This window comes from Mus caroli, unplaced genomic scaffold (genome assembly GCF_978045245.1).
Source record: "Mus caroli unplaced genomic scaffold, Mus_caroli_1 scaffold_17, whole genome shotgun sequence".
NCBI lineage: Eukaryota > Metazoa > Chordata > Mammalia > Rodentia > Muridae > Mus > Mus caroli.
In genome coordinates this window covers 43,367,825-43,512,003 of record NW_028227272.1, presented here as the reverse complement: position 1 = coordinate 43,512,003, position 144,179 = coordinate 43,367,825, and the positions used below count along the sequence as shown (strand labels likewise).

At 39.8% G+C, this 144,179-nt stretch overlaps 1 protein-coding gene across 5 annotated transcripts; it reads left to right on the top strand.

The window, feature by feature from the left end:
* Positions 1-27,783: 27,783 nt before the first annotated feature.
* On the top strand, positions 27,784-135,640 carry Nectin3 (nectin cell adhesion molecule 3). 5 transcript variants are annotated; one of them, XM_029470386.2, is made up of 9 exons: positions 27,784-28,185; positions 60,911-61,252; positions 65,594-65,890; positions 66,507-66,624; positions 69,933-70,084; positions 86,519-86,660; positions 89,241-89,325; positions 133,748-133,810; positions 134,621-135,640. In XM_029470386.2, the coding sequence occupies exons 1-9, from the start codon at positions 28,026-28,028 to the stop codon at positions 134,795-134,797; spliced, it is 1,536 nt and encodes a 511-aa protein (XP_029326246.1). In that variant the 5' UTR covers positions 27,784-28,025; the 3' UTR covers positions 134,798-135,640. The 5 variants fall into 5 exon arrangements, 4 of the variants coding, with proteins under 4 accessions (XP_029326246.1, XP_029326247.1, XP_021040949.2 ...); XM_029470387.2 differs by lacking the exons at positions 133,748-133,810; positions 134,621-135,640 and adding an exon at positions 98,365-98,409 and having other exon boundaries at positions 27,786-28,185; XR_002379990.3 differs by lacking the exons at positions 89,241-89,325; positions 133,748-133,810; positions 134,621-135,640 and adding an exon at positions 75,723-76,562 and having other exon boundaries at positions 27,789-28,185; positions 86,519-86,581.
* Positions 135,641-144,179: the final 8,539 nt, after the last annotated feature.

Sequence of the window (144,179 nt, the reverse complement as noted above, 5' to 3'; positions counted from 1 at the left end):
TGTCTGGCATACAGTAGGTGCTCAAATAAAAGTCATTACATTTTCATACAACAGTATTCTCTTTCTTCAGCAGCATCTGAAATGAAGAAATGTTGTGAAATATGATCAATTCACTTAACTTTCAAAAAATATTTATGTCCCTCCAGAACACATTTTGATGACATTTACATTTTGAGTTAATTTTACTATCTACATTTTTTCACTCTTTATTTTTGATGATCTCTAGAAAATAAAAACAACACTAATTTTCATTTGGCTTTAAAAATAAAGTTGTAAAACACAAAACAACTACAAAGGGCCTCACAGTGGCAATTCTAAAGTGTAGTTCTTCATGTTTCTTACCATTTGACGTCAAACAGAAGTCATAACTAATTGTACCTTAAATTTTCTTTAAAAAAAAATAGCTTCAGCCAGTCGAGGTGGTGCACGCCTTTAATCCCAGCACTCGGGAGGCACAGGTAGGTGGATTTCTGAGTTTGAGGCTGGTCTACAGAGTGAGTTCCAGGACAGCCAGGGCTACACAGAGAAACCCTGTCTCGAACAAAAAAAAAACAAAAAACAAAAAACAAAAACAAAAAATAGCTTCACCATTGACTAAATCCTTTTTTTACAAGTACCTGAAATACCTTTACTGGCATCAACTAATAAAATTTAAAAGGTGTGTACCAGGAAAGTAAGAATCACCACACATGAACGAAAACTGCACGGGCCAGTTTAAGAAAGCCTCATGCTGTATTTAAGTAAGCTGAACAGATTATAGCATAGCCAGCCTGCTCGAAAACATCATCTTAACTGAGGTGTAGCACCAACTTAGAAGAGAGCTTTGGGAGGGAAAAAAACCTAGCAATCTTTATACAAATGAAATACATTTATATTCTTATTTGAGCCAAGTAGTCCTAAAGCACACACGAATGTGACCCAGGGTTTGCCCTCTTCTCCCACCTTAGAATCAGTCCTCTAGAGATGACTTCATTTCAATTAGAAGACATTTTGCATGCTATGGAATATGCTTTATAGAAATATTCTTGATTTCTTTGTTAATTTTTGTCCTCAAACAACAATCTAACTTAAAGCAGTCACCACCCTTCTCCCATTCCTGAAAGTGTAGTTAAATGATTTTTTAGCTAAACAACCTACAGTATTTAGAATATTTTGAGCCAATTTAAATATCCTTCAAATAGTCAACTAACGTGGACTGTCAATCAGATCGTACGTATAGTACTATTCTTAGAATTTTCTAATTCTTTTATTTCCCCGTTTATTTTTAATCAATCTTACTCATTATGCCAGTTACTCATATCAGACATTTATGAAATGAGTGTTCCTCTCATCTCCTCTGTCCTCCACACAACCCCACGAACTTTCTGATTCATTTGCAGCTGCTGTTCTGTGCGGCTGTCCTCAGCTGCTCCTGCCTCCTCCAGTGGTACCCACTGCTTCTCTCGGCTCCCTGATTGTACTCACAGCATTTTCTGACTCTTTGAAAATAATTTTCCTTCTCTCTACTCTCGCATTTGAGGTGATATCACTGGTGTCTACTTTCTCACTACTCTCAGAATTGGCCACCTTACTGGCTCTCCTTCTTTACTGGTTTGAAACAAAGTTGCTGCATTACAAGTTTAGAAGTTTAGAAGTTGGGGGCTGGTGAGATGGCTCAGCAGTTAAGAGCACTGACTGCTCTTCCTAAGGTCCTGAGTTCAAATCCCAGCACCCACATGGTGGCTCACAACCATCTGTAATGAGATCTGATGCCCTCTTCTGGTGTTGTCTGAAGACAGCTACAGTGTACTTACCTATAACAATAAATAAATCTTTAAAAAGGAAAAAAAGAAGAAGTTTAGAAATCAAGGTTAAGAAGTCCTTTCCCACCAGAACTTAAAAGGCATGTCATTGTTTTCTTCCAAAGGCAATCAATGACCGTGAGTAAACTTGAAGTAATGGGTTAGATGGGCCTGCGGTTTTGTTCAGCATTCCTCCATAAAGTGTAAACAACTTAGCAATGAGAAAATCAAAGAAAAGTACAGGTCACGTGAAAGAGAGCTAGTTTTAGAGGACTCCAGCCCTGTAATGGGCAGAGTCTCCATAAAGTGAAAACGTGGAGTTTCTTCATTAATCAGTTACAAAGAACATCAGCATTCTGACAGTGGAGTACTGAGCTTAACTACTTAGTACTTAGAGGTACTTAGACCTTAGCAGTAAGGCCACTTAGCACAGCCACATCATCACCAACTTAGAGTTTGAGTCTCTTAGGAAATAAGTGCTGATCTCTAACGTGATGCTGATTACATGGTGGTCACTTGGGTTGTTATAGCCAGAGTAATTCAATCAATCTAGGCAGAATGAGCTTTCCCTATAATGTAATCACATTTTCACACACTAAACAAGAAGATGTCCTTGTCACTGGTGTTTGCTCTTGTCTGACTGACCCTCTAAGAACTGGCCTCCTTACCGGCTCTCATTCTCCAGTCTAATTTGCTTGAAACCAAGCTGCTTCATAAGAAGGACATGACTGAGAACTGTTCAGACCCAGGCGTGTTAGGCTATGAATTTAGGAGAGTTAGAAGTTCAAAGTGTAGACTATTCATCGTACCAAAGGTCCCAACTGGGAATCTTGTGCCCACTCAACCCATCTCAGAGAGCCACTGCTGCAATTGGAACTTTTCATTTTAAGATGAAGAAATTAAAGCCCAAAGTGAGTCTCCCATAAGTTCTAGAATTGAACCCACTTCTGCTGCTCTGTATAATCTCCCTGCCACATCTGGCTTCTTGGGCCAGCTATCGTAGTTCCACATACCTTTGGCCTACGTTAACACACACACACACACACACTGTAAGGTAGGATGATCAGAATCCCCTACAGATTCTAAAATTCTCTTGTCGGTCGGTCACTGAATCTGTGTGTGCATGCAGGAGTGGATAGGAAGGGCAGTAAGCAGTGGCAGTAGCCGGCTTTAGTCTTTCTTCCTTCCCCATAACTGTAAAGTAAATAAGGAAACAGAACTTATCTGATCTAGTCTGTGCATGGAAATGAGTTTGTACCTGGTCTGAAAACTAACTTCCATAATCAGTCTGAATGTCGTTGTGAGCTTCAGGAGTTCGAAGGGTCTCAGGATTTACATACAGGTAGATTGAACTCAACCTTCCACCTTCTACCCACTACCCTCCATGTATTTCAACTTACAAATACACACGTGATCATGAAGACACATCTTAAAGTTCTGCTTGTTTATATAGTACTCAAGTTGTATGTGGCTCTTCACTGATACTCTCCTACTTGACTGTAAGTCAAGTTCAATAATCTTTAGGCAAGTTCAATAATTTTCTTTGTACAAATGAAGTAACCTCTTTATAGGTGTCTTACCTTGCTCCATTGGAATAATAGAACCTCATCTTTCTTTTGGCCTTGTTAGGTCTGAAAGAAGTTTTAGAAGTTTGGTAAATTACTCAGTTTTTTGTACCTGTCTCAGCTGCTATGACTTATAGTCCTCTTCATCCAAGAGAAACTCCTTTTCCATAGCTTTCCAATTTGGACAAAAACAAACTGCCAGTAGCCAAATGGATGCCCTGTGGCCCATAGATAATTCCTGGAATGTGGGTCTAACTAGAATCTCATGTACCTCTATATCAAAGGAAAGAAAGGCACGGTAAGTCACTCTTTTCTTTTTTTGTTTTTTTCTAGACAGGGTTTCTCTGTATAGCCTGGCTGTCCTGGAACTCACTTTGTAGACTAGGCTGGCCTCGAACTCAGAAATCTGTCTGCCTCTACCTCCCGAGTGCTGGGATTAAAGGCGTGCACCACCACCAGAGTAAGTCACTCTTAATTGTCTGGCCTTGTGGCAATGTCTTTGCATACATGTATGTCCTACTTAGTCTATGGAGGAAAGAATATAGAAGCAATTCTTATGAGCAACATATTCCTCAAATGCCAAATACTATAATACTTTCCCTGTGGCGCATAATTGGAAATGTAGTGCCTCTGAGAGAGTCACATGAGAGGTCTTATCATTCACTCCTTTTTAAATAGTACTAAAACAGTCACCCTAGGTTATGGCTTATATTGGTAAATATCAAGTTTTTTTAAAACATGAACTTGCTTTTTAATTCACCATCATCAACACAGAAGCAGACATTCACAAGAGAGACAGACAGACAGACAGACAGACAGACAAACAGACAGACAGATTTCAAAATAACGGCCAGTAGAAAACTACACAAGCATCAGTCGCTTTCAGTCAGTAGCATCTGCATTCTTTGGGGAGCACTTTGTGGGAGGTAGAATGTACCCATGCCCTCACCAGGGCAGACAGTAGAAATTCAAGAGACTGGCTGGCTTGATCTGTGGGGGAGGGGAAGAGAGTGCAGAATTGGCCTGCTCTGGTCTGCCTTCTGAGCCTTTTCTCTCTCAGACTTCTTTATCTATCCGTCAAAAGTTACCTCTAATCTTCCCACAAACACAGGACAGTTAAACTGGATTTTCACAAACAGCATGACACTGTTTCCTCTAGACTGGATTTTTAAGTTTGACATCTGAAACTTGAAAAGTAGAAGAAAGCCTTAGGGCAGTAATCCTTTGAAAGGACTCTTTATCTTTCCTCTCTTTCCCTCCCTTGTGCTTTATGGAAGGAGGAAATATGTGAGAAAATACAGAATATCTTCATTGACAACATATCTGTGTTTTGCTCTTTTTTTGGGGGGTGGGGGGTTTCGAGACAGGGTTTCTCTGTATAGCCCTGGCTCTCCTGGAACTCACTCTGTAGATCAGGCTGTCCTCGAACTCAGAAATCTGCCTGCCTCTGCCTCCCCAGTGCTGAAATTAAAGGTGTGCGCCACCACACCCAGCTTCCTGTGTTTTGCTCTTATCAGTTGTTCATTTAACAAGTATACATCGAATGCAGCTGCCTATCAAGTAAGGATTGTCTTGCGTGTATAGTATACATTCTCTCTCTCTCTCTCTCTCTCTCTCTCTCTCTCTCTCTCTCTCTCTCTCTGTGTGTGTGTGTGTGTGTGTGTTTAAGAATAAATAACTTTCTTAATCAAGCCTATACTCTAGTGAGTTAGCCGCTAAATCAAATAAACTTTGATATAGTAAGAAATAATCAGGTCTCCATAATTTAGAAATGAGAGCCACGGAGGGCTTCTCTTTGGGAATAACACATATAAATGCCTGAAAAAAAAAATTGAATATTAGTCGAGATATTCTGGCTAAACTTTTCCCCTAAGTTTCCTGATCTAAAACTAGTTCTGGGCCTATTTACATGGGTAAAACCTAAATGTTGTAGGGAAGTTTGAACATTTTTTCAATAGCAATATTACTTTTTCTAAGCTTAAAACCAATTGCATCCACCAAACTCATATCCTGTAGCATTAGGAGAGAAGTCCCTGAGAAAAAGGCTTATTCTTTGATAACAACAAGGCTTAGTAGACTGGCAGAGTAGGGAGAATACCATTGGGAAGATCCAGCTTCCCCTACATGAGGGAAAGACGTTGAAAATGGCACTATGAATAAGAGAACAGGACTGGCTCTAATAATAAACATATGCAAACCCTCTCTGATCACACCATTGTTATTAAAAGCAACGACTGGGAGACACAAAAGACTAGGGGCATGATTTGTAGGCAATGTCTTGCTTAGACTTTAGAGTTCTGTTGGAAACCCATGACATAGACATAGATTCTCACCTTCAGAGTCAAAAGGAAGATAAAGCTTAATATTTAGTTAGGCTTCATTGATCTTTGTAACTTGCTCCTGTGCCAGCAAACTTGACTGAGGTGAGCCCACTGTCTTGGAGGAGTACTCCCACGGTGAGTTTTCTTTATGAAGAACAATGCCAAGGAAAGAAAGGGAGGCCTGGGAGAGTAAGAACTTGCCAGCGACAGCTTGGCATCTAAGAAAAGAACAGAAGAAAAAAATTCCTCTTTCTCTTGCCCTTTTCCCCAAAGCAGACCATAAACGATCATCTGGTCTTCTTCTAGGGTAGATCATAAGACTTGGGATTGGGGAGTGGGAGTGAGGTGGGGATGGGGCACATGAAGGTAAAGGGCAGGGAGCTGGACGAATGGAAACCTTAGCTGGGAACTCATGGGGACAGAGAGGCATGTAGTCCGGATGATTGTGCAAGTCCCTCAGTTACAGCTCCGCCATACCCTCTCTGTCCAGTCAGAGTTGCACAGGACATCCCATGTTGGGTCAAAGCTGAGCAGCAACCACTCAGAAGCTCATTCATTTCTATGGGTCTTTCTTTCCTAGGACGGTCCCTGGGTCACACAAAATTCATATTGGGTCAGTTTAGGTGATTTTTATCTTAATCGGCTGTTTTGTTGCAGGAGCTTCAACTGTGAACTTAGCAATACAAATGAGGGAGGCCTGAGTTCCCTTGTGTATAAAGTAGAAAAATACTAAATTCTTTCAGATGGAAAATTTCTCTCATTTAAAAGGTGCATTGCCCTTATTGTATTCAGAAACAAAGAAAGCTACTTTCATGTTTCATATTTGTTGTTTACATTGTACAAATAGTATTAGTTGTGCAGTGTCCGTGGGGACAGGAAACAACATATATTTTAAGCATATCTGCTCTTATGTATTTACTGCATAAATGATTATGTACTTTCAATACAGAGTACTTGTGTTTCACAGTTCTTTGTTTGGAGCCCTTCTCAATGCAGTGGGGACTTTTCCACTGTTACCCATGTAAAAATAACCAAATAATTTTTCCTGCTATAAGAAATATACAACTTAAATTTCTCCACACAGATGCTTATAAAGCTATTGTCCCATCACTGAAGAATATCTGTTTGAAGAGAACGAAAACTTAATTACAAAGGGCCTATCAATCAAGTCACTCTCAGCCCACCCAGCACAAGGAAAATACCTTTCCCAATGACAACCATGAAGACAGAGCTCTTTAATGTTACTATTTAAAGATCTCCATGGGGAAGCACTCTTGGGCCCTGACATGAACCACCTCCAAAATCAGAAGCATGGACCACAGCTCTTGGAAAGTATTTGTTAAGTAAATTTGCAATAGACTTTCGGGAAATGAATACTATTTCATTTTCAATTGGAGTCTCTGCTGTCATAAAAATAAGCTGCTGTGTCTCCTCCCGTATAATTTTCTGAGTTCCAACTACTAGGAAGGCCACAGCTATATTTAAATGTTAAATTTTATTGAAATTACATTTATTTTCAATCTTAAAAATTAGGATTTCATAAAGTAGTTCTGGTGAGCAGGGTGTAACTTGAAGTTAAAAAGCTTAAAATAATGATGTATTAACATACATATTTTAAATTTTTAATAGTTAATGTATCATGAATAGTGGATTAACATCATTCTATTGTTAACATTTTAATAATGGCAAATAACATGACTCAGGGGCATGTTCCTACTTTTACATTTGACTTAAATGGTAGACTTCTTAATAAAAAATTATTTACTATACTATATTTTTCAATGTCCCTTTAAAGATCTCTTAAAATGGACACATTATGTCAAATTTAACATGAATGGCACCTTAAAAAGGGTTTTTCTAAGTGACAAGTCTGACAGTTTCTGTGTAGCTTTATAGACAGACACTGAATGCTTTCTAACACCACTTCAGAGAGCTTAAAAGGAGAAGATAGGATTTGTCTTTGTTATGTGGAGGCAAATCCCTATCAGCTGGCTCTTCCCTCACTGACAGAAGATAGCGATCAGAGAAATGGTACTTTTCTTTGCTACAGTAACATTGCCTGCTATTTGAGTCCCCTCTTCCTGGGTATACTCCCACTCACAGATGTCATTTTGTCCTTAGATTTCCTCTTAGCAAGAAAAATGGAAGGGTAACCACTGACTTCCATTCGTTGTTTTTTGTTTGTTTGTTTTTTGAGACAGGGTTTCTCTGTGTATCCTTGGCTGTCCTTGAACTCACTCTGTAGACCAGGCTGGCCTCCATCTCAGAAAGCCTGCTTCTGCCTCCCAAGTGCTTGGATTAATGGCATGTGTCACCACTGCCAGCATCCATTCATTGTTTTGTCTCATCCCAACCATCTCTGAGTTGATGGAGAAAGAGAGCTGAGCAGCTAGGGTTGCTCAGCATCCATCTATTGCAAATCCATCCTTTCTTAGGCACACAATTTCTACAATTTTCTATTCTTCTCAGATTTTATTCTGTGGTTGGTTGGTTGATTGATTGATTGATTGATTGATTGATTGATTTTTACAGTTTTTACAGTCTCCTGATAAGGCATCCTCCCTTAAGACAAAGAAAATACACCAGAGCTGGGCGTGGTGTCACATGCCTTTAATCCCAGCACTTGGGAGGCAGAGGCAGGCAGATTTCTGAGTTCGAGGCCAGACTGGTCTACAGAGTGAGTTCCAGGACAGCCAGGGCTACACAGAGAAACCCTGTCTCAAAAAACCAAAAACAAACAAACAAACAAAAAAAAAAAAAAACCCAAAAAAACCAAACCACCACCACCACCAAAAACCTCTCTCCTCTAAAAATCTCCTTTCCATGGAAAATGTCTTTAACCTGGACCTAGTCAGTTAAGGCTGCATCTCCCCTGTGTGGTCTGTAAAAATTGAGGAAACATTCTTTTGTTTCAAGCCTATCTGCCCAGTTATCCTGTGCATTCTGCTTCCCGGTGTATTTCTTAAATACCCATGCTTTTGCACCTCCTGTTAATTACTTTGCATAATGATGTATTTAAATGATTCAAAGTTCAAAAGTGAGGGAGGAAGAGATGATGGAAAGACTCCATTCTTTTGAAGACCAAGTCACCTCGCCTCTCCTCGGAACAAGATCTGCCAGAGAACAGGGTGAGCAAGTGCAGTCATTCTTAGGAAACAGCAAAGCTCTACACACTGCTACACAGATGATTCTCTCATTTAAACTTTATCTTAGGGATAATATCAATGAATAGAGGGTTACTTTATCAATAATGTGGCATAGATTATGAATTTTCCAGATCTTAGCCTGAACTTACTGATGGATATTTTAGCCTGTCTCTAAAGCCTTACTATCCTAAATAACACTGCACTTGTATCCTATTGTTTGATTTCACGTTTGCAATGCTCACTCTACGGCAGAGGTTATAAACTTTTCTAAGGCTACAACCCCTTACTATAGTTCCTCAAGTTGTGGTGACTTCCAACCATGAAATTATGTTCATTGCTAGTTCTTAACTGCATTTTTGCTAATTATGAATCATAATGTAAAACACCCCCCAGGTTGAGAACCACTTATCTATGGGTTAAGTAAGTTCTTATTAAAGGGTTTTAAACATATAGAATATGCAAGTGTAATTTTGACAGATGTTTCCAAAGGATCCTCTCAACGAACTATAAGAGCATGACTATACACATCCAATGAAAACTTCCGCTGACTTTCTCAGCTCTTCATCATTTCACTTCCAAGATTGAGCATTTTCAAATGTTTATGATGTTTGTGGTGGATTTCATGTGCTCTTTGCTCTTAGACTTCCTATTTTCTTACATTTTCTCTTCTTTTCCATACTCTGAATTCCACCATCCCCAAATTCTTCCAGTGTTTGTTCCAAAGATTAATTTTTGGAAGCTATTCATATGCAAGCATAGCTTCTATAATATGCACTGCAACTTTGTGGGCCATACAGAAAATACCTTAGCACACGGATCTTTTCTTTTTCTCTTTTTTTTCTTCTTCTTTTGGCTTCTTGCTTTTTTTTTTTTATGTACTTAGAAAGCTGCCCACCACCTCCGCCTCCACACACACCACTGTGTCATGATGCTAAAGAAATATTGCATTTTCTTCTACCTCTTTGATGATTTGTTTTAATTTGTAAAATCTATTTACTTCTGTATATTAGTTTTGCAGTCAGTCACTGAATTCTCTGGTGGGTTCTTAATTAATTGTCTTGAGATTTTCGCAAGTGCAATTGCATTATCTCCAAGTCTTTTTTGTTTTGGTTTAGTTTGGTTTTGGTTTTTTCGAGACAGGGTTTCTCGTGTAGCCCTGGTTGTCCTGGAACTCACTTTGTAGACCAGGCTGGCCTCGGACTCAGAAATCCGCCTGCCTCTGCTTCCGGAGTGCTAGGATTAAAGGCGTGCGCCACCACGTCCGACTATCTCCAAGTCTTAATGGCTTAATCTCTTCCTACCTGTTATTTAAACCTGAACATTCTTTTCCACCTGTTGTATTTAACATCCTCACAAGATGGCGGGACGGGGCGGGGGGGGGGGGTTGTCAGACAATCACACACCTGTGGGTACTGGTGCTTCATACTCAGGGAGTCTGATGTTTTAGATTAAGTTCTGATTTCTAGCCTCATCGGTTTCTTCTTATTCAATAGCACCTTCTAATTTCAGAGACCCTTTGAGATAGCGCGTGTCTCCCACTTACTGCTCTGACAAAACAGGCATCCTCCATCTGCTTGCTCTCTCCAAGCTAGCTGGTGTTCCTCTTCCTGGTTTTGTCCACTTTTACTTTCCTTCCAGCTTCTGTTCCTACCACTGGCTGGTGAGCTGCTGTGGAAGAAGGGCAGTGGGAGGGATGGTGACTAAGGTACACCCAAGCTTTCCTGGTGCCAGGTGCAGCCACTCATGCTCACCGTCTGCATGGAGAGTGACCTCTGATTCCTGCACGGCTTGGTTTGGAAGGTTTCTCTGTATAGCTCTGGCTGTCCTGAAACTCACTTTGTAGACCAGGCTGGCCTTGAACTCAGAAATCCACCTGCCTCTGTCTCCCGAGTGCTGGCATTAAAGGCGTGCGCTACCACGCCCAGCTTTATTAGCCATTCTTGGTTTGGCTCATGAGATTACCAATGGTCTCATTTAATCACACCAGTCAACCTAATTGATCATTGTTTCTAAAAACATTCATATCTTACATTTATATAATATCACATTTTAATTTTTAACTTCATTTTTTCTTTCCTCTCTCCTCTTTTTCTATCCTTCCTTCCTCTTCCTTCCTCCCTCTCCCTCTCTCTCTCTCTCTCTCTCTCTCTTTCTCATTCTCTCTTTCTCTTTCTTTCCCCATGCCCTGGTCTTTTTTTTTTTTTTTTTTTTTTTTTTTCTGATACTGCTTCCCTTCTATACACAATCAGATCTATCCAGCTCTCAAGGTAAAACTTCATCTGCCTGTGGCATGCTCGTAAGTGATCTGAAATACTTGCATGTTAGAAACTTTACAATTATCTTTGACTTCCCTCCTTCCAACATCTACATTCAACCAGTGCCAAGTCCTACCAGGACCTCTTCAGAATGTCTTTATAACTTTAGATCTAACTACTATTACTCCTCACTTCATTTCTTGTATTCCCTTAACTGACTGAATTCAGTTAATTCAGTTCATGTATACACTTGTCTGATTCTTGAATTTAGTTAATTCAGTTCCCAGAGGAAACTCCTACACTCAGGGTTCATGTTCTTGATAGTAGTCAAATTGCCCTTTTATAAATGGAAAACTGATGATGTTATTTGTCATCTGAGAACTTTTTAAAGGGTTGTTTCCTATTATTGATGGCTGAAATCCGAAATGTTTAGCATGACCTTTAAGAATCTCTTCTAGCTGGATCCTTTCTACCTTCCTTGGCTTTCAGTATGTTTTTTTTTAATTTATTTATTCATTTTACAACCCACCATCACCCCTTCCTCACCTCCCAGTACACCCTTACGCAAGTTCTCCTTCCATCTCTCTTTTGAGTAGAGGATGCCCCCTTCAGTGTGTCACCTCCCTCAATAACACCCCTCCCCACACAACTCCCCACTACACATCTAGTCAGTATGGGACTAGGCACATCCTCTTCCACTGAGTCCATTTGGGGGTTCAGGATCCACAAGCAAGCAAGCAGCAGGCTCAGGAACAGGCCCTACTCCAGTTGTTGGGGACCTACATGAAGACCAAATTGGTCATCTGCTACATTTGTGCAGGGTATCTAGATCAAACCCAAATTCACCCTTTGGTGACTTAGTCTCTAGGAGTCCCCAAGGGTTCAAGCTAGTTGACTCTGTTCGTCTTCCTGTGGAGTCCCTGTCCCTCAATTCTTTCTCTCAATTCTTCCATAAGACTCCAGAGCTTAATGTTTAGTTGTGTGTTTCTGCATCTCTTTCCATTGGGTGCTGAGTGGAGCATCTCAGAGAACAGTTGTGCTAGGTTCCTGTCTACAAGCATAACAGAGTACCATTAATAGTGTCAAGGATTGGTTCCTGTCCATGGATGGGTCTCAGTTTGAGGAAGTCATTGGTTGGCCATTCCCTCCATCTCTGCTCTAGCTTTGTCCCTGCACATCTTATAGGTAGGACACATTTTGGATCAAAGGTTTTATGGGTTGTTTGCTTGAGTTTATACCTCCACTGAGAGTCCTGCCTGGCTACAGGAAGTGGCCACTGCAGAATCCATATCCCTGAATCATAGGAGTCTCAATTAGCATTGCCCCCATAGATCCTTTGGAGCCACATACCACCCCCATCCCAGGTCTCTGGCATGTCCTAGAGATTAGTCTATACCACCAATCACCTTTCTCTCTTCCCTGCTGTCCTTACATATGATCTTCCTCCCCCACCCCAGCTCTCCTCCCCATCTCCTCTTCAACCCAGTCCTCTCCTTCAATCCATCTCCAGTGTCTGTTTAGTTTTTGCTTCTGAGAAAGATTCGGCTGTTCTCCCTTGGGCCCTCCTTGTTATTTGGCTTCTTTGGGTCTGTTGATTATAGCACGGTTACCCTGTACTTTATGGCTAATATCTGCTTATAAGTGAATATGTATTATGCATGCATGTCCTTTTGGGTCTGGGTTACCTCACTTAGGATGATATTTCCTAGTTCCATCCATTTGCCTGAAAAATTAACAATGCCCTTGTTTTTAAAAAGCTGAGTAGTATTCCATTGTATAAATGAACCACATTTTCTTTATTCATTCTTCACTTGAGGGTCATCTAGGTTGTTTTCAGTTTCTGACTATTACAAATAAAGCTCCTAGTGTCTTTGTGGGATGGTAGAGCATCTTTTCGGTATATGTCTAGAAGTGGTATAGCTAGATTTCCAGAGTAGTTGTATAAGTTTGCACTCCCACCAACAGTGAAGTATTCCCCTTGCTTCACAACCTCAAGAGTATGTGTTGCCCTTTAAATTTTTGAACTTAATCACTCTGAAGGGTGCAATGTGGAATCTCAAGAGTTGTTTTGATTTGCATTTCCCTGATTACTGTTAAGTGTTGAACATTTCTTTAGGTGCTTCTTGGCCACATGGGATTCTTTTGTTGAGAATTCTTTGTTTAGCTCTGTGCCCTATATTTTAATTCGGTTATTTGGATTGTTGGTGTCTAACTTCTTGAATTCTTTATATATTTTGGATATTAGCCCTCTGTCTGATGTAGGGTTAGTGAAGATCTTTTCTCAATCTGTAGGTTGTTGTTTTGTCCTAATGACAGTGTCCTTTGACATACAAAAGCTTTTCAGTTTCATCTAGGTCCCATTTATTAATTTTTAACCTTAGTGCTTGAGCCATTGGTGTTCTGTTTGGGAAGTTGTCTCCTATACAGATTATTTTAAGGCTAATCCCCACTTTCTATTCTTAGTGCCATAAACTTTCCTCCTAGCACTGCTTTTATGATTTCCCATAAGTTTGGGTGTTGGGCCCTCATTTTCATTGACTTCTAGAAAGTCTTTAATTTCTTTGTTTCTTTCTGACATGACCCAGTGATCACTGAGTAGAGAGTTTTCAGTTTCTATGAATATTCAGGTTGTTGTGGTTGTTGAAGTCCAGCTTTAATTCATAGTGATCTGATAAGATGTATAGGATTATTTCAATCTTCTTGCATCTGTTGAGGCTTTCTTTGTGGCCAATTATATGGTCAAATTTGGAAAGGGTTCTGTGAAGTGCTAAGAGGAAGGTATATTCATTTGTGTTTGGATGAGATGTTCTATAGATGTCTATTAGGTACATTTGAATCATAACCTGTTAGTTTTGTTATTTCTCTGTTTAGTTTCTGTCTCGATGACCTGTCCATTGGTGAGAACGGGTGGTTGAGGTCTCCTACTATTATTGTATGGAGTTCTATGTGTGGTTTAAGCTTTAGTAATGTTTCTTTTACTCCTTAAGTAAATGGCAGGAGAAGGCTGGTATAGAAGAGAAGGCCATTCTCTACATTGATGGAGTCACTGGTGAGTTTCTCATACTCCAGTGCAGAGCTTCCCACATTCACGCTCTTGAGAGGCCCTACTTAAACCCACTGAGTCACAGAGCAAAAGTGGGCAGGGTAGACTGGCAGGGGTGGGAGGAAGATAGGAGAGCAGCAAGTGTGACCAAAATGTATAAATATGTGCATGCAATTGTCAAAGGAAAAAAATCAATAGAAATAAGATATGTCATTATTGTATGCTGGCTAGTCACTGTAGAGCAAGAAAACCAATATCCAAGTACTATTTTGTCAAGTGAGATACCACGTGGGCCAGGAAGCTGCTTTCCTCCTTGGTGTTCATAGTTTCCCTTCCCCTTCATGGACCAGAGATGCTGCCTGCTTTGCCTCTGCTGGAGCTAACTAAGTAAGTGCCTGCCTTTCTATAGAGGATGCTAGAAAGCTCAGTTGACCATGCTATATCTTGTGCTGCTACTAAAGGCTCCCCAAGAAACAGGAAAGTAAATGGCCTTTTACTTTCTAATGGCCACTGCTAGTGTTGCCCAGTGCCATGTATGAACAGAAAAAGTGTTGACCAAAGAATCTGCAAGTTTCCGTTTGTGCCTAGTTCCAGTTCCTGTGATGGAGATGAGAGCACAGTCAAGGGGAGAGCTGGGAGACATATGTTCCCACTCTTAATTTTCTAAATGAATCAAACAATTCTGGCTGTGTCTCAGACAGACTATACTATGGAGGCTGTGTCCCAGTCAGACCCCAACTGGGATGGTGGGTAAATCCAACTGGGATGGGATTGGTATGATATGCGCCTATACAGCAAGTTGTTGTTGAACAGTTAAAGCCAGTGTATCATAAGGGTCTTCATAGAAATAGCAGTTCATCAGTAAGACCATTCTAGGCCCACATTGATCTGGATTCCTCAATATATATCCTCTGCCATGCTGAATCTTTCCTGATAACATTAGTAAAACTAAGACTAAGTAATGAATTGCATAATTATTCATTTAATATCTGCCTCCCATGCTAACCTGAAAAGCCACTGAAGGGAGGATCTATATGTCTTATTTATGACTACTGAATGAAGCATGGGCAGGCTACATTAAATACTGTTGGATACATGAAGTATCTCTTTTATCACAGAATTTGAAAAAGTAATTCTTTCATCCATTGCCAATGATACTTCTAGGGACAAAACATTTACTAGTTCGGTACAGTTACTTATCATTAGGCAAAGGGGTCAGCTCCTCCAGGATTTTGCTTCTGTTATTAATTCGAAGATAGAAAGGGCATATTAATTTTTTCTGGGTATGTTGTGATAAAGTTAAAGTAACATGTCTCTATATTTGTCAGGAACCCAAACTACTTTATAGTGATTTAAGTCACTGTGAAGATGGGGACAAATTGTGGAGGCAAATTTAAGGAGTTAGATGAGATGACTAAGAAAGGCCTGAAGAGAAGGTGGTCTGGTGAAACAAAGGGCATTTGAGGACAAAAACAAATCCCGAGATTCCCACACAGCGATTTATTGATCACAGTGAAAGTTGTTTGCTTACCAAAATATTTACATACATTTCATGCCAAAGTGATCTTTTCCCACACCAAATGGCAGCAGCTACCCAGGAAGTTACTGCTTCAGGAAACCAGTAGCACTGATGTCTCTGAGAAGGTGGCAGGTAGCTTCTCTAACTTGCTTTATTCCTTAGGCCAGTGGCTTTGGCTTTCCCCGTTCCTGCAAGAAAGACCCCCGAGCAGCCTCTGAACTACCACCTGTCTGCTAGTTTTGAATCTGGGTTCCAAGCTCTGAATTATATTTTTTAAACTGTAAATGGTTTTTCAAATTCTAATATTCCAACGGTTAGTCTATTTTTTTTTTAAAGAAGCGAGTTGCACTGGCGTTCTTCATTTCTCCTCAGCTATAGAAACAATAATTATCCATAGGTTGTGACTTGTGGGGGAGACAATAATTATCCGTAGGTTGTGACTTGTGGGGGAGGTTAGGAATGATGTTCCCAGCATCGAATGTTTCAATTACTTTTGAGAAGTAAGGGTTGCCAGTTAAATTAGAAGGTGATTGCTAGATCACCCGGAAACATTTCAATATTTTTCCAAGGAATTCAGGAAAAAGAAAAGAAAAGAAAAAGATCTGAGGGAATACACGCAGGATTGAAAAGAAGAGAATAAAAACCTGGGCTGTTGCTGCAAAGATGTCAATTATGCCAACAATAGATTTGTTGCATAGCTTTGAGAAACTGAAGTGGAAGCTTGCAAAACAAAATTGCAGGAATTAAACCTGGCATACTGTTGAGATTTTTATCAAACAACTTGACCTAGGGCAGGAATGTTGAGTGCCATTAGTGAGGGACAGCAAATCACATAGGCATTGCTGAGTGCGGTTTTGCTATGACGTCCATTCCGGAGAGGAAGACAGACAAGCAAGAATGGGCGAAATGAACTTAGAGATGCATTAGGACACAAAGCCTGGGAGATGGAGAGCTATGTGGCATTGATCATTTATAGGAAATGATGAGCTAGATTAGAAAAAGGTCTTAAATCCAGACATTTTTTTACTAAGATGGAAGGTTCACGTGGGTGAAAAAGCATTGAAGCCCTAAAACTAAGTAGTTCAAGGAGAAGCAGACTAAGAGAGTGCACACAGCAGCAGAGCTGTCGAATGCAGGCTACAGAACAGTGGTCTAGGAGGAGATAGACTCGGCCCTGTTCTAGGAAGCATGAGTTGAACAAAGTGGAAAACAAAACCAAATCAGAAGCTTCTTTGGGGACAGAAGACCCAGATCTTAAAATTTTGAGACGCTAATTCATGCTTCATTTATTTCAGTTTGAAGGGGAGGAATATTTAAGGCCAAGACACGAGGATGGCTGCTCCTAGTGGCATGGCTCCCCAAGGGATCAAAGGCAAAGATTAGGAATTCGGACAGCACAGAGTTTGCAGATAGGTAGGAGTGGTTAGAAATTAACAGAGCTGACTGTGCCTGCCTTTCTGAACTATGCTCAAAGTAATTAAGAGTTGAAAGGTGGAGGGACCCACGGCTCTGGCCACATATGTGGTAGAGGATGGCTTTGCTGGCAACAGTGGGAGGAGAGGCCCTTGGGCCTGAGGGTGTTCAATGCCCCAATGTAGAGGAATGCCAGGGCAGGAAGACAGGAGGGGGGTGGATGGTGGGTGGGGAGAACCCTCATAGAGGCAGGGGGAGGGGAGGTGGGGTAGAGGAGGTTTCCAGAAGGGGAGACCTGGAAAGGGGGGGAGGGCATTTGAAATGTAAATAAAGAAAATATCCAATTTAAAAAAAAAAAGTTGAGCAAGCAGCAGTGATGCAGGCTTTTAATCCCAGCACTTGGGAGGCAGAGGCAGGTGGATTTCTGAGTTCGAGGCCAGCCTGGTCTACAGAGTGAGTTCCAGGACAGCTAGGGCTACACAGAGAAACCCTGTCTCAAAAACCAAAAAAAAAAAAAAAAAAGAGTTGAAAGGTGTTGTCTGATGACTGCTTATACAATGACTTTCAACAATGAATTACAGTTTTGCAGGTTAGTTTAAGAGGGGTTTTTATGTGGCTGAAATCAAGGTGGGTAGGACTGTCTTGCCTTCTCCCTCTTTTAGGTAGTGCACTATTCCTTGTTCAAACACTCTTTCCTCCAACTTCAAAGCCAGGATACAGCTTCCCACTGAGCATTCTAGTGCACCATCTTCTGCCTCTTGTCTCCCATCTTTCTTGACGTTAAGAATACTGTGATGACACAGTATCCACCTGAAAAATGCAGGGGGCGCTCACCGTTTGTGAAGTCAGCCCATAGTAAATTGTCCACAGACCTTTCACCTTGGCCATCGAACCTGATGAGTCCCTAGATTTGAAAGATTGTCATGGGAACATCTGCAAACTACCAGAAGTGAGCTGAGGAGATTTGTATGTCATACAGAAAAATATGTACACTATTATTCATCGTGGGTCGAGTTTAACAGAACAGGTTTCAAGTTCTTAATAGCATTGTTGGGAACCAAAACCTGATCATAACTGTTTGCAGTTTGTTACGATAAATAAGAAATCACTGGGCTGGCATGGTGGCGCATGCCTTTAATCTCAGCACTCGGGAGGCAGAGGCAGGCAGATTTCTGAGTTTGAGGCCAGCCTGGTCTACAGAGTGAGTTTTCTGAGTTTGAGGCCAGCCTGGTCTACAAAGTGAGTTCCAGGACAGCCAGGGCTATACAGAGAAACCCTGTCTCAAAAAATACCAAAAAACAAAAAAACCAAAAAACCAAAACAAAACAAAACAAAAACCAAAAACAAACAAAAGAAGAAGAAGAAGAAGAAGAAGAAGAAGAAGAAGAAGAAGAAGAAGAAGAAGAAGAAGAAGATCACTGAGTTTCTGTTTAAAATACCTCAGTGGCTAATAATAACTTAACCTCATCCAGAACTATTGGTTTGGTTTGGTTGGTTGGTTGTTTTTTTGTTTTGTTTTGTTTTGTTTTGTTTTCCAGACCTGTCCTCTAGTGTTACATAAACTAAAGTAGCCTTAATATTCTGAGGACTGAATAGTCATTTTCCTTACCTTCGATGAGGAAACTAGAGAGAATTAGTGGGAAGCTATGAACTAAATCCCTGGCAGAAATGGGTTTTAACAACAGTTACAACTTATGTACCTGCACGTGCATATTTCAGTGGCTGGAGTCACTGCTGAATATCACTATGGATTACATACCAAAGGATGATTTAAAACAACACTTTACCTTGGGCAGGACATACCGGAACCCCATGGAGAGCAGAGGGGCTTCTCATTCCATAGTTTATATATGTTATGCATCCATCGTTAGGGATGACAATGGTGGGCTCTCTTAGTTCAGTGTGATCAAGCACAACAGCAAAAGCACCCCCAGGCCTAGTCCCTCTCCTTTTCCATTCCATTAAGAAAGCACCTCTTGATTATTGGCAGCTGAGAAGAAATTAGGCAATACATGAGCTGGCTTATTAAGACTTAGAGGTAATTACAATTTACCCCGAAACTGTCTAATAATGTATAAAACCATCAACTACACAATGGCAGCTCTGGTAGTTTGTCTTTCTCCATGATGTGGTTACCTCAGTCTTTAACCATCCCTTTACACTGATTTCCAGGGCTTCTCCTTCCTCCCCCCCCCCCACCCCACATCCTTTCTTTATCCCTTTGCTTGTCTCTCTCCACCATCTATAGCAGTACTTCCTAACCCTTTCACAGGAGTGGCATGCCAGATACCCTGCAGATCATATATATATACATGATGACACGTAACAGTAGCAAAATTACAGTTATGAAGTAGCAACGCTAGGGTTGGGGTCATCCTGACATGCTGGGTGACTGCATTAGGAAGGCTGAGAACCAGTGGACTCAGCCTACTTATATCACATTCAGCCCTACATGTATGGAGATAGAATATTTTGTTTTAAGACACTAAAATTTTCCCCATTTTTTTTGAGATGGGCTCTCTCTCCCTCTCTTTCTTCCTCTCTCTCTCTCTCTCCCTCTCTCTCCCTTCTCCTCCTTCCCCCTCCCCCCTCTCCCTCTCTCTTTCTCTCTCTGTCTCTCTTTCCTTCTCTCCCTCTCCCTTCCTCTCCTTCCCTCTCCCCCCTCTCTCTCTGCCTCTCTCTCTCTCTCTCCAACAGCCCCCCACCCACTCTGTTCTCAACTTCACAAAGATCCACCTGCCTCTGCTTCCCAAGTGTTGGAATTAAAAGCCTGGAATTCCACACCTGTCTTAATTAAACTGCTCTTTGTTTCATCTGAGTGACACTCATTCACTTGCTGCTTTGTGATGCTTAAACAGTTTTATGTAGAGAAACCACACAGTCCCTCGATAAACTCCCACTTCTATTTTCCCACATCGTTGTGACATCAATACCACCTTCACCTTCCCACTTTTCTCTGACTTCATTAGCAAAATATCTTGTCATTCTCTTACTCAAAACTCTTCAGTTGTTCCCATGATCTCAGATATAATCCAATCCTCTTTAAAAAAATTTAGAACATCATAGCTCATGCCTGTAGTCCCATTATTTGTGTGTAGGGTTGTAACTTTAATTTTTTTTTCAGACCCTATTTTTAATGATGTTTTTTTTGTTTGTTTTTTTTTGTTTCTGTTTTTGTTTTCGAGACAGGGTTTCTCTGTATAGTTCTGGCAGTCCTGGAACTCACTCTGTAGACCAGACTGGCCTCAGAAATCTGCCTGCCTCTGCCTCCCACGTGCCGGGATTAAAGGCGTGTGCCACCACCGCCCAGCTAATGACAGTTCTTAAACGATCTAACCTCCCTTTTAGCCTATTACCCAGAAGGGAGGGGAAGTGGACCTGTTTAGAAAGGTTCTTTGGAGCAACTCCTGTCTGTGTTGTTCGGAAATCAACAGTTCAGTGCACACATTAGCAGGGAGTAGCAACCTGATCCACTCACACACACTTTACCAGCAGTCCAGCTTGGTGAAGTTGGGATAGCAAACATGAATCACACTGGCTGTGGCATCACCTAGCAGAGGCAGCCAGGCTTTAGCCTCGGCACCAGTCAGCAGGAGGGACCCGAGCAGGAGGGACCGGGAGGAAAGCCAGAAGTTCTTGTCTGTGCCTCTCTCAGGGAAGTGACGATCAGTGAAGCCATGAGACCCACAAGCATTGCACAGCTAGCTCTATAAGCAGGACAAGCTCAGCCTGTGTCACTGTCCACTGAGTCCTCTTTATGCCCTCCAAACAGCACATGTCCTCCACTGGTTTTGCCTCAGCACGTGTGTCTGTCTCAGCTGACCATCACTCTGTCAATCAGCTTGAGTCAGTGAAAGTCCCAAGAGACTGCAGCACACCACTAGAAGTTTTTTTTTTTTTTTGGTGTGTTTCTCTCTATGGAGTCTTAACAAATGCAGCTCAGCTACACAATGTAAGGTGGACCAATACATGTGTGGTATGTTGTTAGCAACAAATCCTTCATTTATGTGTCCTTTCACATACTCACTTTAGCAGAACATCACCTGTGTCTGCTTCAGCTAAACGTTCCTTCTGGAGGCTGCCTTAGTCTTTTGCCTGTGTTCACTTTAGGTAATTGTTCTTTCAGGTGGTGTTTGCTCCAGCAGAACACCCTCCAAATGACTTTCCAAAGAATCCTTAAGTTTCTATTTCATAGGATGGCACCCATTCTTTAAAAAAAAAAAAAAAAAAAAAACCCAAGCCACACCAACCCAACAGCCCAAACAGAAATCTTGCTATGTTTGGTTTTAGTGCTGTGAAGAGATCCTATGACCAAGGCAACTCTTATAAAGGCAAACATTTAACTGGGGCTGGCTTACATTATCAGAGGCTCAGTCCATTATCATCATGGCAGGAAGCATGGCAGCCTGCAGGGTGATATGGTGCTGAAGGAGAGCTGAGAGCTCTACAACTTGATTGAAGGCAGCCAGAAAGAGATGCTCTTCTGCACTGGATGGGGCTTGAGCACTAGGAGACCTCAAAGCTCATTTACAGTGACTCGCTTCCTCCAAGGTCACACCTATTCCAACAAAGCCATGCCTCTTAATAGTGCCACTTCCCATAGGCCAAGCATATTTAAACCACCCCATCTGCCAACCTGACTTCATTTTAATCTTCGGTTTTATATCCCTTGTGCACTACCCTCTAGCAACACAGAAATGCTTGTGGTTTCCAGAGCATATAGTGACATGTCATGTGTTTGGAACGTCCAACTGTCATTCTTTCTTTCTCTTTTCTTTCTCTCCCTCTTTCTTTCTTTCTTTCTTTCTTTCTCTTTCTTTCTTCCTTTCTTTTTTTGCTCCCTCCCTTTCTCTTATCTTTATGGAAAATTCCTGGCCACTCTTTAAGACTGTCCAAGTGTTGTTTTTATTGTGAATCTCTCCCTGTCTTCTTAAGGTAAAACTTTGCCCTCCTTCTCTGTTCCCTTTACAGTACACATCTTTAAATGAATACTATCACTAGTAATAGGGCTAGTTCAACTACATCTGTTAATCCAACCAACTTTATTATTTAGCAACTCAGTTTTATTGTTAACATTCTAAGCTCCTCCCCACAGTTACCTGGCAACAGCCAGTTGGCCTGACCCACTATAAAAGGGGCTGCTTGCCCCCTTCTCCCTGTCTTGTTCTCTTGTTCTCTTGCTTCCCTCTTAAACCAAAACAGGGGAACGAAAGAGCCCAAGAGGGCGGAGCATACCTGGCTGTTGCCCAGTAACTGTGGGGTGGAGCTTAAACAGAATGCTAACACTTGTAACATAGCTCTGCTTTCTGCCCGAATATGTTTCTTTTCAAACTATGCTCTTTGGAATGCTGGCATTATCATAGAAGGGTAGGGAGGTAAGCTACATTTTGCCAGTAGTCAGATGTGTGACACGTGCATGCTGTCCCTGTGGGCTTGAGGAGTCCAACTCTTTTCCAAATAATCTATTAACCCCATAATGACTCTTAAATTAAGTCAATTTGTATAAATGAAATAAATCAGCCAAGCCACATAAAATGAGACGTTTGTATTTGTATTTTTAAATACCTGGATTTAAAAAAAAAACAACAAAAAACCAAAAACGACTAAGACCTATTTGTTTATTACTAAAGTAACAACATCATCTCACTGCTCTCAAGATCACCTCTGCTAAAAGTCGAACTCTGCCAAGGAAATACAAAGTTTTGCAATTTGGACTTGTGGCTTTTGTTTACGTGTATCGATGGACTGATATCGGCTCTCTGCTGTTTCAACAGTTTTACATAGAGAAAAACAACTTCTATAAGTAAGGATGTAAAGAAATAATCAGAGAAAAACTGAGCATGGGGGTCTGATGATGGAGGCCCAAGTTATTTAACCGAGAGAAGTTTATAAAAGAAAGTGTTGCAAAGGTGTTGGAAGGGGTCTTTAGGTTAAGAAGGAGCATATGAAATCTCCTAGAGAGAGGGCTTTATGTGGTAGGAAGGAAGTTATTGCTTTTAGAGTCCTGAAAACAAAGGGGAAAGTTTGGATTATCTGAGCTCAGAAGTTCAGGGAAGAGATGCTGAGTTCTGGAGTAGTCCTCTGAGGAACGAATGAGAAGAGCTTCTCTGGGGTGGGTAGCTTTGAAAGGCTGTGAAGAGTGTGATATGTAGAGTGTTAAACAGAAAGTCTGGAAGCGAGTCCTAAAGACACGATAACTTAGAATGACTGGGTGGGGGCACGGATGCTGTTGGGAGCAACCAAGGGAAAGAAGCAAGCCCTAGAATGTAGTGACTTACTGATAGAACTAACCAGGAAGCCCGACTGTAGACGGTAGAATAGCAGCCCTGGCCTTTGGAAACGAGTGTGCAGAATTCTGGGAGTATACAGTCGAGGGACAATAGTTGAAAACACAGCACCAGAAGAACGTGCTCAACCAGTAAAGTGCTTGCATACGCGAAGAACTGAGTTTAGATCTCTGCTGGCCTGGCCTATTTGCCAACCTTGTGGCATAAGCTTCGATCTTGGCCTTGCTCTGGCTCACTCTGCTCTGTGTCCTTGGGGCTGCTCTCTCATTGCGAATCTTCCTGGTCCTTTTCCTCCTATCTTCTCTTCTCTCCTTCCATCTTCTCTTCCCCTATTCCGCCCCCCCCCCCCCCCCGCACCCGGTTTTTTTTCTCCAGACCCAACTGGGATTGGAAGTCCCACCCTATAATTCTCTTTTGTCCAGCTAATTGGCTACTCAGCTCTTTATTAACGAATCAGAGGGGATGGAAAACAATCTTTACACATCTCAGAGACAGGAGATGCTGTAATAGCATGACAAAGCCAATGTCCAGACTGCAACTAGATTTCTGGCCACAGCAATCAGCATCTGAATACACAGGGCACAAAACAATCCGCAAACACCAGGGAGCTAAGAACCAAACCTGTTTTCCCAGTGTTAGAGGAGCCAACACAAAAGGATCTCTAGATCTCCCTGGTTAGGAAAGTTTAGCTTATTTGATGAGATCCAGTTTAGTGAGAGGCCCTGTCTGAAAAAAAGAAGTATCGGGGAAGATATTCAATATTGATTCCTGCTTTCACGTGCATGTGCACGAATTGTCAGAATCATTTTCTATCTCCAATATGCAACATGATCAATACATGCTATAATGTCTTGAAAACTTTAATGTACTTCTATTGAAATTTTTTAACCATTAGACAGCAATTTGAGTATGTTATGCCACGTTGCTATAGTGGTTATTCAACCATCCAACTGAGGCCTTTATCGTACTCTTCCAAGTGCTTCCATATTAGTAGTGAGAAAATAGGAAGGAACCCGTGTGCCCTTGCAGGTGAAATGACAACAGACATTACACATTACATGTGTGGAGAAGACGAACTGAATTAAGTGGACAGAAAGGTACGGAGGTGGTTCATGGGGTTTACCCTTGACCATCTCAACGATAATGTGAAAGCTGGGCAAGCACCTAAGGAAATGGAGGCAGTGCAAAATAATGATCTTTTTAATATGAATTGCATTTGATACGAGGTTGAAACTTCTGAGAGTGGTAGACGATTTTGTGAATTTGTGCCTTGCTTGTAGTCATTTGCACAACTCTTTCTCAGAATCCTGGCAGCCTAAGTGGCTCACATCATCTTTAGTGTCTATATGGTACCAAAGTTCAAACATTCTATGTTCACCTCATCCACTAGGGAAAAGGAATGCTTCTTTAATGGGGTTACTGATGGTAGGAACAATTGGTTTACATATATAGTGTCCAACCTGATGACAAAGGGCTTGTTTTGTCAAGGATTTTACTAGTCTCAAACTCTTGAACCAACTTAAAATTCCCATCACTCTCCATAATTACTTCACTGTGAATAGAAAATCTGTTTTTTAGTTAAGAGTTAATGAAGTCTGATAATTGGCAAAAAGTCTTTAAAACTAAAAGTGGGATTGAGCCCTATTGATGCTTAACCTTAAGTGATGAAACTCTCGTTGGCTTTAGGCTCGTGTCGCTCATTCTTCACATGTTTTTCCTAGCATGCAATATATATTTCCATATGAAATGGGATCAAAAATTTTTAATTGATTAGTTAAGAATTATTTCTTCAACCATATTAATGGGAATTTATCTGTAAAGTTAGACAACTGAAATTATGAAGCCCAATAGTGTTCTCATGTTAAAGGTTTAAAAGAAAATCAATAATTCTAGTCTTTGGGGAAAAAACAAGTTTTACTATGAAATGGAAAATCTTTTTATTGTGTGCCGAGTAATAATGTCCATTAGGGGAAGTAATCTCAGACTAGACATTTGGAAAGCAGAAAATCATATTGCCTAAGTAAAGTTTTTACTTAAAAAGAAATCCCGAGGGCTCAGTGTTGTTCACAGGAAGGCAAGAAGGAAATTCTGGCAGAAAAAAAAAAAAAAGCCAGAAAAAAAAAAAAAAACTGTATGTGTGCATATGGCAGGCAGGGTTGGCAGAGCACTTAACCTCTGTACCTAGGTTCCTCCAACTGTCAAGCAGGGATAATAGTAATTGCCACCTTCCCTGTGATACGAACATGTGCTTTGACATCTCTGGCTGAAGATGCCATATCAACACAAATTATTATTATTAGCACATAATGCGTATATTCACATAAAACACCAGCACATTGCTCGTTTATTCATTATATCATGTCTATAAGTACGTTCTCCACGTTTTTGCTTCATTTATGTGAGGGAATAGAATTACATTCTACTATCAACTGTTTTCATAGAGAGAGGATTGTTTAAAAGCTCCAGATCACCCTTTGGAGATAGCCTCAACCTGTTAATTCCTTATTCTTCTCAGCAGACTGCATAGTAGCCCCCGAATTAAGCCTTTGGCACCTTTAAAAAATGTTAGCTAAATTATTTTTCCTGGAATCTGGAGCCATCAGGGGAAGACTGGGGAAATGAAATTGGCTAACGATATTAAAATTTTGGTTAACATTTAACTGAATCGCAGCAACGTGTTAAAGTGCTATCTAAACAGATAATTAGCTGGTGGTTGTAGCAGTGGGCTCTGTCTAAATTTAGCAGTGAAATTAGATTTAGGGAATGTGAAAATAGGGGAAGAAGTGTTCTCTAGGGAAACAGTAGTGTCAGCACAGCTGAGGGGATGTCACAATAGCTACAGTTTGTCAATTATGAGCATCATCCGGGGGATCTCCCCAGCAATGCAGGGCAAGGTTTATTCATAAGTGCATCTGGAGGATAGGTGGATAGGTGATAGAAGGCAGTGATTGCAGGAAGACTGGGGCGGGCAGATGGAGGGAGAAAGACGGAAGGGGTGGAAGTAATGAATACAAGTAGCCCCAGTGCTGGGAGCAAGATAAAAAAAGAAGAGAGACTGGATAGGATGCTACCGGGGTGAGTAAGACATCATAAATCAGTGTGTTAAGCCGAGGAGATCCCAGTGATTCAGTCTTGAGCACAACGTTGTCGTGGGCACCAGGCAAGCTTTACTTTAGCTGCCACAGGCTCCTCTCTGGGTGGCTGATGTTATTCTTATTGGAGCACATCTTTAGCTATCTGGTGGGGATGGTAGGACAACATAAAATTAATGGTGTCCGGCCTCCGGACGGTGTCCTCCGCTTCCACCACCTCCGCAGATAGCCCAAACTGTTCATCCATCTCCTTCCTCCTACAGTAACTGGGGCTTCAAGGTCAAGTCACTCCGGCTGTGCGTGGCGGATAGAGGAGGAGGGAAGGGCAGACAAGCTTTGGGGGTCTGAGGGAGAGTTATGGTGAATCACAGATGCTTCCCTTAAGGGTAAATGTTTAATACTCCCCGAGGTCAGTTTTCTGAGAATAACTCAAAGAGAGACACGCGAGAAAATAAAATTACAAGTGCGAACATGCGAACAATCAAAGAGAAAACAAGACCACACTCGAAGCCCTCGCATGGGAGATCCATGGCCTCCTGTTGCCGGTCGCCTGGCGCAGAAAGTGGACAAACGGGCGGCCCAAGAGAAGCAAGAGCTAGAGAGCAAACCTTCCCCTCTTGTCCTCCGGCAGCTCCGCTGACCCTTCCAACAAGCCTCCCTCCCGGAGTAAAAAGCCGGCTAAACGCCTGGGCCAACGCGCGGCCGGGACAGAGGAGAACCGGGATGCTCCTGGGGAGGAGGGAGGAGTGGAGAATCTCCTTTCAGTCCCTACGCCTGGGTAAGGAGGGAGAAGGCTGGTCCAGCCCCGCGGTATCCAGCTTCCCAAATTAGGCAACCCCCCGCTCCGACCCGCGGAGAGCCGGTACCCTCATCTTGCCTTCCCCTCACCCCCCTGGTTATCCCCGGTCCCGCTGGGGGAACCTCGCCACTCTGGAGGAGAGAAAGGCAAGATTAGGAGTCCCGCAGCCCTCCGCCTCGGAGCGCCTCGGTGTGCCCCGGCGGCCCCGGCCCCGCGAGGGGCGGAGTGGGCGAGACCATCTCCAGCGCTGGCGAGGGGGGGAGACGAGGCGGGGCCGAGGGGCGGGGCCGCCTTGCCTGGTCCAGATTGCTTAGCCTCGGGAGAAGCCCGGTTTTCCAAGTGGATGAAGTTTTTTTTTTTTTTTCTTTTGGAAGTGGGAGGAGCGTGTGGGGAGAGAGGGTGGGAGGAGACTCGGCGGGCGGCTCGGCCGGCGTCCAGGCAGCCCGGCGGCAGGGAGGGCGGGCTCGTCCCGGTAGTGAGGGTCGGCGGCTCCCCCTCCCGCAGGGCGGGGTGGTGCGTTCCGAGTTCCCAGGAGTTCGCGGCGGGCGGGGACCGCGGGGAGGGGAGTGGCGGCGGCGGCGGCGGCGGGCGGCTCCCGCTTCAGCCTCGGCAGTGGCATCGGCGACGGCGGAGTCGAGGCAGCCGCGAGCGCTCGGCCGAGTGGCGGCGGGCGGCGACGGCGCAGGAGCCGGGGGTTGAGGACACGCGCGCTGGCCCTTCCGCGCCGCGGCCGCCGCCGCCGCCGCCACCCAGAGCCTGAGGCGCCGGGGCGCGGGCGAGCGGGTGGGCCGGGGCAAGGCGGGCATGGCGCGGACCCCGGGCCCGGCCCCGTTGTGTCCTGGAGGCGGCAAAGCACAACTTTCCTCGGCGTTTCCTCCCGCGGTCGGACTGCTGCTGCCGGCCCCGACGCCGCCGCCGCTGCTGCTGCTGCTTATTCCCCTGCTTCTCTTCTCCCGGCTCTGTGGTAGGTGAAGCGGGCGAGCGAGGGGGCTGAGCGGGGCGGGCGCGGGCGGCGAGGCTGGGCGAGGCGGTTGTGCCGGGCGGTTGGCTGCGCGAGCGGCCGCCGCGGACTTTGCCTGGAAACTTTTCGCCGCGCCCCGGGCGAGGCCCGGGAAGGGCAGGGAGAGCGAACAGGGCGCCGACCGCTGGCTTCCCGCCCCCCCGAGGCCGCGCGGGTCGTCGCGCTGGGCCCCCAGGGCTGGCGGTGGAGCTCGGTGCGCGGAGCCCCGCGTGCCCCGGGAACCGTTACTTCCGAGCTGATGCGCCGAAGCGGAGAGCGCGGACTTCTGGGCTGAGGTTAGGATGCCGGGATGCTTGTTGCCGCCTCCTTCTTTCTCCGATGAAACTTGAGCTGCAAGTCCGGAAACCCTGTGGACACTAGCCCAGCGCACTGTAGCCTTCGGGTCCACGCCTCCTGGCCTCCGGGAGAAGGCACCATCTTAAAAACCCACCCTGCGCCTGCATCCCCCTTCCAGCACGATTCGTGCCCTGGTAACCTTTGGATCTTTGGGTTGCTCCCAGATGGTACCCTCACGCCGCCTTCCAATTTTTGGACGTCCTTCACGCGGCCCCTGGTTATTGTAGAAGAAAACCTTGTTCTCGGGGACGCAAGATTTACCTTTTGAATACATATTGCACCTACTGTCCCCTGGCTGTTGAAACAAGTAGCCCCGGGTTTCTCCAGTGTGCCTCTTTTATTCCAGATTTAGGAGCTAATAATCTCTTTGTAAGTTCCGTTCCCGGAATCTGAGACTAGTTTTAGAGACCTACTTTTTTTTTTTTTTTTTTTTTTTTAAGGAAGATGAAAATGAAATGATATATTTACTTTTCATGCTAGAGAAGTGGACGTGGTAATCAGTGGACAGGTAATCAGTGGACAGCATTGATTTGGTGAAATAAAGCTACCAGTCAGTCTTAGGCGATTGAATGTCTGGGTAATATCAAAATGCCGCAAGGTGTTGTTTATTTAAGGATTGCTGACGGGAAAGATGGAGGAATAAAACTTAGATTTAGATTTTTTTTCAGACAATGGTTCTCAGTGCATATGAAATCTTAAAAGCTGATGTACCAGTATTTATTAGAAGGGAGAGATGTGAACAAATTTCCTTAGTGCTCTGATGCAGAAGAAAGAAAAAATCTGCTCCTGGTAGGTGAGTCAGGGTAGTTAGTTCATAGGGAGAGGAAATTATGTTGAGGTTGAGTGCCACTTACAGACTGAGAATTTTAGTACATTTCCAGTGCTGTAAGGCAAGGTTTTGATTTACATGGAGTGCTTTGTGAGAAACGACATGCTATCATGTCCAGCATGTTCAGTTTCATATCCCCACTCTCCAGATGTTTGGTCCCGAGACAACAGCTTTTAGTCCTGTAAGTTTTAAGCCTTTACCCCCCCCCCCCCTTAAGGTAATATTAAGTTCTACATTGAATTTGTATACTGTTCTTATGAGCCATTAAGGTGGCTCGTGGATGGTCCTTATTAGGATTTCAGTTCCAGGATACTTGGAAGTGTGTGTGTGTGTGTGTGTGGTACAAACATTTTACTGTGGTGACTTAGTTTGTTGTAAGTACTGAAGGAGTGTTTCTAGGTCTAGAAGGCTTTCTGTGTAGACAAAACCCAAGGGGAGACTGAAGTGATGCAAAAGTTGATAGGGAAAATAGAGTTTACATTGGTTGTGTCAGTGAGTAGTTGATTACATCTGGGCGCAAACATTAGTTTTTACATAGAAAATACATTTTAAGGAGTTCCTTGATAGTGTTCTAGGGGAGAAGGGTGACCAGTTATTTTAGAGCCCAGTCAACTAAGCAGTGTGGGGAAGAACACTGCTCTAGAGGAGGTCTGTATGGGAGTTTTCAGAGTCAGCTCTGCTTGCTGTTGTAGATATAGATAAGAGCCAACGCTACTGGGTCCCACTCACTTAAAGGGCTGCCTTTTTGAGCTTGTGTTATAACACCCTAATTTGCAAGTGCTTATGACACGTTTTTTTTAATAAGCCTCTATTTTAGGAAGCAGGAATAGGACACAGTTGGCTTGACTTAGTCAGTATAGAAACAGAATTTTCCTGTCAGTTTTTTTAATTTCCCTTGCTAACAACCTGTTGATATATGAATGATAGTAATATTAACATTCCACACAGCACTAACATGATTTGACTCATGCCTACTGTTTGAATGACTCCTTTTGAATGATTGAATGGACTCATTTGATTTTTTGACTTTAAAAAGATGACCCTATCTGATTGTTAATCAGAATGTTCTTCTTTTAATCATTTGCAGTTTTAAATTTTTCTTGATAAGTTATTTAAATTCAGCATTGTGTTAGTTGTTGTGGTTAACATCATCATGCTAATTTGACTGCTAAAAATATCCCTCATCGAGGTTAGACCTTGTAAATGCCGGAGTTTGTATGGGTTTGGGGACTGTATGATCTCATTTGAACAGCTAAACTTTTCTCCTGGGGGTTGGGGACAGGGTATCACTGTGTAGTTGACATTGGCTGGAAATGCCTGATCCACCTGTTAACCTCCTAAATTCTGGGATTATGTAAGTATGCAACCATATTTATGCTTTGAGAGCTGAAGTTTTTAAATGACAGCTTCAGTGGTGGAAAAATTGCCGGGTTTTTCAAGTCTAAGACATTTCTAGTTACAAGGTCTAAGGGACCAAGTTTCTACAACATCTGACTCAAACCTAATTTTTTTAAGTCTGAAATTCCATATTCCTTTGTGATCATAATTATCAATTGATGATTATTGTATGTGTCTCACTCTTTTTTTCTACGTTTTTCCTGGGAGGTTGAGAACATTGTTTTAGCAGGAACATGGCACTGAAGAGTTAGAAGGTGAAGTTTTGCCCCTTCTAGGGCCATTTGTCTTTGGATTCTGCGACTTGGTCAAAGCCTTTTGGTCAAGGCTTTGTCTTATGACAAATGTTTAGAAGGTGGTGGCAAATAGGCAGCTACCATATAATAGCAAATCTTTAAACACACTTTACATAGCTTTAGGTCTTTGTAAGCACTTGGGAATGCATAGTTGGCAGTGTGTTGCCCATAGACAGAAAGGAAGGTGAGTGCAGGAAAGTTTAGTGTTTCTGTAGAGATGCATGTGAGGTCCTCTGAGCTTCTAAATGAGTCTGGTCTAAAGGGGACAGGAGAACATTAGGTAAACAGACCTAGATGAAGGCAAAACTCACTTTGTTGTTGTATGTATGTGTGGCTATGTGTATATTCTCTAGGGATGGAATCCAGGGAATTGTGTGTTCTAAGCAGGTACTTTTACAACTGAAGTACATCCTGGCTCAGCTGAGTCAGATCTTGAAGTTAGACAGTTTAGTGATGTAATATCAGTCTCCCTTTGCTCACCTGCTCACTGAAATTTAGGATTTAGTCACTAAAAAGTCCATCTGATTAGGAATGAACACTACCACTTATTAAAAATTAATTATTGGCAGGTTACATAGTATCTTACTAATACGGTTCTTAGGATATTAAAGAATTAACTAAAACACTTAGAGTACATGGATGTGGTAGCTCATGCATGCTAGCTTTTATTACATTGTATATTATAAACAGTCAGTCCTGGATTAGGTGACTCTTAATCCCAAATAGAGTCTTGTAATTAATTGACATTTTGCATATTTATGACTGTATAACATAATCAGAAATATTTATTAGATATACCTTATATAAAGAGGTAGCTGTTTCAGAAAACTAGAATATAGTCAAATTAAATGTGTATCAGTGTGGAAACTACTTGAATCCTCCCTTAGCCATGTTGAATGTGTTTTTAAGATTTGGCAAGTTTCCATAGGGTCACTTAGAAAAATGAGTGATTATATTGAACATGTGGGGTGGAGAAGGGAAGGGAGACACGATTTGTACACTACTCTCTGTATCTATAACATCAGGTTAGGGTTGTTATGAGTTATTGGAGTGGCAACCAAATTTAGAAGCAAATAAAATAAAACTTGGCTTCCCTCTACAGCATCAGAAAGAAGCATAACTATTGAGTTGTATGTGTGTGTTTTTATACTGTGTATTTATTGGCACACCCTATTTATGCCAGACTTGTTTATGTCATGAGACTCTCAATTTGAAATGCTTGGGATTGGGTATGTTTCAGATTTAAGATTAAAAAAAAAATTAGAATATTTTATTTTATGTGAAAAAATGTGCTTGCTTGTTGGGAATCTCCCATGTGCCTGGTGCTCATGGAGGTCAGAAGAGGGCGTCAGATCCTCTGGAACTGGAGATGAGAATTGTTGTGAACCACCATGTGGGTGGGTGCTGGGAACTGAACTCGGATCCCCTACAGCAGCAACAAGTGCTCTTTACTGCTGAGCCATCTCTCTTGCGCTGAGTCTTGAGTGTTGGGATGCTCACCTAGGTGATGAGGACAGGTATCATCATGATAGGCCTGATCTACATGTGCTCAGGGTTCCTATACTCCTTATGCACTGAACTTGAAGGTAATCTCAATGTTTCTACTAACTTCATGCATAGTATGGTATTTTCTACGTGTGGCATGTGCAAAGGTTTTTATTTGTAAACATTTTGAATTTCAGCTTTTGGGATATTGGATGTTCAACCTACTCACATATTTACATACACATACATACATACATATATACATATGCATTAGCTTACAAATTTTGATAATGCATCTTGCATCTGTATAGTTAAATAAAACTTTATAGTATTGCTAGTCATTAAAAACTAATTGAAGAGAAGATAGCTATGATAGTCTTATTAAAAACAGAATTTTGACTGACTGCTCTTCCTAAGGTCCTGAGTTCAAATCCAGAAACCACATGGTGGCTCACAACCATCTGTAAAGAGATCCGATGCCCTCTTCTGGAGCGTCAGAAGACAGCTACAATGTATTTTTATATAATAAATAAATACATCTTTAAAAAAAAGTAGTATTTCTATACATTATCATATTAACTCTTAGTCTCCATAAAAATTGACAGTAAGAACTATATGGTTTTCAAAAGATAAGACATTTAATTAATAATTACTATTAATATGCAAATCAAAGTAAAGTAATCCTTAAGACGATAATAGAATTTTAAGTATTCTGTGTGCCAAGCATTCTGAAAACACTTCGAATATCCAAACATCATTAATTTGTCATACTTTGGTTTTTAAATACATTTTTGCTTAAAATTGCCCTTTAATTCTTAGACACAGATATTTTACTGAATTTCATTAAGCTCATGATCTTAATTTTTAAAAATTACTTATATTCTTTGCTTTTTGGACACAAAGTCTCATTATGTAGATATGTCTATCTTGGAACTCACTATGTAGACCAGGTTGGCCTCAAACTAGAGAGCTCCAGTGTGCCTCTAGCCTCCAGGTGCTGGAATTAAAAGCATTAGTCACCACACCCAGCTTATGTATTTTTTCATATGTATGCATGTATGTGTATGCATGTCCACATATGTGTGGGTGCACATATTTATGTAGGTTCATGTATATGGGTGTATACATGGAGGTAGAGATTGTCAGTCTCTGTCTATTCTCTACATTATTCCTTGAGGCAAGATCTCTCAATTGAGCCCAGAGCTGGAAGACAGGGCTGGTCTGGCTAGCCTGGAGTTGCCTGTTCCTTCCAGGGTTGCAATTACAACCTCCCAGCGTTTATGTGCATTCTGGGAATTTGAACCCCAGTACTCTTTTTTCCTTGCATGAAAAGCACCTTAACAACTGAGCCTTCTCTCTTCCCTGTATGATTTTTATTATTTTTTGGTAGAGTCTGACAGTTCATTCATTTAGGTTTGTTGGAAACATTTTTAAGGGTGGACTTGAAGCTTTTTTCCTAAATGGCTCTCTTATAGGCCATCAACTTAAAATTTCAGTGAGGATTGCCTCACATTTGTCTTGATACGTCTCTATTGCATATTTTATGGTTACCTTAGGATAACTTACGCTTATGGATTTCACGTATGTACTTTAAACTAGTGTATGGTTATTGATTGCTTACCATTCATTGTACTAATCGTAGTAGGTAGTGGAAGAGTTGTGTATTGTGAGTTGGAGAGCATGGAGTTTCAAGGTGTCTTGAGAGACACTTTTAGAATCTTCCCCCAGATGATTCTCCTTGTTGCAACCTTTTTATTTACAGCCTGTCGAGGTGAGCAGATTTTGAAAGAGACACACTGCACCATCTTCTTCACCCTTCTGTATTTGCATGTACTTCTCAATGGGGTGGGGGTGGGCCACTCGAGTTTCCTGACTTCAAGAGTTTAGCAACAAAATCAAGTTTAGTCTTAAGTGCACATGTGTACAATATGGTGTAATAGGACCTACACAATCGTGTTTTCCTCTTTTTTTTTTAAAAGATTTTATTTATTTATTTATTTATTCATTCATTATATGTAAGTACACTGTTGCTGTCTTCAGACACTCCAGAAGAGGGAGTCAGATTTCGTTACAGATGGTTGTGAGCCACCATGTGGTTGCTGGGATTTGAACTCTGGACCTTCGGAAGAGCAGTCGGGCGCTCTTACCCACTGAGCCATCTCACCAGCCCCCAATCGTGTTTTCCTAACATTGCATTTAAAGGTTTAAAAAGTAAACATGACATGAGATAACCAAATACCATTTCAGCATATAGTTGATATTCAAATTGTAGATTATTTATTTTTATGTTAGAGTTTTTGAAGTCCTGGCATTTTATACCTACAGATAGGTTCAGTTTGGATAAGCCACACTGAATGCTCTTAATAGTGAGATGTACTGTAGCTGATGGCTACCACTTCAGACATTGAAGCTGTAAACTATGAATTGTCTCTGAAGTACGTTATCCTCTATGGGCCTATAATCACATTGTTTTACCAACTTACAACCTAAAGTACTTGCTGTAAGAATGGCTTTCCTCATTAAGGTGTCCCTCACAGCTGCATACGTACTGTGAGAATGTAAATCCATTTTCCTGTGGTTTTATGTTCAGAATAGTGTTGGTAGGTCTTTTTCATGGAACATTCGTCTTAGGAAGAAAATACCATGATTAATGTATTTGAGAATTGGAAAAGGTATATACTAAATAATTAATACCTCTCACAAAAAAGTTCACAGTGTGCATTAGATTATTAGTGGTCTAAAAGCTTGCTTCATGAAGCAATCTATTTTAACTTCTTTTTATTAAATGCTTATTATATTGTAAAAACTATACTATACAAAATATGTTAAGGGAGCTATGAACTGTTGAGATGTATTTTAAATTTGAGGTGCAAACTAGGGAAGATTGATAGGCTGGGCTTTGTTACCTGCAGTGCTTTCCCACTGTGGCTTGTTTTGCTTTGTTTTATCTGTTGGCTTCTCATTGCTATACCCATTTTGCATTTGAAGAGGTTCAATAAAATAGCCCTTTTGGAGGAATGTAAATTTTCTTCAGTGGTATTGTAAAATCAGCTATGCGTTGTTATTTAAGTAGTGTGGATGTAGTTTAAACAGCTTCCAGTGGGGGTATTTCTTTATGATGTGCATGAAGTGGGTAGACTTGGGATTGGTAGCATGTTATCTTATAATGCAAATATTCCAGAGCTGCTGTTGGGGAAGACATGAAAGTACCAAGTAGAAAACCTAAAAGTAGGTTGTGCATAGAGCCAGCCCTTCAAGTCAGTAACTTAGAATGGTACAATTAAGAATGACCTGCACTCTTCAGAGAACAAAAGTATAATGAATTCGGCACTGCAAAACTCGACAGGACTAGCTCTAAACAAGTGATTCTGTGAATTGGGCAGGATAGAAATGATTGTCTTTACAAAATATTTTAGGCCTTTGTTTTTGAAGACTTAGAATAAAATTTCTTAAGTATAGCTACACTGAGTTAGGTTAAAATTAATTTCATAATGGTTACAATTCATTTCATAATGGTCTTGTCATTGTGGATCCAATTTGATTTAAATTAGAGATAATTGTTTATGGCTCTAAGTTCAACTTAATGCTAAGGCAGGCGGTAAAATGATTTTAACCGGTTTAGAAATTGGTTACGTCCTTTACTTAGAAAAAATGTTTTTTTTTCAATGCCTTTTACTTAATTGTTTTTGAAGCGATTACAACTCACAGTGGGGTGGGATAATGCACACAAAGAGCACTGGGACCTTGTGCAGGGCTACAACTTCAGCAGCATTCTCTCACTAACTGGGAAGTGTGCTTATGTTCATAGCTGACATAGCTACTCTGAATTCTTGCAATTCTTGTAAAACTTGAAAAAGACAAATAACTAGCATAAGCCTCTAGAAACATGTCAGTAACACATTCGTATTGAATATCAATTTTGATATTAGTTTCTTATTCACAAGCAACATTTAAACAGAATGAAATTTAACATAAAATACCAGTGAATAGTTGCCGTTTTCTTTTGTTTATTGTATATTAGTGTAATGTCAAAAGGTTCTCTTTTTTTTATAAGTTGATATAGATCCTATACCTGACTGGTTTTGAAATGAAAAAAGACAGTATTTAAAGTCTAGGGTTGGCAATAGTAATGAACAGGTATGTTTTAAAAAAATATGGCTGCCTGGTTAAAGTATGACATTTTATTTCTGTATCTAAGAAGATAGTTTAAAAGTAAAAATTATTTTCATAGTTTCAGTGAGAAAACCTTTTCAGTTCAAGACTGAAAGTAATTAGTAGTAATTATGGTACCTATTTTGAAGCCATGCATTGTTTAGTAAACTATTTATTTATATATAAACACACTTAAATACATGGATAATGTGTGTGTGTGTGTGTGTGTGTGTGTGTGTGTGTGTGTGTGTATTCTGCAGATTTTTATAACATTCCACAGGCCTCTTGTCCTGGAAAGCTTTAATGTTGATGGTGTAGTTTAAGATCAGGGTTTTCTCTGAGGATACTTGTGTTGCTTTGCTGCCCTCTACAGTCGTCTGGAGTAATGCCTCTGTATTAATTGCTGCTTTTCCTATCAGATGGGTAGAGTACTTGTTGATTTGTGAAGCTTAAGTTTAAAGAGTGGGTGGAATAATATTTATAGTTTAAATATAATAAGGTTTAGATAGTTATAACACTTGATCTTGTTACATAGAAGTTAAAGGACTTAGCAATTGGATTGGAGGGAGATGCTGCTCATTGACTTAATCAGGCCATGATACCAGAGAGTGTGCCATGGACTTTCAGGAATGATGACCAAGGAAGCCCAGAGGAGACAAGTAGAGTTGAGCTGAGTAAAATTGTTATTTCAAATAGGAATGAGACTTCCCCACGTTTGATTAAACAAAGAACACCCCTTTGGAATACTGGGCCTTAAGACATGTGCAGTTTATTTCTTTTTACAGTGCCCAGGACCAAACTTTAGGCCTTGAACATGCTCTCCCATTGAGCTATATGGCCTTTGCCTAAGAAATACGAAGTTCAGTGTCAGGAGATCATCAGTGAAGAGGGGTGTGTGTGTGTGTGTGTGTGTGTGTGTGTGTGTGAGAGAGAGAGAGAGAGAGAGAGAGAGAGAGAGAGAGAGAGAGAGAGAGAGAGAGAGAGAAAGAGAGAGAGAGAGACAGGAAGGGGGGAGAGGGGAGAGAGAGAGAGGAGTGAGAGAGAGAAAATTTAATTTCTACTTTTAAATGATACTTCATTCACAAAATTGCTGTGGAAATTAAGTTCTACTCTACATCCACAGCAGAGCACGTGTGCAGTGTTGTGGCATAGGACTTGGTGGTGCAGGTCAGTAGTCTCAGCTACTTACAGGGCTGAGACAGGAGGATTTCAGTTGAAAGTTCAGGAATATGAGCCTAGCAGCATAGTGAGACGTTGTCTTAAAGTAAAGAGTAACAAGAGATTTGAGCATATAGCTCAGTGGCAGAGCCCAGGTTTATCTTGCATGAGACCTTGTCTTCTGTCTCTGGAATCATAAAAGTAAATGAAAGTTGTTTGAAGGATTATAGGAAGAATATCTTTTGCTATTGATGGAGAAGGACTTGAGGAGGAATCTAACATTTTTGGCTGAATTTGGATGAAACATTTACATTTACCATTATGAGGGAATCTAATGAGGTAGAAGATAGTATGTTGAAAAGACTACTGGGGTAAGGATTCTAGAAGGAATGAGTTTTTCTGTGGTATTCAAATAGGAACTTGATGGAGGCAAGTAGTTATTTTTCTTAGCTAAGATTACACTGGTTAACAGGAGCTATGGTGGTTTGAATGAGAAATGTGTGCTATAGGCTTATGTATTTAAACACATGGTCTTCAGTAGATGATTTTTGGGGAACTTAGGCAGTGTTGGGAGTTGGGGGCCTCACTGGAGGAAGCACATGAATGAGTTCCTGCTCCCTCTGCACTTTGTGTTGATGGGAAGTGCCATGCTCAGCTCCTACTCTTGCTTCCATGCAGTTCCTTCTCTGCCATTATGGACTTTCCTCTGGAGCCAACACCCAGACAAACCAATTTCTTAAGTTGTTTTGTAACAGCAAAAGAAAAGTGATTAATAAGAGAAAATGGAGCATTGATGTGAAGAACTTGGGTACATTTTTTTTTTTTTTTTAAGGAACATGAAGAGCTTTGGAAGTTTGGACTAGAAAGCTGTTGAATGTTGTAAACAGAGCTCAACAAGGCATTGTTATAGGAGGAAATGTCTACAAGGGAGACCTGGCTTGTCAAGTTTCAGAGGTAGAACAAAGAAGAAGTAGCAGTTGGACTACAGGCCATTGTTGTGATATTTTGTCAAATAATCTGATTGCATTATGCCCTTGTCTGGAGAACTTGCCTGAAGCTAAATTAAATAAGTAATTTCTTGGGCTGGAGAGATGGCTCAGCAGTTAAGAGCACCGACTGCTCTTCTGAAAGTCCTGAGTTCAAATCCCAGCAACCACATGGTGGCTCACAACCATCCGTAATGAGATCTGACACCATTTACTGGTGTGGCTGAAGACAGCTGCAGCATACTTAATATAATAAATAAATCTTTAAAAAAAAAAAGATGTCCTTCAGGCATGAGTGTAGGGAAAAAAATAAGTAATTTCTTTAGTAGAGAAGATTTGATGGTAGTTGATGTTTGTTTGATATTGAGTCTGTTGGCATGATTATTAATGAATTCTTGGGGGGGGGAGTTTACATTTGAAAAGCAAGAGGACAGAAACAAAGAAGAAAAGATGGCTGGGAAAAACTTTGGTAAATGTGGTGCATGTGGGGCAGGGCCCATCTCAACCTTGGCAGGGCTTTCCATTACCCTGGATTGGATCGCGAACACTAACACCACAGGAAAGAAGCACATTAAAGGAGCTGAGGAGTGCAGACTTGTCCACAGGCCATCGACCTCAGAATTCAGTGTTCTCTCCTCGGGATCATGACGTGCCATTTCTCTTATTTAGAAGTGCAGTGTGCCAGGCCATACCTGTATTTTCTACAAGCACTGGAGATATAGTTTAGCTACTACAATGCTTGCTTAGCATACATGGGCCCTGGGTCTGATTCCCAGCATCACACAAATCACGTATTGCGACTCACACCTGGAATCTGTGAGGAGGGTAGGGTTAGGAGGAGCAGACGCTCAGAGTCATTCTTAGAAGCAGGTCTAGAATACATGAGACCCGGCTTGTGTCATAGAGGAAGGAAGGGGAAAAGAGTAGATTACTAGTCAGGAAGAAAAACATTGAAGCATCAAGGACTCTGCCTTATTAAATTGTGTGCGTGCATGTGTATGCCCAAGGAGTGCAGTAAGAGGGCATCAGATTCCCGGGAGTTGGAGTTAAGCTGCTGCAAATGTGAGTGCTAGGAGCCAAATTAATGACCTTTCTAAGAGCACTGAGAGCTCTTAACCATAGAGCCATCTCTCTAAGTCCCAGGACTCAATAATTTTAGTACAAAGAGAAGGGGGAAAATGTCAAGTCCCAATGTATTATCCAGTGAGGGTCTAGTGGAGATACAGGCTAGGGCCTCCTCTTGGGAAAGATAAAATGGAGAGTGAAGAGTGAATCAGCTCATTAGGAACTGAATGTATGCGTCTCTCCTTCATTTAGGTGTTGACCTCTAATCCCCACTGTGGTAGTGTTAGTGAGTCGCTCAGGTGACTGAGTTTGAATAGGTCGGAAGGATAGTACAGCAAGAAAATAATAATCCACAAGGCAGGAAGACCTGTTGGCAGGAACTGGACCATGCTAGCACACTTATATCAGACTTTTGGCTCTTCAGTGTTTAAGGCGATACCTTGTTTAAATCACCAGCCTGGTATTGTCCCAAGCTCTAAGACATTAAGATTCAAGAGTTCTCAGCTAAGGAGTGCCCAGAACTTGACTCCAGCTAAAGTAAATGATTGGAGGACAGTGAGTGGTGCAGATATGGAACTGAAGGAAGCTACTTGGGAGTCCAGAAGTATAGATCAAATCCCATTGAAGAGGCTGCCCAGGACTTTACTCTTCAAAGCACTGGATAGTTTAGCTTTGCCTCTGACACTGACTTTGATGAAATTGGATACTAGATTTTGTGGCATAGGCCTGTAAAACCAGCTACTTGGGAGGCTAAGGCAGGAAGATCATGCATTTTGAGGGCTTTTAGGGCAGACTTAGGCTTATTGTAGCTCAGGAAAATACATTACCTGAAGTTGTCCATGTATAGACAATGAAAGGGAAGCCTGTTCTTGTCCACTTGAATTTTATGACCTCTAGATCTGGAGGGAAGGCATGGGAGATGCACATGGGAAATAGGATATAGCAAGGTTCAGAAACAGAAAACATAAGAGAGGCTGATCTTTAAGGAGTCTTCGTAGTAGAAGAACCTTCTAAGGTGAGGGAAATAAAATCATAGGGAGAGAGGAAAGTTATAGACAGGGAAGGATTTGATATTTCATGATTTTAGTGATATATTTTGAAATAAATCAGTGTGAATGATAGCTGGAAGAAATGAAGTAAAACATATGAAGAATTGTGATCAGCTTTGAAGGCACAAGCTGACAGAAGCTGAACTTGTGAAGTGTGAATGATGGGGTGGTAGTAATAATTCTATGTTGGTGGCTACAGATAATTAAGTACTGAGTCTCCCAGAGATTATTTTAGGTACCTTGAAAAAAATAAAAGCTACCTTATAAGGAATAAAAGAAATTTATGAATTATTTGTTACTAAGTTTATTAAAAAGTAGGATATAGTGCCCAATACTGCATACCTTTTGAGTACCCTGTAATGGAATGTCTGACAGTTTAGAATGAGAGAAATAATACGGGGAAAGTAATATGTAACACTTTGGGTAGAGAGAAATTATGTAAGGAAAGTAATGTGAATTAACATAAAACATATTTTCTGAGTTAGAATAGTAATGGTGAAAATGGAGGTGAAAGGTTTAAAATAAGAGATTACTAGAAGAAAATAAGTCATGATGATCCCAGCTATTAAAAGTTCAGGGAAATGAGTACATTTGGGGTTTTGTATTGAATCCATTAAGAGAATAGTATAGCACTTGCTGAATGGGAGGCTGAGGTAAGATCAGAAATTATATAGGATATATTAGAGTCCTCTGTGGGCCATATAAGTACCGCGTACTTACTCAGTTGCCATAGACACGTGTCTTGTCTTGAAGACTAGTTCCTGTGGCTGTTGTCAGTCTTTGTTGTTTGTAGCTATGTCAGTAGAGTAACTGCCTCGACCATGTTATTCTTTCTGTACAAATGTCATGGGAGTTTTGGACAACAATCCTATTGTACCACATCTTACATGTTAAATACATGTGTACATAATCCTGTTTTCAAATAAAGTTATATTTTATAGGCATCAGGGCTTTGGTCTTCAACATATCTTTTTCTGTAACATAATTGAATTTCTGACAAAAGTGTGATAGTATGAGTTACTGTTTTGGGCTTGGCTCAAGTGAAAGTGCCAATTAAATAGAGCATTTGGAAGATGCTAAGTGTGAGCTGGCATGGACAGAAGTTCAGACAGGTGAATGCAGTATTAAAACTTACATATGTAAGTGTGCTGTTGAATCACTGTAGAATTAATATAAGAAGCCACAACTCAGGCCAAGAAATAAATCCTTAGCAGCATGCTAGAGGTCCTTCTAACTTTCCTTTTTAATTGTAAGTCTCCAGAAATAACCACAGTTTTGTCTGTTAACACAACATTTTTTATCTTTTCTGATACTAGTATATGTATTGCAGATCTATTGTGTGCTCTCCACTTACTGGAGTGGTTCTGAGTGGAAGCACTTTACTGTTTGCTCAGGTCATCAGAGCCAGTGTTTTCCCGGCACACTATCATACGTGTGGAATTTACTTCTGTGATGATATTCACCAGGTCCCATGCTCACTTTCTCTTGGCTGCTCACTGTCACTGTTGCCCAGTTGTAACATGATCAGTCTAACTTGCCCTGGACTTTAGTTACATTTCAAATGTTATCCCCTTTCCTAGTTTCCCCTCCGGAAATCCCCTCTCCCCTCCCCTCTTCCCCCTGCTCCCCAGCCCACCCACTCTCATTCCTGGCCCAGGAATTCCCCTATACTGGGGCATAGGGCCTTCACAGGACCAAGGGCCTCTCCTCCCATTGATGACCGACTAGGCCATCCTCTGCTACATATGCAGCTGGAGCCATGAGTCCCACCATGCGTTTTCTTTGATTGGTGGTTTAGTCCCAGGGAGCTCTTGGGGTACTGATTAGTTCATATTGTTGTTCCTCCTATGGGACTGCAAACCCCTTCAGCTCCTTGGGTACTTTCTCTGGGTACTTTCTCTAGCTCCTTCATTGTGGACCCTGTGCTCCGTCCAATAGATGGCTGTGAGCATCCACTTCTGTATTTGCCAGGCATTGGCAGAGCCTCTCAGGAGACAGCTATATCAGGCTCCCATCAGCAAGCACTTTTTGGCCTCCACAATAGTGTCTGGGTTTGGTGACTGTATATGGGATGGATCCCCAGGTGGGGCAGTCTCTGGATGGTTGTTCCTTCAGTCTCTGCTCCACACTTTGTCTCTGTAACTCCTTCCATGGGCATTTTGTTCCCCCTTCTAAAGAGGATATGGTTATTTTTTACTATTTTATTAGACAAGTAAACAATTGTGATTTTTTTTTATCACTACACACATGCACACGCACACACACACACACACACACACACACACACATATGAACTTATTAAACTTAGTAAGTTTTACCTTTATGGATATTTTACCCATAAGCATAGTTAAAAAATAATTTTGTGAATTTATGTAGAGCAAAAATTCAGGTTAAACATGTTTAAGATTTTCCTATAACTTTTTCACATTGTGTCTTTTTGTTACTTTTTTGCCTTTATACACCATGTTTTTATTTCAGTGCTTTAAAGAGTTCCTTGATGTTTTAATTTTTTGAGTATTTTCTAGTTTTGATACATTTCCCCATTCCTTTTTTCTTTCCCACCCTGTACCTTTCTCTTCAAATTCATGGCTTATAATTTCTAAATTTATATTATATACCCTAAATGAATATAACCTGTTTGCCCTGTATGATGTTACTAGCATGTATGTTTTCAGACCCAGGGAAGAGCATACCAATTAATGCTTGCCTTCCCTTTTTGTTTTTTTTTTTAAACTAATTTGTGTTGCATCCCAATATCAACCCACTCTCTCCTCCCAGGTACTCCTCACAGATCTCCCTCTCGCACCCCTAGTATTATTCCCTTTTGGCTCATCAAGTCAAGGAGGGCTAGGTTTATCCTCTCCCACTGAGGCCAGACAAGGTGGCCCAATTAAGGTAACTCGATCCATAGATAGGCAACAGATTCAGGGACAGCCCTCTCTCCAGTTGTTGGGCAAACCACAGAAAGACTAAGTCACACTTAATGCTATGTATCTGCAGAGGGCCTGGGTCCAGCCCATGTTTGCTCTTTGGTTGGTGGTTCAGTCTCTGAGAGTCCCCAAGGGCCCAGGTTAGTTGACTCTGTTGGTCTTCATGTGGAGTCCTTGTCCCTTTGGTTCCCTCAGTCCTTCCCCCAACTCTTCCACAAGACTCCCTGAGCTCCATTTAATGCTTGGCTGTGGTCTGTGAATTTGTTTTCATTGGCTGCTGGGTAGAGCCTCTCAGAGGACAGTTATGCTAGGTTCTTGTCTGCAAGCATAACAGATTATTATTAATAGTGTCAGGGATTGGTTCTTGCCCATGGGATGGATCTCAGTTTTGGGAATTGGTTGGCTATTCCCCCCATCTCTGCTCTGTCTTTGTCCCTGCACATCTTGTAGGCAGGACACATTTTGGGTCAAAGGTTTTTGTGGGTGGGTTGCATGTCCTTACCCCTCCACTGGGAGACCTGCCTGACTACAGGAAGTGCCACATCAGGATCCATATGTCCCACTGCTAGGAGTCTCAGCTAGGGTCCCTGCCATAGACACCCTGGAGCTCTCCTCCCCTCTGCCCATGACCAAATGCTTGCTTTCTTGAAAGGTAGGTTAGGGTTTTCAGGAATTCTTTACAGCTCAGCATACTCTCGTTCTTTTTTATTTTTTACTTTTTTATTTTTTGGTGTTTCGAGACAGGGTTTCTCTGTAAAGCCCTGGCTGTCCTGGAACTCACTTTGTAGACCAGGCTGGCCTTGAACTCAGAAATCTGCCTGCCTCTCTCTGCCTCCGGAGTGCTGGGATCAAAGGCGTGCGCCACCACTCCTGGCTGCATACTCTCATTCTTAAGGCTGCAAGTTATTACAGCAAGACAGTACAAGCACTATTCTTAGCAAGGGGTCATAAGGCAGTCTGGGGAAAACCAGGCACACGCTTCCAGAGTACTCTCCCAGAGCCCCTCAGGATGCCCTTAATTGTCCCAGGAAAAGCTGTGATGGCAAACGTGAAATGTCACTAACCATTGAAGCTTGTTTGAGACTCAGTGCATAGGAGTGTATCCTGGCATGCTTCCTTGCTTAATAGATGCCCACATTCCAGGCTCAGAAGGAGAGCAGGTTGGTACACTAGAGAATCCACCTAGTTTATCTGAACCTCAAATGTACTAATTCTCCTTGGTGGTTAGTTAGTACTACTAATTCTTGTGTTTGACTGTTTTAAATTGTGTTGAGGCTTTGTTAGGTGGTGACATTGACATCTTTTAAGTGGTAAGTTAAACTTACATACCCAGTGTGTTGCTAGGGATAATTTTGAGAATTTGTGAATACAATGTAGTTTGGCTTAAAGTTATGTTTTTGTATTTCTACCCTCTTACTTACACTTTAAACATTTTACATTTATTTATGGAGGGGGGCAGGTGTGTGTGGCGTGTGCATGTGTGTGCCCTTCTATAGCAGGCATGTGTGGAAGTTAGAGGACTGTGAAATTGCTTCTCTTCTCCACCATGTGACCTGAAGTCCAGCTCATCCCATAGGCTTGGTGGGAAGTACCTTTACCTACTATGGCTCTTCTTGCTGATCCCCGTGCATAGTTTTATATTTCAGTTTTGTATCTGAAAAGTATACCACTGAACTGTGAGCTCTGTGTACATCTGTGGAGATTCTGTCCTTAACACTTAGTGAGGGGTCTAGATTATTCATTCATGTTAACTTGTATATAAAATTTTGCATTTAATCAACAAAAAAACTTGATATAAACTTAAGAATAGATTAATGTCTTGAAAGCACTAGTTCTTTTGGTCTGGCGCTTATGAGATGGTTAATGCCTATGTATGCATTCCTGCTTCTTTTTATCCACCACATACTTAAGATCAGAAGTACAGGACCAAAAGGAAGAAGTCAGAAGTGGATTCCACACAAATTCATTTGGTTGCAAATTGCTTAGTTGTTATAATATATTAAAATATTGTGTAATACAAATTTTGTTATGGGTAAAAAAGTTTTTAACTAATTTTATTATTTAAAACTATAACAGTACTATGACAAACTATGCTGACAAGCAGCTTAAGGAAGAGGGCAGGCTTGCTTTGGATCTAAGTCCTGGGTACAGACCATCCTAGGGAAGTCATGGCAGCAGGGCCTCAGGGAAGCTTGTCACATTGCAGTCAGAAAGCAGAGATGATGCTGTTCTCAGCTACTTTCTCCTTGTACAGATGGAGCCATAGCCCACCCAATTGAATGGAACCACTGACATTAGGGTGAGTCTTCCCACTTCAACTAACGGAATCTAGATGATTCCCCACAGACATGCCTATAAACCTGTTTCCAGGGTGAGTCCACAGCCTGTCAGATTGATGGTACTAACCATCTCAGGCATGGGAAGGGAAGAGTCTTGGTAATTGCTATAAAAACCCTTAGGCCGTTTGCCTCGGGTAGATGTAATGCTGACTGGTGAACCATAACCTTTCTCTGCCTTGCTGTTTGGAAGTCATGAAAGTTTGGAAAGACTGGGTAAATAACACAGTTTCTCTTTCTGCAAAACTTTCAAAGCTTTCTCAGATATAGTGTGTACCACATGACAAGGGCAGGAAAAATGTCCTTTCAACTCTAGAAAGCTGCTTTCTGTGCTTTTGTTATAAAGTATCCCTATGGAAAGAACCCCGACTCTATTGTAGAGTAGGGTAGATCAGATGCCCTGAAAAATTCCTTCCTGATATTTGCAGTTTGCTTTTTTTTTTTTTTAGAAACTGAAATATATTTAGCATATCATAAACTTTTGTAAATTTTGTGACAAATCAAGTACTTAGGTAGTAGGAAAATACATAAATGTTGTCAGGTAAATGAGGAGCATTTCTGTCATTCAAAAGCATAAGGTGAAATCATTTCAGTAGTTTAAATACTTTCTGTAATTGCTTTTTCAATTTTCAGGTTAGCGTTAATGAAGTGGAAGCCTTAAGTGTTAGTTCATGACTAAACATATTTATACTCCGAAAGGTTTATAATTTAGGAATGAAAGAGTTAACGTCTAGGTTTTATACTTTTATTTTGCTAATTTCATTATTTCATAAGTAAGTGTTATTGCCGTTTATTCTTTTTTAGAAAAAGGTTTATTTATTTTATGTATACGAGTACACTGCAGCTTTCTTCAGACACACCAGAAGAGGGCATGGGATCCTATCAAAGCCATAGTAGTCTCTACAAGATTCCTGTCTTTGTGTTAACCACTGAGTTTAACTAGGGCCACATGTGTGATTATGGGCATGGGATTATCCAGGTAGGTACACAGCTGAAGACAGTGACTCCTCTTCTTCCAGAGTCTCTTAGTAACCAGTATTGCAGCACTTAGAGGAATAAGGCCTGCTCATGCTTGACTGTTTGTTCACTGGCCAGTTGTTGGGGAGGAGCAGAGGGGGTAGCCTTTTGTTGCTATTGAATTCATGATTACAGTGGCAGGACATGCCATGAAGATGATATTTTTGAGGCCGGTTCACTCCCTTTGACTCTTACATTTTTTTCTAGCCTCTCTTCAACAGTGTTAAAGTAAACATTCAAGAGAATGGAGCATGTTTTCTGTTTGGGGCTGAGTGCTCAGCTGCCACTTACTTTCAACACTACAGGCACCCGTGAGTTTCTACACTTACTGCTGTTCTCTGGAAAGAGAGGCTCTCTGATTAAAGCTGGTAGTAGCAATTGATATGTGTATAAATATAAGACAGTTTAATGATATGCCAGTTTAGGTAAAAATATAGCAGAAAGCCCCCCCCCCCCCCCCCCCCCCCCCCGCACGCATCAAGGACCTGTGATTTTCCAGACATGAGTTTTTGTCCAGTTTATTGTGCTGTGTATTGATTTCCTTTTGTGGAGCAGTTGTTAAATCCACTCAGAGATACAGGATATTCCCAGCCATGTCTCTGCTGCAAAAGAAGGCTCATCTCATCTGGATAGCTGGTATTACATTTGTAGGATTCATAGCCACATATGACCATTGGTGCCTCTTGTCTACCACCAGCAACAAGAGGTGTTGGGGAAGGGGAAAACAGGTCAGAATATACTCTTATGAAGAAAAATTATTTTCAGTAAAAATTGGACCATTTACGTTAGCACCTCAAAAATGAAATGTTCATATAAGAATCTAATAAAGCTTTCATGTACAAAGCTACATGCAGAAAACTATTAAAGTCCAGATAAAAGCAAAGAACTAAATAAATGAAGTGATTTCTTACATTTGTGGATAGGAAGACATGCTATTGTTAAGATGTTCATTCTTCACAAATTGACATATATATGCAATGCAACTCCAGTGAAAACTTCGTTTTGATAGATATCGACAAGTGAATAGTTTTGTTTTGTAGATTGCCATTTTCGAGTTGAAGAAGTTCCTGCTTATTAATAACTGAGAGGGATGTTCCTTTTTTATTGTGAAGTAATATTTTACTGTGTAATGTAATACAGGTTCTTCACTCGTTAATGAACAGTGGAACTATTTTCAGTTTGGGTCTGTTTGCATTAAAACTGTACATTTAGTCAGTGGCTTGTCTAAGAATGTCTTACGGAGCAGGAATTTATTAATGATGTTCACTGAATAATCTTATGGTGACATAGCCAAGAGATTATTACCTAGGCAAGGTCACTTTTGTGGTGCCATTTGAATTTTACACACATCTTGTTCATTCCTCCTAAAATCCCAATAAGACTTTGACTACATTAAGTGTACAAATCAATTCAGAGGGCTAAAGTGCCCTCTTCTCCAGTCCCTAATTTGTAGATAGAACCCATTGCTACCTTTAGACTTTACCTTCCTCTTAGCATTTGAGTTTGGTTTCAGCTGTGCAGAGCTTTCACCCTTTTGCTCAGGTTTATCCCTATTTCTTCTTTTGGTCCCAGCATTAGTATTTAAATACCAGTAATATTTAAAATGTTCATTTTCTGACTGCATTGTTAGTATGTAGAAATTCAGTCAACTATGTATATTGCTCCTTATGAAATAGGCATCTCAAACATAAGAAGTTTAAAACTGTGTTTTGGAACTCTTGTCTTCTTGCTCTTCAAAGAATTACAGTTCTAGTTCTCTTTGATAGATGGACCTCCTGTCAGTCGACATGTGCTGACCGCAAGTCATGGAGTAACTTTGCCTTCTCTGCTGCTTCTACACTCTTGCTCATCCTTGCTAGAAATCCCCACCCCATGGTTTCCCATCTCACTCAAGACAAAAGCCCGCAAATTTGGTCCCTGCTCCCTTGTGGCTTCTCTCATCTCCTGTCTCCTTATACTCACTGTACCCCAATGAGCCAGAACTGTTCTTTGAAAGTTCTTGCTACAGTCTCATTGTAAGGAGGCCTCCTTTTCCCACTCTTGTATCTGTCACACCGGCCTACAGTGACTCTCCTTGCCATGCTTCCTTCTCCGCCATGTGTGTGCAGAACGTTATTGCCTTAATTATGTCTGCATCAGAATACACCCATTAAAGGCTGGCATCTCTCTGCTCTAGCTGAGTTACTACCACCTAGAAATGTGTCAGGCATAAAATACACGTTTAATACATATTGATGGCTGAAAGAATGCTCAGTTCTGTCAATTTCTATGTGACACACTTTCCCCTAAGCATATAGAATATGACCTCAGAGTCCGTCTTTTCTAGTGATGACATGAGAAAAAGATCCATATTTGAAGAATATTCAAATTTGTAGTATATAAATAGTGATTTACTTCATGTTACTGTTCTACTATTTCTGTTAAGTAATTGGGGGTCTTAAAAACCTTTTTTTTCCCTTAGGTTTTTTAATTTGATATGACATATTTATCATTTTAAAGGAATTTGGAGTATTCAAAATGTGTTTCTTGAAGTCTGGAGTTGATAAGGCATACACAAATTTCAGAAAAGCTCTTAAAATTATTCTAAATTCTCGGAAGTCTTAGTAGACTTTTTTTTTAATGAAATTTAGAGTTATTTAATTTGGACATAGACTAAAATAAACATTTACAGACTATTTATAAATATTTACTTTATAAATACTGACATTTAAAAGAAATTGGGACCTGTAATGTGTAAATTAGTTGTAGGTGAGAAGTAAAAAAAAAAAAAAAACGCGAGATATGATACAAGATAGTATTTAAGTAGATATAATCATGTTTGTGAAAAATTCCTTTACTTGTTGAGGCAAAGGGTGAAGAACAAGAGAAGAAAACCACTGTCTCTGTGTGCTTCCCCCTGGCACTGCAGTGTAATCCTCACTACATGCTTTTGAAGAACTAATCCATGCTAGTCATGGAATGTGGAACTCCATTCTCTCTTCAGCTGTAGGTTTCCTCCTTGTCTTTTGGGGACACCAAGTCCTGACTGCATGACTGGAAGGTGTTAGGGTTTTGTGTTAGGGTTTTGTGGTTGTAGTGCTTTCATTGACGAGCAGGTTCTCTCCTGTCAGGTTCAAGTTAGTTAAGTAGGTAATGGTACAAAGCTTAGCAGAAACAGCATGTTTTAGCATTGTTTTCCGGCAGAAGCACCTAGGATAAAGCTAGTGTTCCTCATACGAAGAAAAATTGATTGTTCACTGTCCCTTAGACTCTTCAGATTCGAAACTTAATTTTTTTTAATTAGGTATTTTCTTCATTTACATTTTCAATGCTATCCCAAAACTCCCCAATATCCTCCTCCCCTACTTCACTCCCCCCCTCCTCCCCACTCCCACTTCTTGGCCCTGGCATTCCCCTGTACTGAGGCATATAAAGTTTGCAAAACCAATGGGCCTCTCTTTCCACTGATAGCCGACTAGGCCATCTTCTGATACATATGCAGCTAGAGACACGAGTTCTGGGGGGTACTGGTTAGTTCATATTATTGTTCCACCTATAGGGTTGCAGACCCTTTCAGCTCTTGGGTACTTTGTCTAGCTCCTCCATTGGGGGCCCTGTTATCCATCCAATAGCTGACTGTGAGCATCCACTTCTGTGATTGCATAGCCTCAAAAGAGACAGCTATATCAGGGTCCTTTCAGCAAAATCTTGCTAGTGTATGCAATGGTGTCAGCATTTGGAGGCTGATTATGGGATGGATCCCTGGACTTTATCTCAGTAACTCCTTTCATGGGTGTTTTGTTCTCAATTCTAAGAAGGGGCAAAGCGTCCATACTTTGTTCTTAATTCTTCTTGAGTTTCCTGTGTTTTGCAAATTTTATCTCGTACCTTGGGTATTCTAAGTTTCTGGGTTAAATCCACTTATCAGTGAGTGCATATCATGTGAGATCTTTTGTGATTGGGTTACCTCACTCAGGATGATGCCCTCCAGGTCCATCCATTTGCCTAGGAATTTCATAAATTCATTCTTTTTAATAGCTGAGTAGTACTCCATTGTGTAAATGTACCACATTTTCTGTATCCATTCCTCTATTGAGGGCCATCTGGGTTCTTTCCAGCTTCTGGCTATTATAAATAGGGCTGCTATGAACATAGTTGAGCATGTGTCCTTCTTACCAGTTGGAACATCTTCTGGATATATGCCCAGGAGAGGTATTGCTGGATCCTCCGGTAGTACAATGTCCAATTTTCTGAGGAACCGCCAGACTGATTTCCAGAGTGGTTGTACAAGCTTGCAATCCCACCAAAAATGGAAGAGTGTTCCTCTTTCTCCACATCCTTGCCAGCATCTGCTGTCACCTGAATTTTTGATCTTAGCCATTCTAACTGGTGTGAGGTGGAATCTCAGGGTTGTTTTGATTTGCATTTCTCTGATGATTAAGGATGCTGAACATTTTTTCAGGTGCTTCTCAGACATTCAGTATTCCTCAGGTGAGAATTCTTTGTTTAGCTCAGAGCCCCATTTTTTAATGGGGTTATTTGATTTTCTGGAGTCCACCTTCTTGAGTTCTTTATATATATTGGATATTAGTCCCCTATCTGATTTAGGATAGGTAAAGATCCTTTCCCAATCTGTTGGTGTCTTTTTTGTCTTATTGACAGTGTCTTTTGCCTTACAGAAGCTTTGCAATTTTATGAGGTCCCATTTGTCCATTCTTGATCTTACAGCACAAGCCATTGCTGTTCTATTCAGAATTTTTTCCCCTGTGCCCATATCTTTGAGGCTTTCCCACACTTTCTCCTCTATAAGTTTCAGTGTCTCTGGTTTTATGTGGAGTTCCTTAATCCACTTAGATTTGACCTTAGTACAAGGAGATAGGAATGGATCAATTCACATTCTTCTACATGATAACCGCCAGTTGTGCCAGCACCATTTGTTGAAAATGCTGTCTTTTTTCCCCACTGGATGTTTTTAGCTCCCTTGTGAAAGATCAAGTGACCATAGGTGTGTGGGTTCATTTCTATTCCATTGGTCTACTTGTCTGTAGCTATACCAGTACCATGCAGTTTTTATCACAATTGCTCTGGGTCCGGCATGGTGATTCCACCAGAGGTTCTTTTATCCTTGAGAAGAGTTTTTGCTATCCTAGGTTTTTTGTTATTCCAGGTGAATTTGCAGATTGCCCTTTCTAATTCAGTGAAGAATTGAGTTGGAATTTTGAAGGGGATTGTATTGAATCTGTGCTTTTGTCAAGATAGCTGTTTTTACTATATTGATCCTGCCAATCCATGAGCATGGGAGCTCTTTCCATTTTCTGAGATCTTTTTTAAATTCTTTCTTCAGAGACTTGGAGTTCTTATCATACAGATCTTTCACTTCCTTAGTTAGAGTCACGCCAAGGTATTTTATATTATTTGTGACTATTGAGAAGGGTGTTGTTTCCCTAAATTCTTTCTCAGCCTGTTTATCCTTTGTGTCAAGAAAGGCCATTGACTTGTTTTGAGTTAATTTTATATCCAGGTACTTCATTGAACCTGTTTATCAGGTTTAGGAGTTCTCTAGTGGAATTTTTAGGGTCACTTACATATACTATCATATCATCTGCAAAAAGTGATATGTTGACTTTTTCCTTTCGCATTCGTATTCCCTTGATCTCCTTTTGTTGTCAAATTGCTCTGGCTAGGACTGCAAGTACAATGTTGAAAAGGTAGGGAGAGAGTGGGCAGCCTTGTCTAGTCCCTGATTTTAGTGGGATTGCTTCCAGCTTCTCACCATTTACTTTGATGTTGGCTATTGGTTTGCCGTAGATTGCTTTTATCATGTTTAGGTATGGGCCTTGAATTCCTGATCTTTTCAAGACCTTTATCATGAATGGGTGTTGGATTCTGTCAAATTCTTTCTCTGCATCTAACGAGATGATCATGTGGTTTTTGTCTTTGAGTTTGTTTATATACTGGATTACATTGATGGATTTCCATATATTAAACCATCCCTGCATCCCTGGGATGAAACCTACTTGGTCAGGATGGATGATTGTTTTGATGTGTTCTTGGATTCGGTTAGCAATAATTTTATTGAGGATTTTTGCATCTATATTCATAAGGGATATTGGTCTGAAGTTCTCTATCCGGATCTTTCTGTTGTTTAGGTATCAGAGTAATGGTGGCTTCATAGAATGAATTGGGTAGAGTACCTTCTGCTTCTATTTTGTGGAATAATTTGTGAAGTACTGGTATTAGATCTTCTTTGAAGGTCTGATAGAATTCTGCACTAAACCCATCTGGTCCTGGGATTTTTTTGGTTGGGAGACTATTAATGACTGCTTCTATTTCTTTAGTGGATATAGGACTGTTTAGATCATTAACATGATCCTGATTTAACTTTGTTACCTGGTATCTGTCTAGAATTTTGTCCATTTCATCCTGGTTATCCAGTTTTGTTGAGTATAGCCTTTTGTAGAAGGATTTGATGGTGTTTTGGATTTCTACAGGATCCGTTGTTATGTCTCCCTTTTCATTTCTGATTTTGTTAATTAGGATGCTGTCCCTGTGCCCTCTAGTGAGTCTGGCTAAGGGTTTATCTATCTTGTTGAGTTTCTCAAAGAACCAGCTCCTCCTTTGGTTCATTCTTTGAATAGTTCTTCTTGTTTCCACTTGGTTGATTTTGCCTCTGAGTTTGCTTATTTCCTGCTGTCTACTCCTCTTGGGTGAATTTGCTTCCTTTTGTTCTAGAGCTTTTAGGTGTGTTGTCAAGCTGCTAGTGTGTGCTCTCTAGTTTCTTTTTGGAGGCACTCAGAGCTATGAGTTTTCTCTTAGAAATGCTTTCATTGTTTCCCATAAGTTTGGGTATGTTGTGGCTTCATTTTCATTAAACTCTAAAAAGTCTTTAATTTCTTTCTTTATTCTTTCCTTAACCAAGGCATCATTGAGAAGAGTGTTGTTTAGTTTCCAGGTGGATGTTGGCTTTCTATTATTTATGTTGTTATTGAAGATCAGCCTTAGTCCATGGTGATCTGATAGGATGCATGGGACAATTTCAATATTTTTGTATATGTTGAGGCTTGTTTTGTGACCAATTATGTGGTCAGTTTTGGAGAAGGTACCATGAGGTGCTGAGAAGAAGGTATATCCTTTTGTTTTAGGATAAAATGTTCTGTAGATATCTGTCAGATCCATTTGTTTCATAACCTCTATTAGTTTCACTGTGTCTCTGTTTAGTTTCTGCTTCCATGATCTGTCCATTGGTGAAAGTGGTGTGTTGAAGTCTCCCACTATTATTGTGTGAGGTGCAATGTGTGCTTTGAGCTTTACTAAAGTATCTTTAATGAATGTGGCTGCCCTTGTATTTGGAGCATAGATATTCAGAATTGAGAGTTCCTCTTGGACGATTTTACCTTTGATGAGTATGAAGTGTCCCTCCTTGTCTTTTTTTGATAACTTTGAGTTGGACATCAATTTTACTACATATGGCTACTTCAGCTTGTTTTCAGACCATTTGCTTGGAAAATTGTTTTCCAACCTTTCATTCTGAGGTAGTGTCTGTCTTTTTCCCTCAGATGGGTTTCCTGTAAGCAGCAAAATATTGTTTCCTGTTTGTGTAGCCAGTCTGTTAATCTATGCCTTTTTATTGGGGAAGTGAGTCCATTGATATTAAGAGATAGTAAGGAAAAGTAATTGTTCCTTCCTATTATTATTATTTTTCTTTTTGTTAGAGTTGGCATTCTCTTCTTGTGGCTGACTTCTTTTAGGTTTGTTGAAGGATTACATTCTTGCTTTTTCTAGCAGGTCGTTTCCATCCTTGTATTTTTTTTTTTCTCTCATTATCCTTTGAAGGACTGGATTCATGGGAAGATAATATGTGAATTTGGTTTTGTCATAGAATACTTTGGTTTCTCCATCTATGGTAATTGAAAGTTTGGCTGGGTATAGTAGCCTGGGCTGGCATTTGTGTTCTCTTAGTGTCTGTATAACATCTGTCCAGGATCTTCTGGCTTTCGTAGACTCTGGTGAAAAATCTGGTGTAATTCTGATTGGCTTGCCTTTGTATGTTACTTGACCTTTTTCCCTTACTGCTTTTAATATTCTGTCTTTATTTAGTGCATTTGTTGTTCTGATTACTATGTGTCAGGTTGAATTTCTTTTCTGCTCCAGTCTATTTGTAGTTCTGTAGGCTTCATGTATGTTCATGGTCATCTCTTTCTTTAGGTTTGGGAAGTTTTCTTCTATAATTTTGTTGAAGATATATTGCTGGCCCTTTAAGTTGAAAATCTTCATTCTCATCTACTCCTATTATCCATAGGTTTGGTCTTCTCATTGTGTCCTGGATTTCCTGGATGTTTTGAGTTAGGGTCTTTTTGCATTTTGCATTTTCTTTGATTGTTGTGCAGATGTTCTCTATGGAATCTTATGCTCCTGAGATTCTCTCTTCCATCTCTTGTATTCTGTTGCTGATGCTCACATCCGTGGTTCCAGATTTCTTTCCTAGGGTTTCTATCTCCATTGTTGCCTCACTTTGTGTTTTCTTTATTGTGTCTACTTCCCTTTTTATGTCTTGTGTGGTTTTGTTCATTTCCATCACCTGTTTGGATGTGTTTTCCTGTTTTTCTTTAAGGACTTCTACCTGTTTGGTTGTGTTTTCCTGTTTTTCTTTAAGGACTTGTAACTGTTTAGCAGTGTTCTCTTGTATTTCTTTAAATGAGTTATTAAAGTCCTTCTTGATGTCCTCTACCATCATCATGAGATATGCTTTTAAATCTGGGTCTACCTTTTTGGGTGTGTAGTGGTGCCCAGGACTGGCTGAGGTGAGGCTGGGTTCTGATGATGGTGAGTGGTCTTGGTTTTTGTTAGTAAGATTCTTATATTTGCCTTTCGCCATCTGGTAGTCTCTGGAGTTAGTTGTTATAGTTGTCTCTGTTTAGAGCTTGTTCCTTTTGTGATTCTGTTAGCCTCTATTAGTCGCCCTGGGAGACTAGCTCTCTCCTGAGTTTCAGGGTTAGAGTACTCTCTGCAGGCAAGCTCTCCTCTTGCAGGGAAGGTGCACAGATATCTGGAGGTCAGATCTGCCTCCTGGTAGAAGATGAAGGCCTGAAACAGGGCCTGTCCCAGAAGCAGTTAGCTTCTGTAGTCCACACTTTCACCTGTGCAGACTAGTTTTGGTCGGATCCGGGAAGCAAGGTGGCTCCCCCAGATGCTGTGGTAAAGCCCTCCTGTGCAGGGCGGACACCTCACCTTTGGCAGGGAAGGTGCCCGGATGTCTGGAGCTCAAAAAGGGGGTCTGCATCAGAAGCTCTGTGGCTTCAGCCTGTCCCAGAAGCTGTTAGCTTCTGTAGTCCACATTTTCACCTGCATAGACTAGTCTTGGCGGGATCCGGGAACCCTCGAAACTTAACTAATTGGTAAATTTTAAGCAGTTGAGGTATCTTGTAATAAGCATTTGCGCATATCTAGGACTCCTTTGTTTTGTTTTTTTGTTTGTTTGTTTGTTTGTTTTTAGTTAAATCTGGCTTCCCATGAGAAAGCAGGGGCAGAATGGGCTTACTGTGTAGCAGGGGAGGCCCCAGGAAACAGGGTCTTCTGAACGAGTTTGGCTTAAGAATTGTAACAGAAAATCTGTTCCTCTAGTTTCCAGGTTCCAAATGGGAAAATCTTATTCAGAAGTGGTTTATAACCTGTTGGTTTAATCCAGAAATGGAAACATGTTTAAGTCTTATTTGGAAAGCAGCAGGAACCGTGTTCACAAAAGTACTATAATTTTAAACCCATGGAGTGTGAGGACAACTGAAGCATCGTTTTTTGGGTAGTGCAAAGCCTTGAGTAGAGGCTTAAGGCTTAAACAAAGAAACACCAAAATTGGTCTTTATATGTGTACCCCTATTCATTTCCTCAAGAGAGTCAAATTATATTGTGTCCTGTGTTTTTCATCTGTAATGTGTGTGTGTGACTTCTTGACCAGTGAACCACTAACAGAATGGATACAAGTAGAGGCTTAAAGTTAGGTTTGCTTGAGGATCACTTTTTCTTACCAAGTGTATTACAGTCTCTCAGCCTTCTTCTTGGTCTCTTTCTTATCTTTATTGTCAAACTGAGAGTTATCTAAATACTGTTGGCTTTTAAAAACACATTTTGAATGAATGGATTAATTGTTTTCTTCTGCCTTCCACATTCCTCCCTCCTGGCTTACTAATGTACAAATATTCTTTTAGTAATGGCGACCCATCCAGCTTTAGCTCTTGTGGGCCATCAGGATATATAGTCAGTAGTAGTTTGCCAAGTTTATTCTGATACTATCTGTGTTGGTCGGCTTCAGCTGCTGTTGCATACAAGATACACCAAGTGGATTAAATAGCACAGGGATTATTTCTCATTGTTGAAAAGCTGGAAGTCCCAAGATACAAGTGCCAGAACACTGCTGTGTGTGTTAGTCACTCACCTATTTTATTAATTGATTTATTGGATAGTAAGTCTAACTTTTTCTACAGTAAGTTTATACAAATTGAATTAATCATAACACATAGCTATGATTTATATGTTTTGTTATGTGAGCAACCAGATTATTTGATGTCGCTTCATCATTTTGATTTTTTTCTCAAGTAATAGGATAATAATATACAACCTTTGTGCTTTATAAATATGTGTCTTCAGTTTTCCTTGTCCTGATTTCCTGTACTAGTTTGAATTTACAGTTCATTTTACATGGGGACAGTGATAGCAGACCATCTTTAAGGACTTTACTTCTTTTTTATAATTTCAGTGTGATGATGGCGACTGTTTTGCAAAATCTGTATTATTATTGAGAGGCCTTGTTTCTTTATATGTTAGTCTTTGATAAAAGACAGGTTTTAAGTGTTGTTACTAAATTCTTTTTTTTTGGGGATCAGATAAGGAACTTATGTCAGGTTTTTTTTTTTTTTTTTTTTTTTTTTTTTTTTTTTTTTTTTTTTTTTTTTTTTGGTTTTTCAAGACAGGGTTTCTCGGTGTCGCCCTGGCTGTCCTGGGACTCACTCTGTAAACCAGACTGGCTTCGAACTCAGAAATCCACCTGCCTCTGCCTCCCGAGTGCTGGGATTAAAGGCGTGTGCCACCACGCACAGCTATGTCAGCTTTTATTATCAATCATAGTATTGGTATATTCTTGGAATAATTCAGTGTGTTATATCATGTGTAAGATGTAGAGCTTAATGTAGCTTCAATGTAGAGTTTGGCTTTATGCTATAATAATTGTGCATCTTATTGCAAAAGCAACTTGAAAATGATTTATTCTTACTGAAAATCAATATATTCTGATTCTGATTTTCCTATCCCTATCTCCTCCCAGATCCTCCCTACTCCTCCCCCAGCCCCACCCCATCCACAGTCTGTCTTTCTCTCAATAGGATGAAGCAGGCATCTAAAAACAAATGATAAAATAAAATTAGATAAAAACAAACAAATCAGAGTAGTACAGAACCAAAAGGAAAAGCTTGGGGAACACATACAGACTTAGAGACTCAGGCTCACACACACAGTCATTCAGTAAAACACAAAGCCAGAAACCATAATAGAGATGAAATGGGCCTGTAAAAAAGTGGAAACAAAACAAAACAAAACCAAACCAGAAAAATAAAAAATTTCCTGACAGAGCATTATGAGATAAAGAACCTTCAAAAATTAGGAGTCTGTTTTGTGTTGGCAGTGTATTGCTGGGCCTGGGGCCTGGGGCCTGGTCTTAAGAGTGGGTTGTTTACCCAGTGAGAGACTACTGGGGAAAGTAAGTTTTCATTTGTGAGTAGTATCAGTTGGCGATAGCTTCTGGGTTAGGGATGGGGGCTTGTATCCACTTCCTCCTCAACGTTAGAACCCCACTATGCAAACCCAAACCTATGCAGGCCCTGCACATGCTGCCACAGTCTGTGAGTTCATATATGTTTAGTCATGCTGTTTTTAGAAGGCCTTGTTTCCTTTGCATCCTTCATCCCCTCTGACTCTTACAGTCTTTCCATCTTCTCTTCCTTAGGGTTCTCTGAGCCTTGAGGAGAAGGCATTCATGGAGACTCATTTAGGACTGAGTGTTCCAAGGTGTCTTACTCTCTGGTGTCTAGTTGTGGCTGTCTGTATTTGTTTCCATCTGTTACAAAAGGAAACTTCTCTGATGATGACTGAGCAAGACACTGATCTATGAGTATGGTAGAATGTCCTCAGGTGCACACTGTACAGCTTGAGTTATAGCAGTGTTTGCATGGATAGTGAATGATGGGAAATTGAGAGGCTTGATATGATAGTGAACAACGGTGTAAAGAACACGAAATCATTTTCTTCCACGGCTGTTAAATATAGTGTTATAAATGATCAATACCTTCTTATGAGATCCATAGTCACCTGTAAGAAGGCACATTTTCCCACCTAATTAATTTTTTACAATATTATCCCTTCTGTTTAAAATTGTTGTCTAGGACTGTTTGATGTGGTGGCACCAGCCTGTAAATCAGTGTGGGGCTGTGAGAGGAGTCAGGAGGTTGAAGACCAGCTTTTCTATAGAGCCAGACTGTCAAACAAAACAAAAGGAAGAGAAAACAGTATTTGAATAAAATGGAATGCATTCAAATTATTTATTCCTTCTCCGTATGTTTGTGTATTTATATAGTATGTATTTATGTGTTTTTAAATATAACATATATTTTATATTCTCCATATATATGTATTTGTATAGTATGTATATTTACTCATTTTAAAATGTTAGACATACTTTTGGGATAGCATTGGAAATGTAAATGAAGAAAATACCTAATTAAAAAAATAAATTGTTAGACATAAAATTAAGTTTTAAAGATATTTTTGAAAGTTATGGCTCCATAGTCTTTTTGTTTGTCCAGTCATGTGTTGTGAGTGCTCTAAAGGCAGTTTGTCTCTGTTGTAAAGCATTTACTGAACAGCGTGATTAGTATTGGTCTCCTTTAGAACGATCATGATTGTCTTTGGCTTTTAGGAAAGAAGTAATTGACAAGTTTCCTGTCATTTCATTTTAAACTTGATTGTGGAAGTTTTCTTCACTCAGCTGAAAAAAATCAGTTTTATATTCATATATCATTTCTTCATCAGTGTTTTCTGGAATTCGGTCTATCTTGAAAAAAATTTTTTATAGAAAATTTTAATATGGAAGGATTCCACAAGAAAGTACTTGAATCACATATTTGACTTAAGATCTTATACAAATAAGTATTAATAAATACCTTAAAACTTAGTAACTTTGAAGTAACATCCACTTGCCTTAGGTTCTGTGGGCAAGGGTATATACCCATGGCTCAGCAGTGTCCTGCTTTACCTTCTCTTAATGCTGCACTCAAGGTATCAGCCAGGTCCGAAATCTCCTGTGGAGTCTTGATGGGGGAGGATCTGCACCAAGCTCACTTCCAGTGTAGTTCACTTATTACTGAGCTCATTGCTGAATGATTTGATAGTCACTTTGGATGTGACTTTTAACTGAATCCAGATCCCATCTCATCTATTATTGTTCAGAGGTGTGTGCATGCATGTGTGTGTGTGTGTGTGTGTGTGTGTGTGTGTGAGATGGGTGGGTGGATGGGAGGGATGTGAATTTGTGTATAGAAAGAGGGAGAGTGACTATATGTTAACATAAATTTTCCATAGTCAAAACTATGTGTTTTGTGTTTTCCCTATAGGTGCCTTAGCTGGATCAATTATTGTGGAGCCACATGTCACAGCAGTGTGGGGAAAGAATGTTTCATTAAAGTGTTTAATTGAAGTGAATGAAACTATAACCCAGATCTCATGGGAGAAGATACATGGCAAAAGTACACAGACTGTTGCAGTTCATCATCCTCAGTATGGATTCTCTGTTCAAGGAGATTATCAGGGAAGAGTCTTGTTTAAAAACTATTCACTTAATGATGCAACAATTACTCTGCATAACATAGGCTTCTCAGATTCTGGAAAATATATATGCAAAGCCGTTACATTCCCACTTGGAAATGCTCAGTCCTCTACAACTGTGACTGTGTTAGGTAAGTGTGCTTGAGTTGGGTTTGATTATTATGAAATACAATTTAAATTATTAAAAGAAAAGATATTTTTAAGAATATAAAATAAGGATTTTTGTAAATTTGCTTTAAATTAAATACACATTTTCAAATTCTGTCTTAAAGTTGTATATGTCTAGGCTCTCAGTGTAAGCAAAGTTTGGGTGTATTTGTCTGTAGTGCTCTGTAGAGTTTTTCATACTAGAGAGCACTTTAATTCCAACAATGGATGGGATTCTCATGTGTGCGTGGTGACTCATACCTGTTATTCTGGCTCCTGAAAGGCTGAGGTGGGATGATTGCCACGAATTTCATGTTAGATGGGGCTACAAAGTGAGATCCTGTTCTTAAAATCTGAATTATTTATAACATTTTTATTTCTTCACTTTAAAGCTTGAGTCACATTTTTTGGTTGTTTAAGTTTTCCTGTTTGCTTTGTCCCGGTGACTAAAATTGGGCTTGGGGAGTCTTTTTGTTTGTTTTTCCCATTGATTTTTGTTCCTGCCACTGAAGATTTGTAGGCCTATTTGAATCATACACTGCTTTCCACAATAAATTAGGTTTATTTTCCTACCTGAATTGTTGGAGTTTATGGTGAAAGTTTGAGTAAATCTGTTACCTTGTGGTAACTCCCTGAAGTGTATCGAAAAGCAGACTGCAAATGCAGATGCGTACTGTAGTGGTCAAGATCGGGGATGGAGGAACAAGAGCAATCCATAGCTAGCAAGGAGAGTAATACAGATCTCCCTCAGAAAGCCTCTCTGCTCAGCTCCAGGAGCCCACCTTTCCCTCAGGCCAGTAAGATTTCCTGAATAAGATATAGGAATGAACTGGTGAACACAGCAGACAAGAAGTACATTATAAAAGGAATGATCATGAGTCCTTAAGTAATGGGTAGCATGAGTTTGGCACATGGAAAGAAATTTAGGGCAACGTTCTACTGGGATTGACAGACAGCCAAGTTTAAGAGATCTTTAGAGGAAAGTTTCCTTATTTCTCAATTGTGGAATTTGGGAGCTAGATTTTTTTGTTGTTGTTGTGGATTCTGTCCTATTTATCATAGACTGCTTTAGAGATCCATGGATTCCAACCCATCAAATGCCAGTAACACTTCCTCATTGTGATGAATATCTGTGATCACACAGGTGCCCTGAACAAGTATAGGATTGACGGAATTTATATGGTTGGAAGTGGACCACGGATAAAGTAGTTTGCCATTTGATCAAAGGATTCATATGACATATAAGAAATTTCAAGTCTGGAGCATACAAAAATAACTTGATTGAATAGGAAATTTGATGTTTCCTCTATGAACATGGCTCTATAAACTGTGTGCTGCTGCCTCATCTTCTCATAAGACCTTGCTGCTTAGAGTTTAGTTTATAGTCCTGCAGCTGTGGTCTCAATTGTGTGCATTTGAGGCCCCTTGTGTCTTACTGAATAGTGTTCTCTAGGTTTAGCAAGATCACAAGGGGTCCATGGAAGGAGATGAGAAAGACTGCTTAGCAGAGGGCATCTATACACAGAAGTCAACTAACGTGATAAAACCAGTTGGAGATAAATAGTATCATTCAAAGTTGACTTTACATACACATGTTTCCTGAAGAGGAAAAGAAAGCTTTAGTGAGTATATAAATAAGTTCTGAGACATTTGGAACCTCAAACTATATTGTGAAGAGTATGATTGCATTAACACTAGAAGATGACTGTGCACTGAGCACAGAGCCAGCCACGAGATACTGGCTAATAAGGGAGCGTGGTCCTGATGCTGAGATGAGCTGGGAATCAAGTGACGCAAGAGGCAAAGTCTAAGTGCAGTTCTGTCCAGTGTGGAATGGCTAAACGTATTTGCTTTGTATCTCAAAGATTTGCACTCTGAGTAACAGTAAACTCAAAGCAAATCCTGCTTACATCGTCACAGACCCCGTATGTGTATTACGTTTCAGTAGGCTGGACTTCAAAAGACCTGGCCTGCTTAGTTTATAGGAGCTTGGCATAAGGAAAGAAAGATCTTTCCTGGAGAGAATGATCTTTACTGTGAAAGTATTTCTACATTAATAATTGAAATTCAAGTCTGTCTTCCATTTGAGTACCACCAGTTTTACAAGTAAGGACAGTCTTGTATTCAATACCCTGTACAAACAAGACTTTGGAAACAAACTTGTGGCTGCAGATATGGCTCAGCTGGTAGAGTGTCTGTCATGCATGTAGGTTGGGTTGTGACTCCCCACTGCCACATGAATTGACCTTAACTTGGGGGTACGTTCTTTTTATAAAAAGTTGGATGTTTTCTTTATTTATATTTCAAATGTTATCCCCTCTCCCGCCCCCCAACCCCCCACAAAATCTGTCTACCATCCCCCTCCCCCTGCTTCTATGAGGGTGTTCCCCCACCCACCCATGCACTCCTGCCTCCCTCCCTGCCCTTGAATTTTCCTATACTGGGGCATCGAGCCTTAACCGGACCAAGGGCCTCTCCTCCCATTGATGCCTGACAAGGCCATTCTCTGCTACATATGCGGCTGTAGCCATTCTTGTAATCCATGCATCCTTATGTAGAGTCAGGCAGAACAGAAGCTCACAGTCTCAGCAGGCTCTAGAGTTAGTTTGAGCCCAGCCTTGGGAGAAGAGCAGAATTGCCTTAAAAACACCCAAATGGATCTAAAGAGACATAGGATGTTGAAATTACTAGAAGCTTTAAAACAGTATTGCTTGTACCATTGGGGAAGTGTATCAATCTATAAATTTATGGAAAGAACTAGACACAAACAAAAATCACATAGTGTTAGCCTCAGTTTAGCGTAGAATAGTTCTTAGTATATAAATAGTCAGCCATCAAAATAAATAACAGATTACCCAGTAAAGTTGGATTAACTTTTCAAAAAGGACTAGGGATACAATTCAGTGACACAAGTGATTAGCACCCACAGGACCTTGGTTCAGTTCCTGAGCGTGTCAAGACAAACCAGAGAACAAAAACAAAACAAAAATCTCCCACAGAACAGTATAATGGCAAGCTTGAAACTGATAGAAAATAACCTGTGCTACATATAATTTAGAAGAAACACTTTTCTGTGGTTTATGTATAACCTTTATATAACAGTTAAAAACTTTAATATAGATTTGGTAGAAAAAGAAGTTAAAGATGACCCTAAAACATATGTGATGGTCTCTATGCTCATTCATAACCTGAGAAATATAAATTTTAAAGTTGTGTCACGTGATATATGAGAGTGGTGAAACCTGAGTAGCCTAGTAACATAGCTAGTGATAGAGATTGCAGGTTAATTGGCACCTTGAGTAAATGTAGGCGGAACTGAAGGTAACCATTACAGAAGCAGGTGTAGTATTTGGTACAAAGCAGAAAGAAAGTTGTTGTAAATATACTATGACGTGAGCATTAGCCATGGTTATAGGACTATTTAGGAAAAGCAAGGAACAACCCTAGTGTACGCCAGTGATAAACCCTCATATAAATACATGACTTGCTGTGTAAATAAACTCTACAGTCGTTCCACATGGATCTAAATTATGGGAGAATAAATAGTTGAAGTGAATTTAAAAAATAAAAGCTAGATAAATGAATCTCTTAAGCCTAAGGTTGAATCAAAGAAAACCTGCACAAATAATGTTCTGTTGTGCACTTCAGGCGCAGGTCAAGTAAGGCTGTCTGGTTTGGATTTGCCTTATTGATTTTAATGAGAAGATACTTAAAAGTTCATTTACCAAGTTAGGATTATGGTTCTACATTAAAGAGCATGGGGTAAGATAAGGAGAGATACAGAGAACTTTGGAGCTGCTATTCTTAGTTCAGATGCTGGGGTACATGGCTGTTTGCTACAAACTTCTTACCTATACTTCTTTCCTTTTCCTTTGTTTTTCAGTGAGGACATATGTAAGGAAATGCATAAATACGTATGAGTTAGAGGGAGAGCAAAACCAGTAACTTATTTTCAGGCTATTTGCTTTAAAGTTTTTGCTTAGAGTGAAGTAATACACACACATATATTTTTAAAGTATAAAAGTTCCAAAAAGTAATGGTTTTAATATCATAAAGGAAATTATGATCAAAGTCACAAAATGTTCAATTGGGTTATAGTTCATTCATCTCTGAATGTGAAGCTTTATCAGGGACAGCCGTCTTTGTGGTAATAAATAAAAATTTTTCTTTGTGTTCCAGAAATGTAGTTGATGTTAGCATTACTTAAAAATACTTATATTATCTTATTTGTATTTACCCCTAAGATTATGAAATGTTTCTAGATCTGGCCAGAACAAATTGTAACTTATTATCTTAATTGAAATGCCTTCTTTTTCCTTAAACAGTTGAACCCACGGTGAGCCTGATAAAAGGGCCGGATTCTTTAATTGATGGAGGGAATGAGACAGTAGCAGCCATTTGTGTAGCAGCCACTGGAAAGCCAGTCGCACAGATTGACTGGGAAGGTGATCTTGGTGAAATGGAATCTACTATAACTTCTTTTCCTAATGAAACAGCAACAATTGTCAGCCAATACAAGCTGTTTCCCACAAGATTTGCTCGAGGAAGGCGAATTACTTGTGTTGTAAAACATCCAGCTTTAGAAAAGGACATTCGATACTCTTTCATACTAGACATACAGTGTAAGTATGCGCCAGCATCTGCTTTTAACTTACGTCTCACATTGTGTCCTCTGTTGACGAAGGTCATTGCTTTTGGTGTGAATACTGAGTATGCAGATATTCCTACAGCAGAGTTACTCAGATTATATGTGCTTAATTTTGTTGTTTTGAGACTTTAAAGTAGGCTAGCTTTAAGGAAGCTGTGGAAACTTGTACTTCAGATGTGTACTTCTTAAAAGACAAGCAGCTCCATTGTCTCTCACTTGGTACTAAGCTACCTAAGTGCCATGTCTTATTAAGTACCATAATGTATTTCTTTGTTTATATGTCTGTGTCTTTCTTAATAGGGTTAATAAACAGTCTAACGTTCAGCATCCATGCTAAATAGAGTTGTGGGTGATTTTTTTTTTTTTTTAATGTGGTATCTGAATTCCATTCATCTGTTCATCAGTGTATTCATTCATTGTCTTAGTCAAGTACTGTTGACTGAATATTGCCTTCCCGAGTGATTATGCTGAAAATAAAGAAAATAATTACCATTCTTCTAAAGCTTATCTATTGAGTTAATGTTTTCTCATCGTATAGTGTATTTATTCCGAAGAAGGATAATTGTATCTTGCATGCATTGATTTTATAGATGCTCCTGAAGTTTCAGTAACAGGATATGATGGAAATTGGTTCGTGGGAAGAAAAGGTGTCAACCTCAAGTGTAATGCTGATGCAAATCCTCCGCCCTTCAAGTCCGTGTGGAGCAGGTAATGCAGACTTAAACCAGAGCACCCAACTGTTTAAAAGAGAAATGTATTCTTAAAAGCAGTAAGGCTGATTTTACTCAGTGCATAATTAGATTCATGGCTAAAGAAATTAAACAAATGAGAATTTTCTCAATATTTTTCTATCTTATTGTCTCTTACCATCCTGTCCGGGTATTTCCGTCCCAGGATACTGGCAGCAGTGTTAGAGATTTTAGCTTTTTTTTTCCCTTTTCCCTATAATTACTGTCGTGGACCTGATGATTACTAGCTTGTAGTGAGGAAGCTTCCACTTCAGTTTCAGCTTGGCTTCTCTGTATCCTCTATTTAGGGTGTGTGATATCTTTAGCAATAGAGTCTTATCTAATTCTGTTGGTCATTCTGTTGTGTTTTGTTTTGTTTTTTTCGAGACAGGGTTTCTCTGTGTAGCCCTGGCTGTCCTGGAACTCACTCTGTAGACCAGGCTGGCCTTGAACTCAGAAATCCGCCTGCCTCTGCCTTCCAAGTGCTAGGATTAAAGGTGTGTGCCACCATTGCCCAGCTCTGTTAGGCATTCTTGAGAAATGGCAAGAGGCTTTATTGTTAGGGTCTCTAGGGCTTAGCTAATAAAGAAGCATCTCATATCTAATGCTAGGATTTTTGTTTAGTAATCCATGGCTAGAAGCAGCACTAACTGAGATCTGCAAAATGTTTCTTCTAGCTCTCACTCTTGATTTTGGCTTACATGTAACTTAGTGAGTCTCCAAATGGCCTTCCTAGGTCTTCTTACTTCATTGATTACCCCCTGCCCTGTATTCTTCCTACCTGCCCTACCCCAAACCTTACACTTTGCATTTCTAGTCTTCCTTCTGTGTCTACTGCTGTGTATCACCATATCACCCATGTTGTACTACACCCCCCTTTATTGCATACCCAACCCCCAATGGCCATTTTGTGACTTTCCTGGCTTGCACAGGTACTTGACCTTAAACACAAATCGAAAGACACAGTGCTAAGGTCTATATATGAGAAAGAACATAGTGTGTTTTGTTTCTGGGCCTGGGTTACCTCATAATTTTTTCCAGTTCAATTTACTTACAAATTCAGTATCTCATTTTTTTCTTGACAGCTGAATAAAATTATGTCTATCTATGTTTTTCATCATCAATTGATGAACATCTAAGTGATTTCATTTCTTAGCTGCCATGAATAGAGCAGCATTAAGTATGGTTGAACAAATAACTCTGCAGTAGAATATAGAGTCCTTTGGGTATATCCCTAACAGTGGGAAAGCTGGGTGATATTTCTATTTCTAGTCTTTTGAAGACCTGGTTTCCATAATTTATTTTATTCTTCCACTAACAGTGACTATGTGTTCTTCTTTGTCTATAGCCTTGACAGCATTTGTTGTCAATTGATTTTATATTTTATTTATTTTTACGTATATTTGCTTGCATCTGAATACCATGTTTACATAGAAGCCCATGGAGACAGCAAAGGGCATTAGATCCCCTGGATCTGTAAAGAGACTATTGTGAGGCGCCATATGGGTGCTAGGAACCAAGCACAGGTCTTGGTTCAGTACCAACAAATGCTTTTAACTGCTGAGCCATCTCTCCAGCTCCTCCTTTTTGATTTCTTGATGATAGCCATTCTAGTGGGTGAAATCAGCTCTCAAAGTAGTTTTTAATTTTTATTTTCTTCATGGCTAACAATGTCTAAATTTTTAAAATGTGTATTAGAGATTTGTATCATCATCATCATCATCAAGAATTATCTGTTTAGATTGTTACTTTGATATCTGTTGATGTGGTTAAACACTCTGACCAAAGCAACTTAGGGGAGGAAATGGTTTGTGCCCATTTACACATCATAGTCCATTATTAGGGAAAATTATGTCTTCAACTGAAGCACAAACCACTGAACAATGCTGGTTGTTGGCTCCTTAACATAGTAAACTAGCTTTTGTGTATAGCCCAGTTCCATTTATGTAGGGATTTGGTGCGCACAGTGAACTGTGCCTTCCTATATCTAATAGTCATTTCCCCAAGTATGCCCATAATACAGTCTGATCTGGGAAATCCTTCAGTAGAGATTCCCATCTCATGTGACTCAAGGCATTATCAGACTGACCCTTAAAGCAAAGTAGGACTTAACTCCTTAGCCTGTTTGTAAAAGTAGATTATTTTCTTGAATTTTTTTGTATTATTTTCTTGTGTGTGTAATATTCTGTAGATTAACTCTGTAGATATATAGCTGGCAACGATATTTCTTTGACTGGACTTTTCTTTGCTGTACACAGCTATTTACTTTTATGAGGTCTAGTTTGTGGATTGTTGGCTTTGTTTTCTGAGTGATTCAAGTCCTATTTAAAAACCCTTGCCTGTGACTGCATCTTATAGCACATTGCCTTCCTTTTCTTCTAACAGTTTCAGAATTTGTGGTTTTATGTTGAGATCTTCCATCCATTTCGAGTTGATTTTTGTGCCAGGAGAGATGTATAGATTTAGTTTCCCTCTACAGTGAATGGTATTAAATCCAGAACTTTATGGCTGCTCAGCCCTGAGACTTAAGTGATGGTTGAATGCTCAGTCCTAAATAGGACATTCATGCCACTCCATCAAAGGCTAGAGAAATATTGTGAAGGGTGAGTGGGAAATAAAAAGCAGGAAGATAGGTGGAGAGCTGTGAAATACAGTCTTTTGTGCTTGACACAATCAATGAAGTTGTGATGTTAACAATATCAGTGAAGTCTGTACTAGCTCTGGATAATACCCACCTGCCACTAGTCTAAAAAGGACTAAGAGGACCCATACCGCTTACTGAACTATTAGCTATTCCTATATTCTGGGGAACGGGAAGATATAAGATGTTTTCAGGTAGGTCCCCATGGATAATCCCGCTATCCTCCAGTAGATCATTCCAAATACATGGTTATACCAGTAGTTCTGGTTAAACTTAGTGTCTCATAAAAACGACATAAATAGGGTGGGCTTGGCAGAGGGGTTTAGAGCTTCAGCGATGGGGGAGGGTGATAGTTCTCAGGGTACAGTATATATGTAATTGATGACATTTAATAAAAGCTTTGGAAAGCTTCCCTCTCATTAGGCTGACCTATCTAACATACATGGATTAGTTTTCCAAAGAAGTGGATGTACTTAATGGACTTGTATAGTTCAACTTTATTGAAATAAAAACTATACGCTTTCATAACTAATTATAGGTAAAGGACACAGTTTTTCTGGTATCCTAAAAGTGCAACAGTTTAAATAATTGTGAGGGTTTGCTATTTGAAGCTATTTAAAATAATGTTATGCTTTTTAAATATCTAGGTTGGATGGACAATGGCCCGATGGTTTATTGGCGTCAGATAATACTCTTCATTTTGTCCATCCATTGACGGTCAATTATTCTGGCGTTTATGTCTGTAAAGTATCAAATTCCCTTGGTCAAAGAAGTGATCAAAAGGTTATCTACATTTCAGGTAAGCTACTGTCTTTCTCTGAAATGAGACAAAGTAGTCATAGCATAATAATTGTAAGGTAATACAGTGCAATACTTTTCCTCATAACGGGTTAGGCTCATTGCTAGGAAATTTAAGAGAGAACATGAAGGAGCTATGATAGAGTGAGAGCCTCTAAGATGTGTATTTAACATAGCAGTTCTTTAAGGAGATGCCAAAATGTGTAGTCAACAAGTTCTTTATATATCTTCGACTGTAGCATGCCTTTCTAAGTTGTGTTTAAACAATGAACAGCGTTTTGTTTTGTTTTCTGTCTTTATTTGCTGCTCTGCATGTAATTGCCTGATAAGTAAAATGGGCTATTAACTTTTTTATTTTGGCTTTGGAAATAACATCACTTGCCACTGGAGATGAGACTGCCATTTTAGGGTAATGAAAAGTGAAGTAAGATGCTACTGTGTTTTAATAATGTAAAATTTGATATTTTCTCTAAGTTTTTAAACCCTGAAAATGTATTTTTTCACATACTGTTTCACTATGAAACCTTTGTTAATTAAATTCAGTATAAATTTGAGCATTTATAAAGTATAAGAACAAAACCTGCATTTTTTATAAATAGCTATGAATTACCCATAAGGTACTGAAACAGGAAAAATACATTAAATTATTTAAATAATTCTTAATGATCTGAATGATGTAGCAATGCTCACATCTAACTCATAGGAAATGAAGATGAGAAAAAGCAGGACCATCAATCAGATGAAGGTTTCTACTACGGAATGAATAGATGTGGGTCTAAGTTCCTTCAAATGTAAGAATATGTTACAGATTTTAGAAAGCATTATGCTTGTGTTTTCCATTCTGTGTGACCCTGTGTTTGCCCCCACTGTCACTACAGGCTAGTGACATGCTTGTGTAGAGGCTCACCTGTCCTCAGGACAAGCAATGGATCAGTGCCTGACATACAGCAGAAGCTCCAGTTTTCTGTGTGAAACTAACTCACAAGGAACATAAAGCTGTGTCCATCCATATATAGCTCTTTAGTAATAGCACTTTGGTGGGAAGTTGATTCAAGTATTAGAGTCACTTTCTTCTGTTGAAAGACAGCCATAGGCAGTGTATATTTAAATTATATTGAACACTTAAATTTTAGTTTCCTGGGGAGTATTTACCTTTTGGTCCCTTTACACAGCTTCCTATGAGGTATTTGATCTTAGGTCCAGATATTATCATTCTGTCGTCTTTACATACCCAGGCTCAAGTTGCTTTCTTACTATGTGTGCTGATTCCATTGCTGAGAGTCAAACTTCATATTTTCTAGATTCAAGGGTTATAATTTGTTGTGTTTTGTTTTGAAGACTTCTCAGCCTCTGTTTGCAGTTGCCTGTTTAGAATCATGAATTATATGTAGGGATTGAGTAGACATTTACAACTCACCTTGCTCAAAATCAGAGTCTGTTCTGACTTTTCTCCTGCCCCTTGGTGCAGACTCTCAGTGTCTTCTCTTTTCAGTTGCTTGTGAGTTCTGTCACCGCATTCACACAAGACACAGCCCTTTAAACTCAAGTCTTCTCTTCTCTTCTCTTCTCTTCTCTTCTCTTCTCTTCTCTTCTCTTCTCTTCTCTTCTCTTCTCTTCTCCACTCCGCTCAGTCCACCACTAATCCCATATCAGCGTTAATCCACTATATCTTTTCTGCTGTTGTTACTGCTTTGATCAAAAACAACCAGAACTTTTTACCTGTAAAGCTGTTAATCTCCTGCTTTGAACCTGTCACCCTTCCATCTGTATTCACATAAGCAGCCAGTCTTTTAAAGAGTGCATTAGATTATGTTACATCTCCGTAAAACCTTCCAAGAACTTCCATTTACTGGGGTTAAAACTAGATATTCACAGGGAATAGGCAGGCCCTCTGTGCACTCCTTGGAGTCATATCATCTTCTATGTCTGTGTTCACTGGGTCTGCCTTTTTCACTGAACATAACAGGTGTGCTTCGGACTCAGTTTTCTTTTTCTGTTTCTGTAGTCTGGAGGCATCCTGGTAGATCTTTCCTTAGTTCCCTTCCCAAACTGTCACATTTTCCAATGAAATCTTTCTTCTGTGATTCTCTGAACCTGATTGCCACCCCTGTCCTCTGCCTTATTCTTCTCCTTGGTACTTGTTAATGTGGCATTCTTCATGTTTTTATTCATATACTTACCCACTTTTATCCCCACTAGAAGTTAACACTTAAGAGGTCAAGGATTTGTGTCTACTTCAATCATGGCTATATTGCTGCCATGTACAATAATCTGTGATATACAGTAGGGATCCCATACACTTTTGTTGCATGTATGAAAAAAAACTAGATTTAGGAAAGAAGTAACCTTATTTTCTTTGTTTAGGGAACTGATGATTAATCGTTTTTATGGTTTTTTCTCTCTTTTTTTTGTTTGTTTTTAAATCAAAATCTATTAAGTGTTACAAAGTGCGGAGACAACTTTGGGTAAATGTGAGACGCAGTTTAATTACTCAGTACTGCTGAAGACAATAACTCTGTGTGAGATAGTGCTTATGAAGCAGCCAAGAAGCACATCTTCCTTCCTGTGCAGTCTGTGGTACTGTTGACTCTGCCCCCGGGAGTTGCCTTCTCCACTGCTGTGTGTCTTTATTAAGTCTCCGCCATGTGCTGGTACTTTACAGGTGTCTTTTCATCGGCCTACTGGGCTTTGGTCAGGACAAGACAGGAAGATGTCATCTTGGTGTTAGGTTTACTTTTAAAAATACACAATCTTATGTCAAGAGTTTTACTTAGAAAACTATGGACTTAGCAACTGTGAGTGGACTTGTTCTTCACATCTTTGTTTTCTCACATTCATGGCCATTAGGTTTTAGGCAGAAGGCCATGGGCTCATGATTACAGGATTCAGTGTAGGTTGCTGCACTGTACTTGAGCAGAGTGTCATTCTCATGGCTTTTAGCCCAAGACTAGCTGACTGCTGGACATAGTGTTTTTCTGGTTTACTGTTTGTCCTTTCCCGTAACTAATTTATTGCTTCTCTGAAAGTAGAATATCAAATTACAATATTTCACATCAGTACACCAAACCTGACATTCTTACTCCTCTGCACAGTAGAATTTCATACTACTGATATTTGGGATCAGGTATAAATTCAAGAGTCTATAAATGGTAATTTCTAACTTTAAGATATGAAAAATTTAAAATTTAAACAATATGTAAAATAATTAAGGTCACTATATTTAATTTTAACATTTATTAATAGATTGAATTTGTGCCTTATAGCTACAAGGATATTTCTGAATGTACTATTTGGTCTTCTGTTTGGCAAAACTAATTAAGTAGTTGGCAAAACAGACTAAAAAGACCTTCTGCTTAGTAGCGATCTCAGAATCAACTGCAATTTTTATGTCTGTCATCTTTTCATATGTCATACATTTAGCAAAGAATATATAGATGCTTGATAAAACAGTGATGATGTGATTTTTAAATCACTGTGGTTAAGTAGCTGTTGATGATTGTTAAAACCTCTGACTCCATGCATGAACCAAGATTCATTCTAGGTTCAAATAAGATCCCCAATTGTCTGTTGCTTAAGCTGTAGAGTGAAGTGTCCACCCCTGGAATAAATACTGGGTACATTGTGGTTGTGCTGTCTTTAACAGTAGTTAAGGAGAATAGGGAATCGAAAAATTACCAGGGCCACGAATAAGGCTAAACTAAAGTTTTAAATATCTTTGTTAAAATTTTCTGAAATCTTTCTTTTGTTAAATATGAAAAAATACAAATGGAAATAAAGTTCAAATTTTGAACCAATTGCAACACTGTTGAGTTTTGTATTTTCTAGGAGGTAGTAGCTCAGGTGCATGCATTGCTCTGAGAAACTAGGGCGTTAGGGTCGTCTTAAGCTTCGAACAGCTCCATGTATACAGATACATAGAGATGGATACGTTTTAAATAATTCATCTAGGCAAGTTGTATTTTTATTTCAATGTACTAATGCAGTTTTCTTTGTAATCATTACATATCATTTAGTAAATTGGCTGCCCTGTTACTCCCCTAAAAAAAATACATATATTGTGTCATAAAAGAGCTTAGGTTTTTGTCTTACTTCTTTGCACCTTAATCCTTGAAGCTGGACTGTATGAAGCCTTACCTCTTTAATTCGAGAAAGAATCCTTCTGTTTCACATTTGCATACTTTCTTCAAAATGAACTTGCCCAGCTAGAGAAGATTGTCTCATGAAGTCTTCCTAGATTCACATACATGTGGCACTTGGTAGAGCCCATCAGTATTACCCGTTACAGTAGCTTAAAGCCACAGGGAAGAAAGAAAGAGGTTAGAGTATTTGGTGGTTTGTTTTTTGTTTTTGTTTTTTTTTTTTTTATTCTGTTCTTGCTAAATTTTTACCACATTCTATACATATGGCATTCCGTGATGAATCCTGTTTGAGTAAGTATATTTCTTTAGCTTGTGATGTTAGAATAACTTACCCCATGTAGATTTAGTACTTTTCTAACAATCATTTTAAAAAGTTCTATCAGAACCACTCACATAAAAATTAATTTTAGGAGATTACCATTTGGGTTATTTATTTTTATCTATGAAAAACTCAACATCTTAAACTCATCTTTAAACTTTAGAACTGTATATAACATGACCTACAGATAGTACTTAATGGACAATTAACCAATCTTTAATTTTTGCTGTTTATGTTTAGTTGCTTTTTAATATTAATGGCTACTCTGTAATATAATGTCAATAAATGATCCATTTGCATCTAATACTTAAATATTATTAGAATGTTCTCTCTAAAATATTAGCTATTCTCGTTTACAGTCTGTCCTAAAACAGTGGCATGGAATTATACAAATACAGTTGAAATTCCTTAATGTTACAAATGTTCTCTATTTTATCTTTGATTATTAGAGGCGAATGTTATGTTTTTACTTCGTGTATGTTATTCTCATTTAATAATACTGCACTTGATTGACACCGTTTTACATACCTGCTTTTTTATCTTTAAAATTACCAAATAATGGTCTCTACTATTATATATTTTTTATAAAAAAGTTATAATACTTTTTATTTAAGAAAAAATATTTTTGAGAGAATTATTAAGCCCACAATTTATATAGTATGTCCACTTAACAAGACTATGGTTTTTCATTCTTTTAAAAGATAAGTTCTACTCTTACATATTAAGTAAACATGCATATTAAGAATAAGACAATATTTTTATTGTCAATTTTTATTTTTCTTTCCTTTTCGTACTGGCTAAGAAGCTACACATTTGAGATTTTTTGATTTAATTGAAATTTTGTGTGATAATTCCTAAGCTAGCCATGCATAAACCACTTAGGAAATACTCGACATTGAAACACTAACCCATGCCTTAGAGCACAGCAGTCGTCCAGTGTGGATCGAATGACTTCCGACACACACCACTGCCTTCAGACTCCACTGGTAACAGACTAAAGTGTCAGGATTTTTTTTAAAGTATTTGTTAAGTAATACTACTTTTTAATCTCAAATTAAGAATGAAAAACTATTGTTAATTGAACATGTATTAACTGTGCTGCCTGCTCACCTGCTGCTGAATCAGCCTCATTGACATTGTCTGCCTTTCTGTGTGTTGTCTATCTTTACTGTCTCCATCAGATCCTCCTACCACCACCACCCTTCAGCCGACAGTTCAGTGGCATTCCTCACCTGCTGACGTCCAGGATATAGCAACAGAGCATAAAAAATTGCCCTTTCCATTGTCAACTTTGGCAACACTTAAGGATGACACAATTGGCACCATCATTGCTAGTGTAGTGGGTGGGGCTCTCTTCTTAGTGCTTGTAAGCATTTTGGCTGGGATATTCTGCTATAGGAGACGACGGACGTTTCGTGGAGACTACTTTGCCAAAAACTACATTCCACCATCAGACATGCAGAAAGAATCGCAGATTGATGTTCTTCACCAGGATGAGCTTGATTCTTACCCCGACAGTGTAAAAAAGGAAAACAAAATCCCAGTGAACAACCTCATCCGTAAAGACTACTTAGAGGAGCCTGAGAAAACACAGTGGAATAATGTAGAGAACCTCACTAGGTTTGAAAGACCGATGGATTACTATGAAGATCTAAAAATGGGAATGAAGTTCGTCAGTGATGAACGCTACAATGAAAGTGAAGATGGTTTGGTTTCTCATGTAGATGGCTCCGTAATTTCCAGGAGGGAGTGGTATGTCTAACAGCCACTGACGCGACTTCACTATGTACAAGGTTTCATTCACACTAGTTGACCATTTTCAGATTGTTCATACTTTTTCTTGAGGAAGAATAAGCTTTTTCAAGTTGATTTCGAGCTTACTTTTTATATTCTGATCTGACAAATGAAAATGTAAAACCTGGGTTCAATGTATCTGAGCTGCTTTACAGTTTTCACTGCTATACTACTGTCTCAAGATTTAAATTCTAATGCAGAGTACTTTATTGGTCTGAGGCACACAGGTAAGAAAGATGTCAACGTTAAATGTATGACGTTTTTGGTACAAAAATTAAAAACAGAAAAAAAAGAAACTACCTTGGCATTGTGTATTAAATATTTACCTAAGACTATAATCTCAAGTATAATGATTGTGTAACATATACCTCTCAAAACTTATCACCACTAAGAATACTCCATCAAAATTGACAGTAAAACTCATTCAAGAAATGCTTATATATTTTTAGTATACTAAAATCATTCATCCTGATGGAGTATCTTTTCATCGTCAAACATTATTTTCTAAGTTTCTATATAGATAGGATCTTTACCTCTGCATTTAAATGAGCCTTGCCATAATTACTGTAGAGTGGCTTTTCAAAGATATTTTGTTGCACTAAAACTGTGGCCATAAACTAAGTGAACACGATGTGTGGAAGAGCATAACTAGCTGTTCAATATTTTTGTCTAAAATACATGCAAGAGTAATAAAATATATGCCTCCTGACACAATAATTACTAATTTTTTCATCTCTGGAAGAAAATTGTTCAGTTGTTTTGTGAATGTGGCTTTGGTACACGAAGCATTAACCTTATCTTAATGCTTTATTTGCTAAGCGCGGTACAGGACAGAGAGGGTATTTGAGTCTGCTTGTGTGCCAGAGTTAGACATGAGCTGCTCCAGCCAGGAACCTATACGAAGAGCTTTCTAATCTTCTTGTTTTAGTTATTTAATGTTGGTATTGTTCAAACGGGTACATGTACAAAACAATATTAAAATAAGCTTTGAAGCTTGAGGTTTCTTTAGAGAAATCTGGATTACAGAACCAGTCATTGATAACACTTGCTGATGAATGTTGGCAATCCCTTCCTGTTTTCTTCATTTCTCCTAAATGTATGTATATGTTTCAAGCTTTTTTTGTTTGTTTATTTGTTTGGTTTTTTTCAAATTAAAACTGGAAACATATCATGAGATTTTTGGGGGTTTATTTTGTTCATTTGTTTCACATAGCTCATTAACTATATTCTTTCCAGTATCATTTAACTTCTGAGATGTTATATAAATCTTCAAATGTTAATATTCTTTGGATGGTATATTAATTCTGCAGTAGAGTTCTTAAAATTGTGATAATGGAAACTGCTTTAAGGTCCGAAGAATGTTTGTCTATCAATTGTTTGGGGAAAAGGATCGAGTAGAACCAGTGTCTTGCCAGGACATTGAAGATGTTATTAAATGAATCATAATAGATAATTATTTTTAATAAAAAACATATTAGGTACACTTAACTCCACCAACCACCTTCCCCCAATCCTCTTTCATTCATATATATGTGTGAATTATATATACATATATATATATATATAATAGATTTTTATTATATGTTTCATATAGAAGACAGAATTGTGGCATATTCCTAAACTATTGCAAATAGTGAAAGCTTTAATCTGAATGATTAGACACTATTTTTCTTTAGCAGTGTTAATTATAGTTAGCTCTATCCCAACATGTATTATAAGGCAATAATAGAAGATTAAGAAGTACAGTTAGTTCACCAATAAATCATTTTTAATATGTTTTAACATATTTAATCACTTAATATACAGACACTTTGGTTCAGGTCTTTGGAAGTACACTTTTTAGTAATAATACACTGTGACAAAACTAACCTTATTTAATTATCAATAATTTTATAAGCCACAAGAAAAATAGGTCTAAAATTTCTTTCTGTGAAAGATAAGAATTTATTGTTCTTTTGATCAAAGATCTTAAGAAGTAGGGTTTTGATGTGTTGTATGAGCCCAAGCAGAATGATCACATCTAGGCTTCTATATAAATCTCAATTTGAATATTTAATCTAAAAGAAATGAGCAACATTATCTTAAGAACTATGTCACTGAAGTACAGATACTGATGATGAAACCCCTTCATGCTTTGTTTATTAAGTGGCTCGCTTTAGGTATTTTGTTTGATTTGTGGGCAAAAGGCAATCCCAAAACCTATAGAGTATTTAATGTAGTCTGTATCCGTAATCTGGATCACTTGGCGTGCTAGAGGCTTAGCAGGTTCTAGGAATCCTACACTGGTGCTTAAGGCTTTTGGAAGCATTGCACTCTTGTTCATAAAGCTCTATGTATGTACATTGTACTTAGGGGGTTGTCTGTGAACACCTGTATTCACATGAATACTGGTCATGTGCACGGCTGATTGTCAGGTATATAAAAATCACAGCTCCTTAGAAAAATTGGAAGATAATTTTTACTCTATAGAGGCCATGTTTACTTTTGTTACTTTGATATGTTTTAAACTTTTTACATTTTTATATTTACTTCATGATTTCTTTCCTACTGGTTAAAATATTTCAATAATACAAATTGATTTTTTTCCTATAAACGATTATTAAAATACACTAAATGTCTTTATGCTACGAGTAAACTATGAAATAGTACTTGATTATACTTAAACATTTAGTATTTAACCATGTGCCTGATAAGAGCTCTGTGTGTGTCCCTCCCCTGCCACACGCACACACACGGCTGTTGATATATAAAGAAACCATTAAGTGTTCTAGTAGTAACTGCTGTTTCTGATAGTCACCGGTGTGTGAAAGTTTAGGAAGAAACTATAGCTACTCGTTTTACATTAAGGGATCATAGGACTTAGAATAAGTGCAGAACTTGACAACAATGTAGCCAAGTCATATGCAAAAATATTTGATGTGATTTTGATAAAGACTGTTAGGGCATATAAATATAGTAGGTCATATATGGAAGTAATAACATAAAATATGAGAGAGGAAAAAATGGCACACACATACTGAATTTTTAACCTAGAATCTAGAGTATTAACAGATTTTCTCCTTACTTGTTTATTGGAAGTGACATGTCAGAAAGGGGGTGTATTTCTCAGATGATGTTTAACACTGGATTCAGTTTTCTTCAGTTTTAATGTAACCGTAATACTTTTTCTTCCTTGTTTTTTTTTTTTTTTCTGCCAAGTTACTTTCTAGGTGATGGCCCTCATTGCCATGCAGTAAATCATGAAATAGACTTTCAAAGAAAGACTTTCAGTAGTATACTTCTAAAGTAAAACTAAATTCTGTCTTATTTTCTTCATTCTCACATGAGCTTCTGTGCCTGTGCTTTATTTCATATGTGCATAACCCACTTTCATTTCAATTAACACTTAGAATGCCATTCGGAATTGCAGGACTTCACAAACTACTACTATCAGGTTAAAGATGGAGTTAAGTAAACTTTGACAGTGCCTATAAGTAGACATGTTAGCCACATTGACATGTTAACCATTGTGCAGTTTGGTTTTAACACGTATTCAGTAGCTATTTTATATTCATTATCAATGATATTCAGAAATATTTGAAAAATTGCATCTGCATCAAACCACCCAACTTGTTCATCTCACCTCTTCTTAAGCATGACATACAACAGTTACACAGAATTTACAACTCATTAGGCATGTTAAGTGATCTGAAGATGGAAGTCTGTAGGAGTATATGTACAGGTTATGTTCATCTAGAAGGTTGCTAGGGATTTGAACATCACTGTAATTTGACATTTTGGAATCCTGGAACCATTGTGTATAGAGATCGGTTGGTTTTTATTTTGAAGTCAGCTCATTTTAAAAGATACTTAACCTTGCCATTTAGTGGTGTTTACTTACTGCTTGTGAACTGTTTTGAATAGAAATAACCCTATAATCCACTTCCTGTTTACTACTGGTTATTTTTAATAATGGTATATATTTTTCTAAGCTGTTTTTAAAGAACAAGCAGCCATTTCTTCAAGTAGCATGCACTTTGTTTTGCTCGCTTCATGGTATACACATAAGAATTCATTAACGAGAGCACCTTCATAATAGTGGCACCATAGCCCAACTTTCAAGTTTTAGACACGTTTCTGCTTACATATGTCTGTCGTCTTTTATGGTACATCGAGATTTTTAAAATATGAGGATGAGTAGTGAGATTCGGCCTAGTTTTACAAAAGGTTGCACTGTACGTATGTTATTGGAGCTAGGCAGTAGGTATTCCTGGGTCACTGTTTGGAAGAGGAACGTTTACTTCATTGTGGAAAGGAAGCAGCATTCCACTGTTGTAGCTGCACACCATGATGGCAGCAGAGACAGGGAGAAAATTAGAATGGTAACAGTGCCACAGAAGTCATTCTTAATTCCTGACAACAATTCAAAGCCTTATTTCCTTACATGCATGATACTTCTGTATAGATACATCAGTACAGAGATTATTCCATTTCAGTTAACAGAAATGTCTCAGGGAAAACCTATTTGTAGATTTGTTTGTTTGTTTCAAAGCCATCACTTAGTTATTACCAGGTCACTGTCACTGATGTTGCATTGTAAGCCTGTTATTCTTTCTGTCATTACCTCATTGGCAGTAAATCCTTATCCATTCTAAAAGATAAAGTTTGTTCTAAAAACCAGCTGTAGTATTTTTTTTAAAGTTTCTATGGTAACTATACCAAAAATGAGTATTTCTCTAATTTCAAGCAGTAAGTATTCACATTTCTGTTACTTTTAGGAGTTTTGATTAGGATCCATGTATGGTCTGTATATTGTAATTTTAAAAATACCTTTTCATGTGTTGTGGCCACCATACCAGAAGTTTCTTCCATCTGTCTTTTCATTCTAAAAGTGGCTTTATTTTCTCATAGTTTCCCTGTGTTGATGGTTGCATTGCACCCTGAATGCATCCTCTGCATTTTTATAAGTTGTTCGTGACTAGAGCCTTGCTTGCATTCAACATTCATTGTGTGTGCAGGGTTGCTTCATTGTGTGTGCAGGGTTGCTTTGTAGGAGATGATGCATTCTTCCACTAAGAGGCTTATAATACTTGCTTTCTGCTCTGACACTGGCAACCGTTTGGTCCTCAATGCAGAGACACAGTAACAGAGGGCCTACTCATGTTTAGATGTATTAACTGCTTTCCCTTTGCAGCGTGCCTGATACACGAATAAGTCTGTCCATGCTTCCCCTTCCCACACTGGGAACCAGTCCATATGAATGTGTCTCAAGTAGTAGATTTATGATACTTTAACTGAATTAACAAATGGTCTTTTCTGTCATCTTGTATGTATCCCAGATTTATATTTTATTATTATTTGTCTATCTTGTAGTTCAGTGAAAACTCTTGATTGTAACATGAGCTAAAATTAGTATGTATTCCAAGTATATTTGTGCTTCTAGAGCAACTCAGTTGTATGTATTTTAAAGTAGTCTGAACTGGACATTTTAAGTGATAAATAATACTTTTAAATGTCAGTGTAATTGTCACTATTTGGGATACATAATGTGCTTCATTTTAAAAGTTAACCTTTTCTCACAAAATGATATTTAAAAATGATTAAATGTGCTTCATTTTTAAAATCTTGGTTTTTAGACTTTTTGATTGAACAACTTAGTAAAAACCCACCCTTGTATGGTTCCTATCTTTTGATACTTGGCTTAATGCGGTGCTCTCAAGGGCAACTGAGGTCACATGGAAGGTATGCATCATTGAAAACTTGAATGGTGTGCTCACAGTGGGTAGTTTGCAAGCTTGTCTTTAGGTAATAGATGTATAGTTTTCAGTGTCTTGCCAATTGCAGCAAACTTACCTACTTTGTGCTACTATACCAGACTTCATAGATTTATTATGCGTGTAATTAATGCTAAGAAAATATAAGCACATTTATTTGGTCTCTTGAGGTACCTGAATTGGTTTTGGTTGATTCATCACAGCTCACTAGGTTGTCATGGTTTTACTTTAAAACTTCAACTAATTGGTGAAAGTTATGTTTTGAGTAAGATATTGGCCGTGCTTTTATCTGCATTATGTGATACCTTCATTATGCTGATTGTTTCGCAGGAACACATGCTAGGTGTAATGTGTGTATGTCACAGATGCGTTCTGGTAATCCCATTCGGTTAGCTGCTCAGTTGGTACATGGGTTACCCATGTAAACCCTCCTTTACAGTTTTTACTGTTAAAAATGAGTACTGGGTCAGTCAGCCGACCTCCTGCCAGCGTGTTATACATGCTGATTGCACTAATAAGGAACACACAAGTGAAGGGCTTGAAGAAGTGCTGCAGTTCACATTTGTTCGGGAAGTATTCCACTCCTTCCTCCCCGTGTGAGGCCCAAGTAAGCATCTGACGCCTTTATCATATCAGACCGAGAGTGCGAGTTATGATTTGTTTCTGGTTTTCAACCAACACTGCTTTCCTTGCGTTTCCTTGGAAGGGGTGGGTCATAATTTGCTAATAATGAAGAGTGTAGACCCTCATTCTAGGCAAGCACTACCACTGATAGGTATCTCTAGCCCTATTAAATGTGTTTTCAATTGAAGGGCTTTCAATTGAAGGGCTTTTTTTTTTTTTTTAATGTTCTTGGACTCTGCATATTCTAAGAATTCTATAACCTCATCTTGGGACTGTTTCTCCTTGTGAGGAGCAGTATTATGGTTTACCCTTGTGTTCCTAGAGGTGGTACAGTGTTTGACAAATAGATGTCTGGTCATTGAGTGAACAGCTGAAACTGACCTGAGCTCAATGTGGTACTTAGAAAAAAAGATGAGATGAAATGTTCTATAGGTACAAGCTTGGGTATCACATTGAGGACAAAAGGGAGCTGTTGAAAATGAAGAATGTCTAGCTGGCCGTGTAGCTCAGAGGTAGATCACGGGCTGGGCATGTGTGTAGGGGGTGTGTATCCTCAGGAACGAAAACTGAAGGATTATTTATGGGAAAAATTGATAATAACAATTTGGCATGGTATGAGAGTAAGTAAAAGATCGACTTGAGTTCAATATGTATTGGTTGGCTTTTGAACATCTGTCTCAGAAGATGTTCACTTGGTATCTTTAATTACTGGTGGTATATTTTTGAGGTCTAGGAGATGGTCATTTTTCTTTTTTGTGTAAGGGAGTAAGTTTGCAGCAAATACAAGATCATAAAACTGCTGTGATGGCAGCGATCTGTTGTTTTGAGAGATCCCTATACCACATTTTCATGCTAAAATGATTTTTTTCTGTCACTTAAAACATTTGAGTTTTGAGCTGAGCGTGGTGACGCATGCCTTTAATCCCAGCACTTGGGAGGCAGAGGCAGGCAGATTTCTGAGTTCAAGGCCAGCCTGGTCTACAGAGTGAGTTCCAGGACAGCCAGGGCTACACAGAGAAACCCTGTCTCAAAAAAAAAAAAAAAAAAAAACACTTGAGTTTTGTAGACCATCTCCCTTGGTGATAAGATGATGGTTCTTCAGGTTACTTGGTTAGGTTTAAAAATGCCAAGTTTCAATTTTGCACTGAACCTTTTCACAAGCACAGTGCCAACAGTTTGTGGAGTGGCTGTGCATTTATCTGAAATTTTTTAACCAAATTCTGAAATTTCTATCAAAAATACTTTGGTTTGAATGCAAAAGATTTTACATCTTCCTTTGTATTTCATACAGAACTCAACAACTTTTATCCTTAAAACATTGGACTACCCTTAAGTATGGTGTATCCTTTTCTTTCCTTAATCAGTAAAATAATCAGGAAAGAAAATATGAAACATAGCATATGTATTTATCATCAACTTTACCCATGTGAAGTGAATTAGTAGGTTGAAAAAAATCTTAGTTTACACTCAAGAGTAGTTAAACTCAAGAGTAACCTGAGCGTTTGAAAAAGAGTTTTGAAAGTTAGACTACCCTTATTGACCTTGGAACATCATTATAAAATAAGAGTGGACACATTTTAAATTCTATGGCCCTATCTTTTTATCCTTATCAGATGAAGCATTCTAATAAAGACATATTTAAAAGAGCTAGTTTTTTAATAAATACCAAATTTGGCAATTGGGCCTTTTATTTCTGCCACTGCTTTTAGGTGGTTGACCTTGCTCAAGCTCCTTAAAATGGATTTTAGTTGGCCTATCACTACAGACAGTACGGTCATCTACATTATAGTTTGGTGTAGTGGTTGAAAATACAATTTACATTTTGAATAAAACATACAGAATTATCCCAAATCTCTCTCACATTTGCAAACACTAAGTACTATCAAATTGCCAGCTAGCAACTGGATTGAGGAGCAGAGGTTGATAAAGTTGGCTGTATTAAAAAAGTTAAAAGTTGGCTGTATTAAAAGTGAAAAGTTTTAGTTTGAGCATAACCACCTGTGATTCCCATTCTGTCTGTATTGTATTCATCGACAGTTTATTCAAATGGATGACTTGCCCTGAAGGCTCAGAGTTTCAGTCTAAAATGGAGCTAATGAAGTAGCCCAGTAGTAAGTGATGTTGTTAGTTTGTTAAAAGAAAGTTATAGACGGTAAAAACCTTGCAGTCATGTAAAGCCCCATTGATCAAGCCTGGTCTTGAACAGACAGGCATCTGCCTCAGCCTCTCGAGTGCTGCGATTTATTACAACATTTCCAATATGCTAGTGCACCAATTTCATTTCAATTTGCCATACCTGATCTGAGGCTGTAGTTGCAAGGATTTAAGGCATGTGTCTAAAACGTTAATAAAAATAGTTTTGATTTCCCATAGGGAGCCAAAGGGCAAAGCCTTTGCCTTCAACCCCACCCCAAAATCTTGTGGGTTGGAGACTGGTGTCTCAGACCAGCTTTTTGTTTTGTTCTCAACTGTTCATTACCTGGATGACTGTGGGCAGGCTACCTTAGAACTTTGTTTTTATAATGTGGCATTTTTGCTATCTACCTTACTGGGTAGAAGAGTAGAACATGATCAAGTTTATAGGTTGAGGGTGGTGTTTTAATAGTCTTTCCTTTTCATCTTAATAGAATAAAAATGGCAAGTGTGGCTACTAACAGTCAACTGGTTATTTAACACAGTGCATACTTACCGTGCACAGAACTGGGTTGATTCCCCAGCAGCTCATAAACTAGGCATGACAGCAGATGCCTATTGTCCCCACTTACAAGGTCCCTCTCACCTTTAGGATCATGAGCTAATAGTTATCCTTGGCTACACAACAAGTGCCCGATTAACCCGAGATCTATGGTAACCTGTCTCAGAAAACAAACATACAAAAGAACAGAAAATGGCTATGGAGACACTTCATATGGCCAGAGTTAGCAAAGTAAAAGATAATGATATTATTTAATTCATTTGAATCACAGTGATTCCACTAATTCTGAGTTTATGAATGTTAGCAACTTTTAAAAATTTGTTTGAGATGCTGATATGTTAAGTCCATAACAGAGTGCATGTTTAATATGAGAAATATATTCACAAGTTTTATACGTGTGTGTGTGTGTATTTAAATGTAGCCTTTAGTCATATAGGAAAGAATTGCCATTGTTGATGTGTGTATTATTTTGAAATATTGTACTTTAAAACATTTTTTAAAGTTCAATACAATATCCACTATCACATTTTATCATTTATTTGTTTTTGTTGTTGTTGTTTAGCTCTTGAATATTCTTACTTTTTTTTGAAACAGGGTTTCTCTGTGTAGTTTTGGCTCTCTTGGAACTTGCTCTGTAAGATAGACTGGCCTTAAACTCAGAGTTCTGCCTTCCTCTGCCTCCCAAGTGCTGAGATTAAAGGCATGCAGCACCACTGTGTGGCTTTATTACATTATTTTAATAGTGGTTCCTTTTCATCTTAATAGAATAAAAATGGTAAGTGTGGCTATTAACAGTCAACTGGTCATTTTTATCACCTGTTAGAATGAGAACTTAAAATTATTTATGATTTTTTTTCTTTGATCATAGACAATAGATTCATTAATGCCTGGAGATATTCTGTACATGAATTGAGTAAAGCACGCTGTGGTGCTTAAGGAAAACAGAAGGGTATTAACATAATACTCCTAAAATTGATGAATTAAGTTTAGAGTCCTCTAAACTAAGTATTGGATATTATAATCAAATAGCCAGTGAGCATTGTAAAAATGAAAGCACGCAGCTTTAAGAGCTCTTCCGAGTTGTTTGAAAAGCTTTTGTATTACTTAACAGACATCCCGCTTACGCAGACCTCATCCATAGCAGTGGCTGGAGCCGTGATTGGAGCTGTCCTGGCCCTCTTCATCATCACCGTCTTTGTGACTGTGTTGCTGACACCACGGAAAAAGAGACCATCATCCTATCTTGACAAAGTGTAGGTAACAGTTTTGCTTGTGTTCCACTGTGACCATCCACTTCCCATCATCTTTTATGTCTATGTTTATATTACTTACATCCAGTCAGTGTTCAACAGATGGCAATAAGGGTAGTGTTGGCCCCCTGTTAATTGGCTGTAGTTTCATCAGAACATATATTTTTTTTTTAACACCAGACAGAACTGTTTAATAAATTTTCAGTTACTTGATAAATCAGAGGACTACAGCAAACAATGTATTGATGGCACCAAATGATGTAAAAGACAGAGATAGTATCATGGAGCCCTTTGAAAATCAAACAAATCTCATTCTGTTCAGTTCACAAAAAGAAATATACATAGAGAAACCTGGTCTTTTAAATTCTATTGTTCAAGGAACATCAATTTGTTTCCTTTTTTTTTTTTTGTTAGATGGTCTTTGACTCTTTTTTTTTTATTACGTATTTTCCTCAATTACATTTCCAATGCTATCCCAAAAGACCCCCCTACTCTCTCCCCCACTTCCCTACCCACCCATTCTCATTTTTTTGGCCCTGGCGGTCCCCTGTACTGGGGCATATAAAGTTTGTGTGTCCAATGGGCCTCTCTTTCCAGTGATGGCCGACTAGGCCATCTTTTGATACATATGCAGCTAGAGTCAAGAGCTCCGGGGTATTGGTTAGTTCATAATGTTGTTCCACCTATAGGGTTGCAGATCCCTTTAGCTCCTTGGGTACTTTCTCTAGCTCCTCCATTGGGAGCCCTGTGATCCATCCACTAGCTGACTGTGGGCATCCACTTCTGTGTTTGCTAGGCCCCGGCATAGTCTCACAAGAGACAGCTATATCTGGGTCCTTTCAGCAAAATCTTGCTAGTGTATGCAATGGTGTCAGCGTTTGGAAGCTGATTATGGGGTGGATCCCTGGATATGGCAGTCTCTAGATGGTCCATCCTTTCATCACAGCTCCAAACTTTGTCTCTGTAACTCCTTCCATGGGTGTTTTGTTCCCAATTCTAAGAAGGGGCACAGTGTCCACACTTTGGTCTTCATTCTTCTTGAGTTTCATGTGTTTAGCAAATTATATCTTATATCTTGGGTATCCTAAGTTTTGGGCTAATATCCACTTATCAGTAAGTACATATTCTGTGAGTTCCTTTGTGATTGTGTTACCTCACTCAGGATGATGCCCTCCAGGTCCATCCATTTGCCTAGGAATTTCATAAATTCATTCTTTTTAATAGCTGAGTAGTAGCATCCTAGTCAATGAGGATCTTGACAGGGCTGCTGGAGACTTGTTATGCAGCTCCTCATCACAGGCATTAGGCGTCTTTCCAAATGCACCATGATGATAGCTTATGTTATCCAACCTGAATAGAAGTCAGGCCATTAGTAAGTACTGGTTTCAGTATTAAAAACATCTTCAACTTAATTGTTTATATGTCTGTCTTATATATGGATCAAACTATCCATGTGCTAACTATGGGTAAACTATCGAGTAATTTTTAAGGACTCTCATTTTAAAGCTTTTTCCTTAAGGAAAATGCTTTGTTTCAGTAAATTATAAGCATATTTTCATTTGAAGAATAAACAGTTTTTGGCCTCATCATTGAGATTGAATTATGAAGTAAATATTGTACCCTGTTGTAGAATGGAGTGACTAATGTGTCATTTTACTTTAATCTTGTCACTGTCTCTCAGTTGCTTAGCTGGATGATTCCAACAGAGTAGTGGGGTTTCCTGTGCAGTCTGTTGTTCCATGAGGGCTTGAGGTTGGTATTGAAATGGTACATTCCTTTTGCATGCTTTGGGGTGCTGCTGCTGCATGCATGTAATCCCATGTACTCAAAAGGCAGAGACAGATGAATCTGCTGAGGTGGAGGCCAGCCTGATCTACAGAGTGAGTTCCAGGACTAGCAGAGCTATACAGAGAAAACCCTGTCTCAGAAACCAAACACTTCTCTCACCTTTCAAAGGCATGGCCTTTGGAGATTGTAGACTCTGTTATAATGTAGTTGGTGCTGTTTCCATGAGCATCCTACTACCGCTCCCTTGTTTCCTTAACTAAATGGTGCTATACATTTTTACAATGTTCATTAGTGGAAAGTTACTTGTTATGAATAGAAGATGGTAAAATGCCACTTTAATTTGGTGAAATACAATACTGGAATTCTTTTATAATTGATGGTTTTATGATCCGTAGGTATCTGCATACATGTGGCAGGCATACAAGATACATAAGTAAAAACCTTTAAAAAAAATAACCAAACAACTATCTTTAAAATATTTGTCTGCATAATCAAAGATAAAAATATAGCAAACTTAAGAAGATGGACCATGCACAAGGTTACTTGTTTAATAATAATTTTCAATGCTTGTATTTGAATTGCTTCTTCAATGTGGATAAGTTAGTTTGGTGTTAAATACTAGAGATAGTGCTGACTTTAATTTCCTGACATATTAACAGCATAACTTAAATAAGCATATGGAGTGTAATAACTGTGAATTATTATAGTCTAAAGAAAATATCCTTCAGATTTGTGAAAACTGTTTTATTTTCCTCCCCGATGTTCCCCCATCTCTGTTTACTATTTTGAATACAGAATCGACCTTCCACCTACACATAAGCCACCCCCTGTATATGAAGAACAAATTCCTTCTCTCCCTCAGAAAGACCTTCTTTGCCAGGTACGTGCTCTCGAAGACACTTAAAATCACCAGAACTAGCTTCTAAACATCTTGCCCAGCTGTTGTGGCACACATCTGCAAGCCTAGCACCTGAGAGGCTGGAGCAGGACAAGGAGTTTAAAATCAGCCTTGGCGACACTGAGTTTGAGACCTGCCTGGGCTACTGGAGACCCCATTGCAAAATTTGAAGTGAATAAATTTTTTAAAAAGCCTATGCCATTTGTATTAATTATTCAAAGCCTTGTCATGATCCTTTGTAACAACATGATTCTTAACATGTTCAAGTATTCATCTGAAATGAGTGAGTGATCAATCAGACTTTGTGTACAAATTAGAAAGAAAAGTGATGGCTACTGTGAATTAGAGAATCAGTGCTGTGGTTAGAGACTGATTACGGAGGCAGTTGTATTAACCTGGAGATGTATTGTAAAAAGGGGCATCTTTTTCTTTTATGTGGCTGAGGCGTACAGAGCTTGAGTGTCTTTGGAAAGCTGTGGACCTGGCTCTCTGAGCACTGTATTTTACTTTGGCTTCTTTCCAATATGAAAACAGTCTCCATCGCAACATTTCTTTACTCAGTGGTGACAGGTGGTATATATTCCAGGTCAGACTCCTCAAAGTGAATATTGGATCTTCATCTTTTATATGCAGTATTTGTAAACATAGGGGGACCTATAGAGTACATTTTTTTTGTTTTTAATTTTTAATATTTTTTATTACCTATTTTCTTCAATTACATTTCCAATACTATCCCAAAAGTCCCCTATATCCCGCCCCACTTCCCTACCCACCCATTCCCATTCTTTTGGCCCTGGCATTCCCCTATATTGGGGCATATAAAGTTTGCAAGTCCAATGGGCCTCTCTTTCCAGTGATGGCCTACTAGGCCATCTTTTGATACATATGCAGCTAGAGACAAGAGCTCCAGGGAACTGGTTAGTTCATCATGTTGTTCCCCCTATAGGTTTGCAGATCCCTTTAACTCCTTGGGTACTTTCTCTAGCTTCTCCATTGGGAGCCCTGTGATCCAACCAATAGCTGACTGTGAGCATCCACTTCTGTGTTTGCTAGGCCCTGGCATAGTCTCACAAGAGACAGCTATATCTGGGTCCTTTCAGCAAATTCTTGCTAGTGTATGCAATGGTGTCAGCGTTTGGAAGCTGATTATGGGATGGATCCCTGGATATGGCAGTCTCTAGATGGTCCATCCTTTCATCACAGCTCCAAACTTTGTCTCTGTAACTCCTTCCATGAGTGTTTTGTTCCCAATTCTAAGAAGGGGCATAGTGTCCACACTTTGGTCTTCATTCTTCTTAAGTTTCAGGCGTTTAGCAAATTGTATCTTATATCTTGGGTATCCTAAGTTTTGGGCTAATATCCACTTATCAGTGAATACATATTGTGTGAGTTCCTTTGTGATTGTGTTACCTCACTCAAGATGATGCCCTCCAGGTCCATCCATTTGGCTAGGAATTTCATAAATTCATTTTTTTTAATAGCTGAGTAGTACTCCATTGTGTAAATGTACCATAATTTCTGTACCCATTCCTCTGTTGAGGGGCATCTGGGTTCTTTCCAGCTTCTGGCTATTATAAATAAGGCTGCTATGAACATAGTGGAGCATGTGTCCTTCTTACTGGTTGGGACATGTTCTGGATATATGCCCAGGAGAGGTATTGCTGGATCCTCCAGTAGTACTATGTCCAATTTACTGAGGAACCGCCAGACTGATTTCCAGAGTGGTTGTACAAGTTTGCAATCCCACCAACAATGGAGGAGTGTTCCTCTTTCTCCACATCCTCGCCAGCATCTGCTGTCACCTGAATTTTTGATCTTAGCCATTCTGACTGGTGTGAGGTGGAATCTCAGGGTTGTTTTGATTTGCATTTCCCTGATGATTACGGATGTTGAACATTTTTTCAGGTGTTTCTCTGCCATTCGGTATTGCTCAGGTGAGAATCCTTTGTTCAGTTCTGAGCCCCATTTTTTATTGGGGTTATTTGATTTTCTGGAGTCCACCTTCTTGAGTTCTTTATATATATTGGATATTAGTCCCTTATCTGATTTAGGATAGGTAAAGATCCTTTCCCAATCTGTTGGTGGTTTTTTTGTCTTATTGATGGTGTCTTTAGCCTTGCAGAAGCTTTGCAGTTTCATGAGGTCCCACTTGTCAATTCTTGATCTTACAGCACAAACCATTGCTGTTCTATTCAAGAATTTTTCCCCTGTGCCCATATCTTCAAGGCTTTTCCCCACTTTCTCCTCTATAAGTTTCAGTGTCTCTGGTTTTATGTGAAGTTCCTTGATCCACTTAGACTTGACCTTAGTACAAGGAGATAGGAATGGATTGATTCACATTCTTCTACATGTTAACAACCAGTTGTGCCAGCACCATTTGTTGAAAATGCTGTCTTTCTTCCACTGGATGGTTTTAGCTCCCTTGTGGAAGATCAAGTGACCATAGGTGTGTGGGTTCATTTCTGGGTCTTCAATTCATTTCCATTGGTCTACTTGTCTGTCACTATACCAGTACCACACAGTTTTTATCACAATTGCTCTGTAGTAAAGCTTTAGGTCCGGCATGGTGATTCCACCAGAGGTTCTTTTAATCCTTGAGAAGAGTTTTTGCTATCCTAGGTTTTTTGTTATTCCAGATGAATTTGCAGATTGCACTTTCTAATTCGTTGAAGAATTGAGTTGGAATTTTGATGGGGATTGCATTGAATCTGTAGATTGCTTTTGGCAAGATAGCCATTTTTACAATGTTGATCCTGCCAATCCATGAGCATGGGAGATCTTTCCATCTTCTGAGATCTTCTATAATTTCTTTCTTTAGAGACTTGAAGTTTTTATTTTACAGATCTTTCACTTCCTTAGTTAGAGTTACGCCAAGATATTTTATATTATTTGTGACTATTGAGAAGGGTGTTGTTTCCCTAATTTCTTTCTCAGCCTGTTTATTCTTTGTGTAGAGAAAGGCCATTGATTTGTTTGAGTTAATTTTATATCTAGCTACTTCACCGAAGCTGTTTATCAGGTTTAGGAGTTCTCTGGTGGAATTTTTAGGGTCACTTATATATACTATCATATCATCTGCAAAAAGTGATATTTTGACTTCATCTTTTCCAATTTGTATCCCTTTGATCTCCTTTTGTTGTCGAATTGTTCTGGCTCGGACTTCAAGTACAATGTTGAATACGTATGGAGAAAGTGGACAGCATTGTCTAGTCCCTGATTTTAGAGGGATTGCTTCAAGCTTCTCACCATTTACTTTGATGTTGGCTACTGGTTTGCTGTAGATTGCTTTTATCATGTTTAGGTATGGGCCTTGAATTCCTGATCTTTCCAAGACTTTTATCATGAATGGGTGTTGGATCTTGTCAAATGCTTTTTCCGCATCTAACGAGATGACCATGTGTTTTTTGTCTTTGAGTTTGTTTATATACTGGATTACGTTGATGGATTTCCCTTATATTGAACCATCCCTGCATCCCTGGGATGAAACCTACTTGGTCAGGATGGATGATTGTTTTGATGTGTTCTTGGATTCGGTTAGCAAGAACTTTATTGAGGATTTTTGCATCAATATTCATAAGGGATATTGGTCTGAAGTTTTCTATCTTTGTTGGGTCTTTTTGTGGTTTAGGTATCAGAGTAATTGTGGCTTCATAGAATGAGTTTGGTAGAGTACCTTCTGTTTCTATTTTGTGGAATAGTTTGTGAAGAACTGGGATTAGATCTTCTTTGAAGGTCTGATAGAACTCTGCACTAAACCCATCTGGTCCTGGGCTTTTTTTGGTTGGGAAACTATTAATGACTGCTTCTATTTCTTTGGGGGATATAGGGCTGTTTAGATCATTAACCTGATCTTGATTCAACTTTGGTACCTGGTATCTGTCTAGGAACTTCTCCATTTCATCCAGGTTCTCCAGTTTTGTTGAGTATAGCCTTTGGTAGAAGGATCTGATGGTGTTTTGGATGTCTTCAGGATCTGTTGTTATGTCTCCTTTTTCATTTCTGATTTTGTTAATTAGAATGCTTTCCCTGTGCCCTCTAGTGAGTCTGGCTAAGGGTTTATCTATCTTGTTGATTTTCTCAAAGAACCAGCTCCTTGATTGGTTGATTCTTTGAATAGTTCTTCTTGTTTCCACTTGGTTGATTTCGCCCCTGAGTTTGATTATTTCCTGCAGTCTACTCCTCTTGGGTGAATTTGCTTCCTTTTGTTCTAGTGCTTTTAGGTGTGTTGTCAAGCTGCTAATGTGTGCTCTCTCTAGTTTCTTTTTGGAGGCACTCAGAGCTATGAGTTTTCCTCTTAGAAATGCTTTCATTGCGTCCCATAAGTTTGGGTATGTTGTGGCTTCATTTTCATTGAACTCTAAAAAGTCCTTAATTTCTTTCTTTATTCCTTCCTTGACCAAGGTATCATTGAGAAGAGTGTTGTTCAGTTTCCACGTGAAGGTTGGCTTTCTATTATTTATTTTGTTATTGAAGATCAGCCTTAGTCCATGGTGATCTCATAGGATGCATGGGACAATTTCAATATTTTTGTTTCTGTTGAGGCCTGTTTTGTGACCAATTATGTGGTCAATTTTGGAGAATGTACCATGAGGTGCTGAGAAGAAGGTATATCCTTTTGTTTTAGGATAGAATGTTCAGTAGATATCTGCCAGATCCATTTGATTCATAACTTCTGTTAGTTTCACTGTGTCCCTGTTTAGTTTCTGTTTCCATGATCTGTCCATTGGTGAAAGTGGTGTGTTGAAGTCTCCCACTATTATTGTGTGAGGTGCAATGTGTGCTTTGAGATTTACTAAAGTTTCTTTAATGAATGTGGCTGCCTTTGTATTTGGAGCATAGATATTCAAAATTGATAGTTCCTCTTGGAGCATTTTACCTTTGATGAGTATGAAGTGCCCCTCCCTGTCTTTTTTGATGACTTTGGGTTGTATGTCAATCTTATCAGATATTAGAATGGCTACTCCAGCTTGTTTCTTCATACCATTTGCTTGGAAAATTGTTTTCCAGCCTTTCATTCTGAGGTAGTGTCTATCTTTTTCTTTGAGATGAGTTTCCTGTAAGCAGCAAAATGTTGGGTGTTGTTTGTGTAGCCAGTTTGTTAGTGTATGTCTTTTTATTGAGGAGTTGAGTCCATTGATATTAAGAGATATTAAGGAAAAGTAATTGTTGCTTCCTGTTATTTTTGTTGTTAAAGTTGGCATTCTGTTCTTGTGGCTGTCTTCTTTTGGGTTTGTTGAGGGATTACCTTCTTGTTTTTTCTAGGGCGTGGTTCCTGTCCTTGTATTGGTTTTTTTCTGTTATTATCCTTTGAAGGGCTGGATTCGTGGAAAGATAATGTGTGAATTTGGTTTTGTCGTGGAATACTTTGGTTTCTCCATCTATGTTAATTGAGAGTTTGGCTGGGTATAGTAGCCTGGGCTGGAATTTGTGTTCTTTTAGTGTCTGTATAACATCTGTCCAGGATCTTCTGGCTTTCCTAGTCTCTCGTGAAAAATCTGGTGTAATTCTGATAGGGTTGCCTTTATATGTTACTTGGCCTTTTTCTCTTACTGCTTTTAGTATTCTATCTTTATTTAGTGCATTTGTTGTTCTGATTATTATGTGTCGGGAGGTATTTCTTTTCTGCTCCAGTCTATTTGGAGTTCTGTAGGCCTCTTGTATGTTCATGGGCATCTCTTTCTTTAGATTTGCGAAGTTTTCTTCTATAATTTTGTTGAAGATGTTTGCTGGTCCTTTGAGTTGAAAATCTTCATTCTCATCCACTCCTATTATCCGTAGGTTTGGTCTTCTCATTGTGTCCTGGGTTTCCTGGATGTTTTGAGTTAGGATCTTTTTGCATTTTCCATTTTCTTTGATTGTTGTGCTGATGTTCTCTATGGAATCTTCTGCACCTGAGATTCTCTCTTCCATCTCTTGTATTCTGTTGCTGATGCTCGCACCTATGGTTCCAGATTTCTTTCCTAGGGTTTCTATCTCCAGCGTTGCCTCACTTTGGGTTTTCTTTATTGTGTCTACTTCCCTTTTTAGGTCTTGGATGGTTTTATTAAATTACATCACCTGTTTGGTTGTGTTTTCCTGCAGTTCTTTAAGGGATTTTTGTGCTTCCTCTTTAATGTCTTCTACTTGTTTAGCAGTGTTCTCCTGTATTTCTTTAAGTTAGTTATTAAATTCCTTCTTGATGTCCTGTACCATCATCATGAGATATGCTTTTAAATCCAGGTCTAGCTTTTTGGGTGTGTTGGGGTGCCCTGGACTGGGCGAAGTGGGAGTGCTGGGTTCTGATGATGGTGAGTGGTCTTGGTTTCTGTTAGTAAGATTCTTACGTTTACCTTTCGCCATCTGGTAATCTCTGGAGTTAGTTGTTATAGTTGTCTCTGTTTAGAGATTGTTCTTCTGGTGATTCTGATTAACGTCTATCAGCAGACCTGGGAGACAGGATCTCTAGAGCACTCTCTGCTGGCAAGCTCTCCTCTTACAGGGAAGGTGCACAGATATCTGGTGTTTGGACCTCCTCCTGGCCGAAGAAGAAGGCCCAAAACAGGACCTTTCCCAGATGCTGTGTTGCTTTGGCTGGTCACAGAAGCTGTCAGGTTCTGTGGTGCACACTCTCACCTGTGCAGACTAAGTTCCTAAGTTCGGTGGAGTCCTGGAACCAAGATGGCGCTCCCTGCTCTTGATGCAGAGGGCTCCCGTGCAGGGCGGACCACTGTCCTCAGTCTGGGAGGGTGCCGGATGTATGAGGCCCCAAAAGGGTGCTGCGTCAGCGGCTCTGTAGCTCCCGCCTGTCCCAGAAGCTGTCTGCCTCTGTGGTCTAGAGTACATTTTTGTTTGAATTTTTTTCTCTATTGACTATGTCTTCCACTATAATCAGACTTTTCAGAGTAGCCAATGCATTTTCCTTTATTTAAGGTCTCTGAGTTATTAAATGAGTATTTGTAAACACAATTTCAATTAGCTTGGACCAGAATCTTTGGGTTAGTTAACAATTGGTGTGCCCCTGTTTGACTTGGTGTGTTTTAATGGTAATTCTGGTCTAAGCTCTGTTTGTTCCATCCTTGGTGACTTTCAAAATATTCTATTACATTGATACATAAAATTCACCCAATGAGGTCCTTATTTTTGTTGCATAATTGTACTGAAAATGTATATGCATTTTTTTGTGCTTGTATGTTTGTGAAATTTATGCCAAGAAGTAGAATTACTGTATTTTTTTGTGCTTTTACATTTCAGAAGGTGTCATATTATCAGCCAAAGTATCAATACACAGTCTTACAAACAGCATGCAAAACCTGCTCTCCTCTCCATCCTGTAATATGTGGTATTTTCTCGGGATTCTTGGCTGGATCGAGCCCTAGCCTCATGATCAGTCACCACTTACGGAACTGCTGATTTGCACCTTTGTTCTCCCCAACGTTTTATTTTTGAAATTTGATTATTTTTACTTAGGAATTCTAATGCAGATCTAGTTCTTTGTCTTACCTCACTTCCTATTTTTTAGCTTTATGTTGTCCTTCATGTACAAAAGTCAAGCTTTTATGCAGTCAAGGATTATTATTTTAATCTTATAAAAGTCTTAATAGTTTTTTGTTTTCTTCGAAATCTGAGATTTTATGTGAGTGATTTCAAGTAGAGACCTGTTGAACCAGTTCAGATTTTCGAGATCTTAATTGTATAATTACATTTTTCTTATGTTCTCTTATTTGAACCATAAGCTGGTGATGATTTACACTGTAGTAAATTAGTAAATTCTTGTATCAATTTTTTTCTTGCCAAGATCCTTTTTTTTTTTTTTTTGGCTTTAAAAGTGACTTCCCAGGCTTCAGAACCGTGTAGGCATCACTTTAATTCAGACTGACAGCGTAGTAATGACAATCCCAGAAGCCACACAGGCGCTCATGTAGTGTTTGCTTATGTTCTGGAATGAAATGTCTTCTTTGTGAGCACGTGTGTGGTTCTCTCTTTTGGTGTATTGCACACAGCTCAGATACTGTGATGAGCAGTGGGGTTCCCCCCCCTCGTACCCCTATCTCCAGGGCTTCTTCTAGATGGTTGTTATTAACATGTAGACAGACCCACATTAAAACCTCCTAGAGTTTTTTATAGTTGTTCTTGTTCATATATATGTAAACTTTTTGTCTGGCAGATAACATTAGTAAATGTAAAACTTTTAACGTTAAAATGAATTGAATTTAAATTATTGACATTAATTTATGAGCAATATCTCTATTGTAAGAATACACAGAACAGGTTCTGTAATTGAAGGGTGTGGGGGATGTTAGGTGCATATGTATAAACGTTCTGCACTTTGAGGAAGCAATATGGAGCTTATTGATGAGTCTCAGATCCTGTATAGCAAGTGACCTTAAGAAACAGCACCAAGAAACAGCTTGGGTGCAGTACTGCACAAGTGTTCCATTTATACTAAAAAGACTATTGAGATAAGCCCCCCTTTCCCAACGTGTCTGTGTGAAGCTGATTTTCTTCCATGCTCTTCAACTATATAGCATATTATAAATGGTAGCTAGTGGGAACATCTAGTTTCCTTTCTGAGTTTGTCTTTTTGCTTTTATTTTTGACCTGGATATTTCCTTTCGTTGCTTTTGTGTGTGTGCCTGCATGTGCATGTGCGTGTGTAGGTGCACATGCAATAGAGGCCCATTAATGTGAGGGTCCTCCACCACTGATGGATGACTCTCCCTTAGTCTTTGAGGCAGGGTTTCTTGGTCGAGCTCAGAATTCTGTGGTTTGGCTGGGAATCACTAGCCAGCTTGCTCCAGAATCCAGTCTCTGCCTAAGGAGGCTGGCATTCCAGGTGGGCCCTCACAGCTACCTAGCATTTAGGAGGCTACTGAGTTTTGTAAGTTGATTTTGTACCTTGCCACTTTGCTGAAATTATAGAAGTTTTCTGGTGGAATCCTGGGTGTCCTTTACATAAGGTATCATGTGAGTCAGCAGTTACAGGTGATTTGACTTCTCCTGCTGTCTGTATTCTTTACATTTCTGTCTCTCTTCTTTCCCCAGCTCTGGCTGGTGTTTCTAGCGCTACCTTGAAAAGGAGTGGGGATGGTAGACAGCCTGGGCTGCTTCCTGTTGATAATGAGATTGCTTCATTCTTTTCACCACTGGAAAAAAATGGGTTTGTCATAGGTAATCTTCATTTTGTTGGGGTATGTTCCCTCCTACCTAATTTCCCTCAAGACATTTATTATAAATAAAGCTCATTGGATTTTGTAAAAGGCTTTTTTTTTTTTTTTTCAGATAAATCCTGTGTCCTATGTCTAAGTCCATTTATGTGGTCTATTACATTTGTTACCTTGTATATGTTGAAACAACCATCCTGGAATTTCAGAGATAAAGCTAACATTTTCATAGTGGATAATCTTCTTAATCTGTTCCTGTATTTGGCTTGATGGTATATTATTGAAGAGTTTTCATCAATGACAATATTAGGACTATTGGTCTGTGGTTTTGTTGTTGTTGTTTGTTTGTTGTTGTTGTGTCTTTACCTGGTTTATGTACTAGAATAATAAGAGCGGCTTCATAGAGCAAGTTTGGAGTTTGGGTGTGTTTCTTTCCTTCCTGCCTACCTTCCTTTAGTCTTTTATTTCATTTCTTTTTTTAAAAAAATAGCTTAAGAAGAATTGGGTGTAGTTCTTTGAAAGTATAGTAGGATTCTGCTGTGAATTCATGTGAACCTGTGATTTTCTTTAGTCCGAAGGCTTTTGATTACTTTAAATTTTCCCCTTTTATTATGAGTCTGTTTAGGGTTTTGTGTCTACTTGGTTTAATTTTGGTAGTCCTTGTCTTCCTCCATATTTGAATTGTATCATAAAGTCATTTATTTGTGCTCTCCTAGTTCTTCCCCATGTCCCCCTTTCATCCAGACCCACCCCTTCTAGGCTCTTAGGGCTAGCTGTGAACGTGTCCCAGGGTTTGGGTTTATGTGGTTTCAGGAACATTTGGATTTCTTCTTTGACCCATTCATCAATCAATAATGAGTTGTTTACTCTCCATGGGGGCATACTCGGTTTTGTTTGTTCTTGATTTTAAGTTTAATTGCTTAATTAAACTCTAATTTTAAGTTTAATGGTTGGATAGTATACATGTTTATTTCAGGGTTCTTTTTTTGTATTTGTTTGCTTTGTTTTCCATCATGTGGCCTATTTTAAAGAAGGTTCCATGTATTACTGAGTAGAATGTAGTCTAGGTAGAGTATTCTGTAGGCATTTGTAAGGTCCATTTGATGTAAGATTTCAAATAATTGTAAGGTTTCTCTTTAGTCTTTGTCAAGATGACCTACCTACTGGAAAATTATGGTGTTGAACTCACCTACTATTGATGGAGTTTGTTTTCATCTGTGTCTTTAATTCTATTTGTCTGCTTTTTATGAAATTAAGTACAGCAGAGGTTGGTACATGTTTAGCTTTGTAACATTTTCTTTATTGGTTAATGCCTTGCTTAGACCACATCTGTAGGATTAATGGGATTGAGGAGAGACCTGCTGTCTTGGCTATGAGTGTTGTTTTTCACTTTACTATTTGTCCTTGCCACGTGGACTTCCTTTCTTTGGTTGTATGTCTGATGTGAGAATTTGTGCTGCTTTAGATTGGGCCAGTGCAGGAGCTGTGTGACCAAGGTTAGGCCAGGTAAGGCTGGTGGGTAAGCTATTTAATAGGACCAGGCAAAGATGGCTCCCAAACCTTTGGTTTCGAGCATGGCCTGTAGGTGCAGAGATGGCAGTGGGCTGAGGGAAGGAAGGGTGGGAAAGGAAGAGTATCTCACCAGACAGAGGTGGCTTACAGAAAAGCCATGAATCTGGAGCTGTATCTGTGTCTGTGGCCATGGCAACAGGTGGGGTGAAGGATGGGCAAGGGAGCACAGGTGGCTGACAAATAGACTTGCTTCTTAGCTTGTAGGGATGAAGGGAGGTGTATGGATGTGGAGACGTAGGGAGAAGATCAGGGGAGCAATTGGAAAAGGAAGAAGCCACTTAGTCTGCAAAGTTGGCTCACAAACAGAAAAGATTCATGGGCCAGGGCTAGGGTTAGACTTGTTGAGTATGCAGATTCCAGGAGGCAAGGGGTTCTAATTTGACATAAATAACTTGCATGATTTATGATTTAAACGGATTGGTTTGATGTAAGCATACCTTGCGAAACAACTGAATTAAGGTAGTTGTTGTTTGTATTACCTTTTACATTTTGATAAAATATTTTTAATGAATAACTGAAAGCATCACCCTTCTTTATATTCTCCTTTCTTCACTTATTCTGTGATAGCTAAGTATATATGTATATACATATGAACACTTCAGTATACTAATATATATTGTAAGTATATGATATATAATATAAATATATACATATATATATTTCAATATAATAATGTCTGTATAGTTCTTGTTGTCTATATACTGAATATCATTATATTATGTGTGAAAAAAAGAGATGGGAAGCATCCTTAAGTGTTAGCAGTGACCATATTTATATTTGATGATAATTCTCAATGGGCCTTATTTGTATGTTTTACTTTTCTGTAAAGTTGAGTTCTGTAGTGGCTTCAGCATAGGATGAGTTACACCTGTTGAAAACCCGTTGCAAAACTGCAGGCTACAGGTTGAGCATGCTGACTATGCAGGGCATCCCTAGGACTCACTCTCTGGTAAGACTGAGGGGTTTTTATCAGTAATTCACTATCATATATTACATTCCTTACTAAATGCCCCTGAGTGTTCATGTTAGGATGTTTTTACAGAAGATTGTTCACTTATGTGTCAGTATTTAATACAAAACCGTGTACATGATTACTTTCTAAAGTTTAATTCCTATGTACTTTCTCTACCTTAGTGACATGTTAAATGATTTGCCTTCTTGCTCTTTGTTTAAGCACAGACAAGAAAAGGCATGTAAGAACATGTGTTTGTATGTATTGCACCATTGTCTTATACAAATGGTAGCATGCTATACTGCTGTCTATCCATCCTGCCTTCCTGCTAGAATGTTCTGGAGATGGTTCATGATTGGGATGCAGACTTCTCTTATATGTATGTTTCTATTATAGATTACAATTACAAAAGATTATTTTTAACAATGCTACAATAGATAGCTTTGTGTGTGTATCTTATTTTGTATCTTCAGCTATACTTGTTAGGATAAGTTTGTTCCATCAAAGAACAGGTATATTTAGAAATTTGGTTGATATTAGTGAATTGTCATCTTTAAATTTACACACACACACACACACACACATATATACTATTTTATACAACTACTGGTAATGTATTAAAGTGTCAGTTCATTCACAAACACTCTAATAGAACATGTTGTCTGCTTAACTAATCCTAGTTTACCAGAAATGCCACATCTATATTTTGTATATTATAAATATGCAATATAATAAAAAAATAATTATAGCTTTGATATTTTTTAATAATAGTACCTTTTCAGGTGTTTCAAATACTATTTTTCTTACAGACTATCATTTTTTCATCTTATTTATTTGGATAGGAGTATTGTGAGCATTCATGCATTTTATAGCAGCTGTGATTGGCTTTCATTTTAACCTTGGCATATACACTATTTCATATCAAAATTTGTAGTAAGGAAACATCAGGAAAGCGAATGTTCTTGGGGCTGGAAATGGTTCAGTGGCTATAAGCACATGCTAATCTTATAAAGGGCCTGGGTCTCATTTCCAATACCTACAGGGCAGCTCCTACCATCTGTAACTCCAGTTCCAGAGAGTCTGATGCCATCTTCTGACATCTGCAAGCTCCAGGAATTCACGTAGTGTGTATATATTCACACATGCAGACAAATAATATAAAACACATAAAAATAAGTATTTTTCACATAGTGTTCCTCAGAGAAGAGCCCCACAGTTGGTTACCAAGCAGTCAGCCCTGAAATCATATACATAGAAGTAGCATTCTACAGACTGAGTAAGTTATACTTACAGATTTAGAACTATCTGTGTACATGCACACACATCTACAATAATTAAAGGGGGCATGAATTAGCAAGGGGCTACATGAGGAGAGATGGAAGGGAGAAAATGGAAATTGGGAAATTATGTATGATCTTTCAAGTTCAGTTTTTTTTTAGTTAACAAGAAATGAATGTTCTATCACCAATTGATTTATGTTATAAAAGATAAGAAATGCAAAACGGCTAGAGATGGAGCTCAGAAGTTACTGGTGTACGTGAGCTTGAGAGTTCAAGTGCGAGAGTAAGAAACATCTGTCTGTCTACCACGTGAATTAGCTTCAGTTACTAACCTTTCGGGTTTTTAGTTACTCTTCTTGAGCCTCTCCCCATCCTGCCCTTTGTGGTTTCCTTCGTAGATTTCCGTTATCATCTCCAGGTTGATGTTCAGCACATGGCTCTCACCCTGAATTTTTCAAGTAGGCTGCAGCTGTTGATAGTCATTCTGTTGATATCATTGACAGTCTTGTCTTTTCCGAGACCGGAAGATTTTAAGATGTTTCCATATACCACCAACAGTTAGAATCTTTGGTACTGGAGGAAAAGAAGGAGGATGATGATAAAATAGTAAACACTTTTAACCCCCATACTACAGGAAAGTATGTTTGTTACTTACTTTCTTAATTGCTTAATAGAGCATGCATAAAAATAATTACTGAGTATTTCAGGCATGAGTTTGCTCTTATAAGAAAGGAAAAGTTCCCAACATTGTCCTAATTTCATTTCTGTTGCTATGAGAAAATAGCCTGACCAAAATAAATTTAAAAAAAAAAAAAAAAAAAAAAAAAACTTCAGAGAGAAAGGGTTTATTTCAGCTGACAATTCCTGATTAGGTTTTTCACTGTGGGAATGTTGGCAGCGCCATGAACCTGAAACAGCTGCTCACCATACACTCTGCCCGGAGCAGAGAGAATCTGAGCATATGCATGCTCACTTCCTTGCTGGGTTGTGCTTAATTTCCCTACTCATGAGCAGTGTAGAAACCCTGTCTAAGGAATGGTGTTGCCCACGATGGGCTGTGGCTCTCCACATCAGCTAAGTTAATTGAGACACTCCCCCACCTGCATGGCCACAGATGAATCCCATGTAGTCAGTTCTTCACTGAAACTCGCTTGCTTATGATTCTAGGTTGTGTCAAGTCAGCCATTAAGCGTGCAAGTTTTCTCTAACTAGAGGCCACCAAAATAACTGGGAAATAACTACAGGGCTTCACTGAAGCATGGGAAGGAGAAACTTTCATGATCAGTTAGTCTTTGATGATATAACATTTATATGCTAATTATGTGAGGAGAGACTTTCAAAGTCAAAACTAAGATTTGAAGGTGAAAATATTTGTCATGGGCACAATAAGATTGGTTGACCTGAGGTGAAACTGTTGGAACACGTGAACTTACAAGTACTAGCCGCCAAAGATGAGCACACAGTGAGCCTACTTTGTAATGAATGGCTGTGTGGACTCAATCTATGCAGCAGACGAACACATTATACTTCCTGCTTGCTATTACTTCACAGTAGAAATATTAAAGACATCAAAGCAACGAAACTACTGGAGCTGGAGTAAAGATGAAAATGCTGTCTCTGACTCATTTAGACTCAGGGTATTTCTTTTGAAAATTATTTCTTTTGGAAATTATTGCTGCTTTATTATAACTTTATCGGTGCATGAAATTAAAACAGCATCTGTTTTATACTCATAATACAGCTTTTTAAATTTATCATTGGCATGTCATACATTTCTTCCATCTCTGCCTCCAGTTTTTTTTAACTTCTTTCTTTTCAAGATTATAATTCCCTTTGTTTCTCCGTTCCCTTTCCTCCCTTTAATCCCTTCCATATACCACCCCCTGCTCTCTTTCAAATCATGCCTCCTTTTTTCATTAACCATTGTTACATGCATATATTTGTGTCGATACTTACATGTTCCTAAATATAACCTGCTTAGTGTGCACAATGTTCCTTGTGTGTATGTTTGTTTACAGGGCTCACCATCTGGTATGTGGACGTACTTGTCCCTGGGGAAGACGATGTCTCCTGCTCCCCGCATTTCTTAGTTGCCTGCAGTTCTCCATGTAGGATTGAGGGCTCGTGCCTCCTCCCTGTCCACTTTAGCACGTCTGTTATTGTTGTTGTTAGATTCTACATTAGTGACACTTGCTTGTGTCCTAGTCCCATTTCATTGGAATACTTCCCTCCTTTCTGGTAGTTTTATGGATTTTTCTTTTCCTGTTCTCTATCTTAGCTCTACCAGAGGCAACTCTGGCTATTTCTTCCCTTGTAGCTTTTCTTCGTATCTGTTAATTGCTGTGTACAGGAATTATTCTACAGTTGCTGCAGGGATATCCTTACAGGGATAGAGAAGTTAATTGTTCATAAAATCACTTACTCTATCCAGCTGAACGTGATAAAGACTTGGGGTGGAGGCAGGCTGTGCTTGAATATCTATTTACAGTATCACCTTGAACTTGTACCTGTGGAATTGATTTTCAAGCAATTAGAAAATTGTATAGCCTATGGTTTTTGAACAAGACATGATGACTTTTGGAATAGGTGCCAATTTCTAGGTTTTGTCAACTTCATAGCCTTTATCATTGTCAACTCATAATAAGTTCATATTGATCTATGATTTTTAGTATGACGAGTAAGTTTTTCAAGGTGGATGGTGTTTTTGAGACAGGGTCTCATTGCTCTGCAGCTGGTCTGGAACTTGCTGTGTGGTTGAGAAAGATCTTCATCTTCTGATCCTCCAAGCCTGCATCTTCAAAGTGCTGGGGTTACAGGTGTGCTCCACAGGCCCTGGCTGTATGAAGACCTAAGGATCCAGCACAAGGCAGGCAGTTTTGAAAAATTAAGTCAGACGCAATACCAACACTCTGAAAACAAAAAGAAACCTTTAATGGCCCACTGCTACTTGGGAACTCTTATAGAGAGGTATTATCTGAACCAAATATTAGTAAGATTGAGGTTTTAACTCTTAAGGAATTAAATTTAGGCTATTTTTTTGCTTGAAATAAAATCAGAGCATTAAATTTGTGTGGTTTATTTTAGGCTTGTGTTAAGTTCACACTCCCATTAGGGAGCTATAAGTCTTAGTAAGTAGCAGTAAGAAACTGAAGGTGAATGCCAGAAGCTGTGTATGGTGGGATTGCTTCCTGGGTTTCGAAGAACCCAATACCTTTTCTTATTGAAAAGCACTCATGGTCTTTGTAGGTGGAACAGTTTGAATTCAAGTTCAGAAATGTCTGAACACAGAAATGGGCTAGTTTTATTTGATTTACTCTTTTATTTATTTTTATGTGTGTGCATACATACAAGTTCTTGAATGTGTTACAGTATGTGTGTGGAGGTCAAAGAACAACATTAGGGGAGCCAATGCTCTCTTCCTCTCAATGTATCCCAAAGATCAAACTTGGGTCCTCGGGCTTGGCAACTAGCACTTCTAGTTCACCCAATAAGCCTTTTTTTTTTTTTGGATTTTTCGAGACAGGGTTTCTCTGTGTAGCTCTGGCTGCCCTGGAACTCACGCTGTAGACCAGGCTGGCCTCGAAATCTGCCTGCCTCTGCCTCCCAAGTGCTGGGATTAAAGGTGTGCGCCACCACTGCCCGGCTCAATGTGCCTTTTTTGCTGTTATTTGTTGTTGTTGTTCATTTGTTTCTTTGTTTAAAAAAAAAGATAGACTTCCTCTGAATGAAATATTATGCTTACATTACCAATATAATTTTATTTTGAATGTGGTCATTTATTTATACTTGGTTTATTGTAGGCAAGTTGTTGTACTGAGGTTTTTTTTTTGAACTAACAAGTTGTCCTCTTACCTTTTCTCACATGCTATGATACTCTCATGCCCCATTCCATACATAAATGTAAGAAACATTCCACATAGGTCATAGTTTTCAACAAAGTCATAATAAAAGTTAGACTTTTATTATGTTAGAAATAAAAAATAAAGATGTCAGTTCGTACCTGACTCTACTGATTCAGTGTGCTTGGAATCCTTACATGAAATTTAAGACACAGAATTTTGCAGAGCCTCCAGATACTTTAAACCATGCATGTCCCACCTGTGACCTACAGACTGCATGCTACAATTGCACTGGATGCTTTTCAACACTTTCAGTGTGTTCCTAGAGCACAGCATCGTGCCTGAATGTCAACACAAACACACTAAGGCATCTTTGGTTTGCTTAGTGCAATGTAAATGCTTTTAAGTATCTTTTATTCTGCAGTGTTTGGAATAGTAAGAAGAAATCAACATGTCCATTGAGGCATGTATAAAAACTTGAAATTTTGAAATTCTTTTAGCATTTTTAGTCATAGTTGGTTGAATCTGTGAACGTGAAGCCTGTGGATAGAAGGGAACTAATTATCCTAAATTAATTTCAAGATACATATTGGTTGAGAAACCATTTAAACACCAAAATGTAAGAAAACATTAAAGATAATTGAATAGCTAGAAAAAAAATTGATAAAAAAAAAATAGCAAGGAATCATTTGTTTAAGGTATACTGGTCATGGCCACAGTTCTTCTCTGGGTGAGCTGCCCTTATCTAGGAACACAATTTTTTTTATTTTCTTCAACAGGTTTGGGAAACTTCCTGCCTTGGCAACCTGTCAAATGAGTTTCCATAGCTTCTAACCTAGCATGGTACAAATATCCTGCACCAGCCATAGTTACCATGGTCACTAAGTCTACAGGATATATTTCTCACCACTGGTTACATTTCAAATTATGAGTCCAAACTAATTTTGTTGTCGCATTGGTAAACCAAGGTGTTCATCTATTCAGTTTCACATCAAGTAGTTTACTTGATGTGCTAGCATTTGCTGAATTGCAGATGTGTTCAGAGCAAGCACATCAGTAAATTAGTCTTCATCAGTAAGTCAAATTTTATTCTTCTGAATTTACGTTAAGAATAAATTAGGCCACAATTTACATGTTTCTGTAGCCAGGCCAATTAAAATAAATTTAAATTATGTTTTTATTGTTCATGAGGGGTCATATGCCAAGGCCAAATTGGAGGGGTTAGTTCTTACCACCCTCTACGGGTCAAACGAAGGTCATCAGACTTGAAAGCAAGTGCATCCTTTTGGACCTAAAACATTAATCTTGTAACTCAGATTAACATCATTTTATCCTTGAATTAATAAAACTAACTACGTGGAGGTGGGAAAAGGAGTGATTCTTTACTTTTGAGTCATTGGTGTTGATTTACAAATACTTTTCACAAATATTGGATGAGTTAAAGTCTTTCAAAATGTCTCAACTTGCCATCCTTTTGTGTCACTACCAATACATATGTAAAACAATTACATCAGGATCATCCCCTGTGATGATTTCCATGGCAACTAAACAGTAACTTAGAGTTTCTATGACATTATTTTAGCCCTACTTTTGTTACTTTCTAAGAAACCCAGCTTGATTTCTTTTAACATTTCCAAGAATGTCACACTTGTTTAAATGACTTTTCCTATAGAGCCCAACTCTGACAGTTGCTTTGTACTCCCGTGGCGGTTTGTTGAGTATAATTGTTATAATGTTTTGTAACATGAGGTTAAGACCTGATAACGAAGATGCAGGAAGAGAGATTCCATGAGTACTCCCTTTACAGATTTTCTAATGAAATGATTAGATCAATTTGAGAAAGGGGTGATGGATCCCATCAGAAGTGACTATGTTGTTATTTGTAACCTTAGCAGTAGGTAAGAAGAGCCGCTTCTGTATTGAGATTGAATTATTTTTAAATCACTTAATTTTTATTTATGTATATAGAAACTTTGCCTTACTGTAAATGTATCACATGTATGCAGTGCCCAGAAGAGGATGGTGAATGTCCTGGAACTGGAGTTACAGTTATTAGCCTTTATGTGGTTGCTAGGAACCAATGGCCAGGTCCTGTGGAAAAGAAGCCAGTGCTCTTAACTGCTAGGGCATTTCTTTAGCCCTAAAGTTGTGTTTTAAGGCTCCTTCCTGACTAACCTCTAAATATTTTCTCCTGTGAGGAAATATTCCCATATACCCAAAAAAGCCTAAGTTACAAAGACAAAAGGTAAATTTTGTCTTGTTGTGGAGATTTGGGTCCTTGGCTGTTGGTGGTTTCCATGGCACTCTCCAGCAGTGGAGAGGTATCAGAGGAGAACGTATTTTTTCATGGACAGAAAACAAAGGAGAAAAGAAGAGGAAGAACTCAAGGGCTTATTAATTCCAGAGATGTTTAGCTAACTTCCTCTAGGCTGCTGCCACCCGATAGCACCTCTCTAGGGTTCAGTCCTCTAACACATGGGTCTCAGGTGCACCCTCAATCCAAACAGTTAGTTCCTGAGTTGCCAGTAGCCCTCTTAGCTACTCTGCACATGGTTTTATTCTGTTTAATTTCAAGAGCTGCTGTAGATGACCCAGTGGTATCTGGATACACAAATGTTACTTCAGCAACTTGGTTTTTGTTGTTGTTTGTTTTTGTTTATTGTTTTTTAAGAACAAAAGAACTTTGTCCTTAAAATGTAGTTTATGCACTGGTTTGTGCTTGGTTACTTTTCTCCTACTATGACAAAGCACCGTGACCAGGGCAAAGTAACTGCCAAGCTGTCTCTTTAGTTGTAAAGTTGTGTTTTAAGGCTTTAGAGTTTATTGGGAGCTTGCTTAAGAGTCAGTGACCATGTTGATATGGAGTTTGGCGGCAGGCAGGCAGGCAGGCAGGCAGGCAGGCAGGCAGGCATGGGACTGCAGGAGTAGCTGAGAGCTTGACATCTGAACCTCAAGTGTGAGGCAGAGAGAGAGCGAACTGGAATGGTGGGAAGCTGAGGGCTTTTAAAATCTGAACGCTCACCCTCAGTGCCACACCTCCAACAAGGCCACACCTCCTCATCCTTCCCAACAAGTTTCACCAAGAGGAGAGCAAGTATTTGAACCTGTGGGCATATGGGGCCTGTCTCATTCAAACCATTACCATTTACAAGTTTGATTCTGTTCGTATAGATAACAAAAGCTTAAAACCCATATTGAATATCTTGACAGCTTTAACGAAGCTACTAGATAAAAAGCTGCTAGATGCAGACTCTTACTTGCAGTAAGTGTTGAAGGGTGTGGAATAGGGAAAAGTCTTCTAAAGAAAATACTTGGCATTGCAGTAGTGGCTGCTTTAAGTTTAGAGGCACTTTACAGGATGTAACGGTCTCATCTAAAATTTCTAATGGGCACTGTTTTATTTGTTTTGTTTTGTTTTTTTGTTTTTTTGTTTTTTTTTTAGGCTGTCAACTCTTCTTAATGGCATGTAAATGAATTTGCTAGCAAGTTCTTTAGGAAAAAGATCATGTAAAATAATAGCTTGCTTTGTATGTAGAAGCTGAGTCATCACAGGCTATATTCAAGAAAATATAGTTGAATAAGATTACTAAGGTTCCTTTCTACTGAGATGTGACTGCATGTAAGGTGTGTGTTTGTATACACCAAACTAATAAATTGCCCTAGAACATAAAAACATGGAATATAAAAAACGTGAAGTTGGGTTTAATTAAAATAAAAAAAATTAGCACACCCTTAAGAAAACAAAAGCAAACCACTGATTAGGAAGAAAATAATTATATAGGCATTATAACTATATCAAGAGAATTATATATGGAGTTGAATAACTCAATAACAGAAAGAGTTTGTTTTTTAGAAATGGACAGAAGACTTACACAGCTATTTTTATCAGCTGAATGTGTTTATGGCATATATTAAATACTGATATATTCAGGATCATCAGTCAGCAGAGACATATGAATTAAATAAAAATGAAAGGCCAACTGCTTGGAATGGTTGTCTGTGTCACTGTATCCTAGTTAGATTGGTAGAGGCTAACGTGATTGACCAGACTAGGAGTTACTATTACACTAATGTCTCCTGATTTACATTTTATAAGTTTACTCTCATATTCATTTAGTTAACAGAATGCAGTTTGTACTCAATACCCGTTATTATTAACCAAGTATATATATTGTCTTTATTTTCTATTCTATCAGAGAGTTGCATGTAACGGGAAGCCCATATGTCAGTATTGTTCTTAGTACATATAAGAGCTAATCTTCTGGACCAGTCTCTGAGGCATTTCCAGAAAGATTAAACTGAAGTCTTCCCTCCAAGTGTGAGTGTCTCCATCCCAGGAGCTGGACTTCCTGGGAACTAAAGGAGAACACCAGCAGTCATCTCTTTCCTGTGGTCTCTGTCACTTCATGGTTCTGCTTCCTCCATGATGGGACTTGATCCCCTCAAACCACAAGCCCAAGGAAATTCTCCTCCCTTTGGTTGCCATTGTCAGACAGAGTGGAGTAACTAACACGGGATTTCCTGCCCCCTTCTGTTGAGGTCCTTATGTCAAAGGTCTATAGTAGTCAAGGCCTGGGGCTCCGCACAGTAACTCAGTTCTCTACTAGTGAGTAAACCAGGACTTCATGGTAGTTTCCTATAATTAACTACTCTCTCTCCAGTTTGTTGTTTGTTTAGTTTTATTTTGAATGAATGTGATATAATTGTTAGCTGATTTGCCAGAGGAAAGGCTTAGAGCATATGACATTTCTAAACTGAGTTTCCTTGGATCAAATACCATTGAGATGGCTTGCCCAGTCTTTTACTCTAGATAAAAATCTAACAGTGTCCCACCTCAAAAGCTAGTCACCCTGCCTTTAATTTAAAACACTTAGAAGAATCTATTACCTCCCAAGACATTCCATTCTATTGTTCATACTGCAAGCTGTGGGCTGGAGAGATGGTTAAGAGGACTGGCTCTTCATCAGAGTTCAGCTCCCAGCACCAGCACGGGGCCTCACATCTATGGTAACTTGACTTGCAAGGGATATGACACCCTTTTCTGGCCACCATGGGCATGAGGCACACATATGATTCACAGACATACATGCAGGTAAAACATCAGTGCATAGAAATAAAGATCCCAGAAAACTAAAAATCTAGTTTTCTTTTGATTGATTGATTGATTGATTGAGGCAGGGACTTTTGTGGACTTGTCTTCAGATTCTGTGAAGGCCAAGGAAGGCCCAATCGCCTCTACCTCCCCAGTACTGGAATCATAAGCATGTGCCCCCACATTTAATTTTTGTAGTATTGGGGATCAAACTCAAGCTTCCTGCATGCTAAGCAAGCACTCCACCAACTAAGCTACATCCTTAGCCTCTTCTAATTGTGCGAGCCTATTGGAACCTCGTAAGCACTAATATTCTCTTCCGCATTTTAAGCTCAATCATTGTATATGCTGTTTATCTATATGCTGTTAGTACATGCCTTAAATGCTTACACCAGCCCTTAAGATACTGTTTCATACCTTTCCGAATTTCTAAAGTCCTCTGACTGACTTTTACCATTTTTTTTAAAAACTAACCTGAATGTTCCTTTTTGTCCATTCCTTATATTGTATAACATATCTTCTTTCTGTGGGTTCCCCATCAAAATGTGGTTTAGTATTTGTCATGGTATAATCGAAATCATAACAAAACTATTCCCAACCTTGAATTACCTGACAGCAGCAGAGAGCCAGGGAACTCCCTTAAAACCAACTTGGATGCTTTCTACATAAGCACAAGGTACTGAGTTGTGGCTACTTTGCATAAGCATCACCCCAAGCAGAGTGGGACACTCTACTTACTCTAGTTACAGAATCACAAGTTAATGCTGGTTAAGGTATTGTTTTTCCAGAACAGTATTTGGAAAATTGCCTGGTTTTTGTTACAACCAAATGTGTTAAATAAAATAACTTTAAAGTCTCTTCTGAAAGAAACTTACATACATATAATGTATATAATATAATTAAATATATTTATTTGTTTATCTTTATGTAGACTTTTAAATAGTAGTTATAAAACATTTTAAATGCTCCAATTTTATTTACTACAGTAACCAGCTTTTAGCTCTCCATAATTATACAATTAACGGTAAAATACAGATAATTGAATTTCACTGGTAATTCAGAAACCAGTAACCTGAACTCACCCTTCAAAGAAATTCTTCCTAAACTACTGCATGTGGCAGAACCTTCCTGGCTCCTTCAGCATTGGGCATAAGCTTGGTTATCCCAAACAAACCCACTATCCATGTTTTCAAGAACTTATAGATGACAAACATTTATTGCTGTGCCCAGGGTCTGCTGCAATTCTTTGCAGTTACCCAGGGCAGCTTTCTCTGCTTGTTGACTAGCTCAGTTACAGGACAGCCACTGGCGCCAACCCCACAGCTCTGAGGAACTTTGCCCCATGAGTCAATGTAGCTTTGGATGCATCTCTCCTTCCCTGCTTGAGTGGTCCATGCCCATCACATAACTCCAAGAGCATGAGAGAACGCAATACAAACTCCTTAGAAAGAGAAGGGACCTACATGTCATCAAGGAGTACATAGCTACCAGGCTCATTGTCCATTTTCTTGTAACACAATCCATGAAGAGCAAACAGAACAGCCAGCCAGCACATTGAGTTATCTCCAAACTGGACTCAGAACAAGTCACCTACCCATGTCCTTTGTAGAAAATTTACATGGGTTCATCCGACAATTTTCCCAAACTGGAATTAATGTAAGGAAAGCAACTTCCTTGCGTAATACGCTTGTGTGTGTTACTGGAGATTTCTATCCGGGTTAACGGTGATTTTCAGGTTTTCATGTCTTGTTCAAGAATCACGTACTTTATAAACTGGCACGTAAGGTTTATTAAACAGCTGAGAGTACAGATCAGACATAGCACATGAGCTAAGCACTCAAAGGCCCCAGTCCTTATCTGGGCTTCCTTTTAAACGATCCACAAAGAAGAAAGAGTTGGTTGATAAGTGATGTATGTGGATAGATCTCTTTTGATTGGCAGGCTTGGAATATGTGAGGCTCAATACTAAAAAAGAAACGAAAAACACTTGGAATGAGGAGGGAATAATGGTGTTGGTGAGAAGGGAGAAATTGGAGGAGGGGGATGGGATGGATGTTCCTGATCAAAGCACATTATATATTTATGTGAGACTCACAAACAAAAAATTTAAAGTTAAGAGCTTTTCTCAAATAACTTTATTGTTAGCAATTTTACATACTGAGTGTTAATTAAACGGAAGTTACTGTTTTAGTGCTTTACAGAAGCCATTTTATTATTTCAGCCACTCAGGTTGGAATTCAGTGTCTTCCCATCAGAAAGGAAACAGACTCTGGAGTTTGGTAAGGAAAGCTGTTCAACAATAGATGTTAAAGCAGGCATGCCATGGAAAGTTTCATATGGACCATCAGAATGTGCAAAGGGCCCAGCAGGGTGTTCCTTAACTGTGAATACAGTAGGGTGAGTGGGAATCATAGGAAAGAAGAGGCTGGGGTCAGTGGATGGAAAATACTGCAGGAGAACAAGGACCAAGATGACCTAAGAAGGTTCTTGCTGAGGTCAAGCCCAGATGGTGCATCAGACACCTCCTGGTGGGGAGGGTGAAGACCCAGAGTGGAGGTTCTCAACTTTCCCAATGTTGTGACCTTCTAGCACAGTTCCTTGTGCTGTGGTGATGCCCCAACCATAAATTCTTTCAATGATCCTTTATAACTAGTTTAGCCACTGTTAGGAATCATAACGTGAATGATATAATGTGAATTCCTAACACGAAGAATATCTTATATGCAACCCCAAAGGGGTCACAACCACAGGTTGAGGACCACTGCTTTAACAGGTGAGGCATTTTGCCTGGCTATCGTAGCAAGGATGGAGGAACTGGATTCCATGACCATGCACACAGGAACCCAGAACAAAGTTCAAAAAGCAGACTGAAGTGTAGTCAACCTGGATCTGTGGGGTCAGTTTTCTCAAGATCATGTCTATTAGTTCCTGAGCTTGGGATTTTTTTTCTCACTACCTACCAACAGAGAAAACATATGCTAATTCTAATTATAGTTTATACTTACGTTGCATTTTAAAATGAAAGGCATTGTTCTAAGTGTATTAACACATAATCTTCATATCCACCTTGTATGGCAGACTGCTGTTTTGAAATGAGTAAGCTCCTAGATAGAGTTCTACCATCTCTCTAGCATCAGCACCTGGAAGGGTGGGAGTAGAGCCCCCCACCAGCACCCACATTGTCATCACTGGCTTGTGAGTCGAGGAATATAGGTTTAGATTCATGCTTTTGTTTCCACAGGTGATCCCTGACCAAGATGCTTTTGCCTCTCAGGACATCTGTTTTCTTAGAGAAGAGAGGGCATTTGTTTCTAGATAATTGCTGAGGGCATTTCGAGGCAAGTCCTGAGGTTCTTGCACTGGGGTTTTAGGATTCTGGAGATGAAAAGCTCAGAGCAACTGCGCACCGTCTGATTGGTCAGCTGAGGGCACCTTGAATCCTGCTGCTATGCGTTCCGCACCATCTAAGCTTGTGCATAGAAGACATTCAGCTGCTGCAACTTACTACATGTCCTTCTATGTATGAGGTGACTAGCATCTTTGTGGAACACGGCTCCATGCAACCTTGTGTATTGGCATTAGAAAGCTGTTTGTACAAGGATATCATGTGACCCTATTCTTCACATGATGGACCTTCATAAGAATAAAATTTTTAAAAATTACTGACATGTATGCATATGGACAGATGCATTTAGTATATGTGTGGATGTATGTCCATTGCATCTGTAACAGTAAAGATACTAAAATGTAAAGGCACATTTTTGTAGAACAGTTCACATGGTCTTCTACCTTGCCTTGGTAAAGACCTGTTAAACAGATTTGTAGTGAAGTACTTTTCAAATAATACTTCACAAAGTAAGCAAACATTTAGACATTTTCTGGTTTAGTTATTTAAGTATTCTATGTGTTCTCTTCCTTTGAACTGAATACAGGTCAACTAAAATATTTTAGAATAAATGGATTGGGTGAGAGAGAAGATTCAACTATTAGGAATTTTCAGCACCCTCATTGCTGCTATTTCAACTGCTTGAAACTCCAGTTCCAGGATATCCGAGGGCTTCTGACCTCCTCAAGGCATGTGCATGAATACATGGTACACATACATACAAACATACATACATGCATGCATGCATACATACATACATATGTGCATATACATATGCTTGAAATACTTATGCAACTGAGGATTTTTATTATAGGCCTTACTCTGGATATTTTACGAGTTTCTCCATACATTCTATAGTAGATGCTCTAAATTCTAACCTCTCTTCCCTTGTGTATGTAGCACCTACTTCTAACATGGTCTACTTTCTTTTAACTTTCTAGTTTCCTGCTCTTACACCTTCTGCTAAGCACACAGGGGTGCTCACATGCACACATGTTAAAGATCATGCAGGCACCCTGTAACTGCAGTGCAGAATCCTAGATGTTGCTAAGTTAAAATGCATATGAAATACTGTAAATATGTAAATATGTTTAAATTTTGGTGAATAAGATTAGAAATAAAAAATAAAATCTGTTCTACCCATGTTTTCACATTAAAAGAGTCTATTAGCCTGGATTTCATTCTACATAAAAGATATCTAGATTACTTAACTTCATTCCTAATAGCCCTGTAATATTCATTAGCAAAATCTCCACCCACTTATTATCAGGTGGACCCTTTTCTTTTCTCCTGTTCTGTTGACCTGCTCTTCTGTGGACAGGTTGACAGCCTCCTGTTTTCTGTGAATTCCAGAGTGAAATTCTATACTACTCTTTCTGAGTCCTTGTATTACTGAGTTTCTCAGACTCCCCAAAGCATGGTTTCTGCAAACTACTCCAAGCCATTTTCAGAGAAAGGTGACAATTTTTGTAGCTTTCAGAGCCTCTCACATTGAGCATGGTCTTTTCTTCCTCTGCTCCAAACAGCTTGCACACAAATTCCATGTTCTTTGGGGGAGGGGGTGCAGAGAGACTGTCCAGAGCAAACCATTATGCCCTTAGTACTCAGGCAGAGCGCCCATTCTGTGGTACCCATTCTGGTCCACGATGCCTTTCTCCATTAAGGAGGAAAGTTGATTTCTGAACCTGACTCTGTTCCTTGTCTTCACATTAACAGGCTCCCCATGTGATAACACTTAGGCCCTCTCCTTTTCTGACATCTTGTCAGATTTCAGGCTGTAGGCAGCTTATACCCCCAGGGTCTTGCTTTCACTGTCATCATACGTGGTCTATTTAATCAGGGTTTTCTGTGGGGCTTGTAAAGCTTCGTTCCTTCTTTCAGAGCGGTGTCTAAAACACAAGCCCGGGATGTCACACAGTCATTTATTTCCCCAGCAGCCAGGCCCTACGGTACAGGCCCTCTTCCAGCTGAGCAGGACACCTTCCTCCTCCCTTTGCACCTTTGTGTTCCTGGACAGAAGGAACTTGATCCAGTTTATTCTGAGTGAGCTCATCTGTAGTAATGGCTCTGATACTCGCACACAGATACACACGTCGGTCCTGCAGACCTTTATGTAATAGAATGTATAAAGCCTGCATGCGTCTCTACTTTTCGGTTTAAGTCTATCTGTAGTGTTTCCTTTCTCTGATTTTCCCTTCTTTGGCCCCAGCTGGTAGTGATCAAACCGTGCATTCTGAGGCATGATGGGAACCTAGTCTTTTCTGTCACTATCCCCACATCCATCTTCATCTTTGTCATCACGATCATCATAACCACTGTCACCATTAGTCAGAGTAGTGTCTCTCAGGTCCTATTCTAATCCTTGCCCCAACCTGGGTGATTTGGAGGCTTAGACACCTCTCTGTGTGTGACCTGACCCCAGTACACCTAGTCTGGTGCTTCCTCTGTTCCCCATGGGACCCCTCTTTTTTTTTTTTTTCACCAGTGGATCCTTGCTAATACTGGTCAGCATCCACCTCTGCTTAACTGATGGCATAAAGAGAAGCAAGCCAGGAACAGACAAATGCTACAGGCCTAGCATCTCACATATAAACTCTTGAGTTGATCTGTTAGAGTTAAAAACAAGCTTGCTAAGGATGAGGTCTAGTCACCTGTACAGCAATAGAGTAGCTAGCTTATAAAACTGTATTATGTCTCAAAATAGCTATAAACTTGGATAGTTTGAAGGCTGTGGTACACGGAAAGACTAATTACCTTAACATATACATATTTCAAATTATCATCTGGTCCTTACAGTCTCAGATGTTACGGGCCTCCAGTGTTCCGAGTATTGTGATAAAGGGGGAGAAAGAAAAGCAGAGTGCAGGCAGAGTCCTTGCTTCCAAAGCACCTTGCTTTGTTAACTATTGAAAAGAAGGCCCACATGAAACAGATTAATACATTCCTGAAGAGCACAGGCCCATGAGTTCTTTTCAACACCCTTGGTAGAGAGTTACAGATGTGAGGTTTTGTAGGCAACTCACGGTGAGTTTCCAGGCTATTCCCCTTGCATGGCTTTTCACAGATAACAGAACATTTGTATCCTATTTCAAGCCAGATCTCCCCAACACCCCAACGCTTTTAAACTGTCTACTTGGGGCTAAGAGACAGGCTCTTTGTGCTTCGGGGTTCCTAATGGTATCCAAGGAGGTCTCCCTGTATGGCTAATACTAATCAGAGTCACCTGCTGGCTAGGGCTATTGCCGCTTGTCCTGGGAGTGGGGTGCATTTAATTGCGGGGTGAGTATTCCACTTGGATCTGTCTGCCTCTCCCTCCCCAGTGCTGGTATTAAAGGAGTGTGCCACCATTTCCTGGCTCAAATACACATTTTTGAGTTGCTGTCTAGAAGTCCATTTAGTTCTCTGTTAAATAATGGCAATGCTTATGTCCTAGCAGACTGGCTGAGCCCTTTCCTCCTAAGTAATGGAATGCCGTCTCACAACGGCATTTACTAGTCTCAGACTAAGTACATGATCGTATTTGTAGTGTAAGCCTATTTTAGGAGCCAATAGTAAGATACTCCAACTCTGTTCACTCATGAATTATGTCTGCACGAAAAGGCTTTTAGCTGTCATTTATTCTTGGCATGCAGGATTTCTTGCCTCAGCAAGACTAACATCTAATAAAGTCGCACCATTGTGTAACAAGTATGAATACTTGTTATGCGTGTGAGTATGAAGTAGGAGGAAGTGAAGACAAGGAAATCATGTGACTGGCTCCTGTCGTTTCTAGGCAGCAGATGTCCCGGGGAAGAATTTCTCTCCTTGGCATCACCCAATTCCCTTTTCTCCTGAACCACTAGTGTATGGCCTCACATCCAGTCAGTGCTCCAGGCTGCTGTTACTTAACTCTTGAGCCAGCTGCCAGCACAAGGTACCTTTGAGCTCTTCACTCAAGTGTCACTGCAGGTGGGCTGCACCGCACAAAACCAGCATTGCAGTGACTTCTCTGATTCAAATGAAACTGCCTTCTACTTAAGAATCTTCTATGTGGTCCCCCTCAAAGTTTGTAATTTTTAATCATGAGTGTTCTGTTCTCTTACTTTGTACTGAAAATGTCCTTTTGGGACCCAGATGCTAAAAGCTTAGTCTCTAGCCTGTAGTGAAACTTGGAGGTGGTTGAACCTGGCAGAAGGAAATTAGGTTCTTGGAGATGTACTCCCACAGGGGGATAGTGAGCTGTTCTGTTCGGTTGTTCCTTACTCTCTGCTTGCTTCCTGACTGACATGAAGTGAATGGTGTCCACTGGTCATTATGTACTGCCTTGTCACAGGCCCACACTTTCTAACTTTATTATGCCCTCAGTAAATGAGTATATTGTTGACAAGGGACATCATTCCTGGACCACATAACGTTCCAGTAAGAGGAACCATGAGAAAGTGAAGTCAGGTCAAGTGTATTGCGTATTGGCTCAGGTTCGTGGGTGTGCTCACTTAGATAGTAGAGTAGATGTGAGGTTTCTTGAGGCTCATATTGATGAGCTAATGGCCTCTAGAGAGGAATTTGTGTTGGTTCTTAGGTTAGAGAATTTTACCATTCTGCATAAAGCCATTTCTGGGATAGCTTGAGGCCTATATCCTCTGATATTGTGTGCTTTCCCAAGGTTAGGTATGTGTTCATGTAAGAAGCACTTCTGCTTTTACTGCCATGAGATACAGTGCTGTACTGGATGCAGAAAAGGCAGTTTTTGCTTTTCTTGAGAGCGTTTGCATGCGTGGCTGTAATTACATGTAATAGATAAGCCTTGGAAAGGAAAGCTTAGTTTGTGTGAATATCTAGAGTGCCTCATCAAGAATGAGATTAGAATATGAGGGCAAAGAACCAAGCAACCCCAAGCAGAGATGCTGGAGCGTTCTCATATAAATGTGTAATAATGTATTGATAGTGAGAAAGAGTCCCTTGGCATGTATAACCCTTTGATTTGTTCCCTGGCAATGGTTAGGATTCATGGGTAGGTGGAGATGACTAGTTTGCTTGTAAATAATTTTCTATCTCTTTGTGTCATCTGTACACTTTAATTAGACACTTTGCTTTGCATACATATTGCAACTTAAGTGAACTTTTGCTATCTTGTGTATTTTAATATGAGAATTGAAACTATACCTTGAGATAAGAAATTTCATTAAAATATGTCTTATCAAGTTTCACTTTAAAAATTAAAATCCAGTGTGTCTCCTCGGCAGAAGTCATGTATTTGTTTATCCTTGAGAAGGGAGAGCACACCCTTCCTTCTGTATTTGCAACAACAAAGCCCCTAGAGGCCTGAGACAACTTCAGAAAACTCTCATGGTACCAAATGTCATAATGTATACACTCTTCTCTCTTGAAAATGAGTCTAACGATTTAGACCTATATGTAAAAATATTACCAAGTGGTCATTTCTTCCTTTTAACTCTTTCATTTTAGTCTATAATATCTTGAATTAAGGAATTGTATATTGAAATTTAATAATTCTCTCTCTTCAAGGTATAAGCAAACAATCAGAGAGAGAGAGACAGAGACAGAGACAGAGACAGAGACAGAGAGACAGAGAGAGAATCTGCCCTCCAAACTGTTTCAAAGCAATGGTTCTCAACCTGTGGGTCTTTACCCTTTTGGCAAATCTCTGTCTCTAAAAGTACATTACAATTTATAACAGCAGCAAAATTGCAGTTACAAAGTAGCAACAAAAATAGTTTTATGGTTGGGGGTGGGTCACAACAACAGGAGGAGCTTGTTAAAGCTTGTTAAAGCTTGTTAAAGCTTGTTTCTTGTGTTAAAGGGCCACAGCATTAGGAGGGTTAAGCAGCACCGTTTTAGAGCATTATCCTCTAGCAGGTATGCACTCTACATTCCCCCCCCAACCCCCCCATGAGTTTCATGCTCACTCATGGGAAGCTTATCACCGTCTCCCTTCCAGAGCCTTTAGCTCAGGTAGGTGGTGTGACGGCACTCATGCCCTACCTTCTATCTGATGAGATAAAGATGACCTTAAGCTGCCAAAGACTGAGCATTAGGATCCGTCCTTGGACACTCTGCCATCTCACCATTCGTGCTCTGATTTTCTAAGTCAAATTTGGAGAGCTGGATATTCTTGAGACAGGCTGTTTCCAATGGTGGTTGGAGACACAGGCCAATGTGATAGTACATCAACATGAATTTAAGTCTTCACTCTACAAATGTGAACATTTGCCTCAGTTTCTTCAAGTATAACATGGGAATAATTTTATTACAATATTTATAATTATTATAAATATTAATAATATTTTATAGTATATTTATAGGATATAAAAACATATGACATCTACATTATCTCTGTCAAGGCCTGCCTGAGCATACCTTGGTGTAGGTATGCTTTCAAGAAAGTACACATTAAATTTGTATGGAACTTTATTTTGAAACCTATATTCTTGAGTTGCATTGGGATGGCCCCAGTAAAGGAAGAATCCTTTGTATTTGTTACAAATCCCAAGTGTTTGCTTACCACAGACATACATGGCTGGTGGTGGCTCTCTTGACCAAGGAACATCACTGAGCCAGGCTTTGTGTTCTTGTTCTCTCCTGGCTTTTATTTTAACAACTCTGTAGAATACCACGGGCTGAGAGCCTGCTTCTATGGACTTTCCTCCCTGTCCACAGCTCTGTCTCCTCCTCTTTGCAGGAAGCAATTCAGAACCTAAGGTTTCTCTCCTAGCTGCCATCTCATATCCAAATCATCTGTGGGAATCCCTTACAGAGAGTGGGACAGAGAGCAGGCCCCCTGTGTCCAAAGCACCTCTGCAAGGTTTTGTTGAGCCCTGCTCCTTGACAGCACCATTCAAGGCTTCAGAGAGCCTCTGCCAGTCTCTTACTAAACTAAGGAAGGTGCTGATAGATGAGAACTGCCAGGGAGTACATGGAGGCCAACCTTACCTGCCACATGTTGGAAAAGAGGGGCTACATGCAGAGAAACCCCCAGTATTTGAGACTTCACACAGTTATTATGTGAAATGTGGGATCAAAGTCTACAGTGAGCATGGTTCATTGCGTATACCGGGGAACCATGAATTAATTTTAAAAGAAGAAATAAGGGGGAAAGTCCAAACTTAGTGACATGTCACCTGCTACAAGCATTCAGAAGGCATTCCATAAATCTTTCAAAAGCCCTACATCCCCAAATACCTTTGTATTTTTATAAAAATGATATGTCAAGTTGAAAATAAAAGCTAAGGGTGGCTATTGAGTGGTTCCTGAGCTTGGCAGCTGGTTAAATAAGTCCCATCAAGAAAACCTCTTTGGTCTTGATTCCAGTTTGTCTTTACAGAAGTACAAATTATCATCTGTCATAGGCCTCTTGTGATCACTCATGAGCACTGTCTACGGATGCCACCCAGTCTCCAAAACACTGAGGGTCTTGAATATGAGTAGACAGTCTGTGAGTGAGTTACCATCTGGATGACTGTCATGAGAGCATACCAATCACTTACCTTGTTAAACAGGTGCCTGATCAATGTGAGCGCTGCGCAATTAGAATCCCATCAATACGGGTGTTGCTCCTGCATGATCAGCCTCTCACATAACAACTAATAGCAGTGAGAGAGAAATTGAACTTTGGCTAGCAGTTTTATTTAGGACTTTTGTTGATTTCTCGCAGGGTGTCTCTGTGATGTCCAGGCTGAACTTAATTCCTCAGCTCAAGTCATTCTCCTGCCTTACATTCCCAAGTAGCTGAGATTAAAGATATCCTCCACCACACCAACTAGGTTTTGTCTCATTTCAGAAAGGTACTTAACAGGTTGGAAGATATCATTCATGTTTTGAAGAGTCTGTACATTATTAATTATGTATGATAGCCAGTTCTTTTGTATTTTTCTCTTAGCATGGAGAAAACATCTGCAAAGATTAACAACTCTGTCATTAAAATACGAGAACACACCTGGATACATTAACAGAAAGTTTCGGTCAGAGACCAGGTTGTAACTGAGAATTTGCTTTATTGTAGCAGATGCCATACTGTGTGAATGGCTTCCTAATCTCTTCAGTTGAGTTCCTCCAAAATGGAACAGCTTTGATAAAATGGAAATAGGGCCTTTTAAAAGTCAACTTCATTGAAGTATACCTTATGTAACAATGCTGCATTTTAAGTGTAAACTTTGATAAACACCAACAGATGTATGAATTCTATAATCCCCGCCCCACCCAAGACCATTTCAGTGACCAGAAACATTTGTCACATAGTGTTCCTCATCATCATCTGGCCCACCACCTTCCACACACTCATCTCTCTTGAGCAGGCACTGATGCGATTTCTCCTGCAGTATGCCTTTTGTCAACACCCACATGTAAAAGGAATCAGTGTGCTCTCCTGAATCTAATACTCTTGATCAACATGATGTGTTCAAGATTCATTCATATTGAAGGAATATATCTTATTACTCGTGTGTGTGTGTGTGTGTGTGTGTGTGTGTGTGTGTACACACACATGAACTTTTAAAATCACTTCGTTGTTGAAGACTGCTCTGATTTAACTTCTGGGAATACTGTGAATAGTTTATTAGCTGATTTTGATGCCAGTCTCACAAGAGGATTGTCATGTCCTCTTTGTCCCCATCTAAGGAAGAAGTTCAGACTAGTACTAGTCTGTCTTTGAATGTTTAATAGGACTTAACAGTAAGCCCATCTCCTTAGAAATTTCTTCTGCAAAGGATTTTGTTGGTATCTTGAAGACATTTGTCTTTTTCATCTAGGTTGTTGAAATTTACCATCAAATTGTTTATAACATGATTTTGTCCTACTAATTTAATGGGGTGAGTTTAGTAATGCAAATAGTTTTAATTTGCATTTCCAGTGTTTTATGTTTGCTGGGAGTTTCCAATTTTACTAATTTTTCAAAGAGGCAGTTTATAGTTTTATAAGTTGTCTAAGAGTTTGTCCATTTTTACTAATTTCCCATTATTATTGTTTCTTTCCTCCCTCCTTTAGGTTTAATTTTAAAAGTAGCAGTATTCTAGATTGAACACTTAAAGTACAAGTAATTCTTTGTTTGAGATCCTACATGGTTTGACAATTTTATTACATTAACTTCAGAATATGAGAGTGGGAATTGGCAAGTCCTAGGTTTGAGTCCCAGATCTCCGAGGCTCCATGACTAGCCACCCTGACCTTCATGCTCATTTGCAACTTTGTCAAAAAGAATGTAGAGAGTGTCTCTAAGGATGACTGCTGGCCTCCAAACACCCATGCACATTCATGTGTCTCAGCAAATGAATGTGTAAATGAATAGACACACACACACAGAGAAATGTCTTTTCTAGTTTCCCTTGTCTTCTTCTTCTTCAATCAGTTATTTAGAAATGCTTGTAAATTAGTAAATTATGAAAATTAATATAAATAAAAAATAATTAAAATATTTTAATATTAACCTCCCATTAATTCTCTAGCATCATATACATACATATCTCTAGTGAGAATTAATGTCTATAAGAATGACTATAGAATTTTAGTCCCTCCATGCTGAGACTTTTTAAAGCCCAGCACATGGTCTGTCTTGCTGCACTGTTGTAATTATCATTGTGCTGTGGTTGGATATAGTCTTCTACCAATGCCAATTGGGTCAAGATGGTTCATAGAGTTGGTGACCGATAAGATATCTTTTTTCAGTCGATAAGAAAGGAGTATTCGTTCCAGCTGTATATATGAGTATATCTGTCTTGTTTTAACTCTTGTCAGTAAGTTATTCATGTATTTTTGTAATTCTCCTATTGGGCTGGTGCACGTGGATTGAGGACTGCTTTGTCATCTCTTCTTTATGCCCTGGTCCCTTTTTAAAAATTATTATTATCTGACAGTTTCTTACATGCGTATAATAATTTCAGTGCTTTGCACCCCTCCCCCAATGTCCTCTCCCACCCCCACTTCCTTTCGTGCTGAAACCCTTCTTTTCAACATGTCTCCCTCCTCCTCTTTCCCTGTCTCTTTGACTGAATGACTCACTGAGTTTAAATAGGGCTGCCTCCATGAGCATGGCTTGGGGGATACTTCACTGAAGCACACATAATTCCTCAGGGACCAAAGCACTGAAGAAAGTGACACCCCTTCTTCTGACCATCATTACCTGTCAGAAGCCCCCCCAGGGAGCGGGACTTCCTAAGTCTGACTCTCACTCTCTACTGCTTTGCTTTCATGGTAGCAGAGGGTTCAGGCTCTAGGAGGGAACTCATGCCTGCCTGGTATTGTAAACCTAGCTAAGAACCTGAGGCTGGGGAGGTCCAAAGACCAAGGGAGAACCTACTTCTGGAAGTGAGGCCTCATGGGTAAGGTGGTGTAGTTCTACATTCTGTCTAGCTACTGGGGTGTGTGAACTTTGCTCAGGCAGATAAAACTCGGAAAGCTAGGCTACATTTCACCCTACACTGCTCGGGGGAAGCACTGATACAGGGCTCAAGGAGTCGGAGAACGAGGACTGTCCAGGAAGGGAAGCTTATTGGCTAAACCCTCTGGGCCCATTTAGATACCTCATCAGCATGGGGAACTCTGTGTTCTATAACACTTGACCAGTGGTTGTGTTCTTTATGTGGGGATCTGGTCAGGAGTGGTGCGGCTTCTAAACCCACTCTACCTTGCCAAGTTTCCTGGCACGGTCCACTGACCCACAAGGTAGGGCCTCAGGAGTCTTGCCCACATCCGTGGTGAAATGTGGAGGGGCATGATCTTAGTCTGGTAACCAATGCTCTAGCAGTTCTGTGCATGCTGCTTTGCAGCAATCCTCACCCAACCTCTGGCTCTGAGATCCCTTCTGTCCCCTTTCCCATGATGTTCCCTGCACCTTGGGAGTGAGGGCAGAGTGACACAAAGTGCTGAGCACTTCAGTCACTAGTTGTCTACACTTTGACTGCGAGTCTCTCTATTAACCCCTGTGCACTGCAGTCAGAAGCTTCTCTGCTGGAGCTGAGGGCTCTACGCATCCATGAATGTCAAATATTTAGAAGGCGGGTTGATACTATGTTGGTTTGGCTGAGCTATGACCTCCTCAGCTACAAGTTCTTAGGTAAGGTTATGGCACTAGACCTGTTCCCTCCTGCAGAGTAAACCATCCAGCTCTATGAAAGCCAGCCAGTAAGAGTAAGCATCCAGCCCACATCCACACTGATTTTTCCATGCTCTGTGGCCAAAGTATGTCGTGTCTTCAACAACAGGCTGTTCCATCAAGTTCTAGTGTACAACCAAAAGAAATGGCAAAACCCACATCGGCCTCGGGCCCTCTGGGACCTCTCTGACCAACAACTTGTGGGGCAGGCACCCGACTTCTTGTTTAATAAACTGTGGCTTCTTGGGGGTGTTCGGGGGGGGGGAGGAGTAGTATTTTCCTGACACACTGATCCTTCCAGCATCTTTGAAAACTACTCCTTTATTTCTAGTAATGTCCTTTATCTGAAGTCACTTGGCCTGGTATAGTATAGTCACTCCAGTTTTTAAACACTTTGAATGTTTCTCTAATGGCTCATGCTTTCACAGTATGGCTTTTCCTTCTTGTTTTGAGGAAAGAAGAAGGGTGTGGGTGTGAAGTTACAGTTTATTTTATAGCCCAGGCTAACCCTTGAATTTGCATAATCCTATTCCTGCTTTTCAAGTGCTGGGATTGCAGGTGACAACCTCCACACAGTGCTTCCTTTGCTTTTTGATACCCTCTTTGTATCACAAATGAATTTTATATAAATCATGTCAGTTGGATGAGTTGTAGTCATTCTAAAAATTCTCGTCTTTCGTTTCTATATGCACTCCATTCTTATTCCTATGGTTGGGTTTAACCTCACAACTTATTTCTTAAATGTGTTCTGTCGATTGTTTATCCCTCATCCTTTCCTCTCTCCTCCATACTCTGTGAGTCATTTGTTATTACCTTCTTTGTTGAATTATTAGTCACATATTTTTATTTTTACTGTTTTTCTGTGGATTGAATTTACTGTCCTAGTTAGGGTTTCTGTGGCTATGATAAACACTCTCACCAAAAGCGACTTGGAGAGGAAAGGGCTAATTCCAGTTCACAGTTCTCAGTCACACCCATCACTGAGGGAAGGTGGGGCAGGAACTCTGGATAGGAACTTGGAGACTGAAACTGAAGCAGAGGCTGTGGAGGAGGCTGCTTACCGGCCTCAGCTGTACACTAGCACACTAGTGACATCAGTAACTAATGGAGAAAATACTCTACAAGCTTGCCACAGACCAAGCTTATGAAGGAATTTTCTTCATTATGGTTCTCTCCTAGATAACACTGGCCTAGGTCAAGCTGACAGAAACAAAAAAGAAAACAGAAATGCTGTGCTCTACTTTTAACATAATATTACACAACTTTATATTACAGGATCTTCACTTCTGCCTCCTTACTCCCCTTAGTAGTCTTAGAATAATCGAATAATAGTTTAGTTTGTTTTTCATGTGTTATATAAACTTGGTAATCCATTCTTACTGCATTATTTCTTAAACCGTAATATATAATTTTGAAATGTCAAAGTTCTTATTGGAGTCGGTTTTCTTCAACACGGAGAATCCTTCTATAACACTTCTGTGATAGAGATGATCTGAGCACAAAATACCTCAGCTTTTGGTTGTCTGGAAATTTCTTCATTTCGCTGTTTTTATTTAACATTTCTGTGGGGCTTACAATTGATATCCAGTTTAATTTTTTTCATCACACACATTCAAATTGAATTTGCATACTCTCTTGTCTCTCATGTTTTCCTTTATTGCTGATAAAAAGCGAGGGATAATTCTTGCATAATTTTTGCATATCTTATCCCATTTTTCTTCTAGCAATATCTTTGATTATGTCTTTAATATTGATTTTTCAGCAATTGGATCCTGCAATATGTTTGGGTAATATTAAATATTTCAATTCTTTTTAGGATGTATTGACCTTTTAGAAATACAGACTTTTTTTTAACCCAAACTGGAAGTGCTTGCTAACTTTCTCTTTCCACTCTGTTGTTTGCATTGATAGTTTCTTTATGCACATATATACTCACTGTATACTTGTATACACCCAGTGTCTAATTGGCTATGAGGACACCTAAAACGATTTTCCACTTTAGCTTTTCAATTCTCTTTCATCCCGCTTTATCTTTATTAATGCTCACATTTTCTTTGTAGCTGTGAGTGTATGGATAATAACGTTTTTGTGATCATCTCCATGTGTAGTCTGGCTGGCATGGAACTAATCCTCTTCCAGCTTTGATTTCTCAGAGTGCTGGAATTATATGTGTGAGCCACGATATCTGGCTTATGGTAGACACATGAAAGTGTATCTATCATTTCCAGGTTAATTTTTTTATTGACTTTATCTACTTTTTTCATGGCCGGTAGATATCACTTAGGCACTGGGCATCGTAAATGTTACAGTTATTCCTTAGTAAGAATTGTGTTATTTTCTGGCAGTGTGAACGTAAAAAATCAACTTCATCTTCTAGAAGCTTCTGTTTGTCCTAGAAGCTTATCCTTACCTCTAAGGAGGACAGGTTCTTGTCTCTTAAGTGTTTTGGGTATGTGTTCTGTATCTCTGAATGCTTCATATGTTGAAATTTAATCCTCACTGTATTAAGAGGCTGGAAATGCAGTGCAGCTATGCTGCTGAGGGGTGGCTTTGAGATATGATTAAGATTAGATAATGCCACTAAAAAGGATCCCCATAACAAAATCCGTTTAGTGGTGGCTTTATGGAAAGACGGAAACCAGACATGCCATGTGTGCACTCCCTGTCACTTGCCATGTGATTCCCTGTGTTGTCTCAGCCTCTATTAGCAAGAAGATCGACAATAGGTACAGCCCCTCACATATACCGACAGGACAGGGAGCCAATGTAAACCTCTTTTCTTGTGGTATCCAAAATGGAGTACTTCAGTATCACGTTGAGAGGTAATTTTTCTACTTTTGGCTGGTTACAACCTGAGCATTTCTCAGCTTTAATAGGGCTCTAGGAGTGACAAGATCATAGGTCTCTATCAATATCTGCCTCCTCCTCTAGTACCCATTCATTGTCTGATCCATGTATGCTTAGACTTGACCTGAGCCAGATGAACTCTCTCTGTGCCTGGATCTGAGCTTTTTCTGATTCTCATTTTCAGTTGCCTTCTCCAGATTCTAGACACTTCAGCTCACCTAAAAGTAGAACTTTTCCCTGTGAGTTCATCATGAATCATCCTCTCCTGAAGGCAACAGAGAAGTCAGGGTAATCAAAGGTTCACTCGAGGTGTGTGTGTGTGTGTGTGCACGCGTGCGAATGTGTGCTTCTGTGTACAATCTTCCCCAGAATTTTCCCTTTATGCAAAATAATTGTCTAATGTTTGAAATTCTTGTTCTGTGGACTTGACTCATGGTTTATGGTATAAACCATCATAACTGGAGACTCACTTGGTGGTCTATAGAAAAAGTACTAGGGCGAGCTATTTCAATAGAATTGAAGTCATTTTACCGACGTGACATAATGGGAGGAGACAGGATGCCAGCAGACACATGGTACCATGTGGCGAACAGCCCAGGAGAGTCCTGGAGCAAACATCCAGCTCAGAAAAAAATGGCTAGGGTCTCTGTGCCCCCAGAATTGTCTGTTTATTAGAAGTTCATTGAAAAGTATATTTACAGATTATCTTAGGTATTAACCTAAAGCTGATCAGAGAAAGAGGTACAATCTACACAGATAAAACACACACACACAATAATGGTATGGCAGAGGACAGAAAGCATTGACCAAGGAGGCCAGGCCTCAGTCAGAAAATCAATGCCATTATAGGCAGTGGGGTGGCTGGCCATTCTGCGTCCTCTCAACAATGCCAGGAAGGGTAGGTGGTGGCAGTGGCAGTGGGGTGGCTATCAGTTAGCACATGATAGGGGAAAGCCTGAAAAAAGAGGAGTGTGGTTTTGAAATGACAGTTTAAAGGCTGGAGGGATGGCTAAGTAGTTAAGAGTGCTGGCTGCTCTTCCAGATGACATGGGTTTGATTCCCAGCACCCAGAGTGGCTCACAGCTGTATTAAAGACAGCAGACAGGGGGGTTGCGATGACAGTCTATTCTATGTGTGATGCTAGAGTGATGCTTCCATGCTATTGGATACCTGTCAACAACCAAATAAGGTGCACTGCCACAGACTTCTGAAGTGTGTGCAAAAGTAACAAATGAGCCACAGTAAAGCCGGAAGTTGTCCTGGAGCTGAGGTTCAGACCCACAATGGAGGGGACAGGTGAGGTATATGAAAACTGTATTTCCCACCCAACTTTTATAGGTGCATAAAACTGAGCCATGAAAATCAGTTTATTAATTTATAAACTCAATTTCAGCATTGCAGACTCATGGATGTTCAGAAGTATATGATTGATAAATACTTCAGATATGGGATAAAGTCTAGGTACTTCCTTTTGGGGTCAGGTCTGTGTTATTAAATGTTTGGTTAATTTCCTATCTCCTACCATAGGAAAAGGTAGCAACTCTATATTAGTCATAAAGCCAGGGGTTCTTTTATGTATTTATATTGAAACAAAGTACGTTTTAGCCTCTGCAGTTCCCTTGCCCTGGCAAGCTTAATGCACGTCCTAACTTTGGCTTGCAGGAGTCATTCATGTGTTTTTCTGGTGACACAGGGAGAGGGTTAGCAGCATACTGCTAAGACAGGGTGATGACAGATTTCCTGGTCATGTGAAAATCACCATCTGGAATTTTGTAGAGTGAATGGGAAGACGTGCTCTTCCAATTCTCTGTAAAAGCTACAGCCATATTCTTTTTGTAAAATATGTCTCTTTCAGAGAGGATGGCAGCTCTTCTTTCCACACACTGCCCCCAATAGGAGGAGCAGGCAAACTCTGGGCTGGTGGGCATCTTGTACACATCTCACCAGAGTCATCCTAAAAGTTTTCTTTCTTGCACTTTTTCTCTTCTCATTTTTCTACACGATTGTACTCTTTTATACAGAAGAGGAATAACCTCCAGACATTGCTGGTTGCCTTTACTTGGGTAGATTTTATGTCTTTACAGAAGTTAGGGCAGCTTAGTCCATCACCGAATTCCTTTTTCTTCCTCTGAGAACATTAGATATAGAAACTGAATAAGACTATTAGACAGGCGAGACTGCTGCAGATGACAGTGTGGGTGGACGGTAGCAGGACTTTGTCAGAGGTTCCTTGGTGCTAAGAAAAGACACCGTACATTTGGGTGGCTTTTACTGACTTATTTTTCTAAAAATCAACACAAATAGGTTTAGGTTTTACTGTAGCATAGAGGATCCTAGAAGACAAACAAATGAAGTTATAAATAAGATGTATTTTATAAAGACATCCAGATACCTCTTCAGAAAAATTAATTGACCTAATTGATTTAGAAAACCTATGCCTGCCCTCTCTGGAGAGCTGTTACCTACTGTTTTATCAAATTACACTTTATTATGAGTGACACAGAACAATTTCTTAATCATCTGTAAAAAGAAATAGAAAGAAAACATATACAGAGGTCCTCTAGAAAAGCAAAGAAGCTAAGGAAAATACTAATTTTGCTTTAAGATACTAGTTTTCAACTCCCCTTTCCTTGGACCATGAGCAAGAAAATAATTTGTGAAGATTGTGGTGGTGATGCTACGTACCCAGCATGGCTTGAGTAAAACCCTTGCTTTTGCTGGGACATGGACTCTGGGGACCTGCCAAATTGTGTACTGGAAGGGCACACACTTCTGACTCTGGCCTTTCCTAAGCCAGTGCTGTCTCTTTTAGGGGTAGAAGACCATGACATTGCTGGATGGGATAGTAGGTGAGACCTGGGCACTAGGAGAGGGGAGTGATATCCAACAGTCAACTAAAGCCAAGCTCCAGAAGGCAGGATGCCCAGGAACTCCGGGTCCTTACCACTAAGCATGCTGCTTTGCCTTAAGCCAGATACAAGATATGCATTCACTGTAAAAATTAAGAAATCAAATATGACAGCTACATAGTATTGAATTTCAAGGTTTCTACATGACTGGCCACAGGTCTATTAAGATGACCTGCTTAGAATTTATTACCAGTATGTATTATGTTGTTAATGTCATCTGGTTGTGTGAAGATCATCCTCGCATCATGTTGCAGATGATTCTAAGGGGAGGTCGCTTCTCAGAGATAATTTATAATATGGCTAGCCTTGACACAGGAGACCAAGAACCAATCAGAGTTTAGCTTCTAATCAGTTCATTAACTATTAACTTACTACAGAAGACAGGGTGGGATACAGGAATGAATGAAGAGTTGTATCTGTTTGAGCTGCTATAAAACCAAGCCATAAAAGGGACCTCACGACACACAGAAGCATCACCTAGTTCTTGGGGGTTGAGTATTGCAAGATCCGGTGCCTGGGGAATAAACCTTCACCTGACATGGCCATCTCTCTGTAATCTCATAGTTTAGAGGAGAACTCTGTAGTCTCTTCAGTGCCTGATAAGGCAGCACTGTCCCCATTCATGAGAGGCCTACCCCCATGGCGTCACCTCTTCCAGTGACCCACCTGCTGGTACCATCACACTGCAGACTGGGATTCAGAAATGGTCTTGGGGGAGGACAAATATTCAGTCAGCGCAGCAGACCAGACAGGTTCAGTATTTCAACTGGAGTTGAAAATGACGAATGTTCAAGACTATAACAGAAGGCAAATTATGAGACGAGGCATAAAAGATGCACAGAGAACAGTGGGGAAAGCTGAGTGAAATAATTGGCTGTAGAACAGAAAGGCTCTGGGAAATAGGGAAGCATGAGTCTAGTCAGGCCACCATACAGGGGGAGTATTTCACTCACCAGAGCTTAAGGGGTAAACCTTCCAGACCAAAGGGACAGCAGAGCAAAGACATGTTAGTAGATATAGCCACACAGGGCATTCAGTCTTCCTCTTATTGTGTTTGCAGACAATCTCCTGTAGGCATGGAGCTAGAAGCAAGGGCCGTAAGCCTCAAAAACTTAGAATCAGATGTAACTACACTTGAGTCACAGTCTGCTAACCATCTGTGAGATGAGATACTTTAATCATGCTGAACCCCTGACTTAGTCACATGAAAATACTGTTGATAGGAAAACACAGTTTGTACTTCAAAGCAAATAAGAGGTGGTTTAATGTGGAGTCAGACATGAGTGACGATCGCCTGGAACTTAGATTCAGATTCCCCCAAACATGGTGGAAGCAGGAATTTGAGATTTTGTTAGCTACAGAAGAAAGTTCTAAATCCAAGTATTTGCATGGGTGGGTGTCACATGTATGTGTTCTTTGATGCTACTTGATGACAGTCTCTGGCCCTTGGGCTAAGGGGAAGCCAGTGGTCTGCTGAAAATGCATTTCAAAGTTCCTGATAGCCACCAGGATGTTAAGTCAGATAGGAGTAAACACCGAATGGCTTTCAACATGAGTAAAAGTAGAGGAAGATAATTTGGCTTTGGTCTGTAGCATCTTCTTTCTCATTGTCAGGGAGTGAGTGATTAGCTTTGTAGAATCTTTACCATAAGTGCGGTGGTCTCCTCAAACTCAGCAACCTCAAGGGAAACCAGTTTTATAGAATGACGTGTGTGAGTTAGATGAGTGAGAGAGTACGAGACTCCTTCCAGCACTCCATCTTGTTCAGGAGACTGATGAGAAAACAGTAGTGTTGTATATGCTCTGATGGCTGCCTTCACATGAGGCTGATAGAGGGCCTTACAAATGATGTGGCACTTGAATGTATCAGGCAGAGGGGGCTAAGAAAGAGCCCTTTGCAGTGGAGGTGATGTTCAAAGTGATGAGGTAGGAATCGGGGAGAAAAGAATGGTCACACGAATGACCACAGATAAAGGCTTGTCATTACCTGATTCAAGGCACCGGACTGTTCCACTGGGGAAAGACTGAAGACCTTCGGTGCTTAAACTCTGAAGTCATATATTCTCAGTTCGCCCTAATTCTTGTGTATCACATGTTCTGGATATTTTCTCCCTGGAGACGCCAAGACAGGTTGGGTGAGGGGAGAGAATATGTAGATGTTTATGTTTTCCGTCCTTCTGGAGAATATTTCTCTCCATTGGTAGACATTTAGCAAGTCACGATTGGCTCCCTGTACCCGGGAGCCTGCCTGGTATTGGTTCATGTGTTGGTGCTTCACAGGTGTGTGTCTTTTAATGTCTTCCAGACTGAACACTTGCCTTTGCAGACTCAGTTCAAAGAGAAAGGAGCTTGTGGTCTTCAGCCCTCTGTAAGTAAGGCTCGTGCTGTACTCATGCAGGTATCCTTTGCCATTCTATCAGATGGTCATAACCGTTCATCTTATCCATTGCTCTCTGTTTAAATGTCTGTACATGACTTGAGAAAGGCTTCAAATTTGCTTCTTCTTGCAAGTAATCTAAAGAACACTGCTAAGTAATCTAAGAAGCAGCTGTCTTTTGTGTGAAACCAGTACCCAAGGCAGAGAGGGCCATTTCAGAAATACCACAGAGCATCAGATGCAGTTCGGTCTAGAGTTAAGTGTCAGCTGTGGCTCAAGGTCAAGTCAGAAGGAAAGGTGAAGAGAGAGGCTATTTTGGGCAGTGTTTTTAAATCTCCCTTTGATCAGACATATGGTCAAATGCCAGTTCCTTTTGCTTTGTCCATGCCCTAATCCCCCAGTGCTGAATCTTGATGTTTATTTTTGTTTTGTTTGATTTAACTCTCTGACTATCTCATATATTCCTTCCAAGCCAGAGCGCTATTTGAGAGGCTCCTGACATTCACAACCATGGCTTCCCCTAGCTGACCTTAGTGGGACCCAATTCCAAACCTCAAATCCTAAAATTCCTCAGCGTTTGTAGGTTACAGTTACAGTTTGTAGTTACAAGGCGCCACTCCTCTTACTCGGGTGCCGTGGGCACCAAATGACTGCACCATGGTGATTTTCCATCTAGTTCCTTTGAGGGGTAGGGTCAGGGTCATGGCCTTGAGTGAATTTGACTTTTGCTTGTTTTCACCAGTGTCCTAAAAGAAATGTAAACAGTGTCTTTGCTAATGTAAGCAATGTTTGAATTTCTAGAATGGACCAATTAGCAGGAGATTTGACTATGAGGATGAGAGCGCAATGCAAGAAGATGGAACTCAACGCATGTGCCCCCTTTATAGCCAGATGTGCCACCAAGACCGAAGCCCTCACCAACATCACCCACGCAACCCCGAGAGGCTCTACATCAACCCACGAGAACATTATGTGTGATTTTCCTTGTCATGAAGGGTGTTGTAACAAATGTTTATTCTTAGACCTGAGAGAAACTGAGGCATCTAAATGATTTCAGTCTTAAAGTGTGTTGGCACGATCGAAGAACGAATCAGAGCTAAGAGTAGATTGCTTAACTTCATTAAGGGTTCCTTACCCACCAGTTGTGTGTGTGAGCTCACCTGTAGCTTCACTTCACTGTAACTCTGAAGTTTAGCTACTAACACTTGGCCTCCAATGGTGTGTTCATTTGAAGAGGAAGGCCCCAGATGCTGGCTACAGCTTTGCTTGGGTCTCAGACACTGCTTGTCTGTCATTTAAACAGGTGGGAAAACGAGCCCCACATCCAGTTCACTGATTATTAAGCTGGGATTTAGATTTCCCTAGCCTCCCAGTCCAATAACAATACCTGCGTACAGAGGCCAGAGGAGAGGAGCAGACTGCTGTATCCAATGGTGACAAAGGCAAGGGGAAGCGGCAAGCCTCTGTGTGCTTGTGAACCCGTGTTAGTGCCCCGTGTCCTTCCTGGCCAGTAGGCTCCAAGGGCTCCATGGGGATGTCTGCCCTCTGTCCCCTTGGGACCAGCTGTGTCTACTTTGTCCCTGTTGCTGCAGTCTTGTGTTCCACTGGCCCAATTAGCTCGTTTCCACCTCTTCAGTCCTTAAAAATCCCTGCTGAAATGGGATGCGGACCTTTTAGCCAGCTTTCCATTCGCTCACACAAGACAAGCTCAGTGCTCACCTCTTAAAGCTTTCAAGGCCAGCTCACCACACAGGCTTTAGCTAGCTACTCTTCTTCATTCTTTATTCTTCTTCCATGTCTTATCTACCTCAAAATTAAAAAAAAAAAAAAAAGAGAGAGGAGAAAAAAAAGCCTATTAGAAATCACTGCAAAATAACCACCACTCTTAAAAGCCTAGTGGAAAATTTGAAAACTATTTTTTTTCTTTTGTAAAGCTACTTCAGTATCACATGCTTGCTGAATCTACATGTCATCTATTCTCCTCCCCATGTCACCTGGTCAGAGAGCCTAAAGAGATGCTATACAGTTGGTAATAGCAGCCTCTCTGCTAGGCTTGACAGCTACAAAGCTACACTGCAATGCTGTGCTGCCTGCTCCTCCTGTCTGCCTGGAGTTCTAGACCTTATCTCCCTTGGCCAGCTGTCCATCACTGAGACTGGCAATGGAGAGCACGGAGGGAAAGTTAAAGGCAAAACAATCCTGGATCCAGCTTGAGAGTAGTGTCGCTTTACTGTGTATCCTGGAAAGGCCAGTGTGTGTCACTGGTATTAAGAAATAAAACACTGTAACTTGTTACATAATTTGTAAAAGGAGGACAGTAGAAATGGGAAAATAAATAGTATACATTTCCAGCCGACGCTTCAGGAGGAAATGAGAATATTACCAGGTTTATAGTGACATGCCAAAGACACCTTACACACGCTGTGCTGGCTGGGGTTCTCCTCTGCTTCCTTTTTTGTTTGTTTGTCCAGCTTTGTGGGATAAGTCATAGAGGGGATTCTGCAGTAATATACCCACCCACGCCATTCCCTGGGTGATGGGTAGTTCTGGGAGCAAGGATGCTCAAATTCCACCGTATATCTCCGGTAGGATTAGTGTTTTCAGAGGCTAAGGCTCCAGAGCACCTAGAGTTCCGCTGGTCCTCTGCCCCATCACTGTAGTACTTTGGATTTACTTTATTGCCTTTATAGCAAAGATGATGCCACCTTCATTGCTCAGAATGCCATTACTAAGCCAATGTAACTAATGTTATAGGATTCCCTGTGATTGTTTTCCAATAGTTAGGGTTGTACCGAGAGTTTTCTTTGACACTGAAGCATTTCATATTACCTAGATGCTAGGGCCCAGAGTGCAGCACCCCCTCCTTCAGAAGGCTTTAAAAATATCTTAATGCTGAAGACAGTTTCTAAAGTCCTGCTGGGAAGCAGATTGTAGAATCCACACCACAAAAGTGCATTGTGGAGGCAGGGAGAGGGGTGGGATGTCTTCGTTTGTGCCAGAGAAAAGGATTTGGAAGCCTTTTGTCCTGTCCTTAGCCCTGTCCCAGGAGGAACCTACTGTCTACCTTTCAACCATTCTTAGTATTGTTATGAAAAAGTTATTTTAGGGTGTGGATACTGTCTGGTGCCAGCAAGTTCACTGTTGTCTGTGTCTCTATTAGCTATGAAAGTCCTTGGGCAAACTGCTATATTTGACAGTTGTTGGCCCCAAACATGGGTCACATAGGCTTCATAATAGCTTATTCTAGCGCCTCCTGTCTGTTCTCTATTTAAAAAGAAAAAGTTAGCTAAATACAGAACAGCTTTAAAAGGGTTTGATTAACCAGTCCCCTCAATCGAAGAATGCCATCCAAAATTAGTCTGCTGACCTCTGTATTTGGAGCCCTTGACGGTGGCATTTAAATTAGGAAGCTAGACTATAAGTGAGGTTGAGGGGCATATCCACAGCTGGTCATGGTCCCCCCGTTACTGTTTTATTAAAGTTCACTGGGACAGAAGTAAATCCACATAGCAGTTGTCCATGGACTGCTGCCACTGCATTCCAAGGAGGCAGGGGGACATGCTCACCCTCACCACAGCCCCCATTGCCTATCTCACTGTCAACATTATGACTACTACAGTAGCAGACCACCAGATCCGCTGCATCTCAGTCCACTGAAGCATCTGTACTGGCTAGGATCAGCCTGACTTAATGGGATACGAATGCAAACAGCAGTGATGTGTTGTGTTCTCCATGAGCGTTCCCTCCATGCCTGGCATTTTGTATGGTCTGAATGTGAGGATATCGACATGCTTTGGAGTATATGACATTCTTACCTGTGCTAGGTATCTATATTACTACACACACACACACACACACACACTCGAGAGACAGAGAGGCAGAGACAGAGACTAAAGAAAGACCCATTAAGTGGCCCAGTTCTTGCCATCATTATTATTTTCTGTGTCCTGGTCACTGCTAAACAGGACCAAGTCCTTCACCCCAAGCTGTCTTTCACAGAAGATTAAGTTTCAAGAATTGTGTTTGTTGTTGCTTTTCTTCTCTTGCACTCACTCTCCCCTTCGTGCTGTGCCTACTGTACACAGTAGGGCCTGCCTTGAAATGAGAGGATCCCCTGTTGTTCTCAGAACAACAGAACAGATCTATACTCAACTTTAACCCCTACTGTAAAATCTTAATAAGTTAAAGTGTCTCAGGTATCAGTTGTCCCCACCCACGAACCAGAGGCTTTCCCTGTCAACTGCGCAGAACTGTGGTAAAAATGGAACTAGGGAATGGTGGGTAAGAAACTGTAACTTCTCGCTGAACTGACAACTACCCAGGACTCCACTGTTTGGTATTGAACTTCAGCTTCCGGTGCCTTTGCCAGTATTTAGAGTACTGGAATGTTCCCAGGGAGAACCTTCAGCAGTGCGGCAGTTTCAGTTTAGTATAACCAATTGCAAGTACAGACATTCCATTATTATAATAATCATTGATCCCATAAAGTATTTCACATCTGGGCCATTGAGGTAGCTCCTCTGGTTAAGGCACCTATCACGCAAGCCTGGGACCCTGAGTTCAATCCCTGGGGATAGCATAGAAGTCAAGGAGAGACAAGAGCCACCACACACTTCATGCACATGCAATAAAAATAATAAATATTGTTAGAAAGGTTCACCTCTTTCAGGCTTTAGGTAGGATTAAAGAGACATGTTAGAATTTGTGGTTGCTCCTGTCTTACAAATCACTATTAGTGAGTAGCTGTACTGAGTGCAGGATGGTCTGGGTTCTAGGGCCAGCATCTTATATGATCATCTCACCAGATAGACTCACACCCTTGTTTTGTCCATTTTAGAAGAGCTCCCTTGGGAACAGACAGGTTCCTACTCCCACACCACCCAGTTGTAGGTCCGTAGCTCACCAGTCAGCTGTTAGCTGCTTTGTTTGGCAGGGAATGCAATTGTCTTGGTTTTCTTTCTAGGGCAGGATAATAGCCTGCACATAAAACTCTAAGAGCTGTGACAAGCAGAAAGCAAATGCATGCGCTCCCTTGTTACCTGTACATATTCATACGTACCCCTCTGTCCATTAGGTTAAGGGACAAAGGCCGGCCAAACAAATCAGATAAAGCAGCCTATACCAATTGGATTGGTTTTACAGGGCACTGACTTCTAACATCCTTCCCTAGTCTTAATTGGACACACTTGCTGTCTGTCTCTGTTCAATAAGGACTCGGCACCACCCAGGGTGGCAACATTCATAGCTGGAAAGAAGCCCGAGAAGGGTAGAAAGGACGAAAGCTCGAGATGCCCAGGTCACCACCTGCTCCTCTCAGCTCTGTGTTTCTCTTCTGGGGCTTGAATGACAGACAAGCCTTCGTCCTTAGGTCATTTGAAGTCTAAATAATCCAGGACTTTTATCCATATTAAGCCCAAAGCTAATGTTTGCAAACCCAATTAACTATAAACTGTTACTACAGTAGTCATGTTACAGCAGATGAAATAAGTGGGTTTCTTCCACTCGGGAATATACTCTGAACCTCGTCAGCTGCTAAGGCTGTTTTGGCAGCCTTTGAGATATGTGAGGGCTGCGTGCTTCCATCCCAACCTCACCCGGTAATACTTTACACTGGAATTAATCTTTAGCCCAAGGACTATATCACGGTTACTAACAAGCCAGGAAGCTGCAGAACAGTCCACCAGTCTTCTATACAGTTGAGAGTCCTGATTCTGCCCTTCCAGGCCACCCAACAGCATCCCATACCTATCTGCAAGAACTATCAGAAGTAAGTCCAGCAGTTCTCCCTGATTCAGTGAGCCAGACTCCTGTTCTCTTTGATTTTTACACAGAGAATAAGTCAGGTATCTCAGTCTGTTGGGCTTGTTCATCGGGGGACTGGTCCTACATGATTTGAGCCATTAAACGATTAATACCACCAAATTGACCATAGAAAATAGTCGCTCACTGGATTAACAAAGCCTCAAGGGTCGGGCTACAAATAAAGCATGTGCTACCAGTCTCTGGAGTGAAGAGAGCTTCGCAAATGCTGTTGGCCCCTGGAAGATGTACATGCCTGATTAGGATGCATTAGGTAATAACCAACCATCCCTAGAGGCACACTGAAACTGATAGGCATGTTTGAAAATAATTCTAAAAGCAAAATCCAGTGTAAGAGAATTTGGTTAAGATTTCTTAGGTTGTCATGCCCTCATACTGGGGTGGGGGTGGGGCTACTCACTGCTCTGAAGTCAAGAACCTGTTGAAGAGTTACTGACATTTATCCGTAGTAACAAGTGTTATCTTGGGTTGCGCTGTCAGCACTATGCAGATTTATGGGAAAAAGCAAAATATCTGAGTTGACAACCAACTGACAGGCTTCTATCCTCTTGGGCTGCTACAATCCCACAGTGAAGTTATCACAGTTGTCACAAGGAAACTCTGCACAGGGGGCATGTCACTTAGATATGAAGAGAGCTGTGCTTGGTCTTTGAGGTTCTAATTACTATTGCAAACAGTCTTCTGTAAACAAAGGGGCCTTTCTGAGTTAGGTCACTCTTCTGCCAGTCTAAAGCCGGAGGCTACACAGTTGCCCCTTCATGGATGTCCCCAAAACATTTGTGGCCTATGCTGGATTGAGGGTATCTCGTGGAATTTGGCTGTGGAAAGCGATTAGAGGAGACCCCGAGGGAAATCCTCTCTGGGAATCCGTAACATCAGATTTGCTACAGTGGCTCGGGACTGAGCCCTGTCCCAACTCAGATGTATCTGGCAGCCGTGAAGAGATGAATTCTCTGTCTTCCTCAGAGGTTAATTTCCCTTAATAGCTCTCAGTAGATCTATGAAGCCCAGGGTTACACACAGTTTTTCAACTGAATGGACACCATTGTTTTGGTTTTCAGTGCTTTTTTTCAGGAACAATCAGGATTTTTAAATCCACTCGAGTGTATTGATGAAACTAAATTAAATTCCTCTCTGAAATCGTACGAACAGCCCCAGTATTCATTATATTTTAACTAGAGGCAGCAGAGGTTTGTTCTGCAAGTATTAGTTTACTCCAGGGCACAGTACAGCTCAGTCACACCTCTGTACTCTCACATATTCTAGACGTAAGTGCAAAATTCCCTTAAATTCACTCACTTCAGTGCCCAGACCTCTGTCCAGCATCTTTGGTTTCACTGTATACTAAAAATCCCAATTCCTTTGTAAAAGACCTATGTTAAGCAGCAGGTATTGTCGCTAGATCCCCAATTGTTCCATTTGTCTCTAAAGGTTCCTATCGCCCCTCTCCCTTCTGCTTCTAGCTCTAAGCTAGTGCTATCCAACATTCCATCTCCAGCCCATTTGCTCAATCTCCATGTGGTCCTTGCCTCTTAACATGTCTGCTTGGCAGCTTTGTCCCTTCAAGCCAGAGGTTCTCTGTTTCACAAGGCTGCACTGGTGGGGGTGGGGAATAAGATGTCTAAGGGCTAGCTTCAAGTGAGATCCTTCTTTCAAAGTGGTTTCTACAAAAGCCCCTGGACTTAGAAATCAGAAACTCTATAGCTATTATACTTTTCTATTCTTGTTTTGCTATTTTTACTTCTGAAACATGATCTCTGTCTGAAAACACGCTTTCTCCTGGTTCTCCCTATTAACCCCCTCACACTGAAAGGTCCACCTTATGTTCTGAACTTCCTACGCTGACCCAAAACTAAGTCTCTCAGTAGGAACTCCAACTCTGGTACTTCTATTTAAAAATCGTAAGATCTGCTATGGAGGAAACTCTAGCTTTTTCCCAGGAAAACCAGTGAGGCCCCACACTGGCTCTGTCCAGGTCTCACAGCAAGCCTTGCTTCTTGAAATCTAAACTGATTTAATTTAGTCCCTTCACAGTACCTGGGTGTTGAATCCTGAGTAATGAATGGCAGAAGTATTTTGCACACAGCTTGTATTTCAGTAATGGACAATGGGTAATCTAGACAGCCTTCAAGTAGGAGTGAGCCTAACTAGATTTGGAATCCCCTTACCCCTACTGTTTGCAAAAGAAGTAAACCTTGCTGTCTTTTTATAGTAGAAATCCATTGCTCGTTTGTTGAATTATTTGCATTTTGTTGTATAGAAAGAGTTTGATGCTGTGTATTTCTGTTTGTGAAAAAAGACCCAAGTTATAAATTTAAGCATTAGAACTGTAAATAGAGTAGTTGGGTGAGTAAAATTCTATCTCAGATGTGAAACACAAAAGTAAACACGAAGATCAGCTTAGATTTTGATATTATATTTTAAATACTAGATGTTAATCTGGCGGGTTTTAGACAGTCCTTAAGTTTCCAGAAATTGTCTTTTATTTTTGCATTTTGAACTATATGGCTCTAGATATTTTGAATAAAGTCTTTTATCATCTATTTTTTTATTTCTGTTATCAATAAATCAGTTATTAAACTGCATATGAAATCACTAACCCTAACTACATGACCATGGGATGCACAAACTATAAACAATCTGAAATACTTCTGTGCTTGGGGCCTTCCTAGAAGATTTTAAAAGTAATGAGAGGAGTGATGTGTGCTTCAAACAGAACAAAAAGTAGGAGGTATTGTAGCTATATATAAAAACTACACAATACAGATTTATTTTTACTAGTGTGTCTATGTGTGGTGTGGCTGTGTGCGTGTCAGCACAGGTGCCCTGGGGGTAAGAGGCATCAGGTTGCCCTGGAGCTGGGGCTTTAGGCACCCTGATGTGGGTGGTAGGATTCACACTCAGGTTTCCTGTCATAGTAGAACTTTCAGCTCTCCCAGCACCAGGTATGCCTGCACACTGCCATGTTTCCTGCCATGATGATTGCTGGGGACCCAGGAATTACAGCTATAGGAACACCAGTCTCAATCAGACAGGGATAGTTTATTGAGCTTATGTCCCAGGACTGACAAACCGGGGCTATGGTCCAGATTTGGGAACTGAACCATGACCCCTAGTTAAGGTCCTACAGGGTTTTTAAGCTCTAGATCTACAAAACTTGTGTGCCAAGTTATTTCACCAATCAGGATTTAGGGATAGGATTTCCATAGGAACTGTCTATGTTGTACACTTATCCTCCTCCCATTGGTTGGGATATTCAATTGTAGCAGGCCAGTTGTCTAATATTCATGTATTAACTTGCCAACCAGGATGTCAGTAACTCATGTACATATCTCTTTCTACAGAGGTGAATGTCAGTTCCCAGGGAGGTCTTGGGAACGTAAACTTTACTCACTTTGACCACTACTCAAAATGGAAGTCTTATAGAAATAGTTTCTTATATTGCTGCGGGTGTCTCTATTATGTTGGGGCCCACCCCAGGGGCAGCTTATACCATAAAAGCTTATATATAGGTGCAGGAATTGGTGTTGGGTGGTTGGTTCGGGTCCAAGCTTATTGTGGGTTAGTATACAAAACAGTTCTACTGTCTTCTATCATGATTGGTTTCCAAGGGCACAGCGCATAACAGAAGATGTAGTCAATCTTGGCATTAAGAAGTTTCCTAGTAGAAACATATGAGAAAGTTTTCTTATAATGGTAGGCTAGCCAGGTAACTATTTCCTAGGCCATAAAGTTTTACCTAAGCCTTAACATTTTACCTAGTCCTTAACATTTCATCTGGTTCTTAATGTTTTATCTAGGCTCTAAAAATAACAATGGACTAAACCTCTGAAACTGTAAGCCAGCCCCAGTGAAATGTTTTCATTTATAAGAGCTACCATGATCATGGGGTCTCTTCACAGCACTGGAAACTGTGACAAAAACATGTATGTACAGTTTCCATGTAGAATGTCTTGGCTTCTCTTGCACACATACCTAGGAATGAACCTACGGTGGTATGGCCACCGTGGCTTAGCTTTTGGCTTTTTCAAAGCTGCTGTACCATTCTCACCAGTAGGTTCTATTCAGTCTCAGTGATGATAGCAACCCTAGTGTATGTGTTGCTGGGTTTTTCCTGCAGCCTCGTGGTATTTACTTATTTACTCCAGCTCTTTAAAGGAAGACAATCCATCAATCCATTCCTTTCTCAAGAGCAGTGTGAAAACAGGCTACAGACTATATTCTACCCACAGTTAGCCGAGTTCTCACTGAGAGGATGGACTTATGGGACAAATGCATTCAAACACTGCAAACATTATTATGCTTGCTAAAAAAGAACAGAGGAAAATATAAGCCCATAACAGACATGGAAAATTGGAGAAAATATATACGACTGAATTAACAAATTGCCTCACTGTGGGAAGTTGCTAACGCCATTACAAAATGGCGCTGGTTTCAATAAGCCGACGCCCATGAATATGGGTAAACAACCAATGTGTGCATATGCCACAGAGTTTTTTGCTGAGTCACTGCCTGACCTGAGGCACATGAATGAGGTGCT

Coding starts and splice junctions, on each gene's coding strand:
- Nectin3 (XM_085832416.1), top strand. CDS start 28,026: ATGGCGCGGACCCCGGGCCCGGCCCCGTTGTGTCCTGGAGGCGGCAAA. Junction 61,253..65,593: donor TACAACTGTGACTGTGTTAG/GTAAGTGTGCTT, acceptor TTCCTTAAACAG/TTGAACCCACGGTGAGCCTG. Junction 70,085..75,722: donor AAAGGTTATCTACATTTCAG/GTAAGCTACTGT, acceptor TGTCTCCATCAG/ATCCTCCTACCACCACCACC.